The sequence below is a fragment of the Protomyctophum parallelum genome (genome assembly GCF_964188405.1).
Source record: "Protomyctophum parallelum genome assembly, chromosome: 5".
Lineage (NCBI taxonomy): Eukaryota > Metazoa > Chordata > Actinopteri > Myctophiformes > Myctophidae > Protomyctophum > Protomyctophum parallelum.
The window spans coordinates 51,357,005-51,501,183 of record NC_139702.1 but is presented as its reverse complement, the minus strand read 5'-3'; the positions used below and the strand labels follow the sequence as shown (position 1 = coordinate 51,501,183).

The 144,179-nt window shown below is 42.8% G+C and overlaps 9 protein-coding genes across 10 annotated transcripts; 5 read left to right on the top strand and 4 right to left on the bottom strand.

Annotated features, from left to right (window-relative positions):
• Positions 1 to 22,890: 22,890 nt before the first annotated feature.
• LOC310858420 (somatostatin-like receptor.1) lies at positions 22,891 to 34,750 on the top strand (the record flags this gene model as incomplete). The annotated part of the gene is made up of 6 exons (XM_083764527.1): positions 22,891 to 22,901; positions 27,593 to 28,171; positions 28,941 to 29,081; positions 29,496 to 29,768; positions 30,659 to 30,751; positions 34,637 to 34,750. The coding sequence occupies exons 2-6, from the start codon at positions 27,602 to 27,604 to the stop codon at positions 34,748 to 34,750; spliced, it is 1,191 nt and encodes a 396-aa protein (XP_083620653.1). The 5' UTR covers positions 22,891 to 22,901; positions 27,593 to 27,601.
• A 15,265-nt stretch (positions 34,751 to 50,015) lies between these two features.
• On the bottom strand, positions 50,016 to 53,187 carry tekt4 (tektin 4; the record flags this gene model as incomplete). Its single annotated transcript, XM_083764720.1, has 7 exons — positions 50,016 to 50,229; positions 50,720 to 50,874; positions 51,077 to 51,212; positions 51,441 to 51,527; positions 51,626 to 51,769; positions 52,213 to 52,283; positions 52,657 to 53,187. 7 exons carry the CDS (start codon positions 53,185 to 53,187, stop codon positions 50,016 to 50,018), a joined length of 1,338 nt encoding a protein of 445 aa, XP_083620846.1.
• Positions 53,188 to 56,394: 3,207 nt separating this feature from the next.
• LOC310858626 (LITAF domain-containing protein-like) lies at positions 56,395 to 68,274 on the top strand. Its single transcript, XM_083764817.1, has 5 exons — positions 56,395 to 56,489; positions 62,059 to 62,162; positions 62,703 to 62,750; positions 67,570 to 67,750; positions 68,007 to 68,274. Exons 2-5 carry the CDS (start codon positions 62,072 to 62,074, stop codon positions 68,110 to 68,112), a joined length of 426 nt encoding a protein of 141 aa, XP_083620943.1. The 5' UTR covers positions 56,395 to 56,489; positions 62,059 to 62,071; the 3' UTR covers positions 68,113 to 68,274.
• Positions 68,275 to 77,926: 9,652 nt separating this feature from the next.
• Positions 77,927 to 79,568, top strand: gprc5bb (G protein-coupled receptor, class C, group 5, member Bb; the record flags this gene model as incomplete). Its single annotated transcript, XM_083765576.1, has 3 exons — positions 77,927 to 78,992; positions 79,263 to 79,372; positions 79,510 to 79,568. 3 exons carry the CDS (start codon positions 77,927 to 77,929, stop codon positions 79,552 to 79,554), a joined length of 1,221 nt encoding a protein of 406 aa, XP_083621702.1. The 3' UTR covers positions 79,555 to 79,568.
• A 9,317-nt stretch (positions 79,569 to 88,885) lies between these two features.
• On the top strand, positions 88,886 to 94,946 carry knop1 (lysine-rich nucleolar protein 1). Of its 2 annotated transcripts, XM_083764250.1 has the most exons (8): positions 88,886 to 88,945; positions 90,798 to 90,860; positions 91,005 to 91,073; positions 91,264 to 91,650; positions 91,702 to 92,874; positions 93,616 to 93,687; positions 93,939 to 94,007; positions 94,208 to 94,946. In XM_083764250.1, the coding sequence occupies exons 4-8, from the start codon at positions 91,276 to 91,278 to the stop codon at positions 94,511 to 94,513; spliced, it is 1,995 nt and encodes a 664-aa protein (XP_083620376.1). In that variant the 5' UTR covers positions 88,886 to 88,945; positions 90,798 to 90,860; positions 91,005 to 91,073; positions 91,264 to 91,275; the 3' UTR covers positions 94,514 to 94,946. The 2 variants fall into 2 exon arrangements, with proteins under 2 accessions (XP_083620376.1, XP_083620375.1); XM_083764249.1 differs by having other exon boundaries at positions 91,264 to 92,874.
• Positions 94,947 to 95,747: 801 nt separating this feature from the next.
• Positions 95,748 to 106,760, bottom strand: exosc1 (exosome component 1). The gene is made up of 8 exons (XM_083766169.1): positions 106,705 to 106,760; positions 103,019 to 103,134; positions 102,672 to 102,746; positions 99,764 to 99,852; positions 98,559 to 98,592; positions 98,402 to 98,452; positions 97,865 to 97,949; positions 95,748 to 96,796 (listed from the first exon to the last, which is right to left on the bottom strand). Exons 1-8 carry the CDS (start codon positions 106,730 to 106,732, stop codon positions 96,690 to 96,692), a joined length of 585 nt encoding a protein of 194 aa, XP_083622295.1. The 5' UTR covers positions 106,733 to 106,760; the 3' UTR covers positions 95,748 to 96,689.
• A 2,599-nt stretch (positions 106,761 to 109,359) lies between these two features.
• On the bottom strand, positions 109,360 to 115,765 carry pgam1b (phosphoglycerate mutase 1b). The gene is made up of 4 exons (XM_083765157.1): positions 115,377 to 115,765; positions 111,139 to 111,413; positions 110,404 to 110,584; positions 109,360 to 109,709 (listed from the first exon to the last, which is right to left on the bottom strand). The coding sequence occupies exons 1-4, from the start codon at positions 115,513 to 115,515 to the stop codon at positions 109,543 to 109,545; spliced, it is 762 nt and encodes a 253-aa protein (XP_083621283.1). The 5' UTR covers positions 115,516 to 115,765; the 3' UTR covers positions 109,360 to 109,542.
• Positions 115,766 to 118,956: 3,191 nt separating this feature from the next.
• pi4k2a (phosphatidylinositol 4-kinase type 2 alpha) lies at positions 118,957 to 126,052 on the top strand. Its single transcript, XM_083764694.1, has 9 exons — positions 118,957 to 119,430; positions 121,318 to 121,518; positions 121,688 to 121,819; positions 121,995 to 122,148; positions 122,435 to 122,496; positions 122,666 to 122,765; positions 123,395 to 123,528; positions 124,264 to 124,323; positions 124,833 to 126,052. The coding sequence occupies exons 1-9, from the start codon at positions 119,092 to 119,094 to the stop codon at positions 124,992 to 124,994; spliced, it is 1,344 nt and encodes a 447-aa protein (XP_083620820.1). The 5' UTR covers positions 118,957 to 119,091; the 3' UTR covers positions 124,995 to 126,052.
• Positions 126,053 to 131,921: 5,869 nt separating this feature from the next.
• Positions 131,922 to 143,848, bottom strand: LOC310858419 (non-structural maintenance of chromosomes element 4 homolog A-like; the record flags this gene model as incomplete). The annotated part of the gene is made up of 10 exons (XM_083764526.1): positions 131,922 to 131,987; positions 132,443 to 132,537; positions 132,879 to 132,927; positions 133,007 to 133,101; positions 133,184 to 133,274; positions 135,198 to 135,297; positions 141,851 to 142,008; positions 142,674 to 142,804; positions 143,486 to 143,566; positions 143,686 to 143,848. 10 exons carry the CDS (start codon positions 143,846 to 143,848, stop codon positions 131,922 to 131,924), a joined length of 1,029 nt encoding a protein of 342 aa, XP_083620652.1.
• Between the last annotated feature and the right edge of the window lie 331 nt (positions 143,849 to 144,179).

Below are 144,179 nucleotides of genomic sequence, written 5' to 3'. Positions count from 1 at the left end.
GAAGTTAAGCGGCTCAAGATAAACCGTTAGTGGCGGAACAAGATGACATCATTAAAGGTGTGTTAGTCTGGAAAACTATATGGAAATGATGGAAATTTCTGTTACAGTAGTTCCATCCAGGAGTTTTTATATGAACGGAAACGATTCTGCAACGGTTATGCAAAAATGATCGCGATCAGCTCAAATTATTGAGTTCAGACGATTATGTAATAATTGTGACAGGCCTATACCAATGTGATAATTACAGTATCATGAGCAAAGGAGCTGCAGCCACAGCACTGTGCCTGTTTTCTCCTGTGACCAAATTGTGATTGTCTCTGGTGATGGATGATCTCATGTCCATGAGTCAACCCCACTTTAAAATGTATCTCTGTGGCATTATTCTGAGTCTGACATGATTCCCCATGCATACCACAAGAAAGCCAATCAATATTACTGATGCGCCCAACACAGCCACATGGATTATCAACAGCAACCACAAAGGTCACAGGTATGTGACTGAGTCACTCACTTTCTCTTTCAATCAGTCGTTCTTTCAGGAAATCAGTCAGTGTGTGTGTGTGTGTGTGTGTGTGTGTGTGTGTGTGTGTGTGTGTGTGTGTACTGTGTACGTGTGTCAATTTAAGAAAGGTGCAGACGATCAGAAATCAGCAGAGAGTGAGCGACGTTTGCGGCTACTGTATGCCGAATTGAAGAGGACTCGGCCCCAGACTTATTTTTTCTCTGTGGAAATAAAAACGTCTGGGTTTCCGAGGCTAGTCGGTCAGTAACTCAGTCAGTGTCAGTGATTCAGTCAGGCAGTTCAGTCAGTCGGTCAGTCGGTGACTCAGCCAAGAGGTTAGTCAGTCAGTCAGTCAGTCAGTCAGTCAGTCAGTATTTCTCTTGCTCAGTCTCTGTCTGTGTTAAGCCAGTGCGCACATGAGGTCTAATTTAGCAGAAATATGCAACCAACTATGCCAGCAATGTACAGTACACATCCACACAAACATGCTCTCTCGCACACACAGGCCCACGGCATGCGCTCATACACACACACGCACGCACGCACACACACGCACACACACACACGCACGCATGCACGCACGAGAGTAAGTGAGTAAGTGAAAAATGAAGGGAAAGCACCACAGAACTGGGTGTGAGCATTTTGTCGTCAGAATGCAGTGTAGAAGAAGAACAGGGAAGGTGTTTAAGCTTCAGAAACCACAGGTATGTTAGATTGCTTTACATACTGTACATTGAATAATTTTATAGATTACATACACACACACACACACACACACAGTCACACGCACGCACGCACGCACTCACGCACGCACGCACGCACACACACACACACACACACACACACACACACACACACACACACATGGAAAGACCACTGGCCCTCTACAATTTCCTCTTCAGCTTGTCTTGCAATCTCCATTCCCATTTTACTTGGTTAATCATGAACGAGAAAATCCTGCTGCAGTTAAATGTCACAAACATAAAGTACGCACTCTCTCTCTCTCTCTCACTCTCTCACTCACTCACTCACTCACTCACACACGCACATGCACGCGCACACGCACACGCGCGCACACACACTCTCTCTAGTGCACTTCTGTCTTTTCTCTGAGTTTCTCTCTGTCTTTGTGTCTGTGTGTCTGTCTGTCTTATTTATGATCCTCTGGAATGTCTGTGCTTCTGTGAGTGATGTCATCGTCTCCTATTGCTATGGTAACACAACAAGTCCTCCCTCCTCACATATGGTCAGTAGATTCAGCCTTTCCCTTCCCAACTCATTAAACTCAAAGCATGCGTTGGTGCGAGAGGGCGGGTGCACGAATGAGTGCGAACGGGAGAGTGTGTTAACAGAATCTCCCTGGTTGTACCGTAAGTACTGTAGGTGGATGAGAAGATTGGTTGGTTTACAACTCCCTATATCAAACAGATACAGAAAGAGAGAGAGAGATAGTGTGCGTGTGTGCGTGCTCGCATGCGTGCGTGCGTGTCGGGGGGTGGCATTTGGATGGTGACATGGTGACAGCACAAAATGAATATGACCGAGGTGGAAGAGATGGAATCCAAGAATTGCTTTAAACTTTACAGCTACTGTGCAAGCACGCACGCACAGTCACATTTGTATTTATACCCGTGTGCGGATAGCAAAAGCTAAAATTGGCATCGCTAAACATTGACATTTAATTCTGGTCATAACGACGATATATCAGGTCACGCACGCACGCACGCACGCACGCACGCACGCATGCACGCACGCACGCACGCACGCACGCATGCACACACACACACACACACACACACACACACACACACACACACACACACACACACACACACAGGTTAGGTTGCGCACAGGTGGTGAAAAACAACAATGCTATTTTCGTGCTCAGATGCACCCACCCACCCAGCCACCCAACCACCCACACACATAGCTCTGTAAGGGAAAGGAAAGGAAAGTTATACTATGTTTACCCAGGGTAACTGGACTAAGCTCAAGAACTTGTTTACAGCCAGGCCCTGCTCATAGAACATTTCATGGTAGGGGTTCAGTGCCTTGTCCAAGGGCACCTCAGCGGTGGTAATTGTAACGTGCCGGTCCGGGGATACGAACTAGCGACCTTCCGATATCAAGACCGTTCGGCCACCGCTGCCCCGTGGTTGCACCACTCAAAACATCACACCCGTGTGAAGTGAGTGGTGCAACTCCGTGTGGGGGTCCCCAGGGGGTTTCCCGGAAGTTCCAGACCCACAGGAACGCGGTCAGGGTGCCGGCCCGGTTCCGGCGAGCCGCCCCGTGTCCGAAACTGTTTGACATAGTTACCATGTGGGGGACCCTCTACTGTACTGTCACTGTACTGTACTGGCACACCCGGAATCATCATACAGTGTATACAGTTAAAATGTGCGTGTGTGTGTTTGTGTGTGTGTTAGGTTGCACAACAGTGAGACTTGGTGGTGAAAAACAACCATGCTATTTTCGTGCTCGGACAGACCCAGGCAGCCAGCCAGCCAGCCAGGGACACACAAAGCTCCGTCACCACTCAAAAAGTACACACATTGTCCATTCTCGTTGTCAAATGCATTCTCTTTGGGTCCAAAACAATCCTCAGCGAGGCCGAAGTGGGTGGCAAATGACAACGTTGAAAAGAAGAAATTACCTACTTGGGTTGTGTTTTGGAGGCATATCTTTACAGTGAAAAAAACTACAACTAACTAACTATCAAAAAAGTCAAACAAAGAACAAGGTTTGTGTACAGGATCTCCTCACTGGATAGTAGGAATACACTGAGGACTCTAGCAGGAGCACTTATCCAATGTCACTATATGACTATGCATGCACCTCATGGTACCTTAGCACCACAAAGACCTTAAAAAAAAAGAATTCAGACATCCCAAAACAAAATAGTCAGGCTACAGCTTGGCATCACGCCCATAACTAATAATTTACCCCTGCTCATTAGGCTAGGGTGGGATGGCTCAGAGCTTTAGGGTAGAGGACAGAGTTCAGCAACTTGCCATGGGCCTGGTCTACATACTACACCACAAAGACACCCATGCATACACCTGTCAAACTACTTAAAAAAATGTTAAAGACGTTCACAGCACAACACCAGAGGGAGCTCCACAAATCACATTCAACACAGATTCGGCTCAAACAAAGGGTTACATTTGTTCTACTGCTATGCCACCAAAATGTGGAATGCCCTACCAACAAATAATAGTGTGACTCCTTACTCTCCTATAAAACCAATCTAAAAGAGCACTTACTTACTTACTTACTTACTTATACTTACTTACTTACTTACTTACTTACTTATACTTACTTACTCACATATACTTACTTAATTTATGCTGGCTGGCATGTAGGGCAGCAACAAAGGATAAAGACAATTTACAGGTGTCAGGGTGTGTGTCTGGGATTTGCAACTGGCCAGAAATGCCCCCGACTGTTTACTGTAAATATTACTCTTTTCATTTTACTAGATGTTTATATGATGTTTTCAAAATATTTTGTATATTATTGTTGTCTCCACCAGGCCGAAGGCATGGGGAGAGAGTATGTTTTGCACTCCATCTGTCCGTGTGTGTGTCTGTCCGTGTGTGTGTGTGTGTCCGTCCGTTACCAGCTAATCTCCGGCACCCCGACCAACACACTAACTGACGGGAAATGCACAGTTAAATCCAACTGCGAGCTCGGTCTCAATTAAAAGAAAAGAGAAAAGTTTTTGTATAGAGGCTCCACTTCACAAACAAACTCATTTAGTACACAGTCAAATCCTTAGTGTTCATTTACACTATTATATGATGCAATGTCACTGCATCGTGCCCATAAAATGGTTCTGATGAAAAGGAAGAAAGACGTGCACATCCACAGTTCCAAACCCTGAAGTGGGCTAAACTGCAGGGCTCCATTTAAAGAAATCCTATCAAACACATATGGTTCTGATGTCAGATGGATGACTTTGAGAGGGTGATGAGCCGTTTAAGATACGGCTCATATACGGATATAATGACTGCACACTGAATGGTGTCACCGTGAGTGACCTGCTGCCAAACATGGTTGCTTCAGACGGTCTAGTTGAATTCATGACTGAAGAGAGCACTGGAGCTCATGACGGTGCAAAATAACCAAAGTGGAAAGCGCTAGCCTAGCAACCTCAACACTATAATTTCATTAAGGATAGTCACACAAACAGCTTGTGGCTTTGCCTGGAAATGACTATTTTCAAAGTGTGCAACAGCAACGAGAGACAGCTTGCAAAGACACATGCAGATACACACACGCACGCACGCACGTCACATGCACGGAGGCACTCGCGCACACACACGCACGCACGCACACACACACACACACACACACACACACACACACACACACACACACACACACACACACACACACACACACACACATACGTCTCACACACACACACACACGACCCCCACCTTCTGAGTATCATTAATTTACAGCATCTGTCTTGATTGATGTACACGAGATCTTCCCACCCCATGAAGAAATATTTGACAGCCAATCAAATTAGATCTAGCAGCTAGTGTTTACTCTTCATGTACATGGTCACCTGCTAGGAAGGAAAACACAAACTAACCTGAAACCAGAGAGAGAACAGAACTCTACTGCACAATTAACATACTGAGATCAGATTCATACGAGGTTTCCGCCGGACACACACTGGTCTGATGAACCCATTCTGACCTGAGATCAGATTCTAAAAATGTCAGTCGCTCTTCGATTTTTCAAAAATAGCAGACCTACAAGCTCGTATCGCGCCACTCGGTGGCGCGATACGAGCTTGTAGATCTGCTATTTTTAAATAGCTAAAGCGTAACATGATGCTGACACCAAAATGGGTGCCCGGTCAGAATGGGTGATGCTGGTGTGTTCAACGTTCATCACTTTCAAGCATGGTTCAAATGTCTGCCTGGACTACCAAATACAGATACAGATGACCTTGTATAAGAGAAAGTCCAAGACATGTTTTTCAGAAAGGATATGTAATGTAAAATGTGATTTAAGAACAAACCATATGAACTGTAACCTAAATAAATAAGGTATTAATAATTACAAATTAGTAAACAATTAAATGACATGCACGTACATGGCCAGGCATGCATGCGCACGTGGTCACGCATGTGCAGTAACAGCGAAAACGGCAGACGTCTACCTATTAATCATGGGATATATGCTGCTAAAGAGTTTCCAAAAAATGCTAATGAACAGCATACAATTTGTGAAAGTGAAAAATGGCTTCAAGGTTGGGTACATATAAGTTAATAGTCTATGTCTGTTCTTTACAATGTACCACCAGACCAAATACATTTCAAGACATTGCTTTTTATCTAAAGCCCTAACCACACCAAAGGGTCACCATGCAACTCCTTTGGTCCAAACGGTTGCAAGGAGTTAACGCTAAAACCGTCTTGACCCTTTGGTGTGGTTTGGGCCAATGAATTCCATGCATTGAATCACTAGGGTCAATGTGGGTCAACGTGCAACAAGACATATCACACCGCAGGGACAACGCTAAAACAGTCTCGACCCTTTGGTGTGGCTTAACTCAAAAGAAATGTCATTTTTTTGTTAGACTTCCTAAAACAAAAGGAAAAATAAAAAGTCAAAATAGCATAATAGTTTATAAAGTGAAACTTCTCACATGCTCTGCCTGGTCTATGGTAAATGGTGCATTTATATAGCGCCTTTATCCAAGGCGCTTTACAGAGATTGTGCATTACATTCACCCATTCATACACCGATGGCAGCGGAAACCATGCAAGGCACCAACTAGCACATCGGGAGCAATTAGGGGTACAGTGTCTTGCTCAAGGACACTTCGACAGTAACTCTGGGGGAGCCCGGGTTTGAACTGGCAACCTTACGGTTACCATCCAGGCACTCTACCCCTGAGCCACCGCCGCCCCTCAACTCAAATGTAAAATGCAAGATAGTCAAAACGATCCAAAGCATTAAATTAAATTAATTTTAATTCCATGGTTGTTGGAGTTGAGGAAGAGGCCCAATTCTAGAGAAAATATAATCTCATTCAATCTTCACACGCCAGGACGGATGATGTGTTCTAAACTGATATGGTATGAGTTCTCCCTCCACTGACTGCATGATGTGTTTCTTATTAGTAGCAGGATTAGCAAAGTATTAGCAGTCACGCAAACACTGTTGACTAAATTAATTATGAAGCATATCTGCATCTGTATAGGCCTGAATACAATGTGTGTGTGTGTGTGTGTGTGTGTGTGTGTGTGTGTGTGTGTGTGTGTGTGTGTGTGTGTGTGTGTGTGTGTGTGTGTGTGTGTGTGTGTGTTTGTTTGTTTGCTATCATTCCACTGCCTGAAAGCCTTGCAACCGCACCTGTGGCTTACATCAGCATGTTAAAGTGGCTCAGATGTAGGCCATCATTCTTAACCCATTCTGACCTGAGATCAGATTCATACGAGGTTTCCACTGGACACACACTGGTCTGATTAAATAGTTCCGGTCATTTTGTGGGGGGCACTGGGGCCACGCAGTAAAAGTAAATTAATTCACAAAACTAAAATATTAGCGCAACTTTCATTCAGTCCCTCTATCACATGGAACTATTTTTGGGCGCAGTGATATGGACACAAAAAACACATAAATAGTGTCATATTTTATGTTTTAATAAAAAGTTACATTTTGGAGGGGGTGAATAATTGATAACATATGGCTTCCGTCTGCTCAAGAACAGAATGTACTTTCTCCACAAGGCTGCAGTCAAATTTGCGCCACAGACCATTTTAGGTTACTTTAACAAGTCGACTTTTCTAACTGTTTCTACACAACCTCTCTGTTATCTGACACAGCTTCTATTCTGCTTTCTCCCTACTCCACCTATTTATCCCTGCCCCCCCCCCCTCTCTCTCCTCTCTCTGGCTGTCTCTCTCTCTCTCTCTCTCTCTCTCTCTCTCTCTCTCTCTCTCTCTCTCTCTCACACACACGTCATTGGGCTAGGGACAAGTTCTCCCACAAAATTGGTCAGGCCATAGCCTATAAATCTGCCTAAACCTATACAGCCTTTTCTCAAATGCACACTAAAATAGCCTACTGTAGGTAGGTAGCCTACTAAAGTAAACTGTTGTTGCAAGCTTGCAATGTGTAAAAAAATATGTAATTTTATTTGAGATTTCATACACACCACACAGTGTATGGTCATAATCTGTAACATGGATTATGTATTTCTGGCCTATTTATAGTTGGGCCTAATGCTGCTATTGAAGGCCCAGGCAACTCTAGAAGTAGGCCTATATAGCTAGACAAATAAATATTGAAATTATGCAATTCAACACTAACAAAGATGTCCTCCAGAACAACAACAACCTGCATAAGAACAACAATAACCGGAAAAAATAATTAATTTAAAATTAAACGATCCTGCGCTGTGACAGGCCAAAGTCACAGCTCAATTTAAATTTAAATTCTCCATCGACACAGGTTGTAGGCTATACCACTGAGAAGTGGCCTAAGAGCGTCCAGTGGGTGACTATAGACTTGAACTTACAGCACGTTGGTGGACAGCGGGACGTCCGTCGCCGCGGGGGCCCTTTCCAGACCGATGTTGGAGCAGTTAACCACGCAGGAGAACTGAGGTCCCACCAAACAGCTACAGTTGACGGGACACGGGCTGCAGCTCCTAGCGCTGTCCGCCTGTGGGCTGGATCCCCATGCCTGGAGGCAGCCGAGTGTGAAGAGGAGAGTGGAGAAAAACACAAAGTTCGGGACGCAGACGCCATGTTTTCGCTTGGATAAAGTCTGTCCATTTCGACAAGGCATAGCTCACTCACATCTCATCGCCTCGGATGGTGCAAGTTCTCCCAATACCGGAGAGAGAAAAACACCGCGTCCGTCTGGACGCTTTTCATGTGAGGAAACAAAAAGGGGCGAACTTGTTTAAAACCGTTATGTTCCGTTATCTCTCCCAGCGTTTTCGTCCAGAGGTCCCCCCGCCGTTCTCTGTAATAATCTAACGGAGCTCGCTCAACAATCTTTTCAGGGAAAAAAAAACTTTTTGGAGAACTTCCTCTCTCCCTCCTCCTTTCACTTAATGCAGTTCCTTGAGCAGCCACTACCCCTCTCCAGTCTCCTCATGCGCATATTTAAGTTATCCATAGAATTCCAGAATATGTTATGAAGATTCAAGTACGTCTACTAATATAATATATCTGTCATGTCTGTTGTATTTTTTTATGAATAAAATGTAATTTTGTCCAATCTGTATGGTAGAGTATGTTAATAGTACAAATTTGGGGTAGAAGAGAAAGTTAATTACATAGTGCAGCTTTTAATATAATCATGAAAAGTATAAAAGAAATAAACAAATCACACCCGTGTGAAGTGAGTGGTGCAACTCCGTGTGGGGGTCCCTGGGGGGGGGGGGGGGGGGTCCCCGGAAGTTCCAGACCCACAGGACCACGGCCAGGGTGGTTCCGGCGAGCTGCCCCACGTCCGAAACGGTAGAGAAATGAGAGAGTTACCATGTGGGGGTCCCTGTACTGTACTGTACTGTACTGTACTGTACTGTACTGTACTGTACTGTACTTGCACACCCCGAAATCATCATATATAAGTTAACATGTATGTGTGTGTTTGTGTGTGTGTGTGTTAGGTTGCGCACAGTTGGTGAAAAACAACCATGCTGTTTTCATGCTCAGACCCAGGCAGCCACCCAGCCACCCACCCACACACACACACATAGCTCCGCAAGGGAGTGGTTGCACCACTAAAAAAGGCTAAAAGTTCTGCTTGTGGTGATGCACTGTCTAGGGAAAGACTGCCGGTCTGGACCCCATGCTGAATAGCCAAGAGACGAAACAAAGATAGATCTGAAATTAATCCAGATTGAGCAAAAATAAATAAATACATGATTAGGCAACTGCATGCATGGCATATTTCACACCTAAAATGTATTGATATTTTATAGACAAGCTGTCAGACGAACACCTATAGCGACTGCCTGCAGTGCATTTTACCCCAGCTGTCAATTTTAATTTATTCTTTTTGTTAGGCAGAAGAGGATGAGGGATGCTGGTGGTAGTTCGGTGCCAACTCCTACAGTGGGGATGAGCAGCTCTGCTTCATTTGTGTATACAGTCATGATTGGTCAGCTGATAAAAATGTGTCCATCCATGCACACGTGTATTTCTTAAAAAGTTAAGCTATTCTCAACTTTTAAAAGTGCTCTGCTTGGTCAGACAAAGTGAACTGCAGGACCTAACTGGAATGTTCAAGCTTTGTACGAGTCTCGCTGCTCTATTCGGGTTGAAGCAGGCAAGTGAGAAAACCCAATCCCCAAAGAAAAACGTAGCAATTGTACAGTACATTTCTGCAAACCACAGATATGTTGAATCTATTATGTCAAGGCAGGCATGCTGTCAGCAGCAGGCTTGAGCAGACTTGGTGGAGTGCAGATAGAGCTCTCACTCTACCTCTATCCTCTCTGTCCTTAGAGAAACTACAAAATGATGGAGCGTGTACGAAAGGGAAAAAAAGTAATTTCACCTGTTAACCAGTGATCACTCCTCTTCTCTCTCTTTCCCCATTTCCTGTCAGTCTACGGTTTCAATCAATTAAGACAAAGAAATCCAGCGCAGTGTTAGTTCATTTGGACATGGAAGTCAGGAGGTTACTTGTAACTTATCTCTCCCCATAGTCTCTCAAGACATACAGAGAAATCACACCCGTGTGAAGTGAGTGGTGCAACTCCGTGTGGGGGTTCCCGGGGGGTGGGGGGGTGGGGGGGGGTGGAGTTCCAGACCCACAGGAGTGACCGTCACCCGGTTCCGACGAGCCGCCCTGTGTCCGAAATGGTAGATCATAAATACAGTTAATATGTGCGTGTGTGTTTGTGTGTGTGTTAGGTTGCGCACAGGTGGTGAAAAACAACCATGCTGTTTTCGTGCTCATACCCAGCCAGCCAGCCAGCCATCACCACAAATAACTCGGTCGCTGTTTTTCCGTTATTTGCCGATGGGATTCTCAGATTGTCTCTCCCCGTCCCGGACCCCCCATTCATTCACTAATAGTTCATTCATATACTCCCACTAATCAGTCTGTTTGTTTCTCATTCGCTGCAAGCTAACTCACTCTATGCCCACAATACAATCAGGTGGTCCTTTTAAGCAGTCACTACTTTGTGTTTGTCTACAGATCAAATTCCTTCCACCTCCCCGGCCTCCTCCCTGTGGCAATTAGTTATGGGTGTAATGGGTGATTCTGGGATTATGATTATAATGTGATTTATGGATTGTACTATGATGGTGTGATCTGTATCTATGTGGTATATGGCAAGCATGCATTGAAAGTTATGATGTTCATGTAATGTCTTATCTTATGCTCTGCTCTGGGGCTTGTTGTTGATATCATATTCTGTGTCTTGGTGCACAGGCAATCTGTAGCAGAGCCACACTGCCAAACTATAAATGCAATATCTTTTGCAATAAACGGTTATGGTCAACGCTTGCTGAGCTGAAGAGAATTAATGAAATATCTTTAAAGAATGGTCTCACCCTGTACAACCAACATTTACTTTTATATTGGAATAAGAAATGTGTTCCAGGGACATGCACATCTCCCCAGTGGCCACATTTGCCAGTTGATCAATACTGTATATCACTGGGGAGTGACATGAAGCAAAGTTCGTCGGGTTTGGGAGTCAAATTGGCGACACGTTGTGGCATTAGCTGCCTAGGTGCCAAGACTGCTACACTGTCCACACAGCGTCCATTGTTGTACTAAAATGATGTGCATTGTTATGTGCGATATAGGTCATTATTATGGGTTGAGGCAAACCTGGCAAACAAAATGTCCATTATGGTGACTTTATACTTCTTCATACTGCAATTACGCAATTAGATCTTTTAAAGGATAATTTCTGTGACAGACTTGAATCGTACGCAGGCTTTGATTTTGAATTAGAGAAAATAGGTGTAAGTAGGTGTTTCAATGTGTCTTGTGGAATACCGCGTTCCCTGGCACAGAAGCATCTTTGTGAGAAGAGTGGACATGCACTGTTGAATGTTTGGATGTAATGTAGCCTAAGATTTAGACTCTCGTAAAAATAAATGTCAGGATCCTGACATTTTTGAAAATGTCAGAATCGATAAATACATCTACTAGAGTCTAACTCTTAGGCTAGATGAAATGCATGAAAGCTAATGCATGAGATGGAGATTTCAGAATTATTTTCTTTGGTAAAACTGGGTGACAGAATTATAGTTACCACCAGTCACCCTGATGAATATTCTTGAAATGCATTAGCCAAACTATTAAAGGCTTTTAAACTTTTCCACAAGTGTGCCTTGGTTTCATATTGGTTTCACTTTGGTTTGATGGTCAGAATTAGCCTAATTAACCCATTCTGGCATCATGTTATGCTTTAGCTATTGAAAAATAGCAGATCTACAAGCTCATAGCGCGCCACCGAGTGGCGCGCTACGAGCTTGTAGGTCTGCTATTTTTGAAAAATCGAAGAACGACTGACATTTTTTTAATCTGATCTCAGGTCAGAATGGGTTAATAATGAAACTGTCAGGATGTAATAGACATTTTTTTAATCTGATCTCAGGTCAGAATGGGTTAAAAACTCAGAAATAGGTATAGGCATGTAATGGACAACACTCAAAACTCATGTTGTAGCCTACTCTTTTATGGCTAAAAATGTAGTGAAATAGGTCAAAGATCTAAAACTAGCCGCTCCCACCCCACCTGATCACCCACAACATGACTTCATGAGTCAATATATTCATGTAATAAATGTAAAGATGATGAACATAAACCGAAAACCAAAGACAGGCCAAAATAATATTTGGATTATAACACCAGCACCACCATTACACTATTAACGACACCATTAAAGGGACGAGGATGGAATTATAAACCAATTTTGGAGAATGGTACAGCATGGGGTAGTGGCGGTGGTGAAGGCTTAGCAAGATATCTGTTGACTTGAAGCGTTCTTAAGTCTGCCCTGGCCTGTTTTGGTCCGGGATGAAGGTAAAGTGAGCTTAACCCATTCTGAACGTGCACCCATTTTGGTGTTGGCATCATATTATGCTTTAGCTATTGAAAAATAGCAGATCTACAAGCTCATATCGCGCCACCGAGTGGCGCGATACGAGCTTGTAGGTCTGCTATTTTTGAAAAATCTAAGAACGACTGTGAAATTTTTAGAATCTGATCTCAGGTCAGAATGGGTTAATCAGACCAGTGTGTGTCCAGTGGAAACCTCGTATGAATCTGATCTCAGATCAGAATGGGTTAAGGCTCCTGTTTAGTTACGGGGAGGGTCCTCTACAGCTCCAGTCAGGAAAACAGCACTTATTGAGGCCTCCGTCTGTGTTATTGTAGGGCTGCCGGAAGAGAGGGAGAGAGCCTCTCTCCCCTTCTCTATGTGTGGAGGGAGCAAAGGAGAGTGTGAAAGAGAGAGGGGGTTAGGGTGAATGTAGATGTAAGATTGAGGGTCTGGGAGGAGGACAGAGGAAAAATGAGGTCAAAGGGAAGGGAAGAGAATTAATTGGAGTGTGTGTGTGTGTGTGTGTGTGTGTGTGTGTGTGTGTGTGTGTGTGTGTGTGTGTGTGTGTGTGTGTGTGTGTGTGTGTGTGTGTGTGTGTGTGTGTGTGTGTGTGTGTGTGTGTGTGCGTGCGTGCGTATGTCATGGAACACTTCAGGGAGTTGCTTTTCACACCTTAAGATGAATATAACGGCCGGGTACAGTACTTAACGATCATGCAAGAGTTGACTGCATTTGAGTATGATACAATATGTATTTTGGACAGAAACAATAAATATCCATTCTCAGCTCTGGTCACTGCAGCTCTCTCTCGCTCACTCTCTCTCTCGCACGCACGCACGCACTCACGCACGCACGCACGCACGCACACACACACTGGAGTGGTCATATCACTGCCCAGAGAAATAATCCCTTCTGACAGGAAGGTAAGGTCACCCCTAGGGCCGTATGATAGGTTCACAGCAGGGGTGGTTGTGGGGATGGGAATAGACTCCACCCTATACCCACCTAGCAGGGGGTTCCTAGGCTCCATATCTGATGTGCTCATAGAGGCATGCAAACATGCTGATGTATCATCGACTGCTGCTCTTTATCCCTGCCCTACACGCTGTCTGTACTGTACGTGTCATGTACACTGTATCACATCAAATCATGACAAACGCAATGTTTCATGTCTCGTTCAATGATATATTCTTCCAATTCATATTGTTGTGCACAGTATGCTGACCACTGGGGCACCTTGCCAGTACATAATAGTAAAAAATATTATATCCAGATTTTCAGATAACAAAATGATTCTCTGACTTCAAAGCAACTCTAGCATCGTATTTGTTTGCCCCGTGAAGAGGAAATTATTTAAATAAGACCTATAGTAGAGGCACTTTTACACTCATAATTTTAACGACCACGTCCCACACTTGTTAGATTCTTTTAAGCACAACGTGAAAACCCTGGTAGGTTCCTGCACTCTGCACAACGTCAAAGCATTAATATAGAGTTTTACTATTGTTCAGTGCACAAAACATTGGTGAGTGAGATCACCTGTCGAACTAAATAAATGCATGCTTTTAGTTGCATTTTTCAGTGAGGAAATGCGGAGGGACATCATACAAGAAAAGGGCTACCCATAAATAACCCAACAACACTTTGGGATTCAATGACGAAGTGACTGCAGGCTTGTTGGGGAGGGGGCACTTAAAATGTACTGATAATGTATATTATACTTTATATTTACTATATATTTTCACCAAGGCTATATGGTTCAAGTGTACCATGGGGCATGTGGACCTTTCTCATCTATCCACCTGCTTCCAGTGTCCCATGAGCCTTTGTGTGAAATCTGTGTATCACTTCCTCTTCTTGTGATTTTCATGCAGGATCTCAAGGTGAAGTTGTGACGGAGAGGGTATACAGCTTGGTGAGCCCCATTCTGACCTGAGATCATATTCATACGAGGTTTCCGCCGGACACACACTGGTCTGATGAACCCATTCTGACCTGAGATCAGATTCTAAAAATGTCAGTCGCTCTTCGATTTTTCAAAAATAGCAGACCTACAAGCTCGTATCGCGCCACTCGGTGGCGCGATATGAGCTTGTAGATCTGCTATTTTTAAATAGCTAAAGCATAACATGATGCTGACACCAAAACGGGTGCCCGGTCAGAATGGGCTAAGGGTTGCTTCACTGCTTGTTGCAGATGATGTGGTCCGGTCCAAGAGATTCAGCTCACGACGGCTGGGATGAGGATCAGCATCTCCAAATCTGAGGCCATGGTTGTCAGCAGGAAACCGATGGTTTGTGTAGTCCCAAGTAGGGAATGAGACATTACCCCAGGTGAAGGAGTTTAAGTATCTCAGGGTCTTGTTCACGAATCACGAGTGAGGGGAGGACGGAGAAGGAGATCAGCCGGGGAATCGAAGTGGCAGGGGCGGTATTGCAGTCGCTGTAGTCAGTTGAGCCAGAAGGCAAAGCTCTCTGTCTACCGAGCAATCTTCGTTCCTACATGAAGTGTGGGTCATGACCGAAAGATATAAGGTCACAAATCCAAGCGACGGGTGGCTGGCATCTTGGTTTGCAGAAAGATGAACCCAAATGCAGAGTCAAACACAGGAGCAAATTTACGGTATTTATTCACAATATGGTGAATTGGAGAATGTGGAAGGTGGCATGGAAAGAGGCTGAGGAGAGCAGTCAAGTCAAGGCAGGCGGCAGGCAGACGACCAGGCAGTAGAACAGGTGAGCTGGGTTCTGGAGGAGAGGAGAAGAGCAGGCAGTAGAACAGGTGAGCTGGGTTCTGGAGGAGAGGAGACGAGCAGGCAGTAGAACAGGCAGTAGAACAGTAGAACAGGCAGACGAGCAGGCAGTAGAACAGGTGAGCTGGGTTCTGGAGGAGAGGAGAAGAGCTTGAGTTGCAGGAAACAGGAGCAAAATACTAGGAAATATAACTAAACTAGAACTTCACTAGAACGTAAACACTGGCTAGAGTCAAGCTATAGTACTTAAATACTTAAATACTGTCAGGGCTGATGAGTTGATGGCCGGCAGGTGTGTCAATTGAGTGCGAAGAGGTGAATGGAAGCTGGGAGGAAAGCTGACGCCCACACACAGCCACAGTATATGGCAACACAGAGCCACATACTGTGACACATCTCTCTTAGAGATAGGGTGAGAAGTTCAGTCACGTGAGAGAGACTCGGAGTAGAGTCGCTGCTTCTTCACCTGGATAGGAGCCAGTTTACGACCAAGCTACACCGGGCATGTGTGCGTTTGATGTAAGCGCACTGCGCGCACAAAGTATGCGTGCGAAATGCCCCGGCTACACCAGATCTGTGGCGCGCGGAAGATTTGTGCGGGACCTTCCGGGGAGGATATATAGATATGCGCGCATGGGGGCATACGCACGTAAAACATTTAGAACCGATCCTATTTTTAGAGCACGCGTAGGATGGCCCGCAGTATCCGTGCGTCTGGTGTAGCTGGTATCATTGACATATATTGGTCCTATCCAAACGCACTGTACGCGCGCAGTAAACGCATGCGCGCAAAATTGCCTGGTGTAGCTTGGCCGTTAGGTGGTTCGGGCATCTGGTTAGGATGCCTCTCGAGCGTCTCCCTAGTGAGGTCCTCGATGCATGTCCCACTGGGAGAAGTGGTGTGATTGGTCGGGAAAATATCGTATCCGGGGGAAATACATCTGACGGATGTAAGCCTGGGACCGAGGCTAAGCGGAAGAGCAGAAGGCACGCTCCCACCTGCCTCTGATTGGCCTACCAAACGTCCAGCATGTGGAAGCTTCTGTGGCTTCCTTCCCTGTACGATGGCAGAGAGGGTATCGGCGGGAATGTGTCGGTCAGGAACATCCGTCAGATGTATTTCGCAGAGGTGGGGACTTGGACTCGAGACTCGACTTGGACTCGAGTCCCGATTTTGATGACTTTAGACTTGCTTGATCAAATCAAAAATAGACTTGGACTTGCTTGGGACTTGAATGCCAAAGACTTGAGACTTGACTTGACTTGAACGCCAAGGACTTGAGACTTGACTTGACTTGAGCCCTCTTGACTTGAACATTTTCAGGTCACTTAATACCTTACAGCAGTGGTCCTCAACAGGCGGACCGCGGTCCACGACTGGACTGCGGCACACCTCTCTGCGCACCCTGGAGAGAAGGCCTGGGCCGTGGCTCAGTGGTCCAGGCACCTTGGCTGGTAATCCAGTCTGGCAGTGTGCCGCGGGTTCGACTCCCGATCCCGACAGGAAATGGGGAGAGAGATGGGGGAGTGACCCCCCATCTCTCTCCCCATTTCCTGTCAGCCTATACTGTCTATCCCTCCATAAAGAATATAAAATAAAGGCGAAAGCCACAACAAAACATAAAAAAAAACTGAAGAAAGTGAAGAAAAAAAGTCACCGCAACCGCGAGTTGAATTCTCCGTTGTATTTGATCAATGCCCAGAAACGCAATTAACACTCTTAATGTGTGTATTATGGGCCAGCATGTCATGATGACAATGTTGCGCTGACTGGCTCACATTCACACATTCAGTTGAATGAAACAAAATTGGATTTTTGGAGGTGTGAATAAGTTTTCATTATGTTTTTGAGACCACAAGAAAGGCGCAACAGTTTTCTCAGTGCTGGAGGTGTGAACAATGAATATTTTGTCAAAGTGAAAGGGCTATACAAACCCGGTTTGTATACCTTGGTAATTGGTTGTTTCTAGGTGAGGGGCGCAGCAATTTTATTTTCGTGCGCATGAGACTGGACCATGGTCTTGTTCAAAAAATATTTGTGGACCTTCAGTATTTCTAGTTGAGGACCCCTGCCTTACAGCAAGCCCAAATAATATTAAAATGTTTAAAAAGTGTAACGTTCTTTTTTGGTCGGTTTGCTTATTTCTCTCACGATACATGGCAACGCTGACAAACTCACAGTCCCATTGACGGTAACACAACAACAATGAGACAGGAGGACAGCACATAAATCGCCTTGTAATTCGTATTGATTCCCCGACATTAAAGTATCAGTATCAGTTCAAAACAGGACACATCTTTTAATTTCTGTTAATTTAAACTGGTAACCTTAATCGTGTAGTAGCGTGTACTAGCGTCGCCTGTGTTCCACGTGTTGCACATAAACAAACACATACCGGCTTCACTCCTGCCGTCGCTGCTGTTTTGGAACAGTGAATTAGAGCATCAGTTTAATGTTTGATTGTATTAGAGTCTTCCTTATTTTTGTGCACAGTTTAAGTTTCTTATTATTTAAGTTTATCTGATTATCTTTTGTATGACATGTAAAATGGTTTGGTAATGGTATATAATGTAACATTCCTCTTCTACCCTGGATTTGAACACGGTTTCAGTGCAAGTAATGACATTTTACCATTGTAATAATAATAGCCTGCTTGCTCAGGGGAAACATTGAATTTGTGTCAGATCCTGTGTCTCGGTGAGACATGACCTTTGACATGATCTAAATGGCTCAATAGAAGAGCAGAGAGACAAACTACAACCACCCCATTGTACAGAGTGGTGCTTTAAACCCTGTCCTCACGGAGGAAATTGAAAAGTACAGTATCTGCATTTTGTTGGTGGACTCCAGAACCCTTGTTTAATAATAAATGCAAATTGTGGAAAATGCTCATGATTTATGTAAATCTTTACATATCATTAATTAGTATTATGTCTTGGTGGGACTTGTTTGGGACTCGAAACAAAAAGTAAGGACTTGGTTGGGACTTGAAACAAAATGCTTAGGACTTGGTTGGGACTCGAAACAAAAAGTTCAGGACTTGGACTTGACTTGGGACTTGCCTGTGTTGACTTGGACTTGACTCGGGACTTGAGAGCAAAGACTTGAGACTCGACTTGGACTTGCAACATAGGGACTTTGTCCCACCTCTGGTATTTCCCCCGGATACGATAATTTTTGACCAAACACAACACTTGCTTCATTCACGGAGATGTAAACAGATTTGTAAAGCGTCAACGTCATTTCCTTGAGTGGTTCTTCCGCCCCAAATCCTGCAACTTCCGCCCAAAACAAATGATACCGTCTCTACAGCATAGGTCTTGCCCAGCGTGTTTCCCAATCACGCTTGGGAAACAGGTGGATAGTGTTTTGTAGTGGAGCTGGCCTTGGTGCTGGACAGGTGAGATGTGCTTCGCCAGAGTTTGTCTCTGTCCATGGTTCTGAAGTATCTTAACTCGCATTATTGGCTTCATTATTCACACAGTGGCCATTTGAAAATGAGAAACATGTATTGTTGCAACAGTAGGTTGCATACTATGAAAACCTGTACCTCCGTGTGTTAGTCACGCCTATATGCTCACCAAGTCTAGTGGTTCGACTCCCGATCCCGACAGCCTTTACTGCATGTCACTCCCCCGTCTCTCTCCCCATTTCCTGTCAGCCTACTATAAAAAAAGGGGGAAAGCCGCAAAAAAAAAATACATAAAAAAAAACAACAACAAAACAGATTCTTCATCTTGATAATGTAATTGGTTTAAGAAGCATAAAGGAAGGGAATATTCCATTAGTGTCTCAAATAGTACCTTACTTGAGTACTCTTTTGAATACTTACGGGTATTTTTTTTAGCATGCACTTCTAGCATGCACTTCTACTTCTACTAATAATTGGTTTAAGAAGCATAAAGGAAGGGAATTTGCCATTAGTGTCTCTTTGCCAATGAACAAATAGTACCCTCGAACTGGCCCCGTCCAATCACGCCGGTCACCGTATCCAATTTCCTGTAAACAGACGCGACTGTCAGGAATTCGCAGTGGTTTTGAGCATGCACTTCTATAACAAAAAACATCGCATATGGATGCACCTGGGACGTATCCTAAGTGATGTATCCCAAGGTCTTCTGGCGCTTGGAAGGACTAGGCTCTGTGGGTTGTCTCCTGTCCGGGCCCCTCCTACGTCTCACCAGGTCCACTCCTGCTCTCATCAAGCCCAGGACCTGTGCGTTGCACCAGAGTCCCAGCACCAGGCACTTCATTCAGGAGTGGTGGATTCCTAAGCCGCAATGTAACATGTAAGCGATTGCGGCAACCACACTTTGCAATTTTTCCAAAATGGCGACTTTTCTAGTTCAAATGTGCACTTGCAGTTTGGGCAACTCGAAAGCAAACTCCACATGCCCCAACATTTTATTTACCTGCCATAGTGTCAACCCCTTATCCCTGTGTCGGATCGGTGGTTAGACTGGCATTTTCACAGATACTGATACTTTTCCGATACCGATACAGTATCGGGACAATATATACCTGCTCATGTACAGAAATTGTGTTGAACAACAGTGCAGAACAATATGTTGCAGTATGATGCTTTGTCAAAACCTTTTACTTGGCAGACTGCATAGATATTGACCCTGAAAAGAAAACAATTGCTCTAGTCCTACACTCATTCATATACCAGAATTTGTACATCTCCATTAATGCTTGTGCAAGCGTGTGCGTTTTCATTAAATACAGATTTGTGGCAATTGTTGCCACGAATTGTTTTATCTTGTTATATCTCAGCTATGTGGAGAGAGTCAAGGGAGATAATTCTCCACAAGATTATTTTAGGGTTCCCTCACAATACCCCATGTGAGCGAGCTCTGCCTAATCCTCCATTTACATTTTGTCAGGGGGCTTTTTACCCTGAAAGAAATTGGTCTAAACTAATTCCGCCCACAGGTGGATTAAGTCAGTATACAGCCATGGTGGACCCTTTCAAGCAGCATTATTACTTCTAATTAGTTAATATTAGAATTAAGTTTGTCCTCCTATTCATTTAATTATCCCCCGGTCATATACCAGCTCGTTTCTGTCTCCATTCCTTCCCTGACTTATAGCAGCTGTGTGCATATACGTGCCTGTATGTGACCTCGGACACACCAAACAACTGCTTATGTGCATGCATGTACTGTAAGTGTGTGTGTTCACAGTTAAAGGGACACTTCACCCTTTTTGCAAAAATATGTATGTTAATGACGTTTAGAAGCTTTAGAACACTTTCCTGGAGATATTTATGTGTGTAATATGTGGTTTTAGATATTTTAGATTGTAGCAGTGAGCCTGTTGTCTCTGATGTCATGGACACTGGGCTCACTTCCTTCCTGGACTACATGTTGTCTCAGTAAGACAGCTCTCCCCCTATCCACAAGGAGGAGCAGTGCACCAAATAATTATGGGAATTGTAGTCCAGGAAGGTAGTGAGACCAGTGGCCATGACATCAGAGACAACAGGCTCACTGCTACAATCTAAAATAACTAAAACCACATATTACACACATAAATACCCCCAGGAAAGTGATCTAAAGCTTCTAAACGTCATTAACATATTATTTTTTTGCAAAAAGGGTGAAGTGTCCCTTTAACAACTTCCTCTGTGACTCTGTGCTCTTCATAAGAAATGAACTGCCCTTGGTAAAATAGCTGCCCACCGCTACAGAGTCTGGGAGTTCAAATCCACTGCTGTGTTTCTGGCTTTGTCGAGTGTCTATACAGACACAAACACAATTCAGAGGCGAGTTTTGGAAACAACCCAGAGGGCCCTATGACCTAGCCTGGTTAATAAACCAGACTAATATCGCACGGATCCGCGGGATATTAGTCTGGGGAGGCTCAGCTTGGATTTCATTTCCAGGGAAACATTTTCTCTTTGACGCAATTGGTCAGAGCTACTGTCAGTCAAAGGTCTCAAGCATTGAACGTCACTGTACCAAAGCCCGCCCATATTGCATACCGTGTCCCTATTGGGCGCACACGTTTTCGTGTGTAGAAAATGGGCGTACAATTGAGCCTCTCCAGACCGAAATCCGCCGGTAGGCAATTTTCTTTTGCCAACGGCTGATTCGGTCTGGTTTATTAACCAGGCTACCTATGACCCTATCTAAGGCATGTGCTTAGGCTCATATGGGAACAACAACACGGAGGAAGTCCAGGCCTTTGTAAGGCTTTAAAAGTCATGTGATTCAGCACAAAAAATAGAGAGCACCAGATCAAAATTATTTTATGTCCCATGGGAGTGACTAGAATCAGAATCAGTGCAAAGAATGAAGAGTAAAATATAGCACAAAAGGTAATAGGTATATACAGAAGGTGCAAAAAGTAGCAGGTATATCATTAGTCATAAGGTAGCAGTATGCAGTATGAGGTACAGTGCAAGAATGGTGACAGATAATCATTTGTTATAGGCCACATGAGGTAAAAGAAGAAAATGCATCAGTTGGTCCACAAAGGAGACAAAAGCTGATTGTGACAAAGAAATACTAAAAGTAATACTAAAAGAAATACTAACTTTTGACAGATCAGCTGGTTACCCTGCTTTGTAAAATAAATGAATTAATCATAATGTTGATAATATTACAGTATATTATATACTGTAACCTGTTCAGCACTACTGTTCAACACAATAAGCAGAAATGTTTGAAGCAGAAACGGACAGAGGGTTCAATATAGGCAGTGGCGTGCACAGACATTTAGAGGGGCATGGTGCTCAAGTGAAAAAAAAGGGCACCTTGTGCAGCGCATTTTGGGGTGGGAACCCATTTTGGTGCTTTATAGCAGATCTACAAGCTCATAGCGCGCCACCGAGTGACGCGCTACGAGCTTGTAGGTCTGCTATTTTTCTTTAATCAAAGAACCACTGACATAGAAACACATAGCTTTAGATTGTGTGGGGGCCTAAATAATATAGTAGAAGCGTTTTTTTATCAAGATTTGATCAATGTCACCATGGTCCACACACTACAAATTAAGAAGAAAAAAAAAACTTTTTTTTCTTTTTGTTTTAAGAGCAAAATTGCCAAAAGGGCAGGGGGTGCTCTAGCACCCCCTAGTGTCTATCTGTGCACGCCACTGAATATAGGCATCCTACGCAGACGGTATCAAATGAGGACAAAACGCACAGCATCCGTGCTTTATGTTATCTCCCTTACCCCCCACCCCCCCCCCCTCTCTCTCTCTCTAGATCAGTTACTTTGTCTCCCTCACTTTCTCTGCCCCCTAGCTGACTCACACGGTTTTTTTTTCTCGACGCAAAGAAAGAAATAGGCTGCATGCGGACAGAAAAGTTGCAGTAGCCTATATACCGTTAAGCGATGTAACTATAATAGTTAAGGGAGAAGCCGGGAGTCGCTCAGAGCGTCCAGATCAGCACCACTGACAGCGAAGTGCATCACTTATAAGTGCATCACTTACTTATCACTCATATAGGCTAACCATTGGATACGTCGTGTATACGTCGATAAACGAACTGTTTTGGGAGCAAATTGTATTATAGCCTAAGCCTACATGTAGTTTTTGGATATTTCAGAGGAGTAAACGTCTTTCAAACCCCGAAAAAGTAAGTAAACTCTTCCATTGATCGTTATTGTTTCGGTTGCAAATCATCTTAAAAACCATTTGAGGAGATGTACACAGAATTCTAGGCATGCATAAATAATCGCAACACGTTGTTGAAGTATCTATTCAACGGCTGGAAAGATGAAGCATATTGTGGCATTATGTGGCATTAAAATGTAATAGTTAGATTAGATTAAATAGTTTGCAGGAGAGACTACGGTGATGCTGTCACAATTATCATGTTTCAAGGCTGGGCTCATTATCATTAGCAGCTTTGGTGTGTATGCACACCTAATATATATATGCCTAATATACGCACTCCGGGACAAAAACATTGACTGTTCATTTCTTGTGTCAGAGTTACGTGGTCGGTACACATACCAAAATATATTACAAATAAATGAAAAAGGGAATGGAAAGATCACGGCCCCTCGCAATGACATTCTAATAGAATTCCATTAATTTTGTATTTGTTATATAGCCTATCTATACATATATTTGTCTTTTATTTGAAAGTGAAAACGTGTTAATTTAATATGGCTTCTGCAGAAATTTACTGTCAACCATGCACCTAATGTCATACTTTCAGAGGTGGATGGCAAAACTTTACACTTCACTTTACAGGTGTGTGTGTGGGTGTGTGCGTGTGTGTGTGTGCGTGTGTGTGTGTGTGTGTGTGTGTGTGTGTGTGTGTGTGCGTGTGTGTACATGTGTGCGCGACACACACACACACACACACACACACACACACACACACACACACACACACACACACACACACACACACACACACACACACACACACACACACACACACACACAGTGGCCTCTATGAACCCTATCACCATAATTATTTGAACTTGATCTCTAGCTCTTTAATATCCAAATCCTGCAAAATTGTTAAAGTCGAATAATTGCAGATCAGCTTCCTTTACTTTACCTTGCATGTTAAGTTGATGATTGGTTGCATCATAGTGAGATCTGGAAAATTACCATCTGCTCATTAATCATATATACCTTCTCCTACTCCAAATTATGCCTCTCAGTTATTCTATAGAAGATAATAGCTATCTCTCCCGGTGTACCAAGGCTCTTCAAACCGTTGATCCTAAGAAATCTATTATTAAGACAATGAAGTTGGGTCTTTTGGTCTTTTATTCTATATCTTTCTGTTCCACTGGGTATCGCATCGAGTGTACTGAGCAGTGAGCACCCTTTTTTACCTCTCTTCTATTGCGCAGTTCAGTTGGGAGAAAAGAGTGATCCAAATACCAATACCCAAATTGTTTGGCTAAAAATCAGTCACTGTCAGTCGCTGTTAAGACACTGATAAATTATCAACATTTCTTCTGCCTGCAAACTCTGGGTTCAGACCTTTGCACAGCAATAAACCACCACTTCTGTTGTGACTGACATTGGATGAGAAAAAAACAGTGTGCTGCTTTGTCTCCAGGGGCCTATTTCACGAAACTTGGATTAGAGATTAAGCCGGGCTTTATTCGGTTTCATGAATGTGATGCTACATAAGTTACCATGGAAACTAATGCTTTGGACTTAGCCTGCTCCGGACCAGGCTAACAGCCAGGTTTAACCTAATCCTGATGTCTTTACTGTTCATTAAGCAGTCAAACTGATCACAAACCAATGATGTTTTCCAGATTTATTCAATTATTATGGTTTTATGTTGCCTTATTTGTATCGGTCTGCATTAAAGGACTAATTTAAGCACTATATAAAATCAAATAACCAAAATATACAGGCTGCACAACATCATGACAGCTTGTGAGCTTGTAGATCAGCTGCTTTTGGTGAATGTTCCCCATGAATAGGTTTGCTGTCGTGCAAGTGCACGGTTAAGAAGAATTATTATATTATATTATATATATTTTTTTTGTAAAAGTGAAAACCACTAAATATTACCATTACTCATTGTTTTACAACATATTACCATTGTAACGTTTCACCCACTACTAGTCCTACATACTTACACCTAGAAACCCCATTCAAACCTATTTAGGTTCATCCTATGGTGGACATGTGTGCCTGAAAAGGAATCTTTGAAATGTTTCATAGTTTTAGAAATATAGTGCTTTCAAATTTGCGACATTTATAGGCAGATAGTGGCACTTAAAAAAATCACTTTCACCTAGAAACTCCATTCACACTTTGTAAAATTCAGCTTACTGTGGAGACACATGCTGGAACTTTTTACTTTGAAATGTTTTGTAGTTTCTGAGTTATTTAACTTAAACGCCCAATGCATTCTCAATGGCAATAGCACAAACTTTGGCATGCTACATGAACCATGACCCGGCCCTGTCTGGACCACAACCCCCTTCTCCAAAGGTAGCTCCCTCAGAGGAGGGAGTTATGGCCAAATATCACAATGCGACAATATCATTATGCTTACAATATTAAGAATTCAGTTTTAAGTAAATAGTAGTGGTAAAATGTAAACTATATTTTTGGGGTAGTTAATCATTCAGTCTATCCACTATGGAGAGTATGTTCTCTCTTTAATTACAGCAGCAGTATTTATTTTAGAAGCTTAAGTCCTTGTATCAGTAAGTCTTGAATAGATTAGTAAAGATAATGAGATATACAGAAGGGGGCTGTAATGCAACTATTAAGGATGCAAACTGCCTTAATACCCCATGAAGAAGAAGGATCAGTAAATCTGTGATCCACATAAGGGGTCTAGAGACAAAAAGCCAGACTGTCTATTAATTTACAATTTACAATTTAGGCATTTAGCAGACGCTCTTAATCCAGAGCGACTTACATTTAGGCAAGAACAAAAGCATGGGAATACATCACATAAAAGCATTTATCATGAAACATGCGTAAGCTAAGAAGGTAACAGCGGAATATCTATATGACTATACATACACAACTATACATACACTATACATAATAAACTATACATATTCACTACTATGCTATACATATGTACTATGGCGTGCTATGACTATATACAATACAATTATAGTGCTGTCTACATAACATGCTATAAGTCTGTGTCAAATGCTATCTAAGCCAACATAAATGCTATCGAAGGGGTTAGGGTAAGTGCTATGGGCCATGATGGAGTCTGAAAAGGTGGGTTTTCAGGCTACGGCGGAAGATTGGGAGTGATGCTGCAGTTCTGACTGCAATGGGAAGTGCATTCCACAGTTTTGGAGCCAGAAGGGAGAAGAGTTTGGGACGTGTGGAGCGTTGTCCCGGCGTTTTTAGTGAGGGCACTTCCAGTTTCCCTGCGTTGGCTGATCTGAGTGCGCGGGAGGGTTTGTAGGGTTCAATCATACTTGTAAGATATGGGGGAGCCATACTAATATTAAGCCTGGCTTGCTGATCCCGGCTCGCCAAATCCACCAATTCTGAGCCTCGCTTGGCTTTAGTGGAACGGAATAAACCAGGCTGTAAAGATCAGGATTTAAAAAGCCTGGCTTTGGCCTAAATCCTGGATTAGTTAATCCAAGTTTCGTGAAACAGGCCCCTGTGCATTTGACACTGTTGATCATTACTTGCTTTTCCATAATAATGTAATGACCGGTGGGTTTCTGATCTGAACTATAGTAGCCATGACCATCATTTGTTATTCATAACACCCCGCACAATAACAATCGATTCCATCTAGAAAGGGGTGCTCTGCGGAGCACATAGAGCGCCGAAGTCCTGACGTCACTCGCTCGTCCCCTCGACTCCCCTGGTTCACGGAAGTAATTTCTCTATGGAGACAGCGTTGTGGTCCAAAAATAAACAAGCCGTCTCGTCGTTATTGTGTTATTGTCAGTGAGGTGCTCTGTAAAGTTTGCGACAGTCAGTCACTCATATATGATACAGTCTGTTTCTAGCGAAAATGTAATTAATTCAGTAGTAACAATAGTGTTTTCTCTCAGTCAGTTGATTCTTCATATCCATATGAGTGAAGCGGCCTGGATGATTAGTTTATTTTTCAAACACAGTTATTATATGAGGCGATCTAAAATCCCCCTATGGGGATTACAATGCAAATAAAAAGTACATGAACCCTATGTGAGATGCAGCCCTCAGGAGTACTGAGTTCATGAAGCTCCTTGGGGAAATAGTGTCCTTATACGACATGGTTTCAAATCTAATTTGTAGCCCACCTACAGTATAGGCAGAAGTGAAAGTGCTTTTGTATGGTGTTCTGGATCATCATGCTCCAACGATTAGCTGTCACTGCAAGTCCGTACAGTTTCTCAGTCCTTAAAAATCTGCATTTACTTTTTATGCTCTGCAATTTAACATGCCGATATTGGAAACTTAGACAACACATCAGGAATCACATTTGTGAAGGTCAGAAGTGAAGGTCTTTTGTAATATCAAAGTAAGCCCCCTTTGCTCGACTCCTCACTCCGTGTTAACCCATTCTGACCGGGCACCCATTTTGGTGTCAGCATCATGTCGTGCTTTAGCTATTGAAAAATAGCAGATCTACAAGCTCATATCGCGCCACCGAGTGGCGCGATACGAGCTTGTAGGTCTGCTATTTTTGAAAAATCGAAGAACGACTGACATAGAAACATAGCTTTATCAGAAAACTGTCAGGATGTAGAAGACGTTTATAGAATCTGATCTCAGGTCAGAATGGGTTAAGAAGGAAATAACACTGTAAAGACTGTATGAAGACCTACTGTAGACACAGTGTTAATCTCTTCCTCCATCAAGGTTACCATTATGGAGCCTCTAAACCAGACCCTATCGGCGGACTTCAAGTCTTCCTCTCCAACAACATCCTCCTCCTTCCCGTCTTCGCCTCCCTGCTTCTCCAACCTGTCCTCCAACGTATCAACGTGGAGCATGCCGTTCCAGGGCAGCAGCACGCTGGTGACGGCGCTCATCTCCCTGACCGTCTTTGTGGTGGGAATGGTGGGCAACACCCTGGCCATCTACGTGGTGCTCCGCCATGCCAAGATGAAGACCGTGACCAACATCTACATCTTCAACCTGGCCATGGCCGACGAGCTGTACATCATAGGCCTCCCGTTCCTCACGGTGCAGAACGTGCTCTCCTATTGGCCCTTTGGCTCGTTCCTGTGCCGCGTCGTCATGACCGCGGACTCCATGAACCAGTTCACGTCCATATTCTGCCTGACGGTGATGTCCATCGACCGCTACCTGGCCGTGGTGCACCCCATCCGGAGCACCAAGTGGAGGCACCCCCGCGTGGCCAAGGTGGTGAGCGCGACCGTGTGGATCGTTTCCTTCGTGGTGGTTCTCCCCGTGGTCATCTTCTCCGATGTTCAGGTATAGAGAAACAGCATTCATTCTTGGGATGCATTTAGACTTTAGAGCAGTTGCGTGTTCAACCTTTTCCATATCAACTTTGAATATTGCTGTTATCGAACAGGCAAACGTTGGTCAAAACAACAATTCTTCTACATTCAATTCAAATTGTGTGGAATTCTTGTAAATTAAGTAATGCAGATGTTTAACAATAATCTAACTCTTGAGAGCAAACATTTAATCAAATGGACCCAAAATAAGGGTCTGTTTGGTTTCATTTCACACTCTTAACCCATTCTGACCTGAGATCAGATACATACGAGTTTTCCACTGGACACACACTGGTCTGATTAACCCATTCTGACCTGAGATCAGATTCTAAAAATGTCAGTCGTTCTTCGATTTTTCAAAAAATAGCAGACCTACAAGCTCGTATCGCGCCACTCGGTGGGAATGGGTTAAGAGTTAAAGATCTATAAGGGTCCATTTGGTTACCAATTTGCCATCATTTAGCTGTGGACCACCTGGAACCCTCTCAAAGAACCACTGGTGGTCCCTGGACCATTGGTTGAGAACCACTGAGGTATAGAGAAACAGCATTCACTGTCATGTTTCCTTCTTATGATGCATTAAGAGGGTTTAGAGCACTAGAAAACCATCATTTATGATTGCTCTTTAACAGAAATAAACTGTAGCCTATATCAATTTTCTCTAATACAACTTAGACAAAAACAGACACAGCCTTTTTATCTCACCTTGACACACAGCCAACGTCTAATTCTCCCCTCAGGAAATGTTTAACTCGTGTAACATGAACTGGCCCGAACCCAAGGATGTGTGGTCAACAGCCTTCATCCTCTACACTGCAACAGTTGGCTTCTTTGGGCCACTGCTTGTCATCTGTCTCTGCTACTTGCTCATCGTTGTCAAGGTGTGTGTATGTGTATACTGTGTGTATGTAAAAAAAAAAAAGAAGAAAAAAAAGAATGTGTGGAACTGTGGACGAATAGCTAATATTAGTATGATATCATCATTGTCAGTTTCCACACTACGTTGTGTGTCGTCGTTACCGTCATCATCTTCTCAGCGTCGCCATCCTCGGCGTCGTCATCATCTAACTGTTCCGCCCTGTCCCCGACATTATCACCATTGTCATCTTCTTCATCTTCATTGTTCTCATCATGTTCATCATCGTCATCATGCTGCCACCGTCCCTCTCATCTCTACGTCCTCATCGTCACCACCACCACCACCCTCAATCTTCTCCACGTCCGTGTGCACCTTCAACATCCTCTCCCTCAGCCTCCAATCTCCCGCCGTCGTTCTCCTTCCTCTCTCCGTCCAGGTGAAGTCGGCGGGGGCGCGGGCGGGCTTCACCAAGCGCCGCCGGTCAGAGCGGAAGGTGACCAGGATGGTGGTGGTGATCGTGGTGGTGTTTGTCCTCTGCTGGCTGCCGTTCTTCATCATCAACATGGTCAACCTGGTGTTCATCATCCCGGAGTCCAGTGTCTCCGCCGGCATCTACTTCTTCTCCGTCATCCTGTCCTACGCCAACTCCTGTGCCAACCCGCTGCTCTATGGCTTCTTGTCGGACAACTTCAGGCAGAGCTTCAGGAAGGTATTGACTGCCTATATAGGACTCCTGTGTCACGTCATCTGTCATCTCCTGTCATATGTACTTCTTCCAGCATGATGTGGAGCTGAAGTACTTAAAGGTATATTCAGTGATTTCACTTAATTCAAATATCACTTATTTTTTTGTTTTGTTGTGATAATCCTCCCTACTATAGAGTGTGCTGGCCATATAAGGAGTTCCTCCCTGTCCCCAGTTAACCCCTGGGGGTCAAAAAACCTTAGGTTTCGTTTTTGACTCTCTATCCTGATTGGACGAAAGGCTGGGTCCCACAGCCAAAAACGAAACCTAAGGTTTTTTGAGTGAAATCACTGTATATACCTTTAAAATATAATATGAAAATAAAGAGAAAAAAAGCGCACAGTAGAGTGCAAAACTCCGGCAGGAGGCATACCATAATAATAATAGCAATGTATGCACTTCACATTACTACAAAGAGCCATGCATGTAGTAGCGTGGCATGTGATCACGGATTCACTGTTAAAAGTATATTTTAACATACATGCATAGGTTATCAACTACAATGCAACTTTTGTGAGTTGGGATTTCAGTGCGCTGGCATAATGGCATGCCTATGAGTACATCCATCCAGAGCTACAAGAACGTTGTAATTGCCAGGTAGTGTAGATCGCATATACATCAGACAGACTGTGTCCGATGGACTAGCTTCATGGTCTGTAGCCTCATGGGATGCATATCCCATAGCCTGGAGGGAACAGTTGCTCTGTGATGATTAATTCACAAAAATGACAGATTGTTGACAGTTGTTGACTGTCAACTGTTGACAGATTTGAAATATTTGGGAATTGACGCTGATCTTCCTATAGTAGTTTGAGATATTAGCCCTTTCAATTTGGGTCTGTTTTTACACATAGGTGCTGTGTGTGCGGAGTCGTAAGCATAAGGCCAATGGTGTAGAAGATGGGGATCCCAGTGCCCCGCGTACAGAGAACCTTCAGAGCTGCCAGGTGTGTGATGTTGGGTCTGAATGTGTATTTTTATGTGCATGCATGGACATGTCTCTCCAACACTACAACCCTTCACTCAGAAAATCTGTCTGAACCTTCCCTAAAACATGCAGGACAATGGTCCACACACATCCAAGACTCGTCTTCCTCCTGAATCCAAAATTGTGGAAACTCCCCATTGCAGTTAGAATTGCAGTTTCACTCTCAATGTTCGTAATCTTCCGTTTTTTTTCTTGTTTTCTTTACACAAGTTTGGATCATTAAACTGCAGTTTACAGCAGCATAATGTCAGACAGAGACAGTGTCACAGATTTCGATTTGTTAACTCGAGTCATTACAAATTATGTCATTGTCCAAAATGACTTGAGAGCTATACACAAGTATAGTAGAATTTTGTGAGGACCATTTTCCATTTAAGAATTGAAATGCAATCGTGTGTTTGCTTGCACATGTAGGCATGCGTTTGTGGAGAACAAATTTCAGTGAGATGGGGAAAAAAGGTGATGCAATCACAGGTAATGTTTGGTGGCTGCATAGATGAGGCAGACGATCTTGGATGCGTTAGTGTGCTGCTGTTATTATCACCTACAGCACAGAGCCATATAAACTGTAAACTGTCCCATTATATCCAGCGCCCCACCCGGGCCGTCTAGTGGCGCTCTTGACTCTACTAGCTGTCTTTCGGGTCTGAGTGCTCTGAATGTTTCTAGGTTCATCACAGACTAGTAACGTCGGCACCTGTGTCAATCCTGAATTTAGTGTGCCCTATTTTTTATCTGTTCTGACCAGTTATCTGTGCTCACTGCCCCCAGGTAAAAGCTTTCCTCATCCTCCGTATTATCCTGAGTGACTTCTCTCACTGACTTAGAAAAACATAGCCTTTAATCCCAGAGGACCTTTCACTGCTTCGTCTCAACCTGGTCTCAGCCAAATTGTATTTTTTGACATTCCCCTTTTCTCCAAAGTTGAATGTTGCCACTACTGTTGGAGCAGCCATAAACTACACAGGTTCATCCCAATGTTCTCGGCATGTTCTGCAGCCACACCTGTGTGTGATTGCAGCCCACAGAAATCACAGGACCTCACACACACACAAATAAAGTTGAGTGAAGTCAAGAATACCTAAACTAAAGTCTAAATATGGTGAAACTCCAAACATTAAAAATCAATCGTACTGTGGAGGTACAGAAGTGAACAGAAATTTTCATATTTCAATATTTTCAATATTCATGAATGTATTTTATTATTTATCTCACAATAGTCAACTTTCACCACTAGACATCAATGTAAATTTGCTGAAATTAGCATATTATCCATATGTCATGTTCAGAAGTAATGGATAGTAGTGGATATAAAACATTTTAGCACTGGAGGGTGGATATGGAGGGGCTTTTAAGACAGCAACTGCTTGGTGTGTAATGGTGAGGAAATAGGGGTGTTGAGGGTGATATGGTGGTGCAAGGGGTGGGATAGGGGGGCTTACAGGAAAATGGAGGTGGCGGCTGTCGGTATATGGCAGTGGTCCTCAACAGGCGGACCGCGGTCCCTCCATAAAACATATCAAATAAAGGCGAAAGCCACAAAAAAAACATTAAGAAAAAAGAATAAAGAGAAGAAAAAAAGTCACTGCAACCGCGAGTTGAATTCTCTGTTGTAATTCTCTGTTGTATTCGATCAATGCAATGCTCTGAATGTCATGTGTATTATGGGCCGGCATGTCATGATGACAATGTTGCGCTGACGGGCTCACTAGCAGTGACACATTCACAATTTCACACATTCAGTTGAATGAACAAAATTGGATTTTTGGAGGTGTGAATAATGAATAATTATCAAAGTGAAAAATTATATTTTCATACTCTGCCACCCCAGTGTTGGTTGGGATGGGACCCGGTTTGTATAGCTTGGTTTGACTGTACTAAACAGGCATAGTTGTTTCTAGGGGTGGGGGGCGAGGGGGGCAGCCCCACCCCGTGGGGCCCACGTGGCCCGCGACCCGCAATTTTATTTGCGTGCGCATGAGACTGGACCATGGTCTTATTCAAAAATTATTTGTGGACCTTCAGCATTTCTAGTTGAGGACCCCTGGTATATGGGGTGGGTGTATCGGGGGGGGGGGGGGGGGGGGGGGGTTGATGGCGGGTGGGGTGGGGTTTATGTCAAGGACCCCCAAATTGACATGCATTCTGCAGACCCCCATATGAAAATATTTTCTGCTAGGGCAATGTTTTGAAGATTTATCCAAATGTTTCGAAAATAGCCGATCTACAAGCTCAAAATGAGTAGTAATGGGACGTGTTTGTGAGCTTGTAGATTGACTATTTTCAAAGTATAAAATGGGATTAAAGTGGTAAAAATGTTCCATATTTTGCTGTGGACTGCCTGGAACTTCCTCAAGGACCCCTTGAGGTCCTCAGACCAAACTTTGAGCAGAGGGTGCTGTTTTTCCTTTATGTTTTCAGATTGCACTTAAGAACAAAATAAATTGTATAATAAGCAAAGTATAATGTTTTAAGGCATATTTGTCTCATTAGCTAGGGTTCCTTTTAAGAACGGTTGGTGCGTGAGGCCCAATGTGCTGATTTCAGCAAATTTACATTGATGTCTAGTGGTGAGATTTGACTAATGTGAGATAAATAATGAAATACATTCGTGAATAAAATGTGCTGTTCACTTCAGAAGTACCTCCACAGTACTATTGATTTTTAATGTTTGGAGTCTGGTGTTCCACCATATTTAGACTTTAGTTTAGGTATTCTTGACTTCACTCACTCAACTTGAAGGTGTGACTGCAGGCAAGGCCATGGAGCCATGCAAAACCACACCCACCTGGGTGAACACAGGTAGGAAAGTGAATTCCCAATGCCTTATCCCATTCTGACCTGAGATCAGATTCATACGAGGTTTCCTCTGGACACACACTGGTCTGATCAACCCATTCTGACCTGAGATCAGATTCTAAAAATGTCAGTCGTTCTTCGATTTTTCAAAAAATAGCAGACCTACAAGCTCGTATCGCGCCACTCGGTGGCGCGATATGAGCTTGTAGATCTGCTATTTTTAAATAGCTAAAGCATAACATGATGCCAACACCAAAATGGGTGCCCGGTCAGAATGGGTTATATGGGGATTGGGGGGGGCGGTTCCCTATGGTAATTAGGATGATAATTAGGATATATGGGGCGTCTATACCTATGAATGTATGAACTGGCACACCCCTTCAAGTTACGAGGATTTGGATTCATCACCATAAGAACATGCTTATGAACAATTCTGCCTACTTAAGAACGTTTCATGAATCTGACTGGACTTCTCTTAGGAATTCACTAGGAACTTATTGCCCCCCCCCCCCCTCTCTCTCATTAGCAGGCAACTGCAGCACTCTCTCTCTGTTTCTGGCACAGCAGCGCCCCTACTGAAACTCATTCTCGTGCTCATTAACGTCACAGACAAACATAGGCGGGCGGACACGGACATTGCCGGTTGTAGGAGTGGTTGCACCACTCAAAAAATTCCTAAGTGGGTCGAAGAACAAATTTCCTCTTAAGAACTTCTTAAGAACGGTTGCCGCATGAGGCCCATTGAGGGATGCAAAAACCTTCTTAAAAACTTCTGGTTCTAAGAACAAATTTCCTCTAATGAGGATGCATGTTGGAGCCCGTTAGGAACACAGAGGTGGTATGGAGTCAAGAGCCTCACGGCCAACATTGTTTGGACAAACCCTCTTTAATCTTTAAAAAAATTATTTTCTCTTTCTCTTTTCTTTTCATTTTCTCTTTTTTCTTCCATCTTTCACATCTCTTCCTTTCCCCTTTCTTCTCTCTCTCTCTCTCTCTCTCTCTCTCTCTCTCTGCTGTCAACTGAAGATATCTCCTCACCTTCCAGCCTCGCTCGACCCTCACACAGCAGGTGCAGAATTGCACCAGATGCAGACCTCACCCGCAGCTGGCCATGCCTCTGCCCCCGGTGCAGGACCAGCACAGCACACCACCACAGTGACCACAGTTTGCTCATTGCCCAAGGTGATAGTCCCGGCTGGAACACTGACCACCATCACCTCAGCAGCAGACATGAATCGTGATCTTTAAAGGTCTCGGCTTTGCAACTTTGGAAAGCGAGGAAGTGGAAGAAAGGAGGCTCGAAAGGAGGAGCTTTGTGTTTGGGATTTCTACGGAGCAAAACAGAGAGCGGTGGAGATGTGTAGAGTTGTGCGGCAGGGTTTGGAGGTGTGATCACAGACTTTTGGTATTCTCAGAACCAGAGGTAAGGTATCTGCAGTGCAGTACCGAGATGAGTTGGATTAGGCTGAATACAATATTCATGACTGACATCCTTGAAAATGAGGTGAGGCGAAAATGGCTGATTTATCAGACCGCCAAGAGCAGATGATATAGTTTTAGCTTCAGTACATTTAAATTGATTGATCAGCAACATCATTGAACTACAGTACTTGTAGACAAACACCCACCTGTATCAACCCCTATCCAGATGGAAAAACATCCAGGATGATGCACATACAGTACATACAATATTTGCTGCTCGGTAATAGTGTAAGCGACGTGGGTATAGAATAAACTCAGTTCGATACAGGTTCTCCGCACTTTTACTTTGAACTCTCACGTAAGCAGAACAGTACAGTCCAACAACAACGGAACAGAATGACTGACAGGACGTCCCCTCTCTTCTTCTACTCCCGTTTCTCCTCTCCCCTCTAACTTTACACCACAGCGCCCCTAGCGGGAACTACACTGTACCAATATTGTCATGGCTGAGTTTCACCCTTACAACCAAAGTCGGGAATACCATACCTCTGAGATGCTTAAGTCTCTAAATGTACGCTTTACGTAATCTGGGATGTTTATTACAGAATCCAAGATCTGTGGAAAACAAATACAGTGGAATGAAAATGGGTACAAGAATTTGAAGGTGACGTCTTAGCCGTCTGCTGTAGGTCTTGCACCAGAGTCATGGTGGGTTGAAAACTTAACGGAGAGAAAAATAAATAGAACCACTTATTTTCTATGCAGACAGTGTGGATTCCACATCTCCCGTACTTGCTCGTTAGGCATACGTTATGCATTCACATGCATAATGCAACATAACCTTTTTTTTTGTATCGTTCATCCCGCCAGGGAGCTTTTCGCACTTAGCTTCAATTTATATACACTCTCTAGATGTCACGGTCTCAGACTTTGCTCATCTAGATGTTGTTTTTCTATGTTATGTTCTACTTGTTTTGATTCTATGTTCTGTTTATCTATAGCTGTTGCATGTCTATGTTCTTGTTCTAGTTGTTTTGGTTCTATGTTCATGTCTTCCCCATGTGTTTCTCATGTGTAATCAGCCCTCCTGTGTATATTTTATTAGTCTTGTTCCCCAGTCAGTCCTTGTCGGTTCATTGTTTAGTGTCACTCTGTATTTGTGTCCTGTTCACCTGTTAAATAAAATACCCAACCATGGGTTTTGATCACTACTCCTGCCTGGCTGTCCTGCATTTGGGTCCTCACCACCACCACCACCACCACCAGATCGTGACAGAATGAACCGACCAGTATGGATCCAGCAAACAGCACCCTGACCCCAGCCTGTCTACACCTGGTGAGGCCTTGAGGTGTTAATGGACAATGAAGCTCTGGCTAGTTGACTGTTGGAAGCGCAGTTTGTTTGTTGTGGAGCTGGTCTGACTGTTGGAGAGAATGCTACTGGAGCACCACCGGCTGGTAGATTGTGATGTCCTGGTCGTGGATCTTCTGGTACCTCTCCTCAAAGTCCTGGTTGTGCACTGATTGCGCTTCGCTGAAGTCCTGGATGTGGGAGTGGGGATTGTCCAGTGTCCAGCTTTGCTTCGGCCCCAGTGTCTACATTCCTCCCGTTGGCAGTGGAAGAAAGTTCTGGGGGGTTCCAGCCCCTTTCCCTGTCCTTCGACCCCCATCTCCCTTTGGCATGTGGAAGTAATCTCCGGGGGATTTCAGCCCCTTTCCCTGCCTTTTGGACCCTGTGACTCTGCTCTACCCGTACCAGCAGCGGAAGAAAGCTCCAGGGGGTTTCAGCCCCTTTCCCTGCCTGCCCCCCTTCTACCTGTACCCTCAAGCCCATTCTTGTCCCCTCATGTTCCTCTCCTGTCCCTCTCCCCATTGGACTTTGTGGGACGTCAGGAGCCGTCCTTAGAGGGGAGGTACTGTCACGGTCTCAGACTTTGCTCATCTAGATGTTGTTTTTCTATGTTATGTTCTACTTGTTTTGATTCTATGTTCTGTTTATCTAGCTGTTGCATGTCTATGTTCTTGTTCTAGTTGTTTTGGTTCTATGTTCATGTCTTCCCCATGTGTTTCTCATGTGTAATCAGCCCTCCTGTGTATATTAGTCTTGTTCCCCAGTCAGTCCTTGTCGGTTCATTGTTTAGTGTCACTCTGTATTTGTGTCCTGTTCACCTGTTAAATAAAATACCCAACCATGGGTTTTGATCACTACTCCTGCCTGGCTGTCCTGCATTTGGGTCCTCACCACCAGATCGTGACACTAGATGTGTTTTTGCTGTAGCCTATATGACTCACAGTTGTTTTGGTATGCCTTGATTGATTGTGCAGACATATCCGGCGATAGCCAGCCCTGTTCTACTTTGGTAAAAGGAGACAAGTTTTTAGAGCTATTCCATTACATGGTACCAACCTCGTATCACCTCGACACGATACAAAACAGTGAGGTGAGAACACTGCATACTGTTGCTTTATAAGACAGAATCATCATTAGAATCATCGCTGTGTCATTTTGTCATTACATCACTGCATCATCATTGCATGACATACAGAAACACACAATTTACACCATGTACCATCATGTCTTTCTCTCTTCCACCCTCCCTCTCTGTCTGTCTTTCCAAACAGAATATACTATAGGGCTGTATAAATATATAAAATGATAATATCATAAGTCCACAATACCATATTTATCACAATATTGAAAAAAAGACAATTGAGCTGTTATGTAACATAGCTCTGAGTATAGCTTGTGATATCCACCCATCTGTGGTCATTTAATGCATTGCTCTTATTTGCTTGTTTGAGGCTTTGCCAGCTTTTGTCTCTTGGTACAGAGCTAGTACCACTGTTAGTCCGTGAGCCAGGAGGGTTGGTCGGTATCAACTGGGTGGAATAATACTCATAGTGATTTTTGTCATGGTATATGTCTAGAGTTAGAAAATATGTGATAGCTTTGCACCAGTGGTAGCTTTATGGGTGCTATCATGCATTTAACTTTACTAGACGTGCCCGTCGCAGTCGGCCACCGGCCTACTTGGGAACCTAATGATATACATTGCCATAGCACCCGTTTTAACTGTCAGTCGGTGTCCCACATGGAGATCTGTGTACGTGCCTGTGTGTGTGAAGACTGCAAACTGAAAAGTGTACTTGCAGAGACTGATTGGTTGAGCCTCAATTGGCTGAGGCAGAGGCTGGAAATTGCACAGGTGAAAGGAGTTGGCCGCATTAGGCCCACTGGCAGAGCCTGGCCCAGGTGAAAGGAGTTGGCCTCATTAGGCCCACTGGCAGAGCCTGACCAGAGCCTTTTGTGGTGGTTCTGGAGAACCGTGGGTCCGACCGACTCGATACCTGGCACTGCACTCCCTGTGGGGGTGTGGAACGTGTGTGTCGAATGTGAAGTCGGTGGGTCAAACGGTTCTCGAGTTACGTGCATTACAACCGTACACGCACACACACACACACGCAAACACGCACGCACACAGAGACGTGGCGCATGTATAGTTAGACTAGACCTGTAGCCTACGTGCCCGTCGGCTACTGGCCTACTTGAGAACGATGCATTTTGGGAACCTAATAATACCCATTGTCAACTTGTCATACTGCAGCACCCGTTTTAACTGTCTGTCTGTGTCCCACATGGAGATCTCTGTATCTGCCTGTGTCTGAAGAGGGCAAATTGACTGACTGTGAATAGTGGACTGGTTAAGTAGGCTAATCAATTGTCAGGGCTGGGGTAGAGGCTGGAAATTGCACAGGTGAGGGGATTTAGGCTGATTAGGCCCACTGGCAGAGCCTGACCAGAGCCTTTTGTGGTGGTTCTGGGGAACCGTGGGTCCGACCGACTCGACACCGGGCACTGCACTCCCTGTGGGGGTGTGGAACGCGTGCGTCGAATATGAAGTCGGTGGGGCAAACGGTTCTCGAGTTACGTGCATTACAACCGTACACGCACGCACGCACGCGTAGGTTGCTTATAATAAGCAGACATGGCAACACTGCCTGAAGGAAGCAAAGCATACACGAGCCCCAGTATGCCTACTCGAAAAGTACATATGGAGTATTGGGATGGGACAGTCCTGTGCAACCCCTTGTATGGCAAAGGCAAGATCAGAGCACACAACACTTTGCTGGCAAGGAACATCCCAGGCTATACCCTGATGTGCTGGGTAAGATGGGTGCCACACATACATTTTCTCTGCCACAGACTAATATAACCCATTTTGCGCGGGAACCCCTTTTGGTGTTAGCATTACGTTATGCTTTAGCTATTTAAAAATAGCAGATCTACAAGCTCATAGCGCGCGCTACGAGCTTGTAGGTCTGCTATTTTTGAAAAATCGAAGAACAACTGACATAGAAACATAGATTTTTCAGAAAACTGTCATTTTCAAACAGACATTTTTAGAATCTGATCTCAGGTCAGAATGGGTTAAGTGATGTTGTGGAAAATGGCAGACCACAAGCTCCATCTGACAAGTCGTTTGATGTCACAGAATATAGGATGGTGTCCCTGTTCCTGTCATTGCTAAGGTTGACCTGGCAACACCAGACTAGCCTGGATCCAGCCCACTCTCTGAGTGGGCTGCTTCAGAGTCTGATAATCAGCTACCACCAGAGCTTCTTTGTCAGGCATGTCAGTCTATATGCAGATGTCAGAATATCATTGTGATGTCAGAACAGGCCAGCTCCATATATATATCGAGATCTGGGGGTGAACAGGTGTGATCAATTCAATGGGATCATTTGGGCAAGTTGTTTCCATTTGTTGTTCTCCCAGAGATCAAATTTAACCGTGACGTGACCTATAAGCTTTAACATGTGAGATTGACCCGATAGCAGGAATGGATACTGCACATTATGAAAAACCAAAAAAAAAAAGATAGTCACTAAACTAATAGGTCACTCAGCCAAAGAGCCAACCATGCGTTAGCCGTTTCGCTACTAAAGCGTTAACGCTGCTGGCAGCACCCACATCAAACTCAAAACAAGAAATGATGTATATACTTACAGTACGTCTGAACATCTCAGTCTCTGTCCTTCTCTGTTTCCCAGTTTAAAAAAAAACATAATGCTGCCACACATGAGGTCCAGGAGTGTAGTGGGCATCAACCACTTCTTCTCATATCTCATAATATCATGTTTTAACAGTGTGTCTACTGTCTGCACGCGTTGTGCACGTGCATGTGTGTGCGCACGTGTCTTATGGCGTCCCCCCACTACAACACTGATGAGGACGGTACAACACTGACTGACGAGGTCTGGTAAAGATGCATTACCTGGCTTGCATGCAAAGGACGATGATGGTCTTACAGCGACCATCAGTGCAAATATTTGCACATATTCTGTTGAGTTCTCATGGATGTGGTAAAAATCTGTGAATCTGTGCAAATCTCTGCACATTATGGTCACGGTGAACACAATCATATAGGTCCCTATTGTAGATGCTATCACATGGGCCCAGAATTATACTGAAACGTTTTAACGTGACATCACAAAATGTACAATATCTTGAACATAATGTTCAAGAGTTCCTCATAGTGTCACTTTGGGAGAAAGGGGGGCAGCGGTGGCCTAAGGGTTAGAGTAGTGCCCTTGTTGCCAAAAGGTTGCCGGTGAGATTCCCCGGACAGGCAGGAAAGATCTGGGTCGGGAAGTGATTGTCATCACTCACCCAACACCGCTGAAGTGCCCTTGAGCAATAAGGCACTGAACCCCCAACTGTTCCAGTGGAGCTGCTTAGTGGCTAACACTATAAGACTGTGGTCAGCTCCCAGGTTTTAATGAGTGTGTCTGTCTGTCTGTCTGTCTGTCTGTGTGTCTATGTGCAGGGCGTTGATGAAAATGAGCTCAGCTACTAACCTGGGTAAATAAAAGAGTGAAAGAATGGGTGATGTGTCGTTTGTGACGCAGAAGAAAAGTGCCATATGTGCTTACAGTATTACAGTACATCTGTATTCTTAGAACATAGCTTGCAATATAGTTGTCTAAGCTTCTGAAGCAGTCATTGTGTTCTTTCATGCTGCTCAGTGACTCAAATGAAAAATTTACAATTGATCATGCTGCTGTGTGTGTGTGTGTGTGTGTGTGTGTGTGTGTGTGTGTGTGTGTGTGTGTGTGTGTGTGTGTGTGTGTGTGTGTGTGTGTGTGTGTGTGTGTGTGTGTGTGTGTGTGTGTGTGTGTGTGTGTGTGTGCGCGCGCGCGTGCGTGTGTGTCTGCTTGGTCATTTAACATTAACTGTACAGTAGCAATTTTTTCTTCATGGCAGGGATCAGGAAATGTCATCTATTCTCCCACTAACTGGCATGAAATAATGGTTGAATGTTGTGATTTCCAATATGACTCGACTGATCGGGGACACCATATGTTCTTCTGTTTGGTAATGTCAGGGGTGCTGTGTGATATATACTGTATTCGTTGCTGTCTGAAAGAAACCACCTAACTTGTTTTATTTTTATAAATCAATGCTATAGGCCTACTGATTGAACACCCTTTACGTCTGTGTGAAATGAAAAGTATTAAATTCTACAAAAACCTCTTAACTCCACTTGAGCTGGATGCTTTTCTCATTTTATGAAAAATAAACATTTAGGAGTTAGGTGGTTTCTTCCAGACAGCAGAGATATTATAATGATATAAATGTGAAAGAAGTCTAGAAATTCAAGCAGGTTCAAGAGCCCCTTTCATTCCCTCATCTACACTTCTTCCTTCCATTTGAATTCTTCAGATCCCAACTCTAATTCTTTCAATCTGAAAGATTTGGAAAAGTTTTGAATATTTGGGTTGGCTTGTATTTATGCATGACAGTCTCAATAAGCAGTCACTGGGCATTTGTAATCCATTCACATTGAATTGTGATCAGGAGCAAACAACAACTAAAGCCCAGTACATGCTGACTAGTACAAATTGACGTAATTCAGAACTTCTTATGGGCGGACTGAGGTCTCAGAACCTTTTCTCAGAAAGCCTGTCCGAACTGCAAGATTGACCAATATCAGACGGAGCATGTATTGGCCTTAAGTTAACCACTTAAACCCATACTGTAATTCATTGACCGGGCTCCCCCGCTCCCCCAGTGGTATGTCCTTGGTCCGATCTTTTTTTCCATCTACACCAGTGGTTCTCAAACGTATTAATTTCAAAGACCCCCTTGGAGCTACAGACCTGCAAGGGTCCTGTTGGAAATACATAGAGGAACCCTGGACCCCACTTTGAGAACCACTGAACTACATCAATCTCTTCACTGAACATAGCCTAGATCTACAAGCTTGTGGCTTGAGCTTGTAGATCTGCTACAAGGCCTATGTAATCACGAGGGGATACTTGTGCAGTAAAGGGAACTTTAGTCATGGGCGGAAGCAAGCCGGCACAAGGGAATGATATAGGCGACATTTGCTCATTGGAATAGAGTGTAGGTGTGCCATCTGTGTTGTATTCCTGTCAGTATTTATGCATTACAATCTGCTCTTTGTGTGGGTTCTTTGGAATTAAATTCTGTGATTATGATTCAGCCTTTGGTTCATGTTTGTTTTTACCACGCATGCATGGACGTGTAGGCATCCGTCAGTTCTACTGAGTAGTGGGGAGTAACCCTCACAGGTGGGGTCCTTTTTAATGCTAAAATATATTTTTTTGCGTTTGCTAGGCAACATGGTGCGTTGCTCAGCCCTCCAGGACCTATTTGGCTGCGCGCGCAGCCATTCACTTCCTGGTTTACGGCCCGACAAATCTTGCAGAGCGACGCAGTCCCGCCCCCGATGAGTGGCCCGGAAGAGCATTCATTTTTCCCATAGACGTTACAGAAAATATGTATTTAAAGACCTGTAAGCCTCGGACAAAGCCAACCAGGATGGTGACAACTCATGACAATAAACTAAACATTTTGGGCCGAACAATTTTTATTTTTTTGCTTTGTTCAAGGCTTGCAGGTCTTTAAATAAATACTTTCTGAAACGTCTATGGGAAAAATGAATGGGATATTCTCTTCCGTGCCACTTGTTGTCATGAAAGGGGCGGGACTGCCATGCTCTATTCTCTCAGAATCTACGGTGCTGTGTCCGTGGTTTTGATCATAACCACGATGTTCTGTCGTCATTTCTGACTTCATCATGCATCTGGGTTAGAATATTAACGCTTCTAAAGAGAGATAAGACTTATTAGATTAATTTCTGACTTCATCATGCATCTGGGTTAGAATATTAACGCTTCTAAAGAGAGATAAGACTTATTAGTATTAATTTCTGACTTCATCATGCATCTGGGTTAGAATATTAACGCTTCTAAAGAGAGATAAGACTTATTAGCGCAAGGTAGTAATGGAAGATTCCACCTCCCGGTTTTGGGGTGGAAATGAAAGGCAGGGCTTTTCCGAGTAAAATCTCCCTCATCTGTTTGGCACTCTAGCTCTTTTATTTTGAAAAATTCCCAGGCATTAAAAGTGTTAAACAGCCTTTGGTTCATGGTTGTTTTTATCACGCACGCACACGCACATGCACACGCACACACACACACACACACACACACACACACACACACACACACACACACACACACACACACACACACACACACACACACACACACGCGCACACACACACACACACACACACACACTGTATGCTGGATATACACGAACAGGAAATGTTTGCTTATCCACCCGAAAACGTGTCTGAATCTATTTTTGTGATGTTAAATCAATCCATGGTGGAGCTAGTTAGTATATGGATCAGTTCTCTTCCAGTTCACTGAAGTTTCACCACAGGTTGCATGCATGTCTCTTGTTATGCCAAAGTAGGGGAAACCTGAGAGACAAAGGAGTACATGTAATGACATCATGTATCAGATCTAAATGTACATGTGTCAGATGTATCATGCATCTACGGTACATATATCATATCATATACCGAATATAGTTTGTTTTTCTTCGATGAGTACAAAAGGACCTCAATGGAAACAAGCCAATAGGCTTTCTTAGATTCATCCTTTTAGCAGACCTTGTATTGTATACTTCCCTGTGCTTGTCCATTCAAACTGTTAATAAAGTATTAAATCAATCAATGAATCAATCAATCGTCGCTGTCGGGCAGAAACCACATACAGTAGTAACTAAACATTTTAGGTTTTTGATATTATTTCCTTCATAAATCAACATTATTGAAGTAGTATAAAAAAACAGACAACTCTATTGGATTCTCAAGCTGTCTGCAAAACCAGTGACCACTTACTGTAACTCCAACCCCTAGCTCTAGCTGCTGCAGTGTCAGACTGAGTGGAAGAAAACACACTTTAGTGAGGCAGGGTTTTTTCACCGTAGTCTGTTAAAAGTAACTAAGTGTACCTGTTTGTTAAACTTAGCACTGATGCTAATGCTATGAAAACAATTAAATCTATTTCTAACATGTATGTATTAATTTCCAAGGAGAGCAATGTAACAATAGATTAGTTTATATAGCATTTATCTTGCTTACTGAAACTGGAACTTAGCTGTCTCCGTGAACCCACCCTTTGCAGAATTATTGTAATACTTAAAGTCCTGCTTATTATTGTTATTATAGGAACGCATTGACTAGGTACAGACTCAGTGAACACAGCCTTGCAACAGTGTTGATTTCGTCGACTAAAACTAAGATGAAAAATGTTCATCGACTACCTTTTTTCACTGATGAAAACTAAATGGAAACTAAATGAAAACTAAGCTATGATGACTAACTAACTAAGACTAAATATACTGACAATTTCGTCAACAAATAAAAACAAGTGTAACTAAAATGTTAGGAAGGGACTAGAGGACAAGAGATACATTTTAAGTAAATTTACACTTGGTTGCATGCTGAAAATAGCAGATCTACAAGCTCACAACGCGTCGCAGCACGCCGCGTTGTGAGCTTGTAGACTGGCTATTTTCAGCAGTCATTACGATGGCATCAAGGCCCACCAAAATACATTTTAGTAGACTAAATCAACTGCAGATTTAGTCGACTAAAGTCATATGATATTTAGTCGACTAAAACTAGACTAACACTAAAACATTCCAGGTGACTAAAATGTCACTTAAACTAAATGAAAACTATTGAAGAGACTGTGACTAAAACTAAAATCAAAATTTGCTGCCAAAAACAACACTGCCTTTCCTTACAATAGAGAAAGCCGCCACAGACAGACCCCGCTCCCAAGGGAAGACAGACTATGCACCCACTGCACACAAAATGTGGTGGAAACAGAGCTTCACTTTCTAACCACCTGCCCACTATACTAAGACATCAAAGACACATGATTCCCACAGATTACACACACCCAAAGCGAGTTTCAATCTATGACCAACGACAAAAAACTCCCATATGTATTGTGAGAAATACAACAATGTGCAAACACAGCAGCAAGATGTGAACCGTTGCGACAAAATAAGGTTATAGCCAATGTAATACAACCACCCTAAGGACTACTATCTGTACCAAGTAGACCTACTGCATATGTAAATAGAGCTGCTACCTTTAATCTAAGCTTTTTTTGTATACTATTTAATAGCTCTTGCTTTCTATTTGTCTTGCTTACACACACACACAGCACACGCACTCTAGTGACTCTAATGAGTCAGAGATAACACAGTGACTGACTAACAAGGAGTCTCTTTATTTCACATCAGATGAAAGAAGAGAAGATATTGTGTGCCTGAAAGACACAACAAACGCAATCCTCCGAGACTACCGTCAACAGATTGACGATGGTGAGCTTAAATAGCTCACAATTTCCACAGCCATAAACCTTATCTGTGGAGACCTGGCAAGAGTTCCACTTGACATGAAACAATACCCTTCAGTGGACAGTATGACTAATACACAGAGCCAGCTTGCTCTGATTCCTGATAGCGTTAAGCAGTTCTTGAAGCCAATCGTCAAAACAGATGAAAAGGTGGCAGTTTGGGGCCAGAATCTACTGAAAGCTTACCGACCTCGATCTGGAGTCATGCCCTCCAACACCTGGTTGACACCAGGTTTCATCAATACTGCACATTTCTGATTTACATTTTTCTTGCAGTATGTAATAGAATATGTTCTTATGGAAAATGAGTTGTTTTTTTTACTCAAAAATAATGGTTGGAATAGATTCAGCACCCCTGAAACCCCCTAGTTAGACACCTCACAAGTAATCTTTAGACCCAAGCCGGGCTCCTTAAGTCCCCACATGCAGACAGTGTATCCCTTTCGATCCCTTAGGATCTTCTTCAGGAATTCCTGAAGAAGATCCTAAGGGATCGAAACGTTGAGTCAAATAAACCAGTGGAGCTGAGTTTTTCATACCAGTATTGCAGACTTTTTCTCTTGTACTGCCTTTTGTCTAGCACCTGGGCTAGAGTGGAGGTGCATGCTCTATTTCCTTTCACAGTAGGTGTACACTCTTATCAAGTGTTTAGCAATATTTTCTTCTTTTATTTTCAGAATAGAATCAATTCAACAACAACCCAATCCCCTACCATTGATTATACACTGTGTGCTGTACATTACAGCTTAATAACCAATAGACCAATATTATATGGCCAGGGAGACATTTTTACTAAAGAATAATGGTTGGAATGGATTCAGCACCCCTGAAAACCCCTAGTTAGACACCTCACAAGTTAATTTTAGACTTATATTTTTCACCCAAGCCTCCTTAACTCCTCAACTTTGATTGGCTCCCCAGAATTTTCCACAAGGAATTGGGTTTGAAAAAATTGAGAGGTGATTCTAGACACCCATTGGTGAAGAAAGCTATTGGCGGTAATCTTTTTCACAGATGGTCCAACTATATTGCTAAAATTCCCTAACTAAGGAGAGAGATAGAACGATAGACATTCAGACAGACATAATGGTGCAAAGAAAGAATACGTGAGATAGACAGACCTCTAGAGACTCAGAGAGAACAAAAGAGTAGAATCAATATGAGCATGGGAACATAAGCCCAGCACGGTTGGTAGGCTACTGGGCTGCCCACTTAGATCAAACATGTGTGTGTGTGTGTGTGTGTGTGTGTGTGTGTGTGTGTGTGTGTGTGTGTGTGTGTGTGTGTGTGTGTGTATCCAGAGATCTCTGACCGTCTGGCTATGTGAGACTTCTCAGTGTTACAATGAATGGATACAATCACAAAGAGGAGTTTACTGTGCGCTCAGTGCATAGCCATGATGCTCTGCTTTTCATCACACACTGATCTGCTAGACACCCCCTAGGGCTTAGTATTGAACAGAGAGAGGACAATATAGCTGGTATGATGAGACCTGCTCATACTTACAAAACACCTGGCAGGTTTGGAGAAGAACAGAAGAACAGGGAAGAACCACAATCAGCTCCTTCGTTTTCCCCACGTTAAGTCCACCAGCTCTGACCACTCATCATTGTGGGATATGTCCCACTACTACTGTGTTGTCGTCTGCAAATTTGTCACGATATGGCTTCCTGAAAGACCTGAATGTATTATGTGAGCTCCGAGCAGTCATGTGTGTACAGCAGGGGGCTCAGTTAGGACACACCTTTGGGGGGAACCGATGTTGAGGACGATGGAAGAGGACGAAGTGCCGTGGATTCTGACAGACTGTGGCTAGTGTGTCAGAAAGTCCAGGACAGCAGCCTGACATATGACCCCCCCACCCTTCAGATGAGCAGTGTGTAGGACGTAGAAGTGTAGAGCAGCTCTTTCTGTAGGCATACTGGTGTGTGTCAAATTACTGTCGATGTTACTCCTTATAATAATATCTGGGATTTATATAGCCCTTTTCATGAGTACTCAAAGATGCTTTTATGTGGACCATGACTATAGTTGCTCAAAGCATTTCTTGAGCCACTGGACGAAAGACATTCATGCTCTTTGCTGTTGCACTTTTAGGATGATGTCTGGACTGGGTTTAAGAGTTAAGACACACTGGTACCACAGCCTGTCACCGGTACCACAGCCTTAAAGTGACATGGTGTTGTCCTGCCACTAATTTAACATAAATAAAAGTCACTTGTAGGATATTGCTAAATCATTCTTGTAATCATTCTTCTGCATTGTAATTTGACTGTTTATTGGCTCTGTGATCTTGACATCTTAATGCTTAATGTTTTATGTAAAACACACTTTGAATTGCCTGTTTAATTCAGCGGAGACGGAAGTTTGATGCATGGGGTCGTGAAGCTGCCATATTTGAAGAGCTGTCTGGGAGTGAGAATGTGTTGACAGTGGAGCGGAACACACACTAATGAGCTCCTGTGAGGATGTTGTTACTCCCCTGACTGACACCTTCCATTTGCTTTCCAGAGTTTCCAGAGTTCATGAAAAAAGTGACATACAAACTGATTATTGCCTTGGCACATGTAATTGTAATTGATGGTGATTAGTTAATGGCAGAGTGAATCACTCACCTACTGAATTAATCACTCAGCCAGAGTGACATTTGCTTGTTCTGCTTTCCTGACAAATGGTCCATTAAGTAACTGGATAGAAAGTTGCCGAGCATGCAAAACAAAGACAGGGCGTGCGCACGTGTCTGGATGACTGGATGATTGTGCGTGCACGCACGCAGACACGTACACACACACACACACACACACACACACACACACACACACACACACAATTTTCCAATGGAAGTAAAGTGGTAAGAAGTGCAGGAAGGAAAAAAAGTAACAGAATAGAGTAGAAGAATACAGTATCATTACCAAATTGTCATGAATGAATCATAGGGACAGCAGCGGATGCAGACAAACCTCCAAATAGACCAAGAACAAAAAGCCTATCAATACATTATCTATGGTTAAATTGTCCATCATGCACCATGCCCCCCCCCCCCCCTCAACCATTCAATTTCAATTCAATTCAAAGGGCTTTATTGGCATGAGAAAACATACGTTTACATTGCCAAAGCAGAAAGAACAGTACAACAATACAGCAATACAATCAAAAATTATGTACTTTGTCAGATTCTTCAATAGATCAACTTCTATGTACCAAGATCACTCGATGGTGAGCCATTCATTATGCATGCATAATTTTCATTTGACCAACAACAACAAACTGGTTCTAAAAGTTCTCCTTTGACAACATTGATTCTAAATGTTCTAATATGAGAAATAAGGTAAAATAAACATGAAATAAACATGGGCGAGATATCCACACTGTGGGGCGAGATATCCACGCTTTGGGGGCGAGATATCCACGGCTTGGGGCGAGCCGTCTTTCGAAATTGGGGGGCGAGCCGTCTTGGCAAAGGGGCGAGATGACCACCCTTCACCCTAGACAACTTGATTGTTAAACTCACGTGAGTCAGTCAGTGTTTACCACCAGTAGTTATAGTTACACTAGTAACTGTGAAGCAAAACTATACAATGAGGCTGTCTGTTTTAAGTATGTTGTATCAATTTAATGAACTGCAAATAGGCTATGTCCACCAGAGAGTGCTCACACAGGTCTCACTAGTTAATCTAGTTAGTAGTAGGCCTATCTATTGTTTCTGTATGGCCCTTTTTGAAACTAGCTCCTCGCCACTACACACTTCCACTCGGTTTGAGCATAGATATATAAATAATAGAGATGGCATGGCACCGGGATTCCCCTCCCATCCTGTGCCACAGTGCCAGTGTGCACTGTGCACTGTGCCGTAGACTGTGCAGTTTGTTCAAGTACCACTTTGTGGTTCATCACTGCCACCAAGTGGCCAGCATGAAGTACTGTTAAAAACTGGATGTCACTTGTCAGTGGTGCTGTGGGGCTAGATAGATCAGTTTAATGATACAAACAACATGACATGCCATGAGGTTTTCATTACAGATTCCCCAGAAAAAAGAAGAAACATTTTGAATCTGCATTATAGCATTTGTAGGCTACACCTGCACAACAAATTCGAGCTCAAATTTGACCCTTGAAGCGATGATGTGGAAACAAAGTGCCACAAGAAATTGCTAAAGATAACAAATCTATGACTGGGACTAATTAACACACACACACACACACACACACACACACACACACACACACACACACGGTTGTCCGGATGACTAATAGCCCGACAGCGCGACAACGGTGGGGTAGCGGCTGCGGTGTACCATACACTTGTCCCTGTCAATGAGCAGAGAGTGGGTCTTGCAGTTGATGTCCTTCTCCAGGGCCATGCGGGACTCCTCCAGGTAGGACAGCGAGCCTCTAGCCTCACTCAGCTGCTGCCGCAGGGACGCCAGGGTGGCATCAATCTCTGCCACCTCCCTCACCAGACTGCAGAGAGGACACAGAGAGGTGTAATAATTAAGATAGAGCTATAGAGCTTTATCTGTTAACACAGAGAAAGCTCACCTTGCATTTCCCCCTGTCGGGTGAACGGATGTGATGTTTCTTCTTTAAACTCTTTAAATGTTGCAGCATGGACGTGATGCTGACATGAGTTCAACTTTGCAGTGGTTGGTTTGCAGACAGCTAAAGTTGCCCTTTGCTTCGAGCTTGAAATGTTTAACTTTCAATATATTTGGAACTTTGTCCTCGGGACCTGGCTCCTCATCAACCGTGATGCTAGATGATTTAGTGGTTAAATGTCTTGCAATGAGGTATACTTGGTTGCACGCCGCTGTCACACACTGAACCATCTACAACCATTCTACAAAGTAGCATCTCTGTGTGCATGTGTGCATGTGTGCATGTGTGCATGCATGCATGCATGCGTGCGTGCGTGCGTGCGATCGTGCGTGTGTGTGTGTGTTTGTGTCCATACCTCAGCTGGGGGTCATCTCTGCAGAGCTCCATGTTGGGTCTGAAGGAGCGGACGTAAAGTCTGGACTGAGCCACTCTCTGAGGAGCCTCTTTATCATGAATGGCCTGCTGTAGAGCCACAATATTCCTCTCTTGAACGCCTATCTGCTCCAGGGTCTGCACACACACACACACACACACACACACACACACACACACACACACACACACACACACACCGTACACATGTTAAAGAAAGGCTTCTAGGTCCATGGACAGTCATTCATTTTAAACTCACAGTAAAATCCTTGCTGTTCATTTGCTCATCCGACATATGTATATGTCTTTCCAATAGTCTTTTCTTCCACCATGCACTGACCTGTGCCAGGTGCTGCTCCAGCTGGGTCTTTGCCTCGGCTAGCTGCTGACAGCGCTGGGTGAAGGCCCGGTCCACAGTGGAACACTGAGCCTGCAGGTCCTCCGCTGTCTCCTGCAGCACACGCTCCGCCAGCAGCCTGACACGTTAGACATGACACATCAGACATGGCAAGCTATAGTCTGGCTGAAATAACAGAATGTCAAAGTAACAAAAACTGAATGCTGGAAGTGAGTGCACATTATCGGTGGTCACATTTAACGCCGCTGTTTGCAATGTCACAATGTTAAAATAAAATAATATAAGGAGGCCCTTCGGCACTCCTACGGTATAAACATCATCTGAATCCGAGGCTGTGCTCTCTGACCTGAGGTCTTTGGTGGCTTGTAGTTCCTGTGAGGCCATGGACAGGTTGTCCTGGGTAAATTTAACCCACGATGGACGGACAGACACCCTGGAACAGAGGCAAAGACAATGTGTGTGTGAGTTTGTGTGCGTGCGTTACGGTGCGTATAGTAGTAGTAATAGTAGTAGTAGTGTAGTAATACTCACTGATCCTGCATGGTGGCTGAGCTGGAGTGGTGCTGTGTGTCTGTACTCATGTTGTTGTATCTTCCACACTGGTCATCCAAGTTGTACGCCTGGTACTTATCAGACCAGTCCAACTCTAACGTCAGCTTGGCTTCCCTGTTGATCCTGACACAGCCATGCGCGCACACACACACACACACACACACACACACACACACACACACACACACACACACACCACTGTACTTCAACAACATCAACATTTTTTTATGGCCAATTTTATGATTGCCTGTAACATCCGATCTACAAGCTCACACCGCGTCACAGTACAATATGTTGTGAACTGGTACTGTAGCTATATACTTTGAGGCATAAAAATACATCACCAGTGATGTCAGTGTGTCACAGCAGACAGAGAACTAATTTGTTACTATTACAGAACAGCAGTAGCACAGGTAACAGCTGCTAGATCACATAACATGATTCACACAAACATGCAACCCGCACACGTGCGCGCTCACACACACACACACATACTCGCAAGCACTCACGCATGCACACGCACGCACACACACGCACACACACCTGCTCGGATGCTTGTCACTCACTTGATCTGACTGACAACCTGGGCAGTAGTTCTCTTCAGTAGAGCCTGGATATTCCTGATCAAGTCTACCTCCTATACAAACACAAGAAATTACATTTTTTATCATAGTTCATGCTAGCCTTCTGTATCATACTGTATGTCCTACAGAGTACCAGTGTCTATAGTACATCTTAGATATACCATGTATAATAGCACATGCTATATGCATGTGTATATTCTTGAGTACATTGTTCTTTTTTGTACTACTTTTATTTGGAATTTGACTTGACAGTATGGTACCTGCTCCTAATAGTTAGGCTGGGTTAAATGCAGAGGGTTAACCTAGGCTATATAGCAAATTGACAGTGATGAATAAAACAAAACAACGTAGGAATATCAGATCATATCAGACAACTATAACACAATATGAGACTTGCTACATGCGATGGATTAACTATGTAGTTACCTTCATTAGCTCCTCTTCAACAGGGTCTTTGACCAGGTCAGGTCCTGGTCGTCTTTCTCGGCATGTAAGGTTATCAGTGGCGATGGCATATGGGATTTCTGTGGTGTCCAGTGCCTTTTCCAGTCGCTTCCTCTGGGCCAAGAGTAAGTTTGTCTCAGCCAGCAGCTTTTCGACGTGCCCTTGGAGCTCAGACTTCCACAAGTGAGTTTCTTGCAGCCTCTCACCAAGGTGGCGTGTCCCCTCGGCCTGGGTCCACAGAGTCCCCGACTCAGTGTCCTTGCACAATATCTTGGACTCTAGCTGGATTCTCTGGGCCTCATTCCGATCAGTAACAGACTGTTGAAGAATGGCGTAGTTGTTGGAGTACCATTCTCCTGGGGTGTATTTGGCAGAACGGTAACCCGCGGTTGCTGCACCAGACGACGGGTGCAGGGGCTCCTTGGCAGAGGCAGGTTCTCTCTCATATTGTTCTTCCTGGGCAATAGCTCTGCTGTCAAACTGAGGTCTGGACACCAAAACCTCAGAAGCCATTCTATCACAATACAGTTTGGACCGGCCACGAGAAGAAAATAAGCCTGGCAACTATAGTCTTATGTTTGGTCTGTGTTGCTAGGTTACTATTCGGCTACTTGCCTCTTGAGTAGTTTGGAGTCAGGTGACATCAGTCAGGTGAAATTGTTGCTCAATGTGAAAGGGGCCACACACACACACACACACGCATGTGTGCACAGTGCACACACACACACACACACACACACACACACACACACACACACACACACACACACACACACACACACACACACACACACACACACACACACACACACACACACACACACACACACACACACACACACACACACACACACACACACACACACGATGAGGGGATGACAAAAGTTTTGTATGGTTGCCTGGAACGGAAATCTGACCCTAGCAAACAAGAACAGGCTCAGCAGCCTCGTCAAAGTGGCCAGTAAGATTTCTGGGAGAACCCAAGCCCAACTTATAGATCTGTACAAGAGGCAGATGCTTAAGAGAACCTCCTCCCTCCTGGAGGTATCGGATCACCCACTTCGGTCTGAGTTTGAACTGTTGCGCTCAGGTCGTCGGCTGAGGGTGCCCGCCACAAAGACTAATCGGTTCAAATTATCATTTGTCCCAGCTGCTATTCAACTGCTGAACAGCAAATAGCACTTTATTCTTGCCCCTTTGCACTTACTGCCCACTAATGCACTTTTGCTGACTTTGCTACTACTGTATGTCATGAATTCTCTGTCTCTAGTGCCCTGTTCTTAGTCTTGCATTGAATGTTGTTGTTGTATGTATTATGTGTGTATTTTACTATGATCTGGCTGCAAACCAATTTCCCGCAAGGGACAATAAAGCTAACCTTGAACCTTGAAATACAATCCTGTGTTGCAATACGGTTGAAGCTGCAATCATCAATTTGCTAGCTAGAGACTTGTTGCCTTTTACTGCTTTAACCACACCTAACTGCTACGCAGCTTATTAGAACATTTCCCCTCTCGTTTGTAAGACATGACCAATTACATCACTTTGACCCTGAGATTGACTAATGACCTTTGACCTTTTCAACCAAAGCATGAATCATGTCTTTAGGACAGCTACCAATAATTCCCTCCGAGATTCATGAAAACAATCAATTTTTAAGATAGTTTGCTAAAAGTGAGACAGACAAAAGAAAAAAATGGATGAATGGAATACTATTGTACAAAGCTACAAACTGTGATTATGATTGACGATTTGTTATTTCTGTCTATACACAGAATTATTGAATGAAGCGATAAAAAAAACCCATTGGGTATATTTTGATTTGTTGTGTATTACTCTAATTGTACTACAACACCCATGAAGTGAAATTCCCACCACACATTTTGTCCTAACATCCTAAACACAATCTACATCAAACCAAGGGGCGGCGGTGGCTCAGGGGTAGAGTGCCTGGATGGTAACCGTAAGGTTGCCAGTTCGAACCCGGGCTCCCCCAGAGTTACTGTCAAAGTGTCCTTGAGCAAGACACTGAACCCCTAATTGCTCCTGATGTGCTAGTTGGTGCCTTGCATGGTTTCCGCTGCCATCGGTGTATGAATGTGTGTGTGAATGGGTGAATGTAATGCACAATCTCTGTAAAGCGCCTTGGATAAAGGCGCTATATAAATGCACCATTTACCATTTAACCTCTGTCACCAAAACCTGTTCTGTCTGCTTCTCCTCAGTGGCTGGAGCAATTGCACACAAGCATTGACCATTAGCATATGCACCAAATAACGACGCCTGTTAATTCTATACAAGCTAATGTGACTCATAATAACCCATGTCTCATCAGTCACATTACTTATACCAATTCATGCCCCACCTATATATGCAATCAATACCCGTTGTACCCGTTGTCAGAGTACCTGTAGTACCACCAAGGTCTTTGTCCCTTTTATAACTATATATGGCTATCTTTGTATCTGTCTGTCTGAACTGTCTGTGTCCCTGTTATCCCATTCTGACCTGAGATCAGATTAAAAAAATGTCTATTACATCCTGACAGTTTCATTATTAACCCATTCTGACCTGAGATCAGATTAAAAAAATGTCAGTCGTTCTTCGATTTTTCAAAAATAGCAGACCTACAAGCTCGTAGCGCGCCACTTGGTGGCGCGCTATGAGCTTGTAGATCTGCTATTTTTCAATAGCTAAATATGATGCCAACACCAAAATGGGTGCCCGTTCAGAATGGGTTATATGGAGATCCATGATCATAATCATTATATGCCCATATAGGACCCGTTGTAACCATCTGCCTGTCTGTGTCCCTGTCTGTTTCCCCATACATGGAGATCTCTGTAACTGTCTGTTGTGAAGTGCAACATAGTTATAACCTGTCACCTTGCTGGCTTCCGCTCTCATGAGAAGTGAAAACCACGAAGAGGAAGATAACTTACCGCTGAATCGTTTTAAAATATAAAATTCTACTGCAGTATCTAATGGATACTTGTTGACATTATGTTCCACTTCCAATGTCCCATTCCATACTTGAATAATTGTTCACATTTGAGCAAGTAGTGCATATAGCTTAGTATACTAATACTATAGTGTAATGTTCGGCTGATTATTGTGATTATTGTGTAAAGTATTATCCTATATATTAAAATGTGCTAATGGAAGGACCACGTCATCAGGCATGTCACTAGTACTCAGCCATAACCATATAAGTTCCCAATGCATCTACGCCCAAATATGGAGTGTGTTGTGTTACTGTGTATAACCTCAATGTGTCGTCATGGCATCCAGTGCAAAATGTAAATACTATGTTTTAAAATGTTAATAATTTTTCTGTTGCTAGCTATTTGATCACATGCGTTCAATTGGCCTGAATTGTATGCCATCCGATTTTGTGAGGAAGACAAAACCCCCAAACAACATAATAATAATATAGTAAACTCCACACAGAAAGACAGTGTTTAATTTTTTTGTCATAGCAAAAGTGGAAACCATGTCCTTTCTGCACATATTAATATGCTATGCTGTTGTAATGCATTTCAATTGCTCAACTAAATATTTGTCCTGTAAATGATTAGTGTAGGTCCTGAGTTTCGTTATTTATGCAACATACAGTAATGTTGACACGTTGGCAGCTTTGTTGTCAGCTTTGTCACGCCCTGACTTTGCCCCTCCTTCCCATTGAGCTACAGTATACTAATACCGTAAAGGTGACACTGGAGTCTCCACCAAGCACACTACCTCAGACTGCAACAGACTTTTTATCTCTCTGTCAGTGATTCTCAAACAGGACTGTTTCAAACTATCTTCAGAAAGTAAGTATAATCTTAATTAAATTTCAGGCTTTATTTGTTGGGATAAAATAGGGACAGACAAGGCTGAGAAAAGAGGCAAGGCAAGGGAAGAAGCATGGGAAAATATCTAAGTAATAATTTAAATACTTTCACCACCTTTAACACCTGGTAGTGGTAGCTAATAGTATTAAGTATATTCAAATGTGTTAATGCATTTGCAAATGGAGCAGTAAATGTATAGTCGATTATCCAATGAGTTATATACATTTTGTGTCTTTTTGTTGTTGCCTCTTTTCCAAGAACCTCATAATGAAATGTAATATAAAGAGCCTGTAACAATATTGTTATGTGCGGGAGTGTATATGTGTGTACATTGATACATATGCACCTGCTGCACCTACAAGTGAATATGTGAATATGTGTGGAAATAATGAATGTAATATGTGTGAATCTCTCTCAGTTTTATTTACGTGTACTTGCTGTGTAAATTGACAATCTTGAATGAGTTCAATGCTACCCAGAGAACAAGTGAGTTTGTGTTTGTGCTGTGTGTGAGTCTTTGTGTGTACTGTATGTTTGCGTAGCAGATTCTTCTCAGTTTGCATGCATAGGATGTGGTCTGTGGTACAGCATATATGGCTGTCAATCTGCTACTGCAAACCTCTCACCCTAAATGACGTGAGAGCTTCATACACATACCTTGCAAGCTGATAACACCCACATATAGTACAGTGCTTATGTTTCATTTCCTCGTACAAACACAGCAGACCAGAACTTTTTTGCTTGACTTGATTATCTTGATTTGAATAGCTAACTCGATAGGCAACATAACATTCCTTTTGTCTCACTCTTTTAAGGGAGTGGTCCATTACGGAGCTATATGTGTGTGGCTGGCTGGGTGGCTGGGTGGGTGGGTATGAGCACGAAAATAGCATGGTTGTTTTTCACCACCTAGCACACCTAGCACACACACAAACACACACGCACATATTAACTGTATATGATGACTTTGGGTGTGCCAGTACAGTACAGTACAGTACAGTACAGTACAGTACAGTACAGTACAGTACAGTACAGTACAGTACAGTACAGTACAGTACAGTACAGTACAGTACAGTACAGTACAGTACAGTACAGTACAGTACAGTGAGCCCCACACGGTAACTCTGTCATTTCTCTACCGTTTCGGACGGTTTCTGTAACTTCAGGGGACCCCCGGGGACCCCCACATGGAGTTGCACCACTCACTTCACACGGGTGTGATTTTTTTAGCTTGACTTGATTATCTTGATTTGAACATACACCACTCGGGCAACATAACAGGACATTTCTCTCACCTTTGCCTAATCTATAACCTCATCATCAAACCCAATGTGTTTCATGACGTTATAGATTACATTAGGCAAAGGTGAGACTTAATGATCCCTAGGCCAGCAGGAGTGTGTGTGATAAGTGGCTTATTACTCAAGCAAAAATCATCCACCACAACCTCAAGCTACTGTAACTCAACAGTGTGGACATTGGAATCCCCCACCCTTCCCTATGACCGCTTAAGTTCCAGGAACGACTTCTAGTGATATGCTGAGAGTACTGTCAAAAAGTGCTATGTCACCAAACCTGCTAGCTGGGAAACACATTCCCCAAAACTCGGTTACAACTAAACAATGCTCTATACAGTAGCATTATGAACATTCTAAGGTTACTCTTATGCGGGCTCTGAATAAATATATCAATAGACTATTGAGAATGACACTAGACCGGTGCCCGGCTATAGAGTCTGTAACGATGGTAGTTGGAGATCCATGCCCCCCATATTTGTGATGTCATAACAGGCCAGCTCCATATATGGAGTCTGGGCAGGGGCCCTTTCCCCACCCGGCTATGCAATACCCGTTGTACCCGTGTTAGAGTACCCGTTCCACCCATCTGTCTGTGTCCCTTTTATGCCCAAATATGGAGATTAAAGTATCGGTCTCTGTGTCAGGCATGCTCAAATATGGAGTGTTCTGATGTCAGAACAGGCCAGTTCCATATAATGGTGTCTGGGTAGTGGGTAGGGGTATCCAAACGTGGGTCCGACAGACTCGACACCGGGCACTGCACTCCCTGCGGGTGTGTGGAACGTGTGGGTCGAATTTGAAGTTGGTGGGGCGAACGGTTCTCGAGTTACGTGGATTATGTTGTGATGTCAGAACAGGCCAGCTCCATATCCAGAGCCCAGGCAGAGGCCTTTTGTGGCGGTTCTGGACAACCGTGGTTCCGACCGACTCGACACCAGGCACTGCACTGGGGGACAGTTCAGGGCCGGTTCTAAGGGGGGGCAAACGTGCGTCCTGCCCACCCAATCCAAGGTTATGGAGTGTGTGTGTGTGTGTGTGTGTGTGTGTGTGTGTGTGTGTGTGTGTGTGTGTGTGTGTGTGTATAAATAGTTAATTTTAACTGTCCTACGTCAAACTGTGAATATCAGTGCATGGTCAAAGGACTGCAGTGAAGCAAGACTTATTTCAGTGAATGGAATGAAGTTGGCACGGACGATCATCTTTTAGGGAACTGTATTGCTGTTGGACAGTTTAATATATAGGCTACTGCATAAACAATATAAAAGCATGATTATCAAAAGGACAAAGGACACTGTACTTTAATCATCTGCAATAAAAGCCCTTTGACTGCTGATATTCACCGTTTAATGTGAACAGTCAATACAAATGAACAATTACTTGATTACAGTATTCCATAATGAATTTGTTTTGGCCTCGCATTAACTTTATGCACCTCACTGGGGCGCTGGACAGACTCACAATTCAATTCATACCAGGGGGGCAGTCAGACAGATATTTTGTGAAGCCACAAGGAAATCGGGACTTCCTGAAAGTTCATATAATGGTCTGTTGTGGCGCTGTCATTGGGCCCAAAAAAACCCATAGCCCCATAGAAGTCCATGTATTTGGGCCCAACTTCACCTAGACTGTATTACCTTAATAAACATGGTCATGAATACTTTTGCTTCCAGTCACTAGTTTAAAGTCTCATTTCTAATAATATTCTTTTTGGAAAATTATGGTCCCATTTATAAAAAAAAATGACCATAAAGTCGCGCATGTTCTGAGGGGCGTGGCTACCGTTACAGTCTATGATCGGGATTCCCCACCCACTCGAGTCAAAATAAAAACCAACTAAGAAGAAGGGGGGAAGTCCCGTCTCGTTGTCTGGGCCAGCCAATGGGCCAGCTGGGCCCAAACGGATCTAGAAAGATGGCGACTTACAATTCAAGGACTGACAGGCTTCATTTTACGTTCATGTTAGACCCGGGGAACGCTTTGTCCATATTTTTTACAGTCTATGATTCATACACAGTATATTCTTTCTCCATTAATTCTTGATATCTTACTTTTAATCAATGCTAAATATCTCTGTATTCAAATATTCCGGTAATCATTGCCATAGTGTGTTTATTTCAGTAGCAGGGGCCTCCCAGTCTCTCCACCTCCACCAGGGCTTGTTCTATGGGGACAGGGGTGTGCAGACCCCACCCAAATGTGTGTGACGGTGTGTCCTGCCCACCCAATCAAAAGTTATGGAGAATATTTATTTGTAGCCAATATAAAACTAAATATCAGTACCATTTAGCAGTTTTGATTGGGTGGGCAGCATCTTTTGAGAAATTGAACCCATCTGAACACTGTTTGCCATAAGTGCTGTTAACCAACAGGAAGTGGCGTGCACATAGACACTGGTGGCCCAGGTAGATCATCTGAGATGATAGCATAGTTTTCTATGCATTTCGGGGGATTATTACACTATGCGGTGCGTGCATGGATGCCCCCCCATATATTCGTCCTGCCCACCCTAGTGGGCCAGGCTACTGCTGGGGGTGTGGAACGCGTGTGTCGAATTTGAAGTCGGTTGGGAGGAAGGGTTCTCGAGTCACGTGCATTACAGATGTACATGCGTACAGACATACAGGTGGTGCATTTATAGATAGATGGCCATTAAAAGCATTTGGAAAGAGCAGGAACAACTGGGATGCATAATATAAAATCCAGGTAACCAATAAAACTGAACATATTGCATCTGATCCTGTTAAATTTCTCTTTAAAGAAATTCATTACTGCCCCAGACAAGATGCTATAAGGCCACTGCAGCAACCAAGAAGAACATTTACAAAAAGGTTTTCAAACCAAATGCAATACGTTTTCTAAATACTAAACATAAAAAACACTGCCCGTTATTACTTGTGCGCAAGCAGAGCGCACAAGTACTGCGATCGGCTGGGTACTGTCATGGTCTGTCGCTCTACAGACCATGTCTCCACGTCAGCCACTCCCACTCTCCATTCCCTCCCTCAGTCATTGTCACACACCTGTTTCCACCCCCTCTTCAGCCCAACAGTGCCATGCCCATTCCACACCTGAGAACACTTTTGCAATCACCCTGCTCCCTATAAGACTGGACTCATTCCACTAACACACTGTCAGAACATACTCTGTTGTCCCTGAGCTCTTGTTGTTCCTAGCGGTGCACACCGAAAGGTTTGAGTTTTGGACTTGCTACGTGGTGCCTTTTGAAAGGTTTGAATTTTGGACTTTCTGTTGAAGGCTTTATGCTTTTGAAGAGTTTAGCATTTTGGGCGTTCCTGTTTTTTCTGAATGCAGCTATACTGCTAGCTTTTGTTGTAAGCCTCACCTTGTTTAATTTAATAAATCAGTTAATTGAACTTGCTCTTGTCCTACCTTTTGTCTCACCGTGACAAATGTACTGTATGTCTGTCGGGGTATGTCGGTGTCCTCTCTTGTTTAAGACTGATGCGCCATCCTGTGAGAGGGTTATCTAATAGTCCAATAAACAGGCTGTACACTTAAAATTATGGATTCACAAGATCTGGCATTTATTGATTGCCCACAATTATCCCAAATTGAATGGTCATGTGATATACATATGAACAGCAAAGACATATATGAAAGCAAATACGACCTGTTACATCACGAATTCGGATTCGATCATATCAGTCCACAGATTTGGGGGCCCCGCGAAGCGCAGGCCAGAGAGTTGTCTGACCTGGAGAATTCTGACGTGTCACTCTTTTTACCAGCCACTATATAGAAATCTCTCTGTCTCTTCGTGACCTTGCATGGGCACGGCTCGGCAGCACACTCTGAAAGTAATGGTAACTGCTTGAAGGGTCTACTTTCCCCCACCAAGACCATAGCCCAATCAGGGACCAGCATCTCTGGCAACGTCATTATGTCGTCATTACAATATATCCTATTCATAATATATCTTTCTTTTTTTTAAAGCGGTGATGCCAATGGTGAGCACACTTCATAGCACACTCTGCTTGCGCACAAGTAGGCCATACATGGTCTACTTATGTGCAAGGCGCAAGTTAGCAGCTCGACAGAATGCATTTCTAGTTGTCTGTAGTGAGCATGTTGTTTTACTGTTATTAATTTATTGTAATCCGTTTTAACCAACCAATGACGTCAAAGGAAGATTTCCACATGTTGGAAGATATAATCTTATCTTATCATGGCTTGTTGTGACTTGTGAGTAAGTCTCTCAATTCTATAGTCTTTACTCTCTCTGTCCTCAGACTGACCTGCAGAATGGAAAAGGGAGATATCGCGGCACCTCCCTACCCTGGACCCCCTCTGAACCTCAATGACGCTGTCTATCCTCCCCCGCCTATGTACCCAGGTGACTGACCAGAGACTTGCATGAGTGCCTTTTTTAAGGGACCAAGAAGAAGTCACAAAGTGACTTGTTTTTTTTCTACTTCTCCTTCTTCTGCCAAAAATAGCAGTTCTGGCTGAACCGTGCAGTCGGTTTTCGTGAAATGCAGGAATCTGTTAGAGGCCATTGGTCAAAGGGTGGCGCTATAGCACTCAATTGAAAATGCAAACTTTGAACATGCATAGCTCATGAACCGTTTGACCGTTGGCAATGACACTTTAATACACTTTTGGGACAAATGGCAGCATTTTTTCTCAGTCATCACTAAATACTGAGTAAACTATGTGAAGGCGCACAAGACCAATGCAGCGCCATCTCTATTTCTGTAATGTTTACTGTGGAGGCTTGGGTTCATGTTAAAAACAAAACACACCCTGCATTAAACCCTACTTATTCAAAATATACTGTTACCTATTGAACTATCAATGTCCCATAAAATTCTTCATGTCATTCTATAATTAATAATAATAATAAATGTCTTTCTTGGTTAAATTGTCTCCTCAGGTCCACAGCCTGGACCATATGGGGCAACACAATATCCTGTACATCCTGGTGAGCATTAACCCTACTCCTCAACGCCTATATTTCAATTGATCAAAGACCCTGTGATTATTTGTGCGTGTTCTAAGTATAGCCTATATATATTTTTTTAATTACTGATGATAGTAATAAAAGTCAACAGTAGGCCTATGTATATCCATAAGTTAAGCAAGCAGCACGCTAGCAGACAATACAGTAGTTCTGTCTTTCAATCATTTTATTATTATTGTTAATTTGTGCGACAGATGTATGCATATGACGGCATAGTGTTTCATGTGACGAGCTTAAACTAGTGCATTTAAAGGTATATTCAGTGATTTCACTCAAAAAACCTTAGGTTTCGTTTTTGGCTGTGGGACCCAGCCTTTCGTCCAATCAGGATAGAGAGTCAAAAACGAAACCTAAGGTTTTTTGACCCCCAGGGGTTAACTGGGGACAGGGAGGAACTCCTTATATGGCCAGCACACTCTATAGTAGGGAGGATTATCACAACAAAACAAAAAAATAAGTGATATTTGAATTAAGTGAAATCACTGAATATACCTTTAAGAAGATGATCAGGTAATATAACTGTGAAAATAATAATAATAAAATGATTGAAAGAAATAACTAGTGTATTGTCTGCTAGCGTGCTGCTTGCTTATTTTATGGATACATACTGTTGACTTTTACTACTTTGTCATCAGTAATTCAACAAAAAATACATGCACAAATACATTGCATTAGACAGTGCTGCAGGGCAGGTGATGGGTATTTTTCCCACCATATGCTATAAAGACAAGGACTGTATAAAATAGTTACTATAAATAGCTTCGACCGCAGAGCTGGGAGCTGAGAGCTCCTGGAACACCGGAACTCCCAAAATACTTTTAGAAGTAATCGAATTACAATATATACTTAGCTTTAACCAGGATACTTTAAGTAAATAGCCAATATAAATAATGTTACTCTAGGAGAATTACCTTTTACATACCAAAATGTTTACCTGTGTCCACCCAAGGAGAGAGGTCCATTCAGAGTGAGGGTTTATAGCCATATTTTATATTGATTCAGAGAGACAGAACAAGATCCACATATTCAGCATAATAATAATTTACAATCAGATTAGACAGACCCCGCAGGGCCGGTCCAACGTGGTCTCTCAATGCCGTTCCAAAATGGCATGGGGTATTTATACTTCTTTACTCAAAATGGAGAATGGTACAAAATAGACGTGGCAATACAGAGGAGCATCCTAACCAATGTATGGGATATGTAGTTTTGAAAGACTTGTAGTTCATAAATCAAGTATAGTCCGGGAAAGCCCAGAGGCTGGGCAGGTGGCTATGGCAACGAGCTGATAACGGAGCGCCCGGCCGTCAAGGTCAGTTACATGCAGGGCAGGCTCGCAGAGCGAGACAGACAGTGCAATAATAATTCTTACTAACTAGACGCTGAGACAGCGTGAAGTAATAATATCTACATATGAGTGGAGCACAGGGCAACCAGATTAAAAGGTCAAAGGTGTCAATGACCATCCACCCACAAAATACCAGAGAAAATACCTATCAGCAGGTCTTTGTGCAACCGCTGCGACATTGAGACATAGGCCCCCTCAACACCCCCACCACCCACTCCACTGTTTACATTGAGACATAGGCCCCCTCAACACCCCCACCACCCACTCCACTGTTTACATTGAGACATAGGCCCCCTCACCACCCCCACCACCCACTCTACTGTTTACATTGAGACATAGGCCCCCTCAACACCCCCACCACCCACTCCACTGTTTACATTGAGACATAGGCCCCCTCAACACCCCCACCACCCACTCCACTGTTTACATTGAGACATAGGCCCCCTCAACACCCACTCCACTGTTTACATTGAGACATAGGCCCCCTCAACACCCCACCACCCACTCTACTGTTTACATTGAGACATAGGCCCCCTCAACACCCCCACCACCCACTCTACTGTTTACATTGAGACATAGGCCCCCTCAACACCCCCACCACCCACTCTACTGTTTACATTGAGACATAGGCCCCCTCAACACCCCCACCACCCACTCCACTGTTTACATTGAGACATAGGCCCCCTCAACACCCCCACCACCCACTCCACTGTTTACATTGAGAGACACCCTGAGACACACCCTGCATTAAAACCTATTTTATTCAAAAGATACTGTAACCTATTGAACTATCAATGTCCCACATCACATATACAATTCTTCATGTCATTCTATAATTAATTATTATTATTAATAATAAATGTAAAGGTTAAATTGTCTCCTCAGGTCCACAGCCTGGACCATATGGGGCAACACAATATCCTGTACATCTTGGTGAGCATTAACCCTACCCCTCAACGCCTATATTTCAATTGATCAAAGACCCACCCTGCAGCACTGTTTAATGCAATTATTTGTGCGTGTTCTAAGTATTTATTTGTTGAATTACTGATGATGGTAGTAAAAGTCAACAGTAGGCCTATGTATATCCATAAGTTAAGCAAGCAGCATGCTAGCAGACAATACAGTAGTTCTGTCTTTCAATCATTTTATTATTATTATTATTATATTTTCACAATCTCATACAAGGATACGCCGGCTACTTTCTAATGTTTTGATAATTTGTGCGACAGATGTATGCATATGACGGCATAGAGTTTCACGTGACGAGCTTAAACTAGTGCATTTAAGAAGATGATCAGGTAATATAACTGTGAAAATAATAATAATAATAAATTGATTGAAAGAAATAACTAGTGTATTGTCTGCTAGCGTGCTGCTTGCTTATTTTATGGATACATACTGTCATCAGTAATTCAACAAAAAATACATGCACAAATAAATTGCATTAGACAGTGCTGCAGGGCAGGTCTTTGTGCAAACGCTGCGGCATTGAGACATAGGCCCCCTCAACACCCCACCACCCACTCCACTGTTTACATTGAGACATAGGCCCCCTCAACACCCCTACCACCCACGCCACTGTTTACATTGAGACATAGGCCCCCTCAACACCCCCACCACCCACGCCACTGTTTACATTGATACATAGGCCCCCTCAACACCCCCACCACCCACTCCACTGTTTACATTGAGACATAGGCCCCCTCAACACCCCCACCACCCACTCCACTGTTTACATTGAGACATAGGCCCCCTCAACACCCCCACCAACCACGCCACTGTTTACATTGATACATAGGCCCCCTCAACACCCCACCACCCACTCCACTGTTTACATTGAGACATAGGCCCCCTCAACACCCCCACCACCCACTCTACTGTTTACATTGAGACATAGGCCCCCTCAACACCCCCACCACCCACTCTACTGTTTACATTGAGACATAGGCCCCCTCAACACCCCCACCACCCACTCCACTGTTTACATTGAGACATAGGCCCCCTCAACACCCCCACCAACCACGCCACTGTTTACATTGATACATAGGCCCCCTCAACACCCCACCACCCACTCCACTGTTTACATTGAGACATAGGCCCCCTCAACACCCCCACCACCCACTCTACTGTTTACATTGAGACATAGGCCCCCTCAACACCCCTACCACCCACTCCACTGTTTACATTGAGACATAGGCCCCCTCAACACCCCCACCAACCACGCCACTGTTTACATTGATACATAGGCCCCCTCAACACCCCACCACCCACTCCACTGTTTACATTGATACATAGGCCCCCTCAACACCCCACCACCCACTCCACTGTTTACATTGAGACATAGGCCCCCTCAACACCCCCACCACCCACTCCACTGTTTACATTGAGACATAGGCCCCCTCAACACCCCCACCACCCACTCCACTGTTTACATTGAGACATAGGCCCCCTCAACACCCCCACCACCCACGCCACTGTTTACATTGAGACATAGGCCCCCTCAACACCCCCACCACCCACTCCACTGTTTACATTGAGACATAGGCCCCCTCAACACCCCCACCACCCACTCCACTGTTTACATTGAGACATAGGCCCCCTCAACACCCCCACCACCCACTCCACTGTTTACATTCAGTCAATGTATGAACAAACCAAGTTTCACCTGTCTCCACCCACACCACTTGCTTAGCAGGAAAAACAAGGTGGTATCATTCACTTCACAGTATCCCTGTCTCTCCTTTGAATCTATATTTGTATTTTATTCTCACTCCACAACTTAAAAAAAAAAAAAAGGTTATACAATGGAATTGTATATGGAATTGTTACATGGAATCCTGGATGTCACACAAAAATCATGAGTAAATAACGCTCATAACGTTATGTCCTAATGAATCCAGCTGGTGCATTGATTTTAAGCGATGTATGGTAGACAGTGGTGGACAAAGTACTGAACCCCAGTAGGCTACTTGAGCCAAAGTATACATATACTCCCGGTCAAATATTACTCAACATGTGAAAGTTGCTCTGTCAAATTAGTTAAAATACTGAAGTACTTGCTTTACAAATGGTACAATTTACAAATTATATTTTCATTTTTCTATAATTAATTTGCTGTATGAAATTCTTGACATCTCCCAAATATAAAAGATCTACTAGCTCACAATGTGTCACATCGCGATGCATTGAGTGCTTTCATTATATCAAATAGGGCTTATAAGTGGTAATTTCATAATGCCTACTCCCTAGAAATGTAGTGGAATTAAAATAATTTGTCTTTGAAATGTTGTGGAGTGAAAGTCTTTACGTATCCAAAAGTAAAACACAGATATTCTAAGAATGTTATTTAAAAACGGTACAAACTAAATCTACTTTGTTTACTGTCCACCACTGACGGTAGTAGTAACTAGTGTGTCCTTGTTCCTACAGCAGCAGTCCCTATAGTTACAGGACAGGTTACACAGGTTGTGGTGATACAGCCAAATGGACAGCTGGGTGATGTTCCCGGACAGGTGAAGTGTCCCACCTGTCAGGCCAGTGTCGTCACAAGGACCTCCCATACAAATGGCCTGCTCACCTGGCTGATCTGTGGTGTACTTGGAATCTTTATGTGAGTGTACAGTAGTAGTCCCCTCAAAAATAACTCACACAAAGACACATGCCCACGTACAGAGGCACATACAGTACACGCACGTGCACACACACACACACACACACACACACACACACACACACACACACACACACACACACACACACACACACACACACAGTATATTGCTTAGTCTATTACCTTTTTTGCTATCTAATCTTGTCTTCTGCCTTTCTTAAACCAAAGCAAACGATGCTCTTGTTGTTTATTTTAGATGCTGGCCTTGCTGTTTCATCCCATTCTGTGTTGACGCTTGCAAGGATGTGGAACATGCCTGTCCTCAATGCAACACCGTCATACACATCTATAAACGGATGTGAAGCAGGAGAGAAGCCCGGCTAAACTATCCCTGTTGTTTAACTTTAACACACTCCAGTGGTTCCCAATGTGGGGCCCATGACACACTTGGAGGTGTGGCAAAGCTCACACAGACCATGTCTGTAAGGATGTTGTCCAAAAACAGGTTTCACAAAATTACACTTTTTTTTTTACACAATTTCACTTTCTTTAATCCACTGCATGTATCTTCTAATAATATCAAACAAACTTATCATACAATCTTTTTTATGTTTAAAAAATAGTGAAACTATTTATTAATCTCACAATGCACCACGATGCTATTGTCACAAAATGGTGTGCGTGTGCGCACATGCGGGGGCTTACAGCTTTTGTCAAAAATTGTAAGGGGAATTGGGAACTGACATACTCAACTATTGCCCAACTAAGTATGTTTGAACAGCTTTACAAGTGCACCCGCCCCGTACAAGTAAATCAATATGGCATGATGATTACACCCTTTTTTTGTCAAATATGTTTTTATTGAACAGATTATAAATTATTACAAACATTATGATATGAAATACTTTTTATATGAAACAAAATGAAAGAAAAAATAAAGACAAAAAAAAGAGAAATCCCTTAACCCTCCCACCCATACTGCTCAGTGACACTGCATACTATAATAAGATGATAGAAAGCTCATGGAAAACATCTGAAAAGGAAATGGTGTACAGTCAACCATATCAATGGTATCCTGTCTATTAATCGTTTCTACTCAGGTAATGGACAAGGGGCAGCCAAACCTTATCAAACTGGCTCTCCTTGTTTCTCCGGAAATACCTTATTCTCTCAAGATGAAGTGTACTAGTCATTCCATTTAACCAGTGCTTAAATGCAGGAGCCTTCTCCTTCTAATACACCCTTTTTTTTTTTAGCAAAAGGCTAACCTCAGAAGGCTAGTGACAGGTGCGTAGGGCAATAGAGCTATTAAAAAGGGTATTTTTAATATATATATGTTTTGTTATATATATATATATATATATAATCAAATTTCGGCAAGTGTCTGACAGTGTGCAGAACCTTTTCTTTGTTTTTCAAAGATACCCATTTTATGATAAATACATCCGCCCCATGCAAGTAAATCCATTGTTTGCTAATCAGTAGTCTCTGCGGTTGAATTGAGCAGAGCACCTGTCCTGATCGGGTACTTTCCATGAGGCAATGTTAAAAGTTTGTACATGCACACACACACAAAGTAAAGTGTTTTATGGTTTCTTAGTTTTTCTCTGACCACTAACTGCTATTCAAATCAATATCCTCAAACAAGAGAATGATTAACCAAACAGAGCATTTTTTTTTGTTTGTTTACTGACGGACCATACCTACCGGTATATGGTACTGTATGTAGCCTACTTGTTATATAAATGTACAGTGTAAATATCTTGCATTCAAAAGCAGCTATATATAAGTGTTGTGTGTTTGATTATGCAGAACTTGGGTGAGTTTACTGTGAGCTGGGGTGGATTACACTGACATCTGAAGAGGAATACTTTAAATTGGTGATTAGTAATAGTATTACCCAGCCCCCACACCAGTTAGTCATTGTAATCAACCGACTGCTCACATCAACATGAAGCACATGCCTCTCCTAGAAATGTGCCACAAAATGTATTTTCAACTGATAAAGGATGACGTGCAACCGTCATCCTTGCAATGTCGACCCATTTTTATTCATTTTCTTTTATTTATTTATTTTAACTTTTTGTACAGCCAAAAGGCAGTGTGTTCATATTTTGAACAACAAAAACATGAAATATGGCCTCATGCTGAACATTTTACCTCCCTCTCAGATAGAACAAGGGCAGGGTTGCCCTCTGTCTTTTTAGTAAAGCAACTGCTCACATTTTAATTTGTTATTTGCAATTGAACAGCAGACCATTAAGCAGCTTGTCCAGACCATATCACGAAACCGTATAATCACAGTTTGCCATCACCACAATGTAAATAGGATCGAGGTAAAAGACAGAGCAGATGAAACATCATGCCATGGTTTTGATTTGATTATCTCGAGGTACTGGATTTGGGTCTTTTTATGGCTTGTGAAAGCAGCGAAAACTAAACTGTTGATCTCCTGTCTTCATTTTTCACAATATGGTGATTGATTGTTATATATGCCCCTGCACTCTACAATACCGTATAAACATAGTTTTGTGCAAGGGCAAAAAAAGCAATGTATATGAACCACCAACGTAATCAAAAAGGTCAACCAAAGAACAAGATTCCTATACAGGATCTCCTCACTGGTCAACAAAAACACCTTGAAGACCCTAACAGGAGCCCTCGTACAAGGTTTCCTTATACGCTTGCACCTCCTGGTAACACAGCACTAAGGCCCTTAAAACAAGGCTCCAGACTTCCAAAAACAAACTGGTCATCCTACTACTTGGCCTCACTCCCCGAACCCACCTCACCCCTGTCCACTTTGACAGGCTGGAATGGCTTAGGGTTGACGATAGAGTACAGCACCTTGCAATGGGTCCACAAGATTCGCTACACCACCAAGATACCCATGTACCTGTCATATACAGTGCCGTGTCATTAGTCAGAAGGTTCATTGTTCCGAAATTACTATCCCTATCTCTAACCCTAACCTAAACCTAACCGCAAGCACAGGAGCAAACCTAAACCTAACCGCAAGCACGGGAGCAGTGCATGTTCGGACTAACGGGACTTCGGATCTATGGGTAGTTATGCTAAATACTTCCTTAATGTCAACGAAGTCCACACCCACAACACCAGAGGGAGTTCAACAAACCATGTGCAACCCATATTCGGCACAAACAAGGGATTAAATTCATTTCGATCCTACGCCACCAAAATGTGGAACGCCCTACAACAGTCATTAAGACATGCAAATCCCTTGACTCCTTCAAAACTGCTCTCAAAGGGCACCTACGGACGGCTGCAGTTTGAAACTGGCCCTAAACCCTGAATCCCCCACCCACCCCACTATTATGTTTCTTTTCCCTTTTTACCTCCTATGATGATTTCTTTTTTACTATATAGTTGTGTATATTCGTACGTCTCTAAATGTTTTGATGAATTGAAAATGGTGGGCCCTATTGTAAACAAGTGTAATGCTTTATGGTGTCGTCCACTCACTGTTAACAGTTTTTGTATTGAGTTGTACTTGAAGTGTACTGTAATTCTGCAAACTGTTAATAAATCAATCAATCAATCAAAACCATCTCACGAATGCAATGCTGTTGTGTGCACCTCAAAGACAATGTTGGATTTGGCTACGCCCCCAAATAAGTGTATGTTTCTCTCAAATAATATAATATTATACCAAAAATAGTTACTGATTGTTATTGTGAAAAGCACAGATCAAGTTTGGCTATAAACAGAAAGCTGGGCTACCGTCCTCTACCTACAGACAAGTTGGTTGCTGTTGGGCCTGGGCTTCAACAACAAAAACACTGAGGCCTCATTCACACGTACCAAACACCAATCAAGCAAATGTTTGGTCGTTTTTTTGGGCCACCACAATGCTTTTCCAATGGGAGTCACATGGTTTGATCAAACATTTGTGTTTGATTGCTGGTGGTGTTCTGCCCCTCCCCCCTCATCAAACAAAAATGTTTGGTCAAACCATGTGACTCCCATTGGTGGCCTAAAAAAACAAACAAACTGCTTGATTGCTGTTTGGCACGTGTGAATGAGGCCCGAGACTAATCTTGAGTGCCAGTATAGAGGGCATGCACATGACATCATCGTACCTGGAAGTTATGCAGGAACACCCATAGCCCCTTTCGGGACCCTACGTAAAACTTTTGATATTTTGTTGAGTTTTACGTTGGGTCCCTGCTCACTACTGTATTTTCGTATGGAAATTCCTATATGCGGATGTGGAGATTCTCTCTAAAATAGGACCCGCGGCATGTGACGCCATTATTTTCCTTGAGTTATTCTGAATTCGGTAACTTTAAGTAGCTATACATCCAGCTGCGAATATCTCCTGTGGCGCGGAAGCCGTTAAGTATTTTTAATCTTTGTTTGACCGATTTGGTCGCTTTATTTCTTCTTGTTTGTTTACCGTTTATTGTACCGCCTCCCGGTGTGCGGTTGGCTTGTGAGGCTACGTCCCTGCCTCTGATCTGCTGTGTCATAGCTATAGCGCCACTAGCTAGCCAGATAGGCGGTACAATGAGGTGTCAATAAACAAGGAAGGAAAAGAAGAATCCAAGCTTCCAAATCGGGCAAACATATATTAAAAATACTTAACGGCTTCCGCGCCACAGGAGATATTCGCAGCGGCATGTATGGGTACTTATACTTTACATATTCAGAAAGCCTCATACTGAAGAATATCGTCAAAGAGCGCGGAGAGGCGGTAAACATGTAAACATGAGCCAGTAAATGTTTTAATCAGGTGGCATGGACGACGTGGAACAGGACCCAATGCACTGGGTCGAACAAATGTCAGAAACTTCAGTAGCATTTGGGTTCTGCTTGGAGGGCTAGAACACCCACTGAGTGGCAAAAAACTACTTTCTGGCCTTGACAGCCCCGTTCATCCAAACAGAAAATTCCTGTCTGATTGCATTAAACAATGTTAAACTCACCAACATTGCAGCTGTACGAAAAGTTTGAATCCTCTTTCTATCTGCGAAGTTTTTGTTTCATAAAAATCCACCATAGAACGTTATGAGCTACTTTCTGTCAAGAAATGCCCTGCATTTGTGTCAGAGTCAGAGTGTCAGCGTTTGGAAGTGCTTGTCTTCAATAACACAACATTTTGCTGCCTCCTGCATTATGTGACTTTTAGAAACAGGTGGTACGCAGGACGTTTGAGTGATTTCCAACGAGCGCTTCCAAACTCCAACACTCCATGCTGCTCAATGTTTTTCCACTCAGTCTAGATGAGGGGGGGGGGGGGGGGGCGTGTCCTGATGGGAAAATCATGCATGTGCATAGTGCATACTCTTATTATTCCAAAAACCATGGCTACATGACTGTCTCTCCAACATGCATTTTCCTTGGCATTTTAGCACCATCTGGTGGACAAAAATGAGCTTACAATAGCTTTGCACTGGTCAACTTATAATAGCAGATGTGGTTTCTTTTCTGTAGCTCAGGCATGTAATAAAGATATTTGCCTGTTGTTTATGGTGGGTTCCAGCTAATACGTTCAAAAAGCTGTGTGTGTGCGGTGTGTGCACGTGCCTATACTCGCCTATACTTTTTCATGTTTGAATACTTTTGGTGGCAAAGCAAAGCAAAGTTACCATGTTTACCCAGGGTAACTGGACTAAGCTCAAGAACTTGTTTACAGCCAGGCCCTGCTCATAGAACATTTCATGGTAGAGGTTCAATGCCTTGCTCAAGGGCACTTCAGCGGTGGTAATTTTAACGTGCCGGTCCGGGGATACGAACTAGCGACCTTCCGATATCAAGACCGCTCCGCAAACCGTTCGGCCACCACTGCCCCCCATAAAATGTCGGGATTACATGCTCATTAATAATTTTATGTTGCAGGAGATTTGTGGTATTGTATGTGGTACCCATGATTGCATCATGTGAGGACAACAAGACTCCCTGGAAATCTTTTAAGACGATGGATTAATGGAATGTATATAAGGTGTGTCAGGAAATAAATAAAAATAAAGTCAACTGTAGGTGAGATTGTGAGTGACCATAGTGAAAAATGGCCCAGGAAAATAGCAAAAACAGATGGCATGTCATTTGAGAAGGAGCACCAAGGTTGAGAGAGGAGGGCAGAACTGGACAAGTAGCTGATTTCGGTCAGTTGAAAGAAAGTGTTTCAAAGCATCCAATAATACCAATTTCAACCATATGATATCATTTATAAACACTCCACATCCACAATCATAATCCATAGAAACCCTTGATCCACATTTCACAGCCTCACCATCAGACCTCCTCACATCCGATTAAGTGATTCACCTTTGCATTAAACTATTGTGACACGGCATTCCTTTCAATCCTGCCACCCAAATCACTCATCGTGTACATATTTTTCCATTGTTTCATCAAGTCTATGTTGATGAGAAAGTCTAAGGCTTAGACTTTCTCATCAACATAGACTACACTACCTCTTAATGGAGACTACAACTATTAAAGTTGACAAACAAGAAAATCGTTTAGCTGGTAGAATTTTGCTCCTACAATGTGGTAAGATGGAAGCCGACTGTCTGTACTGATAAGACCCAATGATTTAAATCCCAAACATGAAATATAAATGACTTGGAGCATGAATAAATAATGGCCCGGTTTCCCAAAGGACACCTCTTACACCATGAACATAGATGTGCCACGCAATGCTAGGCCTCAGGGCTACCATTCTGAAATTTAATTTAATAATATTTGGACTGCTGGACAGCTGACAGTAGGCTCTCTTCACTCTTAATAAAAATGTAATTCAATTTAATTTAACTTTGATGCTGAAGTAGGCCTTAATTTCAACGTTTTTATATTTAAATGAGATGAAAGTCATCACTCGCACCACACATTTCTCTTTCTCTGGTTTTAATACAGGTGTGTGTAGGCTAAAGAGGCTTTAGGGAAACAGGTTTGTGTATTCATGCAGGAGGCCTTACGTGCGCAATGAGGACAGGTATGCCTGTGCATAGGTTGTGTATTTCTATGTTGTGTGTTTGACAGTGTTTCCCAAAAAAGGACATAGTGTTTGATTGGCTGCCATGCAGCCAATCAAACAGACTCTATGGCACATCCATTACATTTAGGACTAGGCCTATGTGATTCTGGTAATATTACTGATCACTTGTTTTACATGTACGTGGCAAAAATGTAATATTGTCTAGCTTGCATGGTGATGAACCTTGGCCCATAGGTTGAAACTGCATGTAGTTTTCGCAGTCAGCACTAGATGGAAACAACAGTCAGGAACAATGGTTAGGCCTCTGCCACTGTAAATCCACCACCTGATTACTGTGAAGGAAAACATCTCACGGTCTCCTTGGTAGCCATTCTTGTCCGATGGCTCAGAATTTGGGAGAAAGTCAGTACATCCTGTCGCAGAAGAACTGTTCAATATTGTTTGGGTACTGGCCAGGACAGAATTTGGACAATTCAATGTTTACAGAGACTTGGGGTAGAGGACAAGACAGAACCAAGCTTATGAGATTATGGCATGTCCCATACTTAACCTGGTCCCGTTGGACCGTGTCTGTGACCATGGCAACCATGGGATTACCTAGATTAGGACTGATGTTATTATGACTCAGTTGGCATGCACTCTACCTTTGCACTTTTCCTCTCTCTCTCTCTCTCTCTCTCTCTCTCTAATAAGTGTGTACTGTGTGCTGTGTATGTAAGTGTTGACTTGCATTTTCTAGAATTGCATTATTATCCGTAAGTGAGATCGGCCGTGGTCTGATTCAGCAAAAAGTCGTATATAATTCAGTGCCAATGCATAGTTTCTTTTGATTAATGAATGATGGGCATTGCAAACAATCTGCTCGACACCAAGGCTGGGCCTGTCTGTCTAGAAAATGAAAAATAAATACATTTTGAGTTTGAGTTGGTATTGTGTTGGTACGCACACACACACACACACACACACACACACACACACACACACACACACACAATATACTGTAGTAGGCTTGTCTGGGTGGGTGCAGAGTAGACTCATAGCCGGGGAGCCACAGGCCCAAAAACTCAACGGTTAAGGATTAACATGTGATGTCATGACATACTTTTAATTTGTGTTTTTTCTATTCACTTGGTCATTAGGGTCCACAGAATGAGAGGTCTGCTCTGCCGGAAATATCGCGGAAAAGAAGTTATGGCTATTTTTGTATGTGTTTTTGTATACCACACCATAGACAACCATTATACTTTAAGTAGAATGTGACATGTCAAACTAGGGGGTTTTCATGATTCTGAATCCATTCCAACCATTCGTTTTGCACGAAAAACACTCTTTGGCCTAAATATAATCACAAATGTGATGAGGTCAGCACATTTGGGCACATTTGGGCAAGTGGATATGGCCGAATTTAGGCCAAGGAATGTTTTCCGTGCAAAACTAATGCTTGGAATGGATTCAGAATCATGAAAACCCCCTAGTTTGACATGTCACATTCTAGTACTTAAAGTATGATGACATTTCGCCTTATAATGGTTGGTCACTGTGGTATACAAAAACACATACATTAATGTCCATACATTTTTTTTGGCGATATTTCCGGAAGAGCAGACCTCTCATTCTGTGGACCCTAATGACCAAGTGAATAGAAAAAAGGCAAAAAAAAACACAAATTAAAAGTATGTCATGACATCACAGGTCCCTCTCAAAGTTTTGTTGCTGGCCCCCCCGGCTATCAGTACCTCTGTTTAAAGAGAGGCATGCAGGGCTGAGTCATGCCTTTCAGAGTGTTATGCAACATCTTTTTTTCTGACAGCACATCCGCCACGTGGGCACAGCGCTTACCTGAAGTGTTTAATGACCATCTGCTCCCTCACCCCCTCTTTCTTCACCCTGATGCACTGGACCGGAGCTTCCACTTTGGTCGTTATCTGAACGGGTATCGTTAAGTTTCACTATCCAGAACCCAGAAGAAAATGTATACGCTCTCTCTCCAAATCACTTTGTTGTGTGAGGTGAAGAGGTGCTTGGATGAACAGGAAGATAACGTTCTCTGGGGACAGAAGATAGAATGACAAGATGAGGAAGCGACTGACGCTCATCTACACTCAACTTAATACCTGGATTTCTTCCCCCTGCTAAGGCGGAATGGGGGGGGGGGGGGGGGGCAGCAATTCACAGAGACGGTGTGGGGGTGGCCAGAGGTGACGCTTGGATCATCTCTTTTGACTCCCCCACACATTCAGCATGATAACGGACGGGAGGTGGGAGGGGGGAGTAAGACATATAGACAGTAATGAAGAGAGAGTGAGACAGTTCCCGAGAGAAAGACAGATAGAGAGGGAGAGAGAGGCAGAGAGGATATATTTAGCTGTGTGGGTGTGTGTGAAGACACCCAGCGTGCATGGTGTGGTCTTTTGGTGTGACAGGACACTGCAGCATCACAAAATGTTATCTGCCTGCATGATCGTGTGCGCGCCGTTAGGTGCTTTAAAACATGCACTGACTCTTGCTGAAGAGAAATAATCCTATTTGGAATGTAATGGAAATGCTTTTCTCTGCTGGTTTACAATCACAAAATATTTTCTCCAGCTGGGGGTGAATAATGTGAAGAAAAATAATGCAGCTTCTTCAGAGTTCGTAATAGAAGAGCAAGAATCCACTCATGGTGAGTCTAAAAATGTTTGTTTTCTTGGCATGCTTCAGTGTGTCAGTGTGTGTGCGTGACTGCGTGTGTGTGTGTGTATGACATGTGCGCATACATGGGTGTGTGTGTGTGTATGACATGTGTGCATAGTACATGTGTGTGTGTGTGTGTGTGTGTGTGTGTGTATGACATGTGCGCATACATGAGTGTGTGTGTGTGTGTGTGTTTCAGGCAGTGTAACTTGTCTCATGAATGCCCAGTGTGCAATGTAGCCAGCCCACGCTATTTCTCGTTCCCATGGAAACCATGGGAATGAGCCTGTGTGTTGTGTGCTATATGGGTATGTTTCTAATGTTTGTGTGCGTCTTTGTGTTGCATGTCTATTGTATTTACTGTACGTAGTGAGGTAATTGTTTGATCATGCTCTGCCGCATATGCCTACAGTATATGGTCTCCAAATTCCACCCAATAATGCCCTTGCACTAATGCCCCCCCCCCCCCCCCCCCATCTCCCTCTCTGCAGATGGAAGTCAGCCATGTCATCCTCTGCCTCCTCTCCGTGATCAGCTGTAGCATGTCCCAGATGTCAGCCCCCTCCCCTCCCCCATGGGGGTGTGGTGTGGAAGTGGACCCTCCGTACCGGGTGCTGTGTGACCTGGAGTCTGTGTGGGGTGTAGTCCTGGAGGCGCTGGCCTGCGGCGGAGCCCTGTGCTCCCTCGTCCTCTCCCTGGTCCTCCTGGTCAAGCTGCGCTCCGTCTGTGATCCGGACAGGCGCTGTGGCCTGGGTCCCTTGCTCCTACTGCTCACCACCCTCGTGGGGCTATTCTCTCTCTCCCTGGCCTTCCTGGTGGGGAAAAGCCATGCTCTCTGTGTTATCCGCAGAGCCCTCTGGGGCCCCCTTTTTGCCCTATGCTTCTCCAGCTTGTTGGCCCAGGGCGTGAGGTTACGGAGGCTGGTGGCAGGCAAATCGAGCCCGGACGGAAGCACCCTGGCTGGGCTTAGCATGGCTCTCGCCCTGGTTCAGGGGATCATCTCTGCTGAGTGGGTATTGTTGACTGTGGTTAGGGAGGGTCACCCGGCATGTGAATATCCTCCATTGGACTTTGCCCTGACATGTGGCTACACCCTGGGCCTGCTGCTGATCGGAATGGGGCTGTCCTTGGCCGTGGTGCTATGTGGAGGAGAGATGGAAGCAGTGAGAGGAGGTTCAAGGGAGGAGGATGGGGAAAGAGGGAATGACAAAAGAAGGTGGCGGTGCAATGGTGTCTGGCTTTTCCTGTCCTGTCTGGCGTCTGCCTTGCTGTGGGTCGCCTGGCTGGGGTTCTATCTGTATGGCAATCAGGCTCCAAGAGTGAAGGGGAAGGGGGAGCGCTTTGGGGCTGGAGGAAGGAAGGGCTTCAAGGCATTGGATGAGCCTGCGTTGGCCGTGGCACTGGTCACACAAGGCTGGATTCTACTGCTCTTCCATGCCATCCCCGAAGCCCATTTTTGCTTGAGGAAACGCCTGCTGCCCCCTCCACTGGATTATTTTGACACAAGTCCATGCCCTGCACCTCTACCGTTTAGAGAAGAACCATCCACCCTTTGCCGGCCATTTGCTGAGACCAAAGCCATGACCTCTGTGGAAGAACGTAGTGCAAGTAAGTTATGTTTGTGTGTGTGTGTACTGTAGGCCTACACGGCACGCACACGTACGTGTGTGTGTGTGTGTGTGTGTGTGTGTGTGTGATACATGGAGATGAAAAGACCCTCAAACCAACCTCGAACCAACGCTAAAACCCTGTAACACTGTAAACCCTGCTATCACACAACTCTGGGACAAAAATACCCGTGTTGTATTCCTGTTTGTTTGTCTGTCTGCCTTCCAAGAATGACATAAAAACATGTTTTTATCCTGCTTACGCTCATAGCTCTACAAGGTGGAACATCTAGCAGCCATGGGAGTCTCCGTCCTGGCATCCCCTTTCGAGGTCGTGTCTATCAACCCACTGAGATGGCCCTGGTTATGAATGGTGGAACAGTAAGTATGACAAATGGACACGGACACACACACACACACACACACACACACACACACACACACACACACACAATAATGATGCAACACACCACACCTACAACTTCAACATTGTATTCAAATCAATTGTTCTCTTGTAGATGCCTACAGCCCCAATAAACTACACTGGAAGACAGCTGTGGTGAGACTGAGTACAAGCTAGAATCAGCATGAAGACATCAGAATACCTCAGTAACGGCTTCTGTGGTGGTAGCGGAAAGACAGCATTAAAACCCATTCTGACCTGAGATCAGATTCATACGAGGTTTACACTGGACACACACTGGTCTGATTAAACCCATTCTGACCTGAGATCAGATTCTAAAAATGTCAGTCGTTCTTCGATTTTTCAATAGCTAAAGCATAACATGATGCTGACACCAAAATGGGTGCCCGCCCAGAATGGGTTAAAGAAGTCACTTTGAATGGGCTCTTGGATTTGACAGGAACTGATTCCTGACACATTGATGGCACAACTATTTCTCTTAATTCATGTGTTTCTGTCTTGAAGTATTTGCGACTGTACTTTTGCAAAACTGTTTAGTGCCTCTATGTTAGCTAACTGGACAATTGCAAGGCTCTCTAATCCATTGCTATACTAGCTGTTGATCATGAATCATATATATACACTTGCTTAGTGAATAAGTTATCATCAGTGCTGTAGTCATTATTATTGCTTCTGTTTTCGTAGAGCTTTAAGACAAGATACAGAAAGACCTGTGGACAGTGTGTAATATTATGTAAATTAGCTACACCCACCCACAAACCTCTCCAGCCCCTTCCACCACATGCAGGAAAAAAGACTGCGTACGTCTCATTTGGTTCCATTTGTAAACACAGGGTTTGCAGTGTACACAGAGATATAATCTAAGTGCAAATGGATATAAGCCATGATGTAAAGAACAATCATAATTTGTCATGGGTATAGGGGAATGTTGGGGGCTTTAAAGGACCACTTCACAACTTTTCAATTTATCTTCATATAATTGGTCCTCACTAATGTTCATGATAAAATTAAATACCACAATTCTTTTCAACTCAGTCTGTCTCATAGAAGGGCTGTGAGCAGTTCAGAAACCCGTCCACCAGTGACATCATCGTTATGCAGATGTTTTTTAAACGAGATTTTTTTAAACAAATATTTAGATTTTTATTATCGTGAGAATGATGGCTTTCATTTTCGCATTGTAACTTTTCAGGAATAGAAAGCCTGTGGTTTCTATTAGCTTGTATTCCCCATCGATGATGTCACTGGTGGACGGGTTTTGAACAGACTAATTGTGCTATTGCTAATTGTGCTAGAAACTAATTGTGCTATTTTATCATGACTATTAGTGAGGACCAATTATATGAAGGTTGAAAGGTGGTGAAGTGGTCCTTTAAGGCAGCAACTACAGCTTTTGATACAAATTGAGATACAGCTAGGGGGAAAAAGATTTTGCACTTTATCAACACTGTTCAACTATGGGCATTTTAACTAATTTTTTTAGACGTGAATGCATGTAAAAAGCACAAGAAATGATTGTATCGTCAATATTTTGTAAGGTTTTGGTATACTGTACATATACATAGACAATAATACCAGTGCTTTTAAAATGTTCATATATTGACCAAGGCTACTATTTTATAGCATATACTTAAATGAATTCGGTATTACAATACTTTGTATTCCACTGTTAACTGTATCCCTTTTGGTGTGAAACACCCTCACTAATATCTATTGTGTCAATCATCCAGAAGTTTATAGTTTGCAAAAGGTGAACATTTATGCACAACAAAATGTGTGCAAATATCATAATTGTCCTGGGACTCACCATATTAACAGAGGTAACACTCTATGTAAATAAGCCCATAGTGGAAACACAGTATTGTCCTTTAAGAAGCCTTTATGAAAGTGTTTAACTAGAGGGACTTTTCACTTCTTTGCGGCAGCATTATTAATATATACTGTATGAATGTCTGTAACAACGTGACTTGCAAAATGTGGCTAAATATCAAAGCACTTTTTTCCTTAATCTTAAATGTTTCAAGGACTATGATGTTGTTTGTAATTTCTCAAGCAATAGAAAATTAAATGTCTCTGATTAACAACATGCATGGGTTTTAGATTTCGTTTTTTGTTTAAAGTCTTATATAGGCTACATGAGCATTTGCGCCTGTCGTAGACATGCGCAGAGCAAGTTCAGTCAGGGAACCTCTCATCCACATGATTCACTCAGCCAATCACACACTCACTCCATCTCATACCGGCTACTTTAACCGGAGGTTTTGCATTCCTCCTCCTGCTTGCTTGCTTGCTGCTGCTTTACTGTATACTGTGCACTGCTGTATACAATTGAGTACCTAAAAAGCAGATCCAATACATCGCCAAACCATAATAAATATATTGTATTGCTTATCTTATATTCAATAAATATATATATTACATCCTTCTTGAGTTGTCTGACTGAACTAACCTTCTATGCTCTTTTGTGCTCTTAAAAAAAAAAGCTTCAATTCGGAAATTATTTTAACTAGGGCCATACCAGTTGGGAACACCCTCCGGTAATGCATTACCCGTTGTTGTACCCATTGTCAGACTACCCATTGTACGCATTGTAGGCTACCTGTTTGACCCACTAGAGCAGTGCCCGTGTTGTGATGTCAGAACAGGCCAGATCCATGGAGATATAGGGGTGATCAAGTCCATAGAGTATTAAAAGGATAGAGATTTTTTTTCCAATTTGGACACCAAATTTGGTGTCCAAAATGCGGAAGTGCAAACGAGCGCTCATTGTTAAAGCCCAAATGTACGGGTTTCCTCGTCATAAATCCACGGTTCCGCCTGCAGTACCACCTCTTACCACTAGGTTCAACGTTGGAGCCTCAAGGCCTATTCATAGTCTGGATTTTCGGTGGTGAGGTGACCACCGCTCCGGTGGTGAGCTGACCACCGGAGCTGAAATAACGTTGAGCGGTGGTGAGTAAAAACAGAGAGAAGGGCTGGAGCGGTGGCGGTGGTTTGCTCTTCACCGCGGCTCAGTGACGTCATGTTGTAGTTCGGTGGTCACCTAACCACCGAAAATCCAGACTATTTACTGGGGGCGTGGTCCAGACCACAGGGAGATGCTTTTGTGCTGGTTCAGATTTTTGGGGCGGTTCTGGACCACCGTGGGTCCGACTGACTCGACACCGGGCACTGCACCCCTTGTGGTGGTGTGGAACGCGTGTGTCGAATTTGAAGTCGGTGGGGCGAACGGTTCTCGAGTTACGTGGATTACATACAGACAGACAGACGTACAGAGACGTGGTGCATTTTATAGATAGAAGATAGATAGATAGAATAGATAGATGTCTGGCTAACCGTGCTGACTGACTTCACAATTGGCACATCACTCCCTCAGGTCCGTGGCATAGATGTAAATCTGCCGGTGCAAAACAAAAATTGCCATTATGGACAAGCCCGGTTAATCCTGGTTGAACGGTATAGATGTTTAGATTTTTACTTATCTCATTAGGGGCCAAGCCCGAAGGGGCGAAGGCCCCTGATTGAGTTTTTTTCTTCTTGTCGCTTCCCACGAAATTCGGCAATATTGTAGAGGGTCATGGGAAACTGTCAAGAACTGAAGCTCAGTCATTTGTCAAAGGACCTCTGACCTTTAGATCTCCCAATTATATGATTGTATGAATTATATGATCCACTCTATTCACTCATAGGATTTCTGTAGCCTCGTTAACCACTCCCCCTTGAAATCACATTTTCATTCATTTGTGCGGAAGAGTCTGGATGCTAATGCATGGTTGGCTGTGGGAGTAGGCTACTAATAGAAGGCAGCATGCATGACTCCTCCATCTCGTCTCACTCACTTTAATCATTTTACCGGGTGCACGGTCAGAAACGACCTTTTAAACAGAGAAGAAAACCAGCACTCACGCCACAGCAATATCTTTTAAGGCACTTATTTATTTTAATAGGTAGGTTAGGTATGGCATGCTGCAAACAAGCAGCACACAACGAACGCGTTGCGGCAGATGCCTTCGTCAGCGTTGTATACTGCAAACAACAACTGGTGTCACATTTATAGTGTCCGTGGTTGCAACACCATCCCCTGTCTGTGTCGAAACAACTTCCAAGCAATCCAAGTACCAAAAGTGGCTTGGGGGTGGCTGCGGGAGTATACAGCATTGACAGATAACCCCTTCAGCCAATCAGCATAACAAAAAAGTGACATCTCTCCAGTCTCCAACCAGAAAACGACTTGAGCCCGGAACAAGATGGGTCTATGTTGCATGGTCTTCTTTCTCTCAAGTTCGGTCATCAGTGTTTCTATGCCTTATTGTGCATACAGCTTTTTTCTTTATTGCTTTATTGCTTTTATGGCTTTATCACTCAATAAAGGGCATAATATTACCAAAATACAGTATAAATCACGAGGACTCAAACTTGGAATAATACAGTTTCTACCTTTAGGTGGGTTCAATTAATCAATATGGCAATAATCGTATCGTATTCCTTGCCGGTAATCGTATCGTATTCCTTGCTGATAATCGTATCGTACCATATCGATATGGTACAGTAAATGCTGTGTGTGACACGGCTTTAAAACAAACATCAGTATTCTGTCTGACAGTTATGATATAAAGTACAGCATTTATACAGCAAAACATTTTTTTTCCTTGCATTTTGTTTAAATGTTATCCACTAAGTTTTTCTAATTGGTTTGGAAACATTTCTGTCAATATATTTATCAAAACATTGGCAATCTGTGGTATTGAATCGTGATACGACACGTATCGATATCGATCGCGAGGTTGTTGGCAATACCCAGCCCTAAATTGGTCATTATTTGGAATCAACGTATAATCGATATATATCGTATCGTGGCCTCTGTATCACGATACATATCTATCGTGAGATTGCAGGACATCAATAGCACATCTCCTCATGTATGCTAAATAACTGACCAGTGACCAGTGTCATTAAATTTACTAACTAGTAAAATATTATCATACCTATCATATTTGTTTTTAAAACTAATAGGCCTGAGGTTCCAAAAAATGAAATATTTATGGGGAGAGAAATTGTGTGAGTAACAGAACACTGTCCCCATCCTCCCAGTGAGCTGTGGCATTCCACAAGGAAGCATACTAGGGCCTTTACTGTTCCTAATATATGTAAACGACATGACATCAGCTTGTGGCTGCAATTTGTTCCTGTTCACAGATGACTCAGCGCTGCTGGTCTCGGACAGGAACAAACTGCAGTTGAAAAGGCCCTCAGCTCTGAACTCGGTAGAATCTACACCTGGCTCGCTAATAACAAACTATCTTTACACCTGGGAAAAACTGAATCCATTCTATTTGTATGAAATAGTAATCTCAGCAAGGCAGATGGCTTCTTGGTTAGAGTGGTGACAATATTATCACACGAAAAGATGAAATTACCTACCTAGGTTCCATCCTGGAGGCAAATCTTTCCGGTGATAAAATGGCCACCAACATAATAAAAAAAGTCAACCAAAGAACAAGATTCCTATACAGGATCTCCTCACTGGTCAACAAAAACACCTTTAAGACCCTAACAGGAACCCTCGTAAAGGTTTCTTCTACTATGCATGCACCTCCTGGTACTACAGCACCTCTAAGCCCCTTAAAACTAGGATCCAGCTAGACTTCCCAAAACAAACTGGTCAGGCTACTACTTGGCCTCACTCCCCGAACCCACCTCACCCCTGCCCACTTTGACAGGCTGGAATGTCTTAGGGTTGACGGCAGAGTACAGGATCTTGCAATGGGTCTGGTCCAAAAGATTCGCTACACCACCAAGATACCCATATACCTGTCTAAATACTTCCTTAATGTCAACGAAGTCCACACACAAACCATGTGCAACCCAGATTCGGCACAAACAAGGGACTAAATTAATTTCACTCCTATGCCACCAAAATGTGGAACGCCCTACCAACAGTCATTAAGACATGCAAATCCCTTGGCCCACCGTAAAATCTGAATCTCCCACCCACCCCTTTATCCCCTCACTGTATGTGTCTTTTCCCTTTTTACCTCCTCTATCATGATTTCCTGTTTTGACTATATAGTTGTGTATATTCGTACGTCTCTAAATGTTTTGATGAATTGAAAATGATGGGCCCTTACACACTACACTCACACACACTCACACGGCAGTGACGTCATACACTTACCCTTCGCAGTGTTGCAACGCTATCTCCTCCTATCGCGCGATCGCCAACACTCAACACCACCCGCCAAACAATGGTCATTGCACTGCAATGGAAATGCAAGAGCCCTATATTTAGCTCACATCAGAATAATAATAACAATATTAATGACAATCAATCAAAACGATACTAATAACAATAATAATAATCATAATAATAATAACAATAAGCTTCTTTGTAAACTCACTCATTTACAAACAATCTCACATCACAACAATAATCCATGTAATAATAACAATAATAATAACAATCACAATAACGATACTAATACTACTACTACTACTACTACTAATAATAATAATAATCATAATAATAACTAGAACTGCACTCTGTCGAGTGCATACTTGCTTGTTGCACACTAGTAGGCCATAAATGGCCAACTAGTGCGCAAGCAGAGCGCGCAAGTACTTTCGACCGCTGTAAACTGTCAAATCTCAGTATCTCTGTGAAGGAACGTTTGAAATGTCTAATTATTAGGTGTAACTATTTGCTACCTACCTACTTTATGCATATAAATACCTAGTATTATTAAGCATGGTTCAAGTTTCTATCTATATAAGAAATACAGTTTTATCGATTTAGATATATTCTGGATCCCTTTTTAGGTTTTTAAAGAAAAATAAATCATTGATATGTGATGAAAAAAAAGGTATATAAACTGAATTAAAATATGTTATACAGAATAATTATTCTATTATTTATTCTAAATTGTCAATTGTTTTAAATGTATTTCATATTGGAATATAGTGATATTAATACTAAATCATGATCAGAGTAATAGGTGTCTCTAACTTCAATTTCTGTAATAATACTTTCACATTTGTTAAAATATACATGATCTAAAAACGTCCCAGCCAACCCGCCACTTTTGATGCGTATGCAAATAAAATAGCAAATTGTGCCTGATTTGCTGGGACCAGAGTACATGGTGTGTATATGTATGACTAGCTCTCAATGATGACGTAAGACATAATATAATATAGCTCCCACAACATACATGACCATATTATGGTCATGTATGTTGTGGGAGCTATATTCAGTGATTTGCTATTTCAGTATTTATGTTATATATGTAATGCATTTCTTATTTTTAGTTTAATTTGCTTTGCTTAATTGGTTTGTTTACAGCCATTATTTCTGTTACAGCTAATGCTTTTATTTTGAAGGTGATGGGCAAGTCTGGGGGCACAGCTGAGGCTATTTAATTAAGAGAGCACTCAGGGAGTCAGAGAGCACTGGGAAGGTCCACGGTTTTTTACCAGCAGCAGCTAGGGAGAGAACTTTGACATCTTGTATCCCATACTATGTCTGTCTGGATGAGCAAATAAAAACACCATCAAAATTGGCCGCCCTGACTGGACATTGGTCTTATTCCTGCAACTGCGTAAGATTCGCTGCCCGGTGCTTTTAGTGGCTTTTAAAGTTTTATTGTTCATGGTGTTGATTAGCCACTACATGTAATCTGGTCCCAGCAAATCAGGCACAGATATATTACATACATGACCATATGTCTTACGTCATCATTGAGAGCTAGTCATACATATACATATATATGTAATTTGTAAGTTGATTAGCGGTATACTGTGGTTACTTTGCGCCAAAAAACGTCCCAGCCAACCCGCCACTTTTGATGCGTATGCAAATAAAACAGCAAAATTGTGCCTGATTTGCTGGGACCAGATTACATAAATGACCATATGTCTTACGTCATCATTGAGAGCTAGTCATACATATACACACCATGTACTCTGGTCCCAGCAAATCAGGCACAATTTGCTATTTTATTTTACAAATTACATATATATGTATGACTAGCTCTCAATGATGACGTAAGACATATGGTCATGTATGTAATATATCTGTGCCTGATTTGCTGGGACCAGATTACATACATGACCATATTTCTTACGTCATCATTGAGAGCTAGTCATACATATGTATATGTAATTTGTAAGTTGATTAGCGGTATACTGTGGTTACTTTGCGCCAAAAACCGCGACAGCCACCCGCCATTTTATGCGTATGCCAATAAAACAGCAAATCTGTGCCTGGTTTGCTGGGACCAGATCACATAAATGACCATATGTCTTACGTCATCATTTAGAGCTAGTCATACGTATACTATATACATAATCAGTAAAATAAACTAGCAAATTGTGCCTGATCTGCTGGGACCAGAGTACGTGGTGTGTATATGTATGATAGCTCTAAATGATGACGTAAGACATGGTCATTTATGTGATCTGGTCCCAGCAAACCAGGCACATATTTGCTGTTTTATTGGCATACGCATAAAATGGCGGGTGGCTGTCGCGATGAACGAAGACCGGGCGAAATTATTACTTGCGCGCTCTGCTTGCGTAAGTAACAATAAGCTTCTTTGTAAACTCACTCATTTACAAACAAACAGAACAATAATTCATGTAATAATAACAATAATAATAACCATAAGAAGAAGAATAATAATAATAATAATAATAACAATAACAGTACAGTACAGTACAGTACATTACAGTACAGAACAAAGAAGTACAGAACAAAGAAGTACAGTACAGTACAGTACACAGGACTACAGTACAGTACAGTAGGCTACACAGGACTACAGTACAGTACAAAGAAGTACAGTACAGTACAGAAGAGAACAGTACAGTACAGAAGAGAACAGTACAGAGGACAACATTACAGTACAGTGCATAAGGAGTACAGTACAGTACAAAGGGGTACAGTACAGCACTCGCATCGCCCTCGCATCGCCTTGCATTCTTCCCATTTGCCACGCATCGCGCTAGGATGAGCGGGCCGTAGGCCCGCGAAATTCTAGTTGTAAACAAGTGTAATGCTTTATGGTGTCGTCCACTCACAGTTAACAGTTTTTGTATTGATTTGTAGGCCTACTTGAAATGTACTGTAATTCTGCAAACTGTTAATAAATCAATCAATCAATCACACACACACACACACACACACACACACACACACACACACACATACATAATGTATTGTATTGTATGTATTGTACATAATGATTGTGTGTGTGTGTGTGTGTGTGTGTGTGTGTGTGTGTGTGTGTGTGTGTGTGTGTGTGTGTGTGTGTGTGTGTGTGTGTGTGTGTGTGTGTGTGTGTGTGTGTGTATGTATGTAGCTCTGGGCAAAAAAACTGAAAAGGTTTAGGTCTTACGGTCAGGTAAGCATAGCAACGGACTGTATCATCAGGTTAAGGTTACTATGGACGCGTTGCAAGTTAAACATTAAACTACTTCCGGGTTAAGCTTATAAACACGTTGGTTTTCCAATTTCCACCTCCACGTGAATCGTCAAAGTGAGTTATCTTCTTGCATTACAAATTATCCATTGAATTTATTCAATCTGTTCTGAAATACTAGCCAGTAGGCTACCCAGGCCGACTGACTGTTTAATTAGTATCATGTGCACAACACTGCACATTATACCTTGTTCGTATGCCTGTCGCATGCCACTATAGCTGTAAATAATGTGGCTAACAGCTAGTATACGCCGGCATTATGGCTCCTTTTGCTCATAACACTAGCCTGAGATTTAGACTCTCCCTCGTAGAGAGTCTAAATCTTAGGCTATCATGATAAAAACATGGTGTAGGTTCAAAATGGAAGCATTACATATTTTTCACCATTGAAGCCTTGAATCTTGCTATAATAGTGCTGTGGTGACCGTGCCAATTCTTACCTCCAAATTTGCCCAGGCGTCCTGAGGCTGACTGAGCTATCTATTGGATCGTTCAACATTGTATATTTTATTTTATATATAGTTGGTATGAATTCTGCCATCCACTTTACTTAAATGATTACACGGTGCACCATCTGCCCTAGCCCTGAAACATGACTGTCATGACGCTAACTGCAGCCTGTTTTACGCAATCGCTACATTTACAGTCCAAACGTGTATATAAACATTCCGATTTCAAATATAAAGTCCTCGCCACATGTGCCACGGGTGTTAGACATTTGCTGGTACGTACGGCGATTAGCATTGCTGCATCCCGCGTTGTTTAATAAAAAGCATTTTTATCCGAGCGCCCCGGCTACTTTTCTCAAACGGGGTTCGTCCACAGTTGCACACCGAGAGCGCCATGACGCTCGTCATGTGGGTGCACCATGGCTACATCTGCCCAGACTTCTCGCAAACTGTGCCCACTCTTCTGACTACCCTCCATGTGGTCCCAATAGTATTCCTCTAATTCTAACTCGAATTACAGGTTGTGAGTGAGGATTTTGATTCTGTGGCGACTGCCTGGCAACCTAGGACAACAAGATGACACCGAGCAGTATTGCACGATGACAATATCTGAAGTTTATTGATATAGAAAGGAAGTAGCATAAAGTAAAGTACACAATACATACCGTACTTCGGCAACAGGTGCTTATTGTATGATTGGGCATACAGTGCACACTTGCATCACTTAAGTCCTCATTATCCTTGCCAATATTCAAGAAACATTTAAAGCAATATCTTATTTCTTCCTCGCTGTAGTCTACTGTACATGATTTAGTTTGATGTGCTATATTTTCTTTTGTGTTTTTGTTGTATTATCTATTACCCTTTCTTGTGCAGTTTCTGTGTTTTTATTTATTTGCACAGCTGCTCGCCTGCTCCCTTTTGTCAACTTGTATTCTTATTGAACTTTTAATCTTGTTGTTTAATTAATGACCTCTTCCATTAAAGAAAGGATTCCAAATAAGGCAGCTTGCTTCTTCCTTTCCTTGCACAGTATTTCGGTTCATTGATATGTATTGTCTATTTTCAAGGGGCGCCAGCCCCTCCTAAACACAGGTTTAATGTTTGTCTTTAGTTCAATGTTTCTTTTGTAAACGCCATTGACAATGAAGGGAAAATTTACGTCATAATGTACCTCATTATGTCATATTGTCTCTTTATTGTTAATGGCATTTAATGTTTGTGTTCGCACCGTTTGTTTTACATCACCTAATCAACATGAGTTTGACTTTAATATATTAGCGCCCCTCACTTCACACGGGTGTGATCTTTTTTTTATAACTATGTGCTAAATAAATAAACTAAACTAAACGACAGTGTCCTGATAAAGCAATGACCATGGCATCAGAACTGAAGTACTGTCCTTAAACAGATGAGATTGAATAGATTTAACAGACACTTTTAAATTTGTTTGATTTCAGACGGATTCCGATGAGGACTTGATCTTTGTGCCAAAGAGACCTACAACATTTATCATTGACCAGGTACATACATACCAGTTAAAATAAGTTTTTTTTTGTTTCAAGACTATATTTTATGCATGTTGAATATAATACATCAGTAAAGAAAGTGTAAATGTACCATGAGTTTGTGTTCAGATATTTTACATGGTTTCATATTTTATGCAGGAAAAGCGACTGGCTCTGCAGAAAGACATTGATCAGGAGTCCCAGCCCAGCAAACCAGCCAAACATTTGGTTTGTTTTTCTTCTCTCTCTCTCTATTTCAAAGGAGCTTTATTGGCACGAGAAAACATGCGTTTACATTGCCAACGCAAAAGTGGAACAAAACAATCAAGATAGAACAATGTATGCAAAAAATCTCTCTCACACAGTTTCTACAGTCATTTATCCCAATATTCTTTTCTGCACAATTATTTTCCAACAGGCATGCCAAAGAATGGTTGCTTTGGAGATGAAAAAGGAGGTCGCTAACTCAGATGAACAGAATGGAAAGATGGAGAAGAAAGAGAAGCGAAGAAAAGCCACCCAGCCTGAGAGGGAAGTCATCTCTATCATTGAGGAAAGCGAAGGAGGAGTGAAGGAAAGAAAGAAAAAGAATAGCGCACAGGTGCCGGTGAAAATAGAGGAGACTTCAAAACAGGATAGAGGAGCTGAAACAGAGAAGAAGGTGACACACAATGACACTGCAAATGATACCCATAACCACGATGTGAAGGACATTCATGGATTTGTTCAAGAAACCAGCAAAAAGAAAAAAGCATTGGCTGGGAAAAATGGTGCCAAAGTTAATGCTGAGGATAATGGAGGTAAAGTTGCACGCAACTCTGTAAAGGAGTTACATGCTGAGGGGAAAAAGAAAAAGAAGTCAGTTCAGTCTGAACATCCAGTGGAAAATATCAAGGTGGAGGATGGAGAGAAGTTGGGAGCAGAGGAGGATGTCCAGAAGAAAGGGAAGAAGAAGGGGCACAATGTCAAGGAAATGAACAGCATTGGTCAAGAAACAAAAAGCAAAAAGAAGAAAAAAACATTGGCCTGCAACTATAGTGCCAAAGTTGAAGCTGAATGTAACGGAGGTGAAGTTGTATTCAACTCTGTAAAGGAGGAAGTAAGTGAGGGGAAAGAACAGAGAAAAAAGCAGAAAATGAAAAACAAGTATGTACAGTCTGAACCTCCAGTGGAAAATATCAAGGTGGAGAATGGAGAAAAAGTGGGAGCAGAGGTCAAACTCCTGAAGAAGGCAAAGAAAGAGAAGAACGGGCAGATTGTGGCTTCAACCACGTGCGCTGAAGGGACAGAGGATCTGATGAAGGGCATGAAAAAGAGAAAGAAGAGAAGCTCTGCACTTGCAGAGCAAGACAGAGGTGAGGGGGTGAGTGCGAAAAAGATGGTGAAGGAACTGGTCCCTAAGGTTGAGATGGGAGCAGTTGAGGTGGAAACTGTGAAGAAGAAAAGAAGAAAAGAAGCAGCCAAGATGCAGGGAGAGGAGCCATCAGAAGAGGCAGAAATACTGGAGGTGAAACAACAGGTCAAGAAGAAGAGGAAGAACAAGGAAGCTGAAGCTGCAACACAGGAGGAAGGGGAGATTGAAGAAAGTCAGCACACCAACAACAGAGACGAGGCCATGGACCGCGTCACTAATGAGGTGAAGACAGAGCAGGCGAGTAAGAATAAAGGACTGAAAGAGAAGACTGAGAAGAAGAGTGAGAAGCAGAAAGGACTGAAAGAGAAAAGTGAGAAGGAAGGACTGAAAGAGAAGAAGCGGAAAGCCCCTGTGCGGTTAGAGGAAGAGGGGGAACCCAAGGAGAAAAGGAAGAAGAAGGACTCGGAGGTCAGTGTGGAAGGCTGGAGTGGAGAATTGCTCACCACTTTGGCAGGCGGCATAAAAGGCAAGAAGAAGGAGGGAAAGAATCCCCCTGGTGTAGAAATCAAGATAGAGAAAGAGGCAGAAGTAGAAAAGGGTGATGGGAAGAAGAGAAAGAAGAACAAGAAGATCAAAGTGGAACATTGTGACAGTGAAAAGCAGCACGGCCAAGAGGTGAAGTTTAAGCTCTAAGGTCATCAGATTGTTCGTATCAAGATAAAGGACAACTTTATTTATTTTTCAACCAAGGTTCATGTTTTAGGTTATTAGAGAAAGTAAAAGATGAGTGGTAATTATTTTTCAATTGCTGTTTTCTTTCGTTTTAGGGATTTTAGCTTGTTTTTGACGGGGAGGGGGCATTCGAACATGGAGCTAAATATGTATTTGTTAAAAAAAATATGGCGATTTATTTTATTTTATTTATTATAGTCCTACTAGACCCCAAGAAATTACATCTGTCCACAGAAGATCACAGGATCTACTGAATGTGAATGTAGCCTACTGGGGGGAAGCCACACTGTGTGTCATAGGCTCAATATGTCAGTTTGACACATTCAGTAGATCCCGTGATCTTTTGTGGCCAGATATAATTTCTTGGGGTCTTGTAGGACTATAGTAAATAATAAAATAAATCGCTATAACATTTTGTAAAAAAGGATATATACATATTTAGCCCCATGCTCGAATGCCCCCGCCACCTGTCAAAAACCGCTAAAATCCCTTAAACAAAAGAAAGCAGCAAATGAAAAAAAATGAACACTCATCTTTTACTTTCTCTAATAACAATCTAAAACATTGACCTTGGTTGAAAAAAACTAAAGTTGTCCTCTTTCCTTTTGCTGTAAACCCTGCTTGAATTAACCCGGTTACAAAAGTATTGCCCCTTGTTGAAGTTGTTGCTGTGTTGTGTCCAAGGTGGCCTCCCATGCAGATGTGGTCTTTCTGTCAAAGAAGCATGGAAATACAGATGAGACGACCATCAACCAGGTAGATTTCTACATCTGTCACCATATAATAATATTCTTTTGTTGTTCTGACTATGTTTAATTCTAGTCTGTTCCCATGTGAATTATTTTGTGAAGCTGGTGGACCTTGTACTCAATTTGAAACAGTAAAAAGTTTACTCAAATATGTCCTTATAACTAAAACATAGGATATGTTATAACAACTTTGTTTAACAAAATAATTGCTACCATGACCAAGTTATAATTAACACATTAACAATGTTTTTGATGTAGCAAAGGAGATTGGCTCTACAGATGGAGGTTGACAAGGCATCTCAACCTCAAACACAACCCACAGCTTCGGTCAGTCGATTCAAACTTTACATTTTAAGCCTTTCAATGTGACTTGTACTTTGTCTGACTAAAGTGTAAACAATAACACAGTTGCCCTGAATATTAGTGTCTTGTTCATCTGGTTTTCACATCTCCTAGCAACTATAGACTGTTGAAACAAAATACTGTATATATAATTTCTAATATATATCTTTGTTTTTGTTCACCAGGGCGTGGGCCAATGGGCTAGTGCTCAATTTGACAGCGCTGAAAAGCAGCAGAAGTTTCTCAGGTTAATGGGTGGCTTTAAAAAAGGTGCCCAACCAGCGGTTTCAATAGCTGGGCGGGAAAATATGGCACTGGATAAACAGGCACAAGATAATTTGCAACAAGCACTCCTGGGAGAATTTGAACAAGCCCAATCACGACGCATGGACTTTAATAACAAGGGGTCAGGATTTGGGTTTACCGCACCACCCACTAAGAAGTTTTCTATTGATGTTAATGCATGTCGATCTGTCCGATTTGATGATTGAAAGGATCCTTTGAGACTTGAACAGATGGAACTTTCAATTCTGAATATATTTTTAAATGCTTTTTATAGTGAAAAGATCCCAAGCTCTAATAATGTACACTTCACAACTGAGATTACAGTTTATAAATCTCTTGAGCATCAATGAAGACTACATCATTTTTCGACGGCGGTCGAGATCATGGATTTCACAATGCTACGCCATCCCCAGTTAATGCTTACTAATACATGTGTCCCTAGTGATGACATCAGGGAACGACAGTTTTCTACCTCTGGTCTGCTTTGAGGCAGGATTCCAGAGAAGGGAAGATATAACCTCATGATCAGTGCTGTAACAGTGGCCAGGAAACTATTCTTCTGGATCGGAATAGAGAAGCCGATGGGTGGCTCTTCCAAGAGAGACTTTGCGCTCTCATTAGAAGGCGGGTTAAAGGAGAATTCCATGCTAGAATGCTTTCTTATCTTTCTTACCTTTCTTTGTAGTTGTTACCCACCAAAGAGGTCCAGGTGTTTTTTTGTGCAAAAACTCCTTATTGGCTATTTTCCCTACCATAAGCCCTATGGGGTGTTATGCTAGTTCGCTTATTTCCATCGAAAGAAGTAGTAAAGTGTGCCGCTTGGGATATTATTTACATTATGAAGAAAGAAATTATAATTTTGAGCGATGGAAATAAGCGAATTACACCCCATACCCCCATTCAATTCAATGCAATTCATTGGTAGGGGAAATATCCAATAAGGAGCTTTTGCACAAAATAACACCTGGACGTAACAACTACAAAAAAAGGTAAGAAAGCCTTTTAGTATGGAATTCTATTTTAAGTGCCATCCAACCATTTCTCTAATTTCTTTGAAAGTGTCCATGTCTTGGAGCCATAGAGTAGAATGGGCTCGACTGTAGTCCTAAATATGTTTTACTTTGAACCTCCTAAACTGGGATGACCAGATCTTATGCATGTCATTGGAGGTTGACCAGGTCATACACTTCCTAGTTTGAAAGTCCTTTTGGGAAGAAGATATATATATATATGAATCTGCATACATTTACGTATTCAGTTTGTCTCGTTGAGATAAAGACCAACAGTTTAGGGTGCCTGCTCAAGAGACTGAAGGAGAGCCTGAACATACTCCAACGATGGAGTTTTTCCATGCTGTAATTCTTTCCATTTGGAAGCAAAGCCATCAGGAGTTGTAAACAAAATGCAAGAAACCATAGCTAAGACAAATGTACCAATGGCTTCACATTGATGGTTACTTTATTTCAGTTTTGCACCGATCTCTACTCTAAAGTGTATATAGACATGGAATGGAGAAAAGGCAAATGTATAATGGTCACAAAACAGAAAATGGAAACAATATTTTTCTGCTTGTTGCAGGATTTTGTACCCCTGTCTTGGAAACACTGTCAAAATAAAGGACATGTTTGACCATTGAATGTTGTCATGTTGATTTGATTGAACAGAAAGCTCATTTAAAAGTTACATTCACCTTATGTAAAAAGGTATGAGCTTTTCTAAAGACAACTCTCATTACCCATTTCAATTACTTAACTCAGGCACAGATGGGAAAAAACATGAGATGATTCACTCTTATTTCTATCAAACAAAGCACATGCCTTGTTGACAAAACATGTTTGTCGTCTCCGGCCCCTCAGCATTTCTAGTCTAAGCCACAGCAAGTTGCTGCCCACACAAATTTGTCTAAACATTCATTCAGACGTATTGCTTTTAACAGCCTTGTCCTATAAATGACTTGATCTATTTGTATGCTTATTTTAGCCTGCCAGCAAGCCGATAAGCTAATGTTAGCCAAATATTTCACCTGTGCTGGAAAAAAGAAAATAAAACTTCATGTTCTCCTGCAGTTTTATTTCTCTGCAGTATATTTAGCAACAGTTGCAAAAATTACTAATTTCATGTCACTAAAAGTATACCCAGACACAATTTTACAAGAGCAGCAAGTATTGCCATTTCTTCAGGCTGGCATGAGTAGATCTTAACATTTAGATATGCTGGAGCTAAGGGGTTGGTCTTTTTAAAGAGGTATTAGATCAGAATGCTGCTAGCTCTATGCAAATGACCCATGCATTAAGAACTATACATTTATCAGACTGATTGAGGATAAGATGAAGCTGTGTGTTCCGTGTGGAGGAGTGTTGCACGTCCCAGAGTGGAGACATCTCATGCCTGCAGGTACTCTGGTTGTACCCGTGCTACCTTGCGATACTCTTTGGCATGTGTTCGTGGGCACTGCATCTCACACCAGCTGATGGGAACCATCTGAGCACCTGTTTTATAAGGCCAGGAGAAATAGAGACAGTTGGAGTGAGAACATAGCTAAACATTTATTTATGAGAGTTCATGCACAACAGATAATTGACAATAATGGAGCCCAGTTGTCTCCTTTAGATCCACAATTCATTGAATTGAATTCTGATGCAGCATTAGGTCATACCCAGGATTTGAACCCTTTTCAAGATGGAATTCCCACTACTTATGTATAGGTGTCAACCAGTCCTCTTACCTGCCACCAGGATCTATATTTCTCAATGGAAGCATAGGGAGACCACCTCCAACCACTGCTGAGGTGCTAGCTATATTTTCTTAATTCTCTCCTAACCTAGTTTGATTATCAGACTCAGTCCACTCAGAGACCCCTTTTCCACCGGTTGGTTCCCAATGGGAACCGGTTCAGTTCTTTTAGGATTTTAGTCCATGAGCCAGAGCTCCAAAATTGGTGGGAAAACTATACCCTATATTAAATTGTTTATAGGATCAATACAAGTAAATTAATACATGATAACCCTTCCACAGTAGTAGCTTTATCATATTTTCGACTATTTTGCATATTTTCCTACATAATGCCATATTTAAAAATGTAAAATTTGTAATACAATAAATCATTGTCTTCGTGTAAGTACTCAATTGGGGAAATGTCATGGTGATAATCTAATATAGGTATGGTTTTTCCCACTCAATTCATAATTAACGTTTCAATTTTGGAGCTCTGGCTCATGGACTAAAAACCAAAAAGGTTCTCATTGGGAACCAACCGGTGGAAAAGGGGCCAGAGTGGGCGGGGTCTTTGGGCTGGATCCAGGCTACTACTAACCCTACCATACAGATTGGTTCAATTACATTTGTATAAATTAGAAAAGCTCAGGTTTCTTTGTTGCAAAATGGACAAATAAATCATCCACTTCCAAACACTAAATTTGACAAAACCTAAAATGCCAATTTACCTTACATTTTAGCCTGCACTGTTGCTCTTGTACCACCAGGCAGTGGTAATGTGTTGTTGAATTCCCTCTGTGTTTAATGTGACAAATTTGAGGAAAAAAAGCAACATGCCCCACCTGCTTCACTGTGGGCAATGACCACTCCCAGCTCATTCTCTGCTGTAGTCAACAGGTAGTTCGACTGCACATCCCCCAAAGATATCTGGGTGAGGTCAAGGTTCAGCAACATGCAGGCCATAAGCAAAATACGTACCACAGACAAATAACACTGCAATATGGTTTGAGTCTTAAAATTAGTGATGCACCGAATATTCGTCTGCAGAAAATATATATATTTCGGCCCCGAATAGGCAGAAAATATATCGCAGAATAGTGTATGCAATTAATGCATTCAAGAGAGCTGAATAAATGTTTGATGGACCCATAAAGATTATTATTTAAGTTAAGTTAAGTTTTGCCATAACCATTTATTTTGACATAAATCAGGTAGCTTTAAGGTACGGCCATGACAGCAATGGTAGGAAAAAAGATATACAATATTAATCATGTTCGGTCAACTGTTTCCTGTATTCGGTTTCGGCCAAGAATTTCCCTTTCGGTGCATCCCTACATAAAATGTATCGGTCATTGACCAGTTGAGCAGTTTAAGGATACCACTTTAGCCAGTACGATGTCCCCTGGTCTAAAGCTTTTGTATGTTTCAACCTGAAAACAACAATGACAAAATCCTCAGAAAGAAATGCAATCCAGAAATAGCTGACAGTAAACAAACAACTGAATGATGTGATTAAAAGTAATTCAGATACAGTACCTTGTCTTTCTCTGTGGCCCGTACATCTTCTTTCCTAAAATGTCAGAGAGAGTTAAGCTTAGTTTGAATAAAGATACAATACCATAGACCAAAAATAGATAATAAGGTAGGGGAAGTGTTTTTCCTTTGTTGAAATTAGTGTACTCTATATTATGAAAGTATCATTGATAATTTTATACTATAGTGTTCAGTAACAGACGTTTCCACGTCTCTCCAGCTCTTTAAGATAGCTCCTTTGATGAGGATTCTTAATAGGACTGGTTGTTAAAGATCTCTAAATATTCAGCACAACAATTGAGTTGAGGTTGTAGATTGTTGTCTAGGATTAGGCCCAATAGTCTAACAAGACTCTCAAATGCTTCCGCCATACAGTCTGGAGCACGGAATCATTGAAAATGATCTGGGGGTGGCCCGGACGGTTAGCTGGGCACCTAGGCTGCCAAGCCAGCCAGACGGCGTGCCGCGGGTTCGACTCCCGATCTCTCTCCCCCTTTCTTGCCTAATTACTGTACCCTATCAATAAAAGGCAAAAAATGCCAAAAACATATCTTTAAAAAGAAAATTATCTGGGGGTAAAGCGGATGCCCCGCCTTGTCCTACTGCAAGTCAAATTAGTCTACAAACAAATTACAGCTTTCTCTGATTTTGGGAGGTGTAGTTCCAGACTATAACATTCAGAGATTGTGGAATAGTTTGGCAATGCAGGATTAGGTCTATTATGGTAGGTCATTTGTGTTTTGCAAGGGTGCATCAATGTCGAGCAATTCAATTAATTTATCATGCTCTGTGGAAGAAAAAAATAAGAAGATTGTGTTAGATCCTTGCATGTCTCTCACACCGTTATATTTAAGTGGGAGTAGCTACTTTTGGTCATCTACTACCCAGACACCGCCCTCACCTTATCAAACTACCCAGACACCGCTCCTCACCTTATCAAACAAACTATTTACCTTCATGTGTGACCGCAACTGAAATGGACATTCTCTATATGTCAAAGGATAACACCGGACAATATCCTGACCTGATTCCATGGACATTTTCCATGGTTTGTGTGTGAAAACTATTTTATTGATTGTTGATAAAGAAAAGAAAGATCAATCACAACTCCAAAGACACATTTCAACAGAGAAAATTCAGCAGCTGATCCTGCGGCAAGAAGGGATGGGCAGTGTAAACAAATAATGGGCTCTGTGGTTTGTGGTTACCTTATAGTGCCTCTGAAGCGGTCCTTCAGTGGTGTGGAGCCTACATACAGGATATGAACCTTGGCAAACCTGGGATTAATGCTGGTCACCTGCACAGACAAGAGATCAGAATGGCTCAACATAGCTAGGCGTCTAATTCTGATGAAACGGAAGTCCTCTGCTCCCCCCCAACCCATCTTCACTGGATTAGAGATGTACTCCACTTTATTAAATTAGAAGAAATTAGATGCATCCTAAGAGGCTCCGTATCCAAATTTGAGGACACATGGGGCCACTTCCTCGCACTAGTAAATTACTTGCAGTTTCAGGCTATTCCAGATTGAATTAGTTTAATCCTGGATTTGAGCATGCTAGATTCCCGACGCAGCTGGGTTGTTCAGTATATTTATTATTAGGAGCCATGTGTGGATGCAGTGATGCACTGCCATGTCCATTGTGTTTTGGAAGGGTGACCAATGACAATGCCATGTTGTGTCTTGTCTTGTCGTATGTTTGTCTTGTTTTTTTTTGTTTTTTTTTAACTTGGTGGGAGCAGTACTGTTAGACTATAGTGCTGCCTTTGATGTAATAGATCATGAAATCTTAATTGATAAATTGGAGTGCTATGGTTTCACCCCTAAGGCGTTACTATGGCTTGAAAACTATCTATGTGACAGAACTCAAAGTGTATTCTTTAATGGCAGTATATCAGATGCTAGATGTGTTAGGAGTGGAATCCCCCAAGGAAGTTCATTAGGTCCTTTATTATTTTCCATTTTTACAAATGATTTTCCACTAGCCCTTGAAAAAGCACAGGTCTCAATGTATTCAGATGACACGACAATATATACACAAGGTACTACAATAGGTGAGATAACCGAGATTTTGAACAAAGAACTGGAAACAGTAATCAAATGGGTGACCAGCAACAAATTAGTGCTTAACATTCAAAAAACATTGTATTTGCCACAAACCATGTATTAAGTTCCAAACCGCAGTTGAATCCGACGTTGAATAATGTAAAGGTCGAGCAGGTGGAGGAAACAAAGCTTTTGGGTGTTAAGCTAGTGAACAACCTATCATGGTCGAGACACATTGATTCAGTGTTGGTAAAGATGGGGAGGAATATATCGGTTGTAAAAAGGGGTTTAGAGTTCCTGACACATCAACTGACCAAACAGGTTATTGAAACTCTAGTCCTCTCACATCTGGACTATTGCTCAATGATCTGGTCAGGAGCAAACAAGGGAGATCTGGGAAAGCTGCAGCGGGTTCAGAACAGAGCAGCTCGACTTGCCCTGAGATGTACAATGAGATGTAATGTTATAAAAATGCATGTCAAGCTCTCCTGGACGACAGTCCAAGAGAGGCTGACAATATCACTCCTTGTTTTCTTGAGACATATTAATGAAACGAAACATCCTACCTGCTTATACAATCAATTTACACACAGCTCTAAATTACATCAATATGAGACTAGACATGCCACAGGGTGCTATCAAGTCCCTAAAGCCAGAACAGGGTCTATGCAGCACACAGTACTGTATAGACTAGCCATGGCTGAGTGGAACAAACTGCCAGCTATAATCACAAAAGAAAAAACTAAATCAAGTTTCAAGAGACAATTGAAGAGGCATCTTGAAACCCAACTGTAGGGCCCTTGAACGCGCACGGACATGCGCGCACGCACGCACACACACACACACACACACACACACACACGATCATGATTAGGATATTTTAATTTTATTTATATATCCTGTACATGTCCTGTAATGTATGTCCTGTAATGTCATTCATGTCGAATGTCATGTTTTTATGTTCTGTGTGGACCCCAGGAAGATTAGCTGCTGCTATGCACCAGCTAATGGGGATCCTAATAAAACTATAAAAAAAAAAGATTCAGGTTATGTGGTTTGTATCAGTGTCGCTTCCATGTTAGCATAGGACTATGCAACTTTTTATTTAAATGTTTTATTATATTTGATGCTGCCACAATATTTTGTGTATGGTGCTCACAACATTTATATATGTACATGTTATCTCGTTGATATGTTCCGTATGGGTGTGTCACATATAGGGCTGTATTTTGCGTGTTCTTAAGTACCAGGTCTTATTCCCTAACTTGAGTAAACTAAAGACCTGGAGGCGTGATCAATGCTCTTTGGCCACTCAGAATAGCCAAATGGCATTGATCACGCCTCCAGGTCTTTAGTTTACTCAAGTTAGGGAATAAGACCTGGTACTTAAGACACGCAAAATACAGCCCATACTGTCATCGTTTGATTTACTGTATACCCTGAATCTTGAATAAACAAAACAGTGGGGGGAAAAAAAGAATGGCACTCACACATCCCCTCTGATGTACAGTATATTCAATTTATGCTAGCATGGAGGGTGGTTTACGTTGAGAATCTCTCAAGGAACGATCTGAATACATAGATTCCAGAGATGTTTCGCAAATTGTGATTGATTTTTGAGTGGTGCAACCACTCCTACAACCAGCTTGCAATGTCCTCGTACCTGTTTGTTTGTTTGTGTGTGTGTCTGTGTTTGTTTGTTTGTGTGTGTGTCTGTCTGTGTGAGCATGAGTATGTGACTTAATAATAGCAGTAGGGGGCGCCAGAAACAGTGAGAGGGGTAGTGACTCTAATGAGAGAGAGTGAGAGAGAGAGAGAGAGAGAGAGAGAGAGAGAGAGGGGGGGGGGGGGGGGAATTGCACCACTCAGTTCACACGTGTGTGATTTTTGTTATACGTTTTGTTCTGAAAATCATGCAGAAACAGTAGGTTCCTTGCAAACCATTTGCCTTAAATTGCATAACTCAGAAACGATTACAATGATAACCATTTAACCAAGAGTACATTGAATTTTGTTTCTCGGAATGGGCGTATTACAGTTTATGCATGCCATGAATACATTACCCTTACCTTACAGGTGACTATTGCTCCAACATCTGGCAGTAGTTGTGTTTCTGTTTCCCTCACCACTGAGATCACGGGTAACTGTGCAGGGACACAGAGAGAGAAAAACAAGACATGTACACACAGCTGCATAAAACCTGTTCAGATCATAATATGCCTCCAAAACATGACATGGCTATGCATATTTTCAACGGAAGCACTGAACAAACTCATTTGGCCCCAGTTACACCCCCAGTATTGTGCAGGCTGCACAACACTTACTCCCAAGTAACACATTTGAGTTGTGTTGTTGAATTCCCTCTGTTTTCCCTTAGAGTTTGCCACTCTAGTTAACCCCCGATTCCACCACACACCTCCTCTCCTTCGTTTTTCCTCAGCACATATCCTGCTAGTGAAGAATAGATGTAGCCGTGTCGAAGGTACACGCCTGTGCCGGGTATGCAGTCCTCTGTGCTGCACAGCTTGTCACCTATACAAACAGACAAGGTGAAGGAGAGACAGATTGAGGGGCGATGGTAGATTTCATTTCTCACACTATAACATAATAGTTTTTGTAGAAAACAAGAGAGAATGGAGCACATCAGTTTGGCTGGAATAAAAATCCCCAACAAGGTACTCTGGTACACCTTAACCTTGCGTCAGACTTTCCACATCGGAGGAAAGTCTGGTATTTGTTCCAAACTGGCCTGTGTGATCCAGTCTAGGCCACCAATACTTGTTTTGGTTCCCCCAATCCCCATTTAAATGCTGAACCGAGTAGAACTACTAGTTTAGTCTTGCCAGTCGCCACAAGTTGGAATAGAAGATGGATATACCAAAAACTATTCCTAGAAGCTATACGACACTAAGGGTTTTATTGGGTAAGCCCTAAAATGATGATGCCCTTGATCACAGGGAATTATTTTGGGTAATTTTGGTTCCGGTTTGGTGGTTTTGACCTGATGACTACAAACCAGTGACTACAACTTGACAAGTTATTTCTGCTCTCGACAGGATCAGAAACCCCGAAAATGGTATTGATCCCAGGCTAGGTACACCTGGGTGACAGAATTGATGCAGAAAAGGATGAGACCAAGACAGTGAAGGAACTCTGTTGGAAAAGTTTAAAAGCCTTTAAAATTTTAATAAAGGCCTTTTAAATTATTCCACAAGAGTGCCTTCGTCTGATCCTTTTTTGCATAATAGTTTTTTTATTGGTATTATTTGTGGGCATATTTGAATTTTCTTTTCTTCCATGCATGTGCGTCCGTCCTTATATAGATACAACGTTTTTTTATTGATTTTTGTAGCCTTCTTGTAATATGCTGCCTGGAGAATGACACTTCTTAACCCATTCTGACCTGAGATCAGATTCATACGAGGTTTCCACTGGACAACACACTGGTCTGATTAACCCATTCTGACCTGAGATCAGATTCTAAAAATGTCAGTTGTTCTTCGATTTTTCAAAAATAGCAGACCTACAAGCTCGTATCGCGCCACTCGGTGGCGCGATATGAGCTTGTAGATCTGCTATTTTTAAATAGCTAAAGCATAACATGATGCTGACACCAAAATGGGTACCCGTTCAGAATGGGTTAAGTCTTGTTTTGAAACTCGTTAATTTTGGAACTTTTGTTACTCTTCAAATTAGAGTATGTAAAAATTGTCTTTTGCTTAGATTTGTCTTAGTTTTGTTAAAACCTATGTTTGCCTAGATTTCTTTGCTTTTTTTTTTTCAATTTATCTGATGACCAATGTGTTACTACTTTCAATTTTGAAACCAACGTTTATTTTTCTTTTTTTTCAAAAAGGGTAGGCAAAATAAGCCTCGGCTTCAGCCTACACCTTTTCGGTGCCACTTGTATAAGTGGACTCTAATGTATGCATGTATTTTTGCTTTTTCAAATGGACCGAAATAAAGATAAAAGTTACACTTCTTAAGTAAACAAACTTCAAGACCTTAACTGTTTCTTATTGACTTATTCTGGTTGATTGAAAAGAAAAAGCTGAACTTTGTCAGGTAGTTTGTGCCCAATATGTAATGTAGAACACCATAGTTGTACATCACATGATTAGATACAAGACATGAGTCTGAGGGCATGTTTATACAAGGATAGAGACCCACACCCTTTTCCAAATTCCTTTGGCCCACATGGTTCTTGACGTGTGCAGGTGCCGAACAGAACTTTGGGATAAATATAACTCACATCGTATCATAGCCCCTCTCGGAACGAATACCGGAAGACTCGACCCGGTGCTTGCCAGTTTTTCCTCCCGGAATTGTCACCAGTGAGGGGGATAACTTTGTAATATGCTATTGGCTGTTTGTATTCTTTTTGGAAAAATATAAAAAGATACTCCTGTAGAAAGGCTATATTATTTTACTTATATTTACCCTATAAACAATTTAGTATTATTTAGTATATGTAAGGTTTTGCACACTCAAATGGTACCTCGTCAGATAATCCCCACATATCCTACAACAACTTCTGTGAACAGACTTCAATGTAGTAGATTTTCATAAATTATATTTGTACTTAGGCTGTCTGCTGTCATGAAAGTTTATAGTTAGAGAAATTCAAAGTCCAGCCGTCTGCTGTCCAGCCTCTCCCAACCCTCACATTGGGGAAAATTCTGTGAGGAAAAACAGAAACGGGGCGAGTCTTCTTGTTACCCTCGGAACACCCTGGGTCAGCCCAATCCGAACCGAACCGGGCTGACCCGTAGGGTCCCTGTGCGCTACTTTGTTTTCGTATGGGAATGTTGGAACGCGGACATAAATATCCTCGGTAACATCGTGTCTGCGTGTCTTCTTTTCTTTTGAGTTATTCTAAAGGTGTCAACTATAAGTACCTATACATACCGCTGCGAATTCTCTTGTGTCGCGGAAGCCGTTAAGTATTTTTTGTTTGACCTATTTGGAAGCTTGGATTCTTCTTGTTTATTTACCGTTTATTGTACCGCCTCCCGATGTGCGGTTGGCTTGTGCCGGCTACGTTCCTGCCTCTGATCTGCTCTGTCATAGCTATAGCGCCACTAGCTAGCCAGATAGGCGGTACAATGAGGTGTCAATAAACAAGGAAGGAAAAGAAGAATCAAAGCGACCAAATCGGTCAAACAAAGTTTTAAATTTAAATTAAAAATACTTAACGGCTTCCGTGCCACAGGAGATATTCGCAGCGGTATTTCTAGGTACTTAAAGTTCACACTTTCAGAAGCCCTCAAACGAAAAAAAGCCGTCAAAGAGTGCAGAAGGACATATCCGAACGTATTTACGTTTATTTATGTGTGAGTGTGCGTACCCGGTGGCAGGGTGGAGGTGGAATAGGACCCCATGGTCTGGGTCTCAAAAATGTCAGAAACTTCAGTACCATTGGTTTCTGCTTGTAGGGCTAATCGTATCACTAAGTAGGACTCAGGAGGTTAATGAGTTATCCGATATATTGTTGATAGCTCTGATATGTACACATACTGTAGCACCACCTTCAACAATTATGCACGGACTTTACTATAATTTACATTAGTGAAGTCATTACAACTTCATCAGGAGCGCCATTACTCTAACCAGGTTACCATTGCTCTTTCAAGAAAACAATTTGCTAGACCACAAATCAGGGAAACCTCCCGTCAAGAGCGAAACATAACAAGTTAACAGATGGATGAAGCAACTCAAGTTTGCCCGAGGCGATGGGCAGGGCACGTCAAAACTACAAGCTCTGCTACCTCTCTCTGGAAAGTCAAATAGTAGTACCACAGCAAATTATTAGCAGTATCTACTCATGTGAATATTTTCGTGAAATAATGCAAAAACGCCTCGAACACAGGCATTAAGGGGATTGAAGTTTTAGCACAACACTGTAAACACATGGCAGTTAGCACTGCATAAGCTAGTAAGCTACGTAGACTGTAGTAACTCACGAGTCGAGCACATACAGTACGTACTAAACATGAACGACCCATGACGAGTCAACAGCCCCCAAAACACCCATTAGCTTTTAGTATCAATTAAGGTATTATTAAAGATAAAACTTTAAAAGTACATTATTTTGAAACTCACCAGGAACACACAGCTTCATGGGCGACATGTTTTCAAGAAGCGCAGGGGAGCAGACGGCGACGTTTCCTAGTAGTTTTGTGATTGGCCATTCACACGCTTGCGATATTGACGTCACGTTCATTACGCAATGTTATCTCTCTGAAAATGTATTTATTAAACAACTGGAGACCAGGGGAGATCCCCGATACTGACAAATTGAATACTATCAGAATATATTTTATTTATAAAAACATTATCAGTTATCACTTTACCATCTTTGATCATGGATGAGTGAATGGTTTCTAATTCAATGGACCTGGGACTGCCATGTAACCGCAGTGGTAAAAAAAAAGGCCCAACAGCGCCTATGGACTTGGGCGTCTGAAACAGTTCGGCCTGAGACCCAACACCATCAGGGACTTCTACAGAGGCACAATAGAGCCTCCTGACCATAGAGTATACTCTAAGCTCCTGACAGGCAGCTTCACATCGGTACAGCAGCTGCACGGACAGGAACCGCAAGGTGATGAGGAGGGTCGTCCGCACTGCTGAGAAGATCACTGGGTGTGAGCTGCCCAGTATGGAGGACCTCTACACACAGCACTGACTCAAAAAAAACCACCCCCACAAAAGACTATTTTCAAGTCAAAAAGGGTGAAGGGGTACAAGATCCTCCCAGCACACACAAGCAGGCTGAGGAACAGTTTCTTACCACGGGCTGTCAGGATGCTAAATGCAGAGTGACTGAATGTGCAATAACCTTCCGTACTCTTTGACATATTGCCCTGTGTTTTTATTGTTCAGTGTTTAGGTTTTTTTTTTACCATGTTTTATGTCATGTTTTATTATATTGGAGCTTCCAAGCATAAGATATGTACTGTATGTACCTGACCATGCAACTAAGTGACAGTAAAGTGAATCTGACACATCTGTATTCAGAAGGGGTAAAAGCAACTGGTTAATTATGCAAACCTGCTCATTATAATTGCAGACATTTTTAGCAATATTTGGGTGATGGGAAAAAGCAATTTGTAACTACTATATATTACTTTAACCACTTAAACCCTCACCCTCTACTCTTAGTAAAACTGAGTTACAACTCTACTTGGATAACATTCTTCCATAATAGTGTCACCAAAACTATTTGCCAAAAATAGTTGATCTACAAGCTCACAACACATTGTCAGCTTGCTGGGGTTCAAGTGATTAAGCGCTATATTTTTACAACTGCAACTTCAAAGAGTTGCATTTCAACATGATTCACCAGTTGTAGTCATCCAAGCCGGTGATTGTAAATACAACAATGATATAGTTAATCTTGACGGCTATGGCTCAGGAGGTAGAGCAGGTAGTCCAATGATCCCTGGGTCGGCGGTTCAAATCCCAGCTCCTCCTGTCCACATGTCGAAGTGTCCTCGGGCAAGACAAGGAAGCTCTGAGAAGGAAGGGAAGTGGTCACGTGACTGGGCTGCGCCATGACACTTTCATGGGAGCCAAACTCACACCGGAAGTGCAATGAATACATGGCAGTGAATGGAGCCGGCTGGACGAGCTCATAACAAACATTAATTACGAACAATTGAGACCTTTTGTAAAGTAATCACCTCTGGAAAATAACAGAAGACATATCACAGGTTGTTTTCTAATCACTTTTCGATGTGCACAGAGTGCACAGTACATAATTTTATCTGAGGATCTAAACAGCAGCAGGTATCGTTTCTGGCTCCGAAGTATCGCGAGATTTGGCTGCCAGACAGTTAACGGTGGGAAGTCTCACGATACTTGGTGCGTTCAGAAAGGTACTTTGTGCTCTTTAGATACCATACCTCTATAAACATTACACAGTGTACACATCGAATAACAACACAGCAGACAATAATGTGTTACATGTCTTCTGTTATTTTCCAGAAGTGATTACTTTACAAAAGGTCTCAATTGTTCATAAATAATGTTTATTCATGAGCTGGTCACTGAGCTCTCATTGACCCCCGTGCATTCTACCGAACTTCCGGGTCCCATGAAAGTGTCCATGAAAGTGTCATGGCGCAGCCCAGTCACGTGACCACTTCACTTCCTTCTCAGAGCTTCCTTGGGGCAAGACACTGAACCCTACATTGCCTCCAATGAGTTGGTCAGTGTGAGCTTGCCACCATTGGTGTGTGAATGTGGGAAGTGAGGACGCTGGCGTTGACTGTTCGCCACTTCACCTCCCAATGTATGTATGAATGAACCAACCATTGTAAAGTGCTTTGAGCACTTGCAAAAGCGCTATAAAAATGCAATTCATTAAAAATGCAATTCATTAATCTTCATCAACAGTAAGGTCAGCTTAAGACCCTGCAAAGACAAGACATGAAAGATAAGGATTCTATGGCTCATATTTAATTTATTATAACACACTACAGCAGACAAAATCAGCAGTGCAGGTCAATTTGCCCATTTAACAATCACCAGCATTACCTTGATTTCAATGATCTCACACAAAAACAAACATACACCTTAGTCAATGTTAGTCTGTAAATTAATAAATGTGTCTTTGCATGAGACAGGAAAGAGTTAAATTCCTTTTTGGAATGTGCAGGCAAGGTTTCTTCAGTGCACCAGACTACATTGTTTTACATACAATGCCAAGCAGCAGCTCTATGCCAGTCAAATAAATATGGGGGGGGGGGGGGGTATGGTGGTAAACTGGGTATGGTGACAAGTGCACAAGCGTATGGAGTGTGTGGAGCATATGTATCATGACACACAATGACCATTTTCTTTTAAACTTATTATATAACAGTACACGTGATAGTGCTTTGCAGTCTTCACTCCCACAATAAACCCTCCAGCCCACCTAGGGGGTTAATGCGGCCATTACTTGGCCTTCCCTTGGGCAGCAACAGCCGCCATAGCCTTCTTGACGGTCTCCTCATCTCCAAGGAATTGCATGGGTCCCACAGGCTTCAGGTTCTTGTCCAGCTCATACATGATAGGAATGCCTGTTGGCAGGTTCAGTTCCATGATGGCCTCCTCTGACATACCTAGAAGCCATACCAGAAACATGTAGTTACTGCCATGTAGTAAAACTGCCATGTTTTTCATATCCGTGGTCATAATGGTATGGTAATGGCGACATGGAGTTTACAGTAATGCCAAACAAATACACATTTTGTGAAAACTCCAATCTTAGTTACTACCGATCAAACCAAAACGTAATGCGTGATTAAATCGGCAAGTCCGGACCAATTTCAACCCATGGAAGACACTAGAAAGCGGTGCTACTCTATAGAAAGAAACAAAGATGATGGACGCAGCCTTACAAACTGACGGAGATAAACATGCATGTTTCTTTACTTTGCGTACTATAATAAAATATTGTCACTTGAGCCATCAGTGTGTGCAACCACCTTCTTGTCTCTTGAAGACAACTATTTACTTTATTCTCCTGTGGACCGTCACCACTACAAGGACTTGTGTGCGTAGCAGGGTAGTACTGCAATTACACTTCAAGTTTACAATTTACAACAAGTAAAAGGTGTAAGTAAAGACGCATGCAATTTATACTTACTTCCTGCACAGGTGTTGCCCATCGTAAATAGCCAATCAAGCTCTCAATAACGCCACTTATAGATTGTCTCTTTTCGGTGAGCGACACAATGTGCAATCAAGTTTAAATCAGGCCATAGTAATAGTTATTAGTTTCCCCTCACTCCCGTATTCTTTTTTTTACCCTACCCTCAAGGTGCTTTACGATGCCACGGAGACTGTTTCCGTGTGCAGCGATCAGAACTCTCTTGCCGTCTTTGATCTGAGGGACGATCTCCTCGTTCCAGAATGGCAGTGCCCGGGCGATGGTGTCCTTCAGACTCTCACAAGATGGAAGCTGGTCTTCTGTCAGCTCCGCATATCGACGGTCCTACCATACAATCCAGATAAAATGTTATAGTCACCTCACTGTTTACAGGTGTAAAATAGTTGGTGAAATTAATTATCACACAAGCTTCCAACATTAGCATTTTGAAGAAAGAAAGGTCAGATATGTCAAATATTCCTAATATAAATACAAGCAATGTCAAATATACAGTATACATAAATTGCATGGTTAAAAAGAGCATACAATTAGGCAGTTCAATTGCAGCAGATATAGCATAACAGTCTCTTGTGCATGGTTAAAATAGAAAAACAATTTGGTTGAAATGCTTCCAGTGTAATTGGATAAAAATTGCAGCAGGTGTAATAGCAGCAGAATAGATGCATGCAGGTGAGACTAGTGTGTTAATTCTGCCAACCGTAGTGTAGAAATATGTGAACATGTATATGCAAGTAAACTTAATTGTGACTGAAGCTGTGGGGCATGGCTACTCGCCAGACTAGTTTAGCAGCAGTAGTGAGGTCTGTGATGGAATAAACTGTCAATGTTAATGAGAGAAGATAGAAATAGAAGAGCGAGGGAGATACAGTAAAAATCACCTTGCTTATGTTGGTATAGAAGTCATGATCCTCATCCATGGATGGGGGTGGGGTGTCGAAGGATCGCCTCCAGATCTTGACCTGGGCCTCTCCATGCTTGGCTGCTGTCTCTGCCTTATTTAGCCCAGTCAAGCCACCGTAGTGGCGCTCGTTGAGGCGCCAGGTCCGGTGGACAGGCAGCCACATCTGGTCAATGCCCTCCAGAACAAGCCACAGTGTGTTAATGGCCCGCTTGAGGACAGAAGTATAGCAGATGTCGAATTCATAGCCAGCATCTATTGTAAGAGAGAAGGGAAATGTATAGCCTATAAGTTTGCATGTAAATACTGTTAAGGTTGTGCATAAGAAAAATTATGAATGAGTTATATAAAACTTCACAATTCAATACATTCATGGCCGTTGCACATGGGATGTACACTGACTCCTCTATGTTTTGTCCTGTCAACCCTCCACATTGCATTTTCATAAACAGTACTACTCATGGGAGATTTATAGAGCAGTTAGCCCTGTATACACATTCGTTTTGCACAGACTTGTCAGAAAGGAGCACTAGTGAATTGTTTTCTTTTTTTTTTATAATAAAGGGTGTGCCAAGTGCATAAGTGCAGCCTTCCATGGAAGATTATATTTCAGGCAAGTGAAAAGCCAACGTGAGTTCGTGTCCATACAAAAGGTGAGTCGAGTGATATGGAAGCCTGTTTCGAAAACTGCCGTGGCTCTTCTGTTTGCCATTTCCAACATACTGTACAAAATCAACCCCGTGAGTAATGCAATTCAGTACAGCAAACAATAATAATCTGCATTGATAAGGAAATCAGCTTTTTAGTGCCATGGTAGCCATTAATGCATAGTTCAATGTTTCAAAATTAAATATTTTCTTACAGTCAATGAATATTTCACACAATCAGTTATGTGAATGTGTCAACCCTCCAAACAGCTCAGGTTTACCAGGCTACGAATTAGGCCAAACACTGTGCTGAATCTATGAACAGTGTTAACTGCAGAGTAGGATGTTTCATGATCATTTTACAACAGAGCCTCCTGCTGGTAACTGGTTAATGGCCATCATTTTTTGCTTTTAAAAGGGAAAGAATTCCACAGCAGCACACCATCACTAATTCATGTACATGTTCACACATGCACACGTGTACAATGCACATACATACGCTGTGCAGAAGATGTATTTTAAACTTGCTACCTCATGTATTCCCAGTAAACCCAATACACATTTGTCTGTTTTTCTATCGACTTTTAATGGCGTGAATGATTTTTAAGGGGCGCTAGCCCCTCCTATGCCCTGCTTTGTGTGTACCACTATCGCATAATGATGATTTGATTGGCTTGGCTGAGCACGTTATGTGATGTATGATGATGTATGACGATAAGAGCGCCCCTCACTTCACACGAGTGTGATTTTTAAGGGGTGCTAGCCGACTTCTATAAACAGCTTTTGTCCACACACGTCTCAAGATTTGCCATTGACAATGAAAGGGGAATTCAGGTCAAATGTCCCCGAAATCTTGTCCCCACACGTCTCAAGATTTGCCATTAACAATGAACGGAGAAAATAGGCCGAAATTCCTCTAAATATGACAAATTAAACATCAAACGCCATTGACATACATTGAAGAGAAAATGTAGGTAATATGTAAACGAGCATCAGCCAACCAATCACAGGCAACAGGCATTCTGATTGGCCAGTATGAGATGATGCATGATGATGTACGATAAGAGCGCCCCTCACTTCACACAGGTGTGATTTATTTCTTCTTAACATAACTAGTAATGACCAAACTATGACTGACAAATTTTAGGTTGAAACAATCAATCATTTCACAGAGGAGATTGTGTGCATATCTTGTCCCTGTATTCAGGTCAGGTGCTGAAGAGAATCAAAACATCGGCACACTGGTTTAAAGCTCCCACAACGTGTTTTATTTAATGGTGAAATATTTATCTGAAGGCAAATTTGCTTTAAACCAGTGTGCAGATGCTTTACCTTCTTCTCCAAATATTCAATCATTGCTGTGACGTTATTCAGTTAAAATCAGGTTTGAAGAAGATGCTGACTCACTGTCAGCAGGTGCACCTCTATATCCTCATCTCCATTTTATTATTTTAGTTAATTTAGTATGATGTGGCCCAGGCCGTAGCGTAACGGTCTGGGCACCGGACTGGTAATCCAGTCGCAGTGTGCCGCGGGTTCGACTCCCGGACCCGACACGGCCTTTACTGCATGTCATCCCCCCATCTCTCTCCCGTTTCCTGTCAGCCTACTGTCTGTCCCTTCAAAAATCAATAAAAGGCGTAAGCCGCAAAAAAAATAAAAAAAAATAAATAAATTTTAGTATGATGTAAAAAACGTAGAGAGACTATAGTTTGACTATACAATTACTAGTCATACTGTTGCTTTCCCCCATATACATTATGCTCCAATAAATACACAATGAATATAGAGTTTTACCAGATATTCTAAATACAATGTGCAAAAGCTGTAGTAGCCTACTTTGCTGAACTTGCCTGGGAGAGTGAGTAAAGTAGGGAATGTGTGGGGGGAAGCGATTCATTAAACAGACGGCCAGGGCCGTAGGAACCACGGGGGTCCCCGGGGACATGTCCCCGGTGGGCCGCGGAGCGGCCCACGGGGGGGCCGCGAACCGTTTTGGGCCGCCGGCCACGGGGAATAAAAAAGCCTCAAATAGGGCAGGCACTTGGACCATGCGGCCGCCGCTGACTCGCTGTCAGTGTTGTGCGAGTGCGTGTGATTGTGCTATAGTGGAGATTTCATAGAGCACCGAAGTCCTGACGTAACTCGCTCATCCCGACGATTCCCCTGGTTCACGGAAGTAGTTTCTCTATGGAGAATAACATGGGGTGATCTTAATATCGTCTACTATAAGCGTTGTGGTCCAAAAATAAACAAGCTGTCTCGGCGTTATTGTCAGGGAGGTGTCTCTGTATCGTTTGCAACAGTCAGTCACTCATATATGATACAGTCTGCTTCTAGCGAAAATCTAACTAATTCAGCAGCAGTAACATTAGCGTTTTCTCTCAGTCAGTTGATTCTTCATATCCATGTGAGTGAAGCGGCCGGGATGACATGTTTATTTTTCAAACACAGTTCTTATATGAATCAATCTAAAACTCCTCCTATGGTGATTTCAATGCAACTAAACAAATACATGAACCTGGGGACTGACGCCCTCTACTGAAAGTGACGTCAGACTTCGGTGCTCTATTGTATTTCTATGGGGGAACTTGGATAGGATTCAGGAAGTTGTTTATATGTTATGCCCAGTGCTGGTTAAAGCCGTGTATGTCTCGGGCAGGCTCATCAAAAAGGTAAGATTTGCACTAGGCTATTTCTGCTGTGCAGACCCGTTTTTACCCGAAAATAACGACTTTATAACCGCAAATACCCGATTTTTTTCCGCACGGGCGCTTCGCACGGGCGCTTCGCACGGGCGCTTCGCGAATCGCCCCACATGCACGGGCGCTTCGCGCCCGTGCATGTGGGCCGGTTCGGATTGGTCCCCCCCATCTGTGAAGTGCTGGATACGGCGCTGCAGACGGCATTATTGTGACATGTCATGGTGGTAGCCGCAAGCAACAAAACAAACAGTGTACAATTTACAATTTAGGCATTTAGCAGACGCTCTTAATCCAGAGCGACTTACAATTAAGCAAGAACAAAAGCATGGGAATACATCACATAAAAGCATTTATCATGAAACATGCGTAAGCTAAGAAAGTAACAGTGGAATATCTATATAATGAAACTATACATACACTATACATATAAACTATACATATTTACTACTATGCTATACATATGTACTATGGCGTGCTATGACTATATACAATACAAGTGTAAGCCCACAATTGGGGGGAACGCACCTATATGGATTTCAATTGAAAAACTAGCTGCCTTTTCTCTAGGCCTACATGATCTGAGGACAGGACAAGAAAGGAATGTTGCTCATCGCTTGCATGGCCACTTCCCTCCCTCCTAAACCCATAATGCCCACTCAGCTTGTCGCAGTGGCAATCTGTCGCCCATGCCACCAGCACTCTGGCCCATACTGTACATGCTAGTTGCGTAACCTTGCAGTGGAGTGAGTGGACAGACACACATTATAATCCAACTCCTAGCACTACACCTGGTCCGAGAGAAGATTAGGCCGCATGATGACTTATCAGATTGTCTGTGATAAATAAAGTTATGAGCCCTTCATTACCTTTCAAGGCCTGTCCTCCCCTCTTCGCCTCTTCCGTCCCGGTTTCACTGAGGTCTGCGTCGAACCACCCACAGAAGCGGTTCTCCTGATTCCAGACGCTCTCGCCATGGCGGATCAGAACCAGTTTGTACGCGGCCATCCTCTCGCCAATGTCCTCTACGCTGTGTTGTTTCCGGGAATGTAAAGGTGAAAGATTCCTCTGAAAAGGCGGCGAAAATGACCGCAAACGTGTCTTGACGACGACCTCGTAGCCCAACGAACGGCTACAGAGAACCTGCCGGGGTACGTTCAATGTAATGATGCCACTAATGATGATGGCTACCGGGTTTATGAGAGTTCGGTCGAGTGAACTTGGCAGCTGACACGACCGTAGTGGAGCGCTCTTCCTGCTGGTGTCCACCAATCACAGAGCGAACAGCTAGCTTCAGGAGGAGCCGAGGAGAGATGAGAGGAGGAGGGAGGATGCACAGTCAGCTGCACGTCCACGGTGCAGAGGCCTGAGGCAACACATCCTGTGGTTTGCATCACTGTACTGTAACACCGTTTTTTGCACGGACGTGAATGTGAAAAAAGAAAATAATAATGATGATGAAAATTGTGAAATACACACATTATTTTGGTCAAGGCAAATTAGTCGTTAGATGGCCCTACTGCAAACTACAGTCTGCACCACCAGTCCACCATCGGAGGAATGATCCTCCTCTACAATAAATATCAAATTTATTCTGCTGTAGAAGACCTAGCCATGGTTCATGACGCTCGTATTTCATGACAGTCATGTTTCAGAGCTATAGAAGACCAAAGCTGTACTGTACTATTGGCTATACCCTCCACGTCTTCAGGCTTCTGTTGAATCTTTAGTTTTATTAACATTCCACAATTTTCCTAATGGCTTGGGATGGGGCAAACAGTAAATCAGATATAACCCATTCGTTTGTCATGTTAATATTGCACATTATTTTCTTAGTCTGGAAGAAAAGGCTGTGCATTGTGCAACATGACAAACTCATATAAGTGGCACATATCTGTTTTTGCTGTTGTAATAGGCCTACACGTAAATAATGTTTTAACCGACAGCCTTTTTCAAGAAATATCGATAGATTAATTACAGAAAATGTTAACCTGGATGGAGAAAGAATTTCAATCAAAAGCTGCTATTAAAGGTGAATGGGGTTCAAATTGAAATGCTAGAACTAGATGCTTAATGGGGCCTTGGAATATCTTACAACTAAAAACCCCTGTCCGTCTGTGTGTCTGACTGACTGTGTGTGTGTCCTTCTTTAGTTCATGTATTTTAAGAACTTCAAACTCGGTATATCACAACGACCCGAGGGGGGTGCCCAGTCAGTGGTTGTCCAGAACACAGACAGATCCGACCGATCTGCCCATATTTGGGCTAAAGCTGGTGAGGAGTTGGACACGAGGGCATGAGCAGAGGAGCTCCACAAAATAGATAAATCCGGAAATCCCCATATGGAGTGCGCTGATGTCATCATCAATATGATGTCATAGATTCAGCCTGGCCTGGACTCCATAAGCCATATTTATTATGCCTGCAGTCTGGACAGAGTGGAAAGACAGGATGGGCTCTAGCTCAGGTCCATAGCGTTAAGGACTTCTCCTTAACGATTATGACCAGAGCTAGATGGACTCCATATATGGGCATAAAAGGTACAGCGGGTACTGTGACAATGGGTACAGGTACAGGTTGCATCATTCCAGAGTCATCCCTAGTAATATTACATTTTTAAACAGAAATTATTATTAGGGATCAAGCCTGAATTTTTCTCAATAAAAGCTCTCGTAGCCTGTAGCTTTTATTGAGAAAAATCGGTTTGAGGGAAAAGAAAGTTGCCGCCCCATTGTTCCTGCCTGTCGACCACAAAACAATACTACAACATGACGATATCATCCGCTCCCGACAGGATCATAATATATACCCTAAATTAAATGGTGCCCAGGCTAGGTAATACATGATTGGCTGCGGGAGTACAGCGTTGACCCTAAAGCATTATTCATAGTCTGGCTTTTCAGTGGTGAGGTGAGGTGACCACCGAACTACAACATGACGTCACGAGCCGTGGTGAAGAGCAAACCACCGCCACTGCCCCAGCACTTCTCTCAGTTTTTTACTCACCACCGCTCAACGTCATTTCAGCTCCGGTGGTCAGCTCACCACCGGACGGAGCGGTGGTCACCTCACCACCGAAAGTCCAGACTATGTATGAGCCTTTTAAGGCTCATACATAGTCTGGATAGTCTGGAAAATCCAGACTATGTATGAGCCTTTTAAGGCTCATACATAGTCTGGATTTTCGGTGGTTAGGTGACCAACGAACTACAACATAACTTCACGAGCCGCGGTGAAGAGCAAACCACCGCCAATGCCCCAACCGAAAACCGATTTTCGGTGGTGAGGTGACCACCGCTCCGGTGGTGAGCTGACCACTGGAGCTGAAATAACGTTGAGCGGTGGTGAGTAAAAACAGAGAGAAGGGCTGGAGCGGTGGCGGTGGCGGCTCGTGACATCATGTTGTAGTTCGGTGGTTAAGGCTCATACATAGTCTGGATTTTCGGTGGTTAGGTGACCACCGAACTACAACATGACGTCACGAGCCGCGGTGAAGAGCAAACCACCACCGCTCCAGCCCTTCTCTCTGTTTTTACTCACCACCGCTCAACGTTATTTCAGCTCCGGTGGTCAGCTCGCCACCGGAGCGGTGGTCACCTCACCACCGAAAATCCAGACTATGAATAGGCCTTTAATTAAGGCTCTGGTCTGGTGTTGACGAAAAACAACCCCTGACATAATCTCCAGTCTCCAATCAGTGAACAACGAGCCCAGAGCCCAGATCCTGATTGGGTCCATGGCTCTGATGGGGTCCAAAACCTTGACGCTGCTAATGCACGGTTGATTTTTGGGTGTAACAAAAAAGTGACGTCATCTCCCATCTCCCATCTCCAACCTAATTTGGAAGAGTATGACGTCACTCCTCTCTATGCGTTGATGTTTCTATAACTAATTTTGCATATTTCGTATTGAGGGTATGCGCGTGATGGCATGACATCATCATCATCAAACCAAGAAATGCCTACTGACTACTGAGCTATTTTTTTTTTACAGTCTATGCTACTGAGCGATTGGCAAAAAACTACTTCCTGGCCTTGACAGCCCATACATCCAAACAGAAAAGTCCTATTGCATTAAACAACATTAAACAATGTTAAACTCACTTTGCCTGTTGCTTTGCCACTCGATTTGCCACTCGATGTGCCATTCACTTTAAGAATATTTTTCTTTTTGGCTTAACCCCGTCTTATCGCAACCGTTATTATTACCCCTTCAAATCCATTTTTTTTAGTTGTGATTGAAATGTACTGTAATTCTCCAATCTGTTAATAAATCTTTCAATCAATCAATTTTAACCATAGACCCTGTCACCCTAGACTAGAGTTATGATTTTAACCAGAGAGCCTTATAAATGAATGTTGATTGGTGGAATGCCTGGGGGATGGAATTATGACGTAGGGTCCCGCCTCTTCCCGGAAGCTGACAGTCATCTGATTTGTTGTTTTTGAGAGCCTGCTGCTGCTGCCTTGTTAGCTAACGGTGGAACGACTAACGAGCCAACAAAGCCCACGTCCTGCTGTATGTCCCTGTTCCACTGTGCCCATCTTCACCTGCCGTTGGGCTCCTGTCGTCTGACACCACATCATGGACGAGACGAGTCCGCTTGTCTCTCCTCTTCGCGACAACAATGATTTCAGCTACTCTCCGACAGAGCCCCCGAGTCCCCGGGGCACATTTGGAGGCACACCGGGCTCTGTGGTGCGCATCCCGGCTGGAAGCCCGGGACGCAACCGGGAGAGACAGCCTCTGCTGGATCGGGATCGAGGGGGCTCGCCTCGGGAACCACACAGGAACGAGTTCCTGGAAGATCCAGAATTTAGAGAAATCATCCGAAAGGCCGAACGCGCCATAGAGGAGGGCATTTACCCGGAGCGAATTTACCAGGGATCTAGTGGAAGCTATTTTGTCAAAGATTCACAAGGGGTAAGATTCGAAATAATGCAGTAGACCGTTTAAATTCAACCAGACCATAGAATCGCCAAGTTTATTGTTTGATGTGTGATTATTGTTACTTTTTAAAAGTGAACGCTTGTGAAGTTTTAAAGTGTGTGAACTGTGCTGTTGCTTCTAGTGAAAGGCCTCATTCGTTCTACTCCTATGATGATGACTTGGCAAATAGGTGATACGATAAGGCTACAGCAAGGATTTACATATGCCTCGTTTTATGTAAAATCCTTTGTTCATTTAACTGAGTGTACAAAAGTAAAACGTGTGCTGTACACTGAGTTACAAATGGATGATTGAACACTGAGGATTTTACTGTAGCTAAAACAAGTAATATGTACATTTAGTTGCCATACTACATCATTATATATTGTGCAGTATATATAACAAGAGTGCATATTATCCCTTGATGCCCTTGATGATGAAAGTTATCAGATCATGATGGTGGACTGAGGGAGGATCAGTCTGCCTTCTAGTAATGATTGTCACGTGTTGGATGCAATACATAAATGATCAGGTTCATTCATGTATGTTATTTCAGATCATTAGACACAACAGTTTGCAACTACTCCTTGCACCTAGTCGCAAGTCGCACTATAGTCGCAACTTTGCAACAAAACAGTTTTAAGGTCACCAACACCAACTCCTTGCCACTGCCATTGGGGGAAATAGTTACAAGTAGTTGTATGTTGCAAGGAGTTGCGTGGCGAATCATTGGGCTTAAAGGTTGGGGTGTGGAACAGTCGCTATAAACTTTGGCCTTTTGCACTAATACCATCCATGCTGTGCAGAGTGCGTGTGCATGTCTTATTCCACTCCTACACACTGGGCTGTGTTGGTTGGAAGAGGAAGTGTCTCGTGGACTAATTTAAAATCCAGAAGTCTGTGATCGAGTCCTACATAGTTTCACTTCTAAAATTAAGAACCAGTTATTCTTTGGTGGCCAGTGTGTAGCACATCAAAACAACCAGTCCTGATCATACCCCTTGCATCTAGTTACTATAGATTATGACAGAAATGTAGGTTGGCTGTGTGTGGCCTTCACCCCCACCACCTAGTTTTAGTCACCAGTGTGCTTTTGTGATCATGTGCTAGCTCTCCCTCAGAATATAATTCTCCTCCATGACCAAGCTCCATGTCGTACTCAAATTGTGTGTCTATGGTCTATGCACATGACTGTGTGTGTGTGTGTGTGTGTGTGTGTGTGTTAGATACTGTAGGCCTAATGCCAACAAGTAATTCCAAGAGCTTCTTATAGTATGTAGTGGCATTTATCTGGCAAAAAAATATCCTATTGGCCTAAATTCCTGAGAGATCTTAAAAGATGTAGATTTAGGTGTGTAGTGTATGCACTATGCGCATACCTATATTAAAAAGACCAACTTGAAACTACTATTTCACTAGCCAAACGTATATATAAACATTCCGATTTCAAATATAAAGTACTCGCCACGGGTGTTAGAAATTTGCTGGTACAGTGATTAGCATTGCTGCATCCCGCGTTGTTTAATAAAAAGCATTTTTAACACCCGTGGCGAGTACTTTATATTTGAAATCGGAATGTGTATATACATGTTTGGACTGTAAATGTAGCGATTGCATAAAACAGGCTACAGTTGCGCCATGACTGTCATGATAATCATGACAGTCATGTTTCAGGGCTATTATTTCACTAGCCTGGCGGGGCCAGAGAGCGTGGATTCACTGACACTTCCTCCCTGAAGCGTCAGTGAATCCACGCTATGAGTCTGGCCCCGCCAGGCTACCATTTCACAAGCAAACAACTACTACTACAGTACCATCTTTCATTCTGTTTTTTCCTGTGTTCCTTTACTTATCTTTATTCACTACTTCTAATTTCCATAGAAGATCATTGGCGTGTTTAAGCCTAAGAATGAGGAGCCCTATGGACAGCTAAACCCCAAATGGACCAAATGGCTCCAGAAACTGTGTTGTCCCTGCTGTTTTGGCCGTGACTGTCTGGTCCTCAACCAGGGCTACCTTTCAGAGGCTGGGGCCAGCCTGGTTGATCAGAAACTAGAGCTCAACATTGTACCTAAGACCAAGGTAGGAAAAAAAATCTGCACACAGCCATCAAGCCTACACACATTATGTCTTCTCTCTCAGACTGTTTATGCACCTACTTCTGTTCAGCTTTAGTCATGAGTCATGACTAGAACATGCTTCTGATCATAATATGACATATTATGTCCTCCCAATTAATCTTTCCCTCTAGGTGGTGTACCTGGCGAGTGAAACATTTAATTACAGTGCCATAGACCGTGTCAAGTCTCGGGGAAAGAGGCTAGCCCTAGAGAAGGTGCCTAAGGTGGGACAACGCTTCCATAGGATTGGACTACCACCCAAAGTAAGCTACCAAGTCATAACATTGCACTATAACATGACCTTTAGGAAAATGAACCTGAAACTCGCTCTTTCTTGTTCCTGTAATGGTATTCACTGCATTGTCAAAAAACACAAACCAAGAAAATAACACCCAACAGGCCTTTCAGAGTAATGACATTGCATTGTGTCTTCCGTAGGTTGGTTCTTTCCAGCTTTTTGTTGATGGTTTCAAGGATGCAGACTTCTGGCTACGGCGATTTGAAGCTGAGCCCTTGCCGGAGAATACTAACCGCCAGCTGCAGCTGCAGTTTGAACGTCTGGTAGTCCTTGATTACATCATTAGAAACACAGGTATAGTACATGGTTTTCATGGTGCCAGCACTATTTTAGTTACCGATTATGGCCTTGGGCGACATTTCCAGCAACTGGAAACAAAATGGAGCTCGGAACAAATTAAATTAGAATTCAGTGGATTCAATGAATGAAAGGGGGTGAAGCACTTCCTTCTTGTCACATGTTGTCTGGCAGGCGGGAAACATTGCTCGGAATGCTGTTCGTTTGTAATCACAGGCTATAAAATGGCATTGTGGGCTGACATTTGCTTTCGTTCTTTGAGATGTTTAATTTCTTCTTTCAGACAGAGGAAATGACAACTGGCTATTAAAATATGACTGTCCTATGGATACTGGTGGGAATAGGGTGAGGACAGTGGACACAGACAGTAATGCAAATTTATTTGAAGAATAAACTTTATTCAGGTCTCCTATCCTGTTGTGTTAAATCTGAATAAAGGTTTTTGTGTGTGTGTATATATATATTAAATGCCTTCCACTTTGTTTCCATTCCACTGGCTGATGATTCTCTGTAGGACTCTGATTGGGTGGTAGTTAAGGATCCAATCATAAAGCTGGCAGCCATAGACAATGGTCTAGCCTTCCCACTCAAACACCCAGACTCCTGGAGAGCCTGTAAGTACATCCATTGATATATTTTTGATAAATCTTTTTTATCAGGCCGATTAGTTTCTCCATATTATGAGTCCAGATATGTATCTTTTATAACTCACTCAAAGATTTTAAACATTGCTGCTAACAGCAACCCCATCTGTTCTTCGGAAAATGCCCATTTTGTAATTGATTCTGACAATTTTGTAGGTTACTTACTGCTTCTTTGAAGAAAGAACACAAATCTATAAAATTATGTATAAACACATTAAACCAACTTTTTCATACAAACACTGAGCATCTACCTTAACCCATTCTGACCTGAGATCAGATTCATACGAGGTTTCCGCCGGACACACACTGGTCTGATTAACCCATTCTGACCCGAGATCAGATTCTAAAAATGTCAGTCGTTCTTCGATTTTTTTCAAAAATAGCAGACCTACAAGCTCGTATCGCGCCACTCGGTGGCGCGATATGTGCTTGTAGATCTGCTATTTTTAAATAGCTAAAGCATGACATGATGCTAACACCAAAATGGGTGCCCGGTCAGAATGGGTTAAGTGGTCTATTTTATTTTATCATGACTCTGTATTTTTTTAATGTATGCGATTTGACAATAAAGGCACGTTTTCCTTTTGACCAATCACCAGATCCGTTCTACTGGGCATGGCTTTCCCAGGCCAAAGTAGTGTTCTCCCAGGAGATCAGAGAGTTAGTCCTGCCCAAACTATCTGACCCTAACTTTATCAAAGACCTGGAGGAGGACCTCTATGAACTGTTTAAGGTATGGGACGAACAAAGAGTTATGATTTAGATGTATTTTGATTACTTACCTGTTAATGCATAATGTTTGTTCTGTTTCCCAACGTTACCCAAAGGTTTTAATCACCTTTGTGTTTTCATCATTTTATCAGGGTTTCTTTTTACCAGCTGCTATGCAATAGCAAGCTGAGTCTATCGTCGATGTGATAGTCCTCTAGTCCAGCTGGTTTTCTCATTGGCTGATGTATGTGCGCACCGCAAATATTTGCGGGCGGAAATGAACGACTCGGAACAAAATAGTTCCGCCTTAGAGAATTTAGGTTCCTACCTAAACTACCGTCGCTGAAACGGACACAGAGGCAGTTATAGCGGACCCCTGCAGATAATTATAATGCAGCTGGTAATTAATCAATTCTTGTTTAATCACGGTTGTTTCTGTCTTTTGTGCACATAATTAACTCAACATAATAGGATCATCCAGACGAAAAGTATGAATGTGAACTTGATGAAGCGGCCCTACTTGGGCAAATTGTTTGAATAATAAAACACAGGACTCCAGTATACTATGTGCACTGTGCAGACATCGCCTTCCTTTACAGAAGTATGTGGGACAAAACAGGAAGGACAGACAGGCATCAGTTGGCTGGATCATGACAGGAAGAAGGCCTTATGAATATGCACTTCTCCCTTCTATTGTATGTAGCTGCAATCTTTAAACATAAACCAGTGCCTTGTATTTTGTGCTTTTGTGTTATAGAAAGACCAAGGTTTTGACAGAGGGCAATTCCATAAACAAGTAGCTGTAATGCGGGGGCAGGTGAGCTTTCGTCACTCAACAATCATTGATCACTCACACCTACACCTAGATGATAATGAAACAAGAATGACTGCCATCTACATTATTAGGCTTCACGTTGCAGCATTCAGAGTATGGGTTTTATCTGTAAGTCTCCTATTGGCGTAGAGGCAGCCTAGAGACGAGACAGCCAATCATGAAAAAGTGTCCACTACGGTCGCTACTAGAGGTGGTAGCAAATGTAGTTCAGGCACTTTTCAAGCACAGGGCAAAAAGGTTTTATTTTTTTGTATTTATTTTGCAGTGAATTTGATCATTTTGTCCATCATACCCTGAACAAAATGCTAATTTGTGTTCAGTCAGACTGCCCACTTCATGCCTACAATCCCCTCCGTCTATTTCAGGACCATCCATTCAGTCATACATACTATTCTTAATTTGTTGTTTTTTTTTGTTGACAAAATGCTTGCTTCATATCAAGGTTTCCACTGTGACAATACCCTATTACTCATCGTCTCGCTCCACCCCAGATCCTGAACCTGTGCCAAGCCCTGAAGGATGGTAAGACACCCCTCCAGCTGGTGCAGATGCCCCCGGTGATTGTGGAAACGGCCAGGGCCCCGCAGAGGGCCAACAGTGAGTCCTACACACAGAGCTTCCAGAGTAGAAGGCCCTTTTTCACCTGGTGGTAGAGAAAGGAAGGAGAAGCAACGAGAGGAACCGGATGGCCATCGCGTGTGTGGAAAGGGGAGTGAATGTGTCTGTGTGAGGGAGAGACAATGTCCTGAGTGCTCAGGGTTTGGCATGGTGACCAAATGGGACTAAACGTCACCTTATCCTCCTCCTTATGGACACTGCTTATGGGTACCAAGACTGAGGGTATGAAGATGAGGCCAAAAGGAGAGGGAGAGGGATTTATCTCCCCGTTTTGCCTCTGTGCCTTGTGTGGACATCGATGAAGATAAACTACTTAACAGAATTGAAGAATGAATGGATCAGATACCCTGTTTGGACTATAATGAAACACAGCAGTTGAAGGAATTTCACTTTTGTTCAGGTCGCAGATGTTTCATTCCGTGTTTGTTTTTTTAATCTCCCTCTATTTTCTGACTTCTATATATGCATCTGCATACTCCTTCCATCACAAAAGTAAACTCAAGGCTTGGAAAGCCAATGGCGAGCTTGTTTCACAATTATTTTAATCAGAGAAGTGTACAATATTTTGGTCTTGAAGAATTAAGCACTGGGTGATAAGTCTATATATATATAAAGTGGACTGGAAATCATGTTAATTGTTGTCACCTTTAGTCACAGTCCCTGCCTTGGTGGTTTAGATGGGGAGTTGCACATAATTTTGGCGCATGTGGGTAACGTTTGGGAGCATTTTTCTCCCACAGAATTATGCAGAACATTTATTCTCGCTGTGAGCAATTAAAATAATGTACAAATGTACATCACTTTAGAAGTTGCCATTTGCTCAGCGGATGGGAAACCGCCAATTAACGCAAACAAAGCATGTGTTATGAGTAGGCAGAGGGGGATTGCCACAATCGCCAGGCTCCTCGTGATCGTCTTGGAATGGTCCATGTTGAAGTTGGTTGATATTCTTTCTGACACATGAGGTGAACTTAGTTAAAACAACAAAAAAACCCATCATAAAGTAACTTCCTGCTGTACCCTAACTGACATGAAATGTATTGACAATGCACTGTATAATTTGTATGTAATATTTAATGACAAGATTATAACAAGAATTCCATTAATACTACTGGCTACTGTCTTTTTAAGTGGTGCAACCACTTCATTAAGTAGCTTTGTGTGTGCCTGGGTGGCTACCTGTGTCTGAGCACGAAAATAACATTTGGTTGGTTTTCAAAACCAAGTGTCACTGTTGTGCAACACACACATACACATTAACTGTATATTTGATGATTTCAGGTGTATCAGTACAGTACAGTAGAGGGACCCCCACATGGTAACTGTCATTTTTCGGACGCGGGCAGCTCGCCGGCACCCTCTGCGTGTTCCCGCGGGTCTGGAAGTTCCGGGGACCCCCACAGGGAGTTGCACCACTTATTTCACACAGGTGTGATTTTTCAGCAACAAATGGTTTGCATGCAATGATACATTGTCTGTATGGCTGTTGTACTGCTGGGAAAGTGTGTATGGCTGTTGTACTGCTGGGAAAGCGCTGGCGCTTTGGCATGGGGGGTCAGATCAACATATGGAATGAATTCTGTACTGGCCATATGGAGCGTGTCTTGAGTGTACAGGATTTGATGAGGTCAGATCAACATATGGAATGTCAGAACAGGTCAGCTCCATATATGGAGATCTAAGGATGGCAGCGGGTTGTCTTGAGTGTACAGGGTTTGATGAGGGCCCAGGTAGGGCCGGGCCTGTTGCGATTTGAGAACTCTAGTTTTCGCCGGCTGCCAGGTGCAGTTGAACTGATAACTTTGGGGTGGGCCTGTCTAGAGTTTGAATGGACAGGTATCAGTCAAAAGGGAGACATCGAAAAGGAAGGACGGGTGGGGAATATCAACATATGGAATGTCAGAACAGGTCAGCTCCATATAAGGGTTTGAGGTCAGATGTAGAGTTGCTGGCCGGCTCCATATATGCAGATGTAGGTGAAGCATTTGAAGTTGCTGACCTAAGTCAAAGGGAAGTCTGGAATTCTCTACTGAAACTGCTACCTCTGTGACCCGACTAAGCAGAAGAAGATGGGTTTCAGAACTAAAGTAGAAAGATTGTGCAAATTCCCCATATATTCTTAACATAGACTACTTTCACCACATTGCAGTAGAGTCAGACTTTCACTTGTAATATATACCGTAGGTCCTCGTCTGCCAGTTACTTCGTCCATCTGTGTTTCTGAAGTACTTCTGCTTGGGGGTGTATGTGGAAGACTTGTGGCGTTTCCAAACTTTCCATTTCATACAATACTCAAATAACACCTTTGAGAGAGCACATAGAATCTGTTAATAGGCATGCACGCACGATCAAAAATTTAATATAAGAGAAATGTAGGGTAAAGTCTATTATAGAAAGGCCAGTGGTTCACAAACTGGGGGTCGGGACCAAATGATGAGGGGGGGGGGGGGGGGGCAGATTAGCTTAATGTACCATTGTTTTCTTACTAAACAGTCAGTAAACAATCTACAAGCTTTCAATGCCAAATATACTGAGAGACGTCAACATTACATCTAGTGACTCAGTGAGTGATGCCAACCTTGCAGAAGCCCTCTCTTGTAAGTCCTCTGGCAGTAACAGACCTGTGAATTTTAGCAGAACTGTAAGGGTCTGTTTGACAGATAGAATGGTCTACTCTAGATATATTAGTATATATTAGATTCACTCTGAGGAATTGAAAATGGAGGACCCTTATGTGTAAACAAGTGCTTGTTCTGGTTTTATCCTCTTTAGCAGATTTTGTTTTGACCTGTAGCCTACCTTGTTAAACTGTAGCCTACCCATTCAGAAAACTGAATACAAATTTCATTTATTTCAATCAATCAGACACTAGACAGACGTTAGCATTAGCATGTCAATATGACAGTGAACTCCACTAAAACAAAAGACTAACCCAAAACTCAGCGCAAACCACCTACCCCGGGCGCCCCCTCCTCAATGCTAGATAGATCATCATCTGCACGGCCCTGATCGTCGTTTTAAAAACTTACCGGGTCTCAAATCGTTCACAGTTGACCCGTTTCGAAATGTTCACCACCATTGTGATCGTTTGAAGTAGTTTTACTGTGGATATGGGCAGAAGAAGACAAGTTATTCTACAACTACAAAAAAAAGTTCTGGCGCTGCTTCCTGCCTAGCTGATCCATAGCTCAAAATGCGTTTCAACCATAGACTGTAAAAAAAAAAAAAAAAAAAAAAAACTAACAACCTACTAACAGCCCAAATCTTACCTGGAGTCAGTGCAGATATCTCTTTAGCTCTGGTGGACCATCAGCATTCAGCAAAGAAGGAAGGGCTATGGACCGGTATCTCTCCTGGGTATTAGATTTAAGAGTTTATGGGCCGTTTTCACCAAGAATTGTCTAATGATCTGTCTAGTTATCCGTAGAGCCGATAAAGGCGGTGCTATAGTCCTGGCTACAGGACAAATAATCCTACACAGTAGAAATAAAAAGACAGCTTGGCAATGCAGATTATTATACCATGTTGACCCTACTGTATACATTCTCTAATGAAATTAAAAGTACATTAGACAAAGCTTTGTTTGATCAATTTATATCTAAAGATGTACAAATTCATGGTAGCCTATGTGAACACCCTATCCGACCTATTCTGTATAGCCTACTCTACCTAAAATCCACATGAGTTGTACAACACCTGTTCCAGGGCGCCCCATAGTGGCGGGTAATGGTTCTCTAACTGAACCTCTCTGTTTGTTGATTCTCATATGAATAGCCTGGTATTTAAACTGCCCTCCTATTTGAGAGACACCACCGATTTTCTGAATAAGTTAAATTCTATCAAAGACATAACAGACTCAGATATTTTATGCACTATAGATGTAACTGTAGGCCTACCTCACAATTCACAAAGAAGGGCTAGAACATTCAACATTATATGCAGTCAAGAGACGACCAGTCACCTCCCACTGATTTGGTCATGGACTTGGCAAACGAGGTCCTTACTAAGAATTATTTTAAATTTGATAATGTATTTTACCATCAGAAACAAGGTGTGTATGGGGCTATGGGCAGCCCATTCTCTCCAAACTATGCTAATCTGTTTATGGGGAAATTTGAAGAAGACTTTGTATATAATAAGTAATAACCCTTTCAAGGCCTACATAGAATGTTGGCTTAAGTTAGATATATAGATTACATTCTTTTTTATTTTCAATAATACTACAGGGATGCTGAACAGCTTCACTTCCCACATGAACTCAAGGTTACCCTCTATCAACTTTTCCCTCAAAGCTAATCCTGAAACGGTGTCATTCCTAGATGTGAGTGTCACTAAGGCCTCTTTTAGACGGCGACCATCTCCATATAACACGTCAAAGTCCCGTTGCGTTCTCATTTTTTCTTACCCTTTACACGAGAACGCACACGTTATGATATGATGTGCTATTATGCTATACTGTCGCTAGGTGGCGATAACGGGCTGCCAAATAGACAGGTCACCCACGTACAAGAAGAAGAAACCTTGCGCAACACGGCTCTGGGCGCGCCACGGGATGGTATATATTTTATAATACATTAGGCTACATAAACGCTGCTGCCGCGGCTGCCGTCTATCACAAGGCTTTTTATTTACATCATGGTTTTACATTCAACATCGCTGATGAGCAGCACTTTGTAGGCGAGGAGGGAGGCTTGTTCAGGAACTCCATTATATCATAATGATATGGCTCTGCATCAATGTAATAAACATATGCGCTGTGAGCCAACATGAGCCATGATGTCATAAGTTTTGCGGATTCACCGTTTTGCCTGTTTATATGGAGACCATAGGAAACGGTGTTCTGAATGATTTCCACTCTGGAAGGCGGTTTCACTTCGATGCGTTTTCACCTCCTGAGAACACCGTTCTCGTCTAAATGACAGCGCTAAATGGTACTTTATTTTGCCGTTTTTTATGAACACCATCCTCGTGTAAATAGCACCTAAGTCTCCATTGGGTATACATACTACAGTGTACCGCAAAAAAACAGATAGAAATAACTATCTCCACTATTCAAGCTATCACTCCTCCAATTTAAAAAAAGGGCTACCTTTAAGTTATAGCCAAATGTTGAGACTCAAAAGAATCTGCAGTACAGAGGCAGACTTTGAGAGACAAGCCTCTGAAATGAGTGCCAGGTTCAGTGAAAGGGGGTACGAAGAAGTCACTTTAAATAAATGTAAATCCAGAGTCAAACAGTTGGGGATGGAGCCGATCTCCTAACCCCTAAATTGTCTTCTGTCTGTTCAAAGAGTTCAAACAGTTCAAAGAATAGTTTTGTCTAGCACATTTTCTCCTATTTCTCAACATATTAAACATACAATTAAAAAGCATTGGCATATACTCTCCAGTGACCCTTCTATAGGTAAAACTTTTCTCCTCCTCCAAATAAAAGGTCTAAGAACCTCATTGTTAAAAATGATATTCATGTACAATCTCAACATTTCATGTCCTCACTACCCTCAGGTAACTTCCCATGTAATAGCTGTCTTAATTGCAATGCCATGATCAAAGGGGAGGATTTTTTACGTCCTCACACAGGTAAAACATTTAAGTAAAAGGGAGAATCACTTGTAGAACAAAAAATGTTGTTTATCTCCTAAAATGTCCCTGTGGCTTTTGCTATATAGGAAAAACTAAAAGAGAATTAAGAACTAGAATCACTGAACATAAAAGCAATATCAGGACAAAAGAAAAATTCCCCATAGCTAGACACTTCAACAGCACTGGACATGACCCTGAGGTACCCTGAGGTTTCAAGGCATAGAATATATCAACCCTTTAAAGAGAGGTGGGGACAGAGATCGGTTATTATTGCAACGTGAAGCATTTTGGATCCATTTCTTAAACACTGTATTTCCTAAAGGTCTAAATGAAGAATTGGAGTTAAACTGTTTTCTATGAATAACTTTTTTTGTAATGTGGATTCTGAAATGAGACAATGATTTCTTATATGTATGTTCACTACTATGTATGTCTTTAATAATGAGACACGGCTCTATAGTCCCTTTTAATTGTACGCCGGGGTGACGGGACAGTGGGGAGTATTAGGCTGAAGTGGTTAGTGTTTTTTGTAATAATCATCAAAATCTACAAAGTAACTAGTTTCCATATAATTGTAAAGTGGAGTAAAAGTACAATACTTTAGAGGGGTAGAAGTAAATGTAAATACTAAAAAATACTTCAAAAATGTACAATATTAAACATTAAGTACAATACTTCAGTTCATGTACTTAGTACATTGACCATTAACTACTGAAGCCTCTGGCTATTTTAAAATAACCGATCTTCAAATGCTCACATGATTATGTTGCATTGAAATGTCCCTCGCAATGTGTTGACCTTGTAGATCTGCCATTTTCTAAAGATTGATATGATTTATTAGTAACTTCGTAAATTCAGTAACTATAACTGTAGCATAGTCATTTGTACAATATTGGCCACTGATATGTAGTGGGAGTATAAAGAAATGGAAATAAAAGTAAGTAAAGTAGTGAAAATTTCAAATTCACTTGAAAAGCAGTTGGTTAAAAAAAACATTTACTATTTTATTTTCTCTTTTATTATTCAAAATAAGAAACAAATTACAGTTGGGATGCCTTAAAATCACAAATATACAATATAAAATTATTGTAAAAAAGATGTAAGAATGTAAAAATAGCAGATCTACAAGCTCGCGATGCTACGCATTATGAGCTTGTAGATCAGCTATTCAATATTTTTCATTTTTATAAAATGATAACATTTAAACAAAAAAAACATTAACCCAATTTGGGTTGGGAACCCCTTTTGGTGTTAGCATTATGCTATGCTTTAGCTATTTTTTAACAATTTCAGAACCAATGACATAGAAACAGAGCTTTTTCAGAAAACTGTCAGGATGTAGAACATTTTTAGAATCTCAGGTCAAAATGGGTTAAAGATCACTCCACATTTGCAGCATTTGCTGGGACCATGGGCTCCGTGATCTCAAATACTTCAATTATCTCCTAGGAAAAATGATAAAATTAAAATTACTATGTGTTGTCTCAAAATACAATGTTATACCAAGTGTGACAGTTATGGGCCACAGGAAAAAATAGGAATTGAGAGCACACCATTGCAATAAAAGGTGCAATTTTGAATTACTTTAGCAAACATTTTCTAAAAAGGGCATGTTGTTAAAGTCACAGTAAGCTTTGTGAAGGAGTGCCTTCACTGCCTTGTGTTGACAGGTTCAACTGAAACGGAATTTAATTATGATAGCGGAATTGAATTATTATAGCGATGGTTCAGACCATACAAGTAATACATAAGTACTAATGGATGCACACATTGCACACTGTACTGTCTCTTTATGCTTATACCAGAATTATTTTGTTTATGCCAGTGACACAAGCAGTGATTCTAGAGCAGTACTTCAAGCACCACTTGAAATGGTCCATAATGGCCCACAGTTGCTCACCTTCCAGCTCTGCATGCTGATGGACATGATGCATTGTTTATGGATGGATCCATGGGAGGCTGATCCTTTGTCAGCCTCCCCTGATGTCACAGGAGCTGAAAGCGCACACACACACACACACACACACACACAACTCATTGAAATAGTTGATATAGTCTGATATGCCGCATAGAAAAGATGCCAAAAGGGTTAACGTATGAAAAACACTTATCATTGTAAAATAGTAATTGAAAGAATATCAATTAATATTGCCTTTGTCACTATGCATTATTGTACAATAAGATTATTGTTCATCCAATATTCCACAAACGCATGCACCCATTGATGTTGTTTGCATTTCCATTCCATTCTGTATTCTGACTCCTGTATCTAGATAACTATAGATATGTATTCTCAAAAATGTAAAAATGCTGATATGACAAAACAGCAGTCTTACCAATACAGGGCAACTTGTTTGCATCCAGGTACAGCCTGGCCAGACCATCCTGCAAAAAAAAGAATCCAAATGAATATACAGTCCCCTCAAGCTTCCAACTGATGTGAACATTTAAACAGATGACTCACCCTGAAGAGGAATGATGTGTGAAACATGTTTTCCACTGAATGGGAGAACGAGGTGGGATCCATCACAAACTCGTAGTAGGATATGGGTGAAGTTGCTGCAATTGACAGAACATTTTAAATTAGACATTTGTCTGTTTGAAACTTTGTTATTATTCCTGTTGTGGAGTTTGAACTCACGATCTTCTGCATGGTAACCCATCAAGAATCCCAGAATCCGCTCTACCTCCTTCTCGGTAGCCTCTTGGTGAGACTCATCCATTTGCTTCAACTTGAAGACAAGAAAATGGACAAGATGCATTAACTTTGTAGACTTTGAATAACATCTACTGTAATGTATCTTTTGGACATAAATTACAATTACATGCTGAGCTGAATAATGAGTTATTGTCAACGATCCACTGTTCAGCGAGTGTGTGTGTGTGTGTTGTTATTAATACATGCTGAACAAAATGACAAGAACATTTTCTTTGTTTAGCAATTCAGCATGCACTGCGTGTAGCAAAGTAAGTCAGCATTGGATATACAATGTAGCTGAAACAAAATCAGTTTTGTATTCAAAATGCTCTCAAAAGATAGCATGCCGTTTATAGACAGATGCCAGGTTTGCCATACGAATGCAGGCAAGTGGACAAAAAAAAGAAAAAGAAGAGTGTTATTGAAAGGGCTGCGTAATGCATACGCATTGAGCAACGCAGAGGTACTTGGCCATCATAGCACACTACTTAACGATTATTGATGGGTATCGTTAGGATTTTATCAAGGCCGATCACTTCATTTCCTAATGATCGGAATCAGGAGCAAAGAAATAGGATATTGTCAGTTTGATTTTGGATATTGTACTATAGAGGGTATGCGCATGCTTAAAGTGAATGGCACATTGAGTGGCAAAGCAACATGCAAAGTGAGTTTAAAATTGTTTAATGCAATCAGATAGGACTTTTCTGCGTGGATGTATGGGCTGTCAAGGCCAGAAAGTAGTTTTTTGCCACTCAGTATGCAGGCGTTCCTGCACAACTTCCTGGTTTGATGATGATGTCACGCGCTATTGTGATATTTATATATAAATAGCTGAATAGTAACAATGGCAGTGCCAGAGTTTTATTTAATTTAAAAATAAATCCAATTGTAGATTTAGAGAATCATGACATCCCTAGTATAGTTTTAGCATATCAGAACAGATAGCAAATATGCAATGTTATTAGATCTGAGTTGTCCACACAATGTTAACAGCTTGTGCCCATGAAGTTTTTCCACATCTTTATAATTACACCTGTAGGAGGCGCACGACGTCTGGGGACGTTCTAGGGTCTTTTTAATGGTATAAAACCGGATCTGCTAAAATCAATTTTTTGACAGGGCCGTTTGCTAGGCAACGCGGCTCTCTCAGACATGTTTATTTCACGTCCTTGTTTACGGCCCAACAAAACTGTCTATTCTCTCTAAATCTACATCGCTCTCCATGGTTTTGATCAGAACGGCAATGTTCGGTCCTCATTTCTGACTTAATCAGGCATCTCCTTTGGAATATTAACGCTTCAGTTTTGCAGGGAAATGGAAGGCTTTTCAAAGTCTCACTCTAGCGCCTTTATTCTGAATGATTCCTAGGCAAATTGTTGTTGATAATTTACACAGAAAAAAAACAAATGAAATGGAGTTGGAACAACTGATGTTCAGGAGGAGGAGAAACGCGCATTGGCCCAGCCCTCCATGCCACTCTCCGCCCTCCACGTCAATCTACCTGCCCCCATTTATACCTGCCCAGTACCACCCAGAATCCTCCATGCTTCGCCCGCCTCGCTGCGTCGCACACCAGCCGCCTCCCTACAGGCTTCTCGCAACCCACCCCCACCCCTTCACCTCCATAGCAGCTCCTCTCCCCGCTCCCCCCAAAGGAGCTACTACATCCACCTCGCCAAAAGTGGATCAAACGATTAAAACAAAACTCTCTCCTCTCCTTATCAGGTTCCTGCAGGGGGATATCGTCCATGCGCACCGTAAGACGAACGCCTTACGACGAACGCCACACGACGAGTGCCATTCGACCTCCTCCCCAAAGACTCCAGGGTCGGCGACCCCCCCGGAACCCACACATCCGCTTCTTTCATCCCTCCTTCATCCCTCCATTACTTCACTGTCAATAAATTCCTTAAACCTCCCCAATGGCGTGTTTATTCCTACTAGTGAAATGTACCTGAGCTGGCATGGTCCTTTGGGTCTCCTTAGTGGGTGCCTTTCTCTGGCGCTCTAGCCTTTGCTTCAGAGGAGGGGGGTCTGCGAGGAATGATCCCCTCCTACCAGAACCAAAACAATGGAAACATAATAGAGCCACCATATATAACAGATTGCTATGCCATCTGCGGTAGAGATGTAATAAACATTAACCCTTAAGACTGCCACCAATAGCATTCTTCTTCTTCTTTTTTTTTAAAATATATATAAAAAAAATTATCCCACAATTTTGTAACCCATTTTTCACCCCGTGTCAATTATCTAATGTGATCCTGGGCTCTACACACCCTCCGCCAACCTAGTATATGGGGGGCATGGGGAGAGCAACGGGCTTGAACCCATGCTTCCTTCATGCCCAAGTTGCTCCTTTACACCTGACAGGGGGGAGTTTCCCTGGTTGGACGTAGCGTGTGGAAGGAACACGTTATTCCGACCAGTTCCTTTCACCTCCATCAGGCTCCCCGGCTGGCCAGGAGGAGGCAGTTTAGAGACCAGGATTACTGCATGTTTTTTGTGAGGGTACATACCCTAGGGGACACGGGGAGAACATGCAAACTCCACACAGAAAGGCCCTTTCGCCAACCCGCCTCGGGTATGGGCACTGATGACTCGGAGGAGGAAACACGCCGCCAGCACCCACAGCGTCCCAAGCGGGACTCAAACCCAGGACCTTCTAGCTGTGAGGCGACAGCCCTACCAACTGGGTCACCGTGCTTTTCAGTGACTTCTGCCAGCTCTAGATGACATTTTTGAATGCTAAACAATATATTATTATTTTTGTTCATTACGTACACACACACACACACACGCACCTAATACAGTAGGATGAAATTAATTCTAAACAAATATATTACAAATTAAGCTTGATTCTTGAAATTAAGTCAAAAAGCATAAATAGACAGACATCAATAAGCAATAACCATTCAATTTTCTTGATCTTCCTACATTGTTGTAGTATTGCACCATAATCACGAGTTTCAATATAATAAAGCAATTCAACAATATCCCACAAGGGAGTGTTGTTGTTGTCAGGATCTGCCTTCTGTGGGTTTTGTTTGGTGTTCCTGATTCTTATTTTGAAGTGATGCTTTGTGTTTCCTGTCCTACCTTGTAGTAGTTTCCTGCCTTGTCTCACCTCCCCTGATTTTTGGTTCTTTGTTTCACCTGTGTCTTGTTTTTCCCCAGCCAATCCTTGTGTTGATTTGATTTGAGTTCACCTGTGTCCTGTTAATCTTGTGCCTATTTAAGCCCTGTGTTTGGTTGTGTTCCCTGTTGGATTATTGTATTGTCACCTGAGTTCCAAGTCTATGTTTTGTTTGCTAGTGTTACTGCTATACTAGTTCTTTGTTTGAATAAAGACTTCTAAGATCCCGACTTCCTTGCATTTGGGTCCTGCTTGAAAACCACCACCCTGACAGAATAATCCAACCACGTCGGACCCAGCGGGAAGATTTTTTATTCTTCAAGATGCCAGCAGTTTGGAGCAAGCCACTATGCCCAGGTCTGTCAGTGCTCACACCTGTGACACATGCCTGTACTCTGCCATCTCTGACTCCTGCCCATGCCTTGCCCACCCAGGGGCTCCACGTTCCTCACCCTGAGCGTTATGGAGGTAATCCTGAGACATGTGACTCTTTCCTTGCCCAGTGTTGGGCAGTTTTTGAGGACCAGGCACGTGCCTTCTCCACTGAACATTCCCGCCTGGCTTATGTGAGATACATGCTCACAGGAGAGGCCCTATCCTGGGCTATTGATGCATGGGAGGAGGAACAAAGGTTTTGCTCCAGCTACTCCTCTTTCACAACAGAGCTGAGAAGAGTTTTTGGTTCTCCAGTGTCCAGTGTACCCGAGCCCGTGCTGCCCAGCACCATCAAGCCTGTGCTGCCCAGCGTCACCGAGCTGCCCAGCGTCACCGAGCTGCCCAGCGTCACCGAGCTGCCCAGCGTCACCGAGCTGCCCAGCACCACCGAGCTGCCCAGCGTCACCGAGCTGCCCAGCGTCACCGAGCTGCCCAGCACCACCGAGCTGCCCAGCGTCACCGAGCTGCCCAGCTTCACCGAGCTGCCCAGCTTCACTGTGTCCAGTGCCGCTGACACTCTGCAGCCTTGCACTTCATTGGCCCTCCCTACACCTGCCTGTTCGGTAAAGTTCCCAGATCCTGTCTGTAATGACTCGGTACCCGTCTACCCTGAGCCGACTCCAGCCCAAGACCCATTTGAGGGGTCTCGTTTGGTTGTGTTCAGGGGAATCCGTGGGACCTCCAGAAGGGGGCGTGAGCGCCATGGCTCCCGATACCGCCAACGTTCCCTGTTGCCCAGCGTCCTGGATGCTTCGCTGCCCAGCGCCTTGGAGTCCTTGCTATCCAGTGCCCAGTGTGTGTCACTGCCCAGTGTTCAAGAGGCTCCACTGCTGCCCAGCGCTACAGTGACTCTGCCCCCAGTTTTGCCTAAGATTGTGTTGGCTGGTCCTGCCAACATCCTGTCTGTCCCCACCTGTAAGTCTGTGTCCTCGTCTGTTGACAGTTTGCCAGGAACCCTGTCCCTTTTCCCTGCTGACACCCCTGTTGAACATTCTGAACTGCCTCTGGTTGTCGCTGTTGTACCCAACCCAGTCTCCCCACAGCCTCCAGACCCTTGTTCTGCCATTTCAGTGTCCTCCCGGCCACCAGACCCTTGTTCTGCCATTTCACTGTTTCCACAGCCACCAAACCCTTGTTCTGCCATTTCAGTGTCCTCCCAGCCACCAGACCCTTGTTCTGCCATTTCAGTGTCCTCCCAGCCACCAAACCCTTGTTCTGCCATTTCAGTGTCCTCCCAGCCACCAGACCCTTGTTCTGCCATTTCAGTGTCCTCCCAGCCACCAGACCCTTGTTCTGCCATGTCAGTGTCCTCCCAGCCACCAGACCCTTGTTCTGCCATTTCAGTGTCCTCCCAGCCACCAGACCCTTGTTCTGCCATTTCAGTGTTCCCACAGCCACCAGACCCTTGTTCTGCCATTTCAGTGTCCTCCCAGCCACCAGACCCTTGTTCTGTCCTCCCAGTGTCCCCACAGACACCGGATCCCTGTTCTGTCCTTCCAGTGTCCCCTCAGCCACCAGACTCCTGTTCTGACCTCCCAGTGTCCCCCCAGCCACCAGACCCTTGTTCTGTGCACCTATTGTCCCCACAGCCACCAGACCCTTGTTCTGCCCTCTCAGTGTCCCCTGAGCCACCAGACCCTTGCTCTGTCCTCCCAGTGTCCCCACTGACACCGGAACCCTGTTCTGTGCTCCCAGTGTTCCCTCAGCCACCAGACTCCTATTCTGTGCTCCTAGTGTCCCCACAGTGTTCTGTCCTCCCAGTGTTTCCCCAGCCTTGTGAGGCCTGTTGTGTTCTCCCAGTACCCCTTCGACCACCTGACCAATGTTCTTCTCCCCCTATGCCCCTGTCTCAGTGTCCACTACCCCAGTCCCTGTCTCCATGTCCTCCTGAGCCTTTGTCCCCATGCTCTACAGAGCCATTATGTCCCAGCCCTCTTCAGCCTCTTTGCCCTAGACCCAGCACTGCTCATCATAGTCCCATTTCTAGCCCTGTCCCTGGCCACCTTTCTTCCCCAGTTTTGCAGCCTTTCTCCCCTGTGTCCCAGTATGCCAGCCCCTTTGTTCCCCAAGCTACTTCCTCTTCCCAGCCTCCTCTGTTCCGTTCTGAAATGTCCTGCCCTTTGGTGGAGGGTTCGCTTGGTCTGCCTACTGCTCTCCCTTTCTGTGTGTCTGCCTGTCTCCCTCTCTGTGTGTCTGCTAGTTTGTCTGCTAGTCTTTTAGTCCGTCTGTTGGTCTGTCTGAGTTGATGCCTGTCTGCTTGTCTATGTGCCTATCTGCATGTCTGTCAGTGTGTTTGCCCACTTCAATGTGATTCCGGTTGTATGGTTGTGCGTTCCGCTGTCTCTCTTTGTCTGTCCTGTGGAGTGTGGAATGTCTGTAGCCTGCAGTGTTTTCCTGGTTCTGGTAGTTTGTCAGCTTTTCACCTAGTTGTGTGTTGCCTGTTTGGATGTCTTTGCCCTTGTGTGCGTCTTCTTGATTGCTTGTGTGCGTGATTCCTACTCGGTCTTGTCTATTTTCTGCCCGTTTCTCGTCACCTTTTCCTTGCCAGTGTCCTCTATCCTTCTCTCTGTTCTGTATTGGTCAGTCTTCCCCAGCCCCTCTCCACCCTGCCTTAGTCCCCAGCCCCTGGCCCTTTGCTATAGTCCAGTTCTGTTTACGCCCTGCCCCCTCTGTCTTGCCCTGTCCCTCCAGTTCAGTCCTGTCCCTCAGTGCAGTGCCCTGGTCCCTCCTGTTTGTTGTTTTTTTGGTGCGTCTGGGGATCCGCCCCTTTGAAGGGGGGTATTGTCAGGATCTGCCTTCTGTGGGTTTTGTTTGGTGTTCCTGATTCTTATTTTGAAGTGATGCTTTGTGTTTCCTGTCCTACCTTGTAGTAGTTTCCTGCCTTGTCTCACCTCCCCTGATTTTTGGTTCTTTGTTTCACCTGTGTCTTGTTTTTCCCCAGCCAATCCTTGTGTTGATTTGATTTGAGTTCACCTGTGTCCTGTTAATCTTGTGCCTATTTAAGCCCTGTGTTTGGTTGTGTTCCCTGTTGGATTATTGTATTGTCACCTGAGTTCCAAGTAGAGATGCTCCGATCAGGTTTTTTGGGGCCGATCACCGATCACCGATCACTGGAAACAGTACAGGCCGATACCGATATTGCCGATACCGACCGATCACAGCGTCGTGAAATCCATATTTTTTTCCATTGTGTAGCATATATACTTACTGTAGTTTCTACTGTACTCTTCTTACACATCATTGACATTGTAAGTATAAAAATTAGGAGATGAGAAAGTTTTTTTGCAAGCTGAGGCAACGTGCAATATTTCACTCTAGACTCTCTTAGAGACAACTTGGAGGTTACAGAGTAAACTGTAGAGACTCAAAATGCAGTGGTTCCCAAAGTGGGGTCCGTGGACCCCCAGGGGTCCTTGAGGGAGTTCCAGGGGGTCCCCAGCTAAAAGGATAGTTTGGAACCAAATGGACCCGTCAGGGTTAACATTGATTTTACAATATAATTTGGGGTCTCAGAGATAGAAGTGGCATTAAATGGGGGTTCGTAGTCAAACTGGGGGTCCTTGAAATTAAACTGGTGGAGAAATTTGAGAATCACTGCTACAATCTTCTTATGGGGGTCCCTGGCATATCTTTTCAAATGGGGGTCCGTGGGCTGGTGATCAGTGTCAATTTGGGGGTCCTTGACGTGAAAAGGTTTGGGAACCACTGTCTTAGAGACAACTTGGAGAGTAAACTGTAGCTTTCTTCTTTCATCAAATACAAAAATATAATAATAATAATAACATACCGTACATGTTCAGTGCACGGACACAGACAACTGAACATTTCACTGTACAGACTAAAATAAAAAGCAGGCTGCTAGAGTTAGCACTTGTATACTGTATAGGCTCGCTGATCGTTAGCTTAGTGCTTAGATTAGCGTTTAGCTACTGATTCAACCCACTGATTGAACTTCATCTCCGCCTTTAATCTAAGTAATTTTTTTATTGACAACGTGAACGAACCCCGACACCAGCGCTGCAAAAATAGACAGATCTACAAGCTCTCAACGCGTAGCGAACTGCGCTGCGCTTTAGAGATGAGTCGGTCACGAACGAATCAAAAGAACTAGTTCTTTTTGGTGAACGAAACCGATCCGGTCACTTCCGTGAACGATCCGTTCAAAATGCAAATGACGGGGAATCGCCCGGCTGCTCTTCTCATTCAGTGCGAGGCTGCGAGCCGGAGGGTGCAGGTCGGGGCCGTGCTCTCCGTCTCCAGGGCTCCCACACACTTCTCCGGGGAGGAGGAGGAGCACTGGGCACTGGCAGGCTACATGTTGCTATGGCTAAAAACACTGTCAGCAGCCAGTGGTTGTGATGTTAGCTTCAAGCTAACAAACCAAGCTAATAGCTTGGCTTGCATCTGCTTGTCCGTTCCCTTCACTTCATCTCCACCTGTAACTTATTTCTTATTTTTTCCCAAGCTCTCAACAGCGACCGGAGCTGCAAAAACAGGCGCCCCCTTAAAGGAGACTTGCCACTGTCCCACTGTCTGTTTTGATCGGGCATTTTGATCGGCAATTTTGATTTATTTTGAGAATCCGATCCGATCCGATACAGGCATGATCGGCCGATCATGATCGGTGGCCGATCGATCGGCGCATCTCTAGTTCCAAGTCTATGTTTTGTTTGCTAGTGTTACTGCTATACTAGGTCTTTGTTTGAATAAAGACTTCTAAGATCCCGACTTCCTTGCATTTGGGTCCTGCTTGAAAACCACCACCCTGACAGTTGTACTGTATATCAGCATGGCTGAGATATGGTTGTACATAATCGCTTGAGATGAACACATATCTTGTGTGATATTGTCTTTACTCTTTACACACTAAAAGCTATAGAGTAATGGGAGAAAATAATATAATTTATTGACAAATATGAGTTTTTCAGGAATAATAAAGATATTACTCTGCTGCAGGTAATGTATGAAACAGTCAGACCCAACTACAGTAGATAGATAATGAAGGTAAATGGCAGGTGAAGTGATCGGCCACTCACATGTAATGAAAGGTTGGAGCTGTCTTGAAACAGCACTTTGCTCTCTCGGCTACCCTATGCCAGGCATCTAGGGGCAGGTAGCCGTCGGCTGCCACTCCATCTTCATCGATTGGCATCCTCCAGTCGTCCTCCAGTCGGTTAAACCCCATGAAGTTCAGCTTTCAGACAGATAGATGATAATGAGAGAAACATCAGCCAACACGGTTGTGTGTGAATAATGGCCATGTGAATTGTTCAATTGAAATGAGCAATTAGTTAAATCGCAGCCCAATCTCACTCTAACAAACATGGTGAAATAGCACGGATTGGCAATTCCCTACATACATGCCTAGCCCATTCTGAACGGGCACCCATTTTGGTGTCGGCATCATGTTATGCTTTAGCTATTGAAAAATAGCAGATCTACAAGCTCATATCGCGCCACCGAGTGGCGCGATACGAGCTTGTAGGTCTGCTATTTTTGAAAAATCGAAGAACGACTGACATTTTTTAGAATCTGATCTCAGGTCAGAATGGGTTCATCAGACCAGTGTGTGTCCGGCGGAAACCTCGTATGAATCTGATCTCAGGTCAGAATGGGCTAGAAAACCCCCAAATCCATATATCGCACTACTACTGTTTTGACCGCGACAGAGGCATGGCTTTCACTAGTAGTGTATGTTCATAGACATGAACACTGTTTCATGGAGATCGAGTATGACATTATTCACGATTGTGTGCCATTGGGTTTAACTCGGACAGAGCTGAGTCGGCTCTACCGAACTTCGCAACGTTCGACACGCCAAATTGCAAATTGGAAATCTACTTCACATAATGGACTCACAAGGTGCTCAGCAAAGGCAGACGGGTCAAAAGCGCTGCCCTCAACAGACAGCTGGTTTGCCTTCTCAAGAAGCAGGTCTGCGGTCATAGCCAGTAGCTGGGAATCCAGGACTGCTTCTCCAGTATGGACGACTGCCAAGGAACAACTCATTAAGAACCACCAATATTGACCAGACGTATGTTTTAAGAACCACACATATTGACCAGACGTATGTTTTAAATGTTTTCCAACATACAGGGAGTGCAGTGTGAATAGCAGGCAGCACAATGGAATGATGGAAGGCTTTATGTGAGATACTCTGTAATTAAGCCCATCTTAGTCCAAAGTGGAAAAGTGTATTGGGTGACCAATTCAGTACTTAACATTTAAGACCTTGAAAATGTACAATGAAAAACGTTATTTGCTGTATTACATTACAGGTATATCACCAAATATAGTGGAAAAAGATGGTTTCCCGAGGGGCATATTTGTGTCAAAGGATACAATACATGCATTGATATTATAGTTTGGGGAATAGGCTCCGTTTACAATACAACTGTAGTCCTGCTGTAGATTGCTGCTGAATGAACCCTAACAGAACTCGGAATGCCAATTCAGGATTTCTGGGACTACAGTTATACAGAGGCCAGAGTTTTACAGATTTCTTATTAACAATATCAATGCCAGTCTTCTTAAGGTCCCTGCACACTGCTGCGTTTTTCGGATTTTTAGCAGCGTCTTTCCGCCGGTTTTCCAAAAACAGTGTCCAGTCTTCAAGGACCTTAATTCTCATTTCTCACCCCACATTGAGATTTGTTACATTCTGCACCTACCATCTTTAAAAAGTGTGTTTGCCTCTTCCAAAACTTCAGTGAGCTTGTCATTGGCAGGACTCAGCATTTCTTCTCTGTCCTCTGTAAGAGACGTACTGTATCAATCAACATGCAGCAAAGTAGAAACTATCAAAGCTACCACAACAATTCTAAATATAAATTACAGCATACCCCACTCTGCCCTCACTCATGCTACTCACCAGTTAACGAGTTTATAAGCTCCCTATACTTTGTTCGGATTTCTCTCCTCAGGGCGGGATCATCCTCCTCCTCCTCCAGCCCACCAGCAGGCATTACATCGTCATCTTGACTGTGGCCAGCGTTGCTGGCTGTGGCCCCTCCGCTACCTCCTCCTCGGCTCATGTCTGACTGTAGATATGATCCTACTAATAAAACACATACAATATTTGAAACATATTTTAGAGGTAGCAGGGTACAAAGTGATGGTATTTTTAGTTGACTGAATTTTTCTTTACTAGTACTACCCATAGCTGTTGTGGGGTGGTACACTGCCTAGTTAGTACATGCTGCCTCAAGAGATATGTTTGGGGGAAGATAGTAGCCTGGCTTTGCCAGCCTCATAGCGGGTATTTACTGAAGATTCCTCCCCTCATATGTGGGGAGGAAGCGTCAGTGAATCTCAGGTAGTTGTTCATGTTTTTCATCCACGTCCACATTTTATCGAAATACTATG

Bases quoted from the DNA above. Each gene is read 5' to 3' on its own strand.
- knop1 (XM_083764249.1), top strand. From the start codon at position 91,276: ATGGTTGCTTTGGAGATGAAAAAGGAGGTCGCTAACTCAGATGAACAG. The intron at 92,875-93,615 runs GTGAAGTTTAAG...GTTGTGTCCAAG, and splicing joins AAAAGCAGCACGGCCAAGAG to GTGGCCTCCCATGCAGATGT. The intron at 93,688-93,938 runs GTAGATTTCTAC...TTTTTGATGTAG, and splicing joins ATGAGACGACCATCAACCAG to CAAAGGAGATTGGCTCTACA.
- pi4k2a (XM_083764694.1), top strand. From the start codon at position 119,092: ATGGACGAGACGAGTCCGCTTGTCTCTCCTCTTCGCGACAACAATGAT. The intron at 122,149-122,434 runs GTATAGTACATG...TTCTTCTTTCAG, and splicing joins TTACATCATTAGAAACACAG to ACAGAGGAAATGACAACTGG. The intron at 122,497-122,665 runs GTGAGGACAGTG...GATTCTCTGTAG, and splicing joins TGGATACTGGTGGGAATAGG to GACTCTGATTGGGTGGTAGT.
- LOC310858626 (XM_083764817.1), top strand. From the start codon at position 62,072: ATGGAAAAGGGAGATATCGCGGCACCTCCCTACCCTGGACCCCCTCTG. The intron at 62,163-62,702 runs GTGACTGACCAG...TTGTCTCCTCAG, and splicing joins TCCCCCGCCTATGTACCCAG to GTCCACAGCCTGGACCATAT. The intron at 62,751-67,569 runs GTGAGCATTAAC...TTGTTCCTACAG, and splicing joins ACAATATCCTGTACATCCTG to CAGCAGTCCCTATAGTTACA.
- exosc1 (XM_083766169.1), bottom strand. From the start codon at position 106,732: ATGTCGCCCATGAAGCTGTGTGTTCCTG. The intron at 99,853-102,671 runs GTAAGGGTAATG...TTGTCTGTGCAG, and splicing joins GAGCAATAGTCACCTGTAAG to GTGACCAGCATTAATCCCAG. The intron at 98,453-98,558 runs GTACTGTATCTG...TGTTGTTTTCAG, and splicing joins GGGCCACAGAGAAAGACAAG to GTTGAAACATACAAAAGCTT.
- pgam1b (XM_083765157.1), bottom strand. From the start codon at position 115,515: ATGGCCGCGTACAAACTGGTTCTGATCCGCCATGGCGAGAGCGTCTGG. The intron at 111,414-115,376 runs GTAATGAAGGGC...CTCTTACAATAG, and splicing joins GGGAGGACAGGCCTTGAAAG to ATGCTGGCTATGAATTCGAC. The intron at 110,585-111,138 runs GTGATTTTTACT...ATTGTATGGTAG, and splicing joins TCTATACCAACATAAGCAAG to GACCGTCGATATGCGGAGCT.